The sequence below is a fragment of the Styela clava genome, chromosome 10, assembly GCF_964204865.1.
Source record: "Styela clava chromosome 10, kaStyClav1.hap1.2, whole genome shotgun sequence".
Taxonomy (NCBI): Eukaryota; Metazoa; Chordata; class Ascidiacea; order Stolidobranchia; family Styelidae; genus Styela; species Styela clava.
Window position 1 is genome coordinate 2,922,475 of NC_135259.1, and position 116,772 is coordinate 3,039,246.

The following is a 116,772-nucleotide window of genomic DNA, read 5'->3' on the forward strand; positions in this document are numbered from 1 at the left end:
TTGAGCCGTGATATTGCGATAAGTCAGAAAGAAGGTCGGGAGTTCCGTTGCCACTCGAGCCGCTGAATATTGAAATGACAAGGTGACACTATTGCACTATGAGTAAAAATCTGTTGTTAGTGTGTACTCATTTTCCCAATAAAAAAGGCAGTCAATTCATACCCCCTGCCCTTTGTTAAAAAGTGTTCCCCAATCAGGTTCTGCTAATGGGACAGTTCTGATTAGAAGCAACATGATTGCTGACCAACGTAGTGTTTTCTGGCATCTTGTTTAATAGAACACATATACACATAATATGTATATTCGATTCATTACAGAGAATTATAAAGCAATCAATTTGCATGTAACGATATTGAAGGAAAGTCGAGTTGTGAACATATTAATAGCCTGGATTTTTTTTAGTTTCATTTCTTTTCAGGTTCTCCTTCCGAGAGTAAAAATTTGCTGAAAACTGAAATATTAGGATTAAGATTTTTTTTTTTTTGCTTCGGAAACTTGTAAAGATTGCCCAATTTGATTGGGTTACCGAAAAAACAAACTATTTTAACTCGCCATAGATATTTACCTTCGTAATCCATTTCTCCAGTATTGTCTTCCTGTCCATTCATCATCAAGCTTACCTGAGCCGATGTCAGTTTCTCTCCTAGTAAATTAAAAAAAAATGGAATTTTAAACCATTATCCCGCAAAACCTTGAATAACGACGAATTAAACTGATATTATACAAATATATGTAAATAGAGTGTAAGATATGAGAAGAGACTGTAGTTAGCCAATCATGTCTGTTGTTGATCATACCGTGCTATTAGTATAAAGGCTTTACACATACAAATTGTTTACTCAATTAGCTAGAATTACTTTATGAAGATGCTGATTTCTCAGTTGTGTACGGCCTCAGCCAAAGTTGTCAAAACATGTCGAATTTCAGCGCTCATTACTGTTCCCTTGCCGTCTTTATCAAATACTCTCAATCCCTCCACAAAATCTTCGAATGTTCCTTTTTGTCCCTCTTGGATAATTTTTTGAAAAATTGGAAGAAATTCCTCAACTGTTTTGTTTTCAGGTCTGAAATAAAAAAAATAAAATTATGATAAACAATAAATCATTTGACTGTTATTTCGGACGTGCATGCTTACTTCACTACGCAAATAAAACCTCTATTATTAAAAGCAACAAATATAAACATAATAATAGGAAGTAAATGATGTGCTTTGGTAATTATACCATCGGCAGACGAATTTCTCATAAATTTCGTAACGTCTTCGTTAGTTGGATCTTCCCCCATAGCTCTGGTAACATCACCGACCTGATGATATGCTATTTTTCCATCGCCAGTTGTATCAAAAAGCTCGAAAGCTTCTTTGATGTCTGTAAATAAAAATCATTCTTTGATTTTATGTTTTTGTGTTTTCAATCAAAGCGTATAATTAGTAAGTAGAGTTATTGAAATATCTAGCCAAATACATCATACGCTTCTTTATACTTTAGCTCGTGACTTCATAAAATCTTCATACAAAATGAATATACTTAAATAATCAAAACTTGGTCCAGTATATTAGATGATACCCACTTTCAATCTTTTCTTCGGAGTATTCAACAGCAGCCTAAAATCACAAAATATTGAAGTTAATAGTATTCAATGTTGCAGATACACACATGCGTCTCAGTTCCGAGGTTATGCAATGCTTATTATGAACACTCAAATTCATTTTGCTGCACGAATAATTCTGCTCAATTTTTCTTGTTTCTAAACGCCTGAGCCTATATTTCTAACAGTTTCTCAATCAAAAATTATCATTTAGAATCATGCTTTGTGTATGAACGAACACATGACCAATAGCCCAACTCTGTCAAATTGGGCCAACAAAAATAAGCCTATCAGACCGTCTTAGTCAGCGTCAGATACGGGTAATCTATAAACAAATCGGACTTACCATGGTTTAGTATTAGAAATAGTGTTTATTGTTTCCTCTAGAATGTTTTCCTTGCTAACTGGATGACACTTTTCCCCAACCTGTGAGACAAAAGCGCGAAAGCTCCTAAGGTGAGAAAATTGATGTTTTTCTTGCTAATCGACACTTAAGATCAGCTGTAAAATTAATGTCTGACTTTTGATGCGTTGTCATCACTTTTGTATTGTTGATGTTGTATTCTCTGATGTGGTATTTCTGAATGTTTTGATCTTGGCATATATGTGATTGACGATGATGTGCTGTATTTGATGAGTACAATCATTTTACTGTATGCATCGCCTTGGGTGAAGTCTGTCTTCGTTTTTATATATTCATGCACTACTCTCGTTTTATTACCATGATTTATAAGTGAATATTCTCAAGGTATAAGGTTTTGTCGCATTTAATATTGGTAATTGTGATATATATGATGTTCAGGTTCCCTGGCGTACTGAAATGTGGATCACAAAGGTGACAAAAAATAATTTATGGGCTAGTACAGCATCTGACACACCACCTACAGTATAATAAATAGTATCCGGCTACGGCTTGCTGGTCCGTTGTTCAATTTAGTGAGTACAGACGACGGTATTGAAAACCGGGCAGTGACACCAACAAAATCTTCATTGGATGTCCTGAAGTTCCAGTACTATTTCATTTTGGTTGCCATCATTCTCTATGAATCGAAATATTCGATTATGTATTTTTGCCTTTGGCGTTGTGATTATAGCGTTATATGAATCACAATTTCTTTGACTTCACTTATTCTATCAATAGCCAGTGACCAAGTAACGTTAGAGGGAATCATGCCACAGAGTTCAAATGTACAAACCGTCTATACAAAATACTACTTTAAATCTGTTCGTAAATACCACGGAGCCTTTATAACTGTATTGAGATTTTAAGGTCAAAAGCTAGTGAACAACCTTACCTGCAATGCATAACATAATATTTATTTTTCTATCGGGTTTGAAAAACATAGCAGGGCAATAAATATGAAAAGAAAGGAACGGAGCACACGTGTTTTAGTACCAAATAAGCTGGCACGTGGTAACAAAATATGGCGACTAGTGCAAAAATCTTCTCTCTCTGATTGAAAATACACTACGCATGCTATGCCAATGCCTATTCTGGTACATGCATTGTATTGTACGCGCATTTTAATTAAGGCAGTTCCAAGATAAAATGATTTTTTTTGGGTTTAGAAAAAACTAATAAACTTATTCATGACAAACCCGAACTATATTGTTGTTGTTATTCTTCAGCTATGTGTACTGAGACCTCCCTCCCCGAGGTCGTCTATAGTCACTACCTACGACAATGATTCATCAAAACAATACGTATGCACATTTGATATTCAATTACGTGCAGGTCGCATAATTTACCAATAGACGTCAGTCAATTGACCTTAGTGTCTATATACTTGATCACTGCCTTCTCGTTGTAATGAATTGGTATCTTACGTCTTAAATTCTGAAGAGCATTTTGAAATATTTTATTTTCAATCAAACTGTTGCAGTGAATGTCGATAAATATTCATAATTGTAGTTGAAGAATTGCAATGTTAGAAATTCTTGAGAATTCTAACTCAATGATTGAAGTTTAATAGTCGAAGCATATAAATAGTTTCAAGATTGTCGAGGAGGAAATGTTAAAATGCCGCGAACAAAGCTATGCATATTATTGAACTGACAAAATCATTCAAAACACGAGCTAGTTCACATTTGTATTAAATACCAAAGCAAAGGGTTTTTAGATCCAGCTTCGATAAGCATTTTTTATACATAGAAAACTTTACGTGGCGTTGTAAAAACTGCCCATGCAGTCTCACACCTAGCCAGAGATTAGAATGAATTCAAATGCGGAAGCTATTATTTATTTAACTATTTACACCCATGCACACCAACACTTTTATTGTAGACGTAGAAACGTACATGGCCAGAATCTATTTCCTATATGCGACGTGACTCAGAATTACTCAATCGATTGCAGATCATATTTTTCGAGTAAAGCTTTCATAAAGATATTAGCCAGCAATGCTTCCGTATACAGTGTGCCGCAAATGATGGATTTTCAAAAACAGGAAGGTAATTAACCAACATGATTATATTCGAATAGTATGTTACGTTTACTTTGTGACTTCTTTTGGCCTTTGCTGCTTTTATTTTAGTCTATTTTTCAATTAGGAACAATGGTGGAATTAGCTTGCGATGGTGATAGGATTTCATTCACCTGGAAAATAACATACGGAGTCACCGGATATTCTTTGCTTGTAAGAAACGCAAAAGATCGGAATCCTCTTGTCATCCACGAAAAGTTTTCTGCTGGTGACTGCCGTTATGAAGTAAATAAGAATGAGCGATTACGATATGGTCAGATATGTGAAGTTAAATTACAAACTTATGGACCTGGCGAAGAATTCCAAGAATCGGACTGGAATGCCTTCGTGATAGGTAAGTTCAGGCAGTAATTCATTGCATATCTATCAAAAAAACTCTCCTTTCGCAGACACGAAATAGCATGCCGCATTAAAATGCATATGAATCACTTTGAATACTGGTTCCCAAGTGTTCTTGTATCAAAATTATCGTTGTATTATTCTCAATGAAGGAGTCATAGAAATAGGGTTTTGCTTTTCCAAAAAACAGCCTGCTTTAAAACAAGGGCTTATTTTAAAAATCTTTTTTTTTTTCATTGTTTGTATATATTAATTATTGAAATATCTCTTGCATCGCCGTAAAACTACTCCAAAACGTTGCGTTCTGGTTGCTTCACGCGCTGCCGGAATAATAATTTTGAGAATGTAAGAAAAAATTCTTGCTTTGGCTTTCACTTTTATCGCGTAACTTTATCGCCAAGTTAATACCTACACCAAATATATAAGATTTCAATGGAAATGTTTATCTAAGATATCAAGGAGACGCTTTTAGTGAAAAGGGCAAGAAAAATCATGAAACATATCGCACGGGACTACTCCAATCCAAAAGCACTTGGATCATCGGTCCACTCACCGCCCAAAATCAGCAAACCAAGTGCGATAATACGATATTGTAGATAATAATATACTTACATTGGCGGCAACATACCGTCACGCTAATAACCGAATTGCGTAAGTCATTTTTGGCGATTTTGAGGTTTTTTTTATAAAATAGGTATTTATGTAATGCTGCGCATCTTTCTGTTAACTCAGATTTTATTTTAAGAATTCCGAAACCCAAAAAAATGGTGATTTTGTATGACATGCACATTTGTTTCGTCATATTGAATTATCATTGTTACCGCAGGACTACTGTGACGTCACAAAGGCTCAAAAACCTCGTCGAAGTATTTTCGAGTTTTTGCATCTCGGATTCTAGCTTAGCGCGTATTAATTTGAACTTATACTACAGTATAGGAAAGCGTGCACTTTTGATATTCACTGGCCGAGTCCAATTCACCTTGGTTGGCTTTTATATTGGGTGCATTGCTGTTTTATTCTTTATATTTAATCTTAGTCTTATTTCGGTGGGTGTGCAGAACGTGTTATATTATTGAAATATATATGTTTAAACATAAAAAATAAAGTAATTGGAACTGATTAGCTATTTTGGGGATTAGACATTGTAGATACTGAAAATTACATTCGTTTTTGGAATGTTTAGTTTTCAGGACTGGTGCATATAGTAAAGCTGCAAAATTGCGTATGTCCCCAAGTCATAGACACATTTCTGCCTAAGTCACAGAGCGCCATTATGACGTCACTTAACTGCGTCATACAAATTAACTTAAATCCGGCTACGATCAAAAAATTGAACCATGGCAAATTATTGACTTTCAATGGCATAACAATATCTTCAGGAAATATTTTACGTTTTTTTCAAAACTGCTAAAAATGACTTACGCAATTCGGTTATTAGCGTGACGATACGTAGTTTCTAATCAGGGACGGATTGAGAAAATGAGACATCCTAGGTCAGGGATGGGCAACCCCTGGCACGCGTGCCAAACTTGGCACGCTAGGCCATTTATTCGGCACGCGAGCGAGGCCTCAGAAACGAAATCATTCTTCCTCAGCAAGTCCTCAAAGTTTTAAGACTATGAATTATCTGATGAAACTCGGTATTCGTTTATTCATTATATATCGTTTGTTAACAATCCGTTATTTATTTAAACTCTTATTGTCCTTTCATGACATATGACTACATGAAATATATTACGACGTAACAAATGAGTGAGCTCTCGAGAATATTTGTCGAGAAGAGCGCAGTATTCATTGGGCTACATTCTTACGTAATATAGTTCGTCTGTGCCATGCTTTTTCTTCATTTCTGCTTGATTCATGAAGTTGTACAGCGCATGTTGGTTAGAGTTACTTGCTAACTTACTGTTATAAATTGACTTCGAAAAAAATATAAGCGATTAGGGAAGGGAATACAAGAGAAAAGTGCAGAAAACGAACTATTGTGTGATTGGGATGCCATTCCTGAAAATTTTCTGTGTCTTAAAAACTTTGCAACTGCACTACTCTCCATGTTTTCATTGACATATTATGCCCGTGAATTTCTGTTCTCTGTTATGAACTTTATCAGTTCTCGTAACAGGAATAGCCTGAAAGATGAAACCAGTAGTTCGTGTATTTCTCTGAAAGTTACAAAATATAAACTCAATGTAATATAAACCCTATCAGCGGTATACAGCAGCAGAAGTCTCACTGATATAGAATAAGAAGATTAATCAAATCTATTTGCCGGACTGATGTTTTCCGTATGTACTTGTTTAAAAGGTTTAATATTGTGCATTTTTGTTTGAAATTAGCAAAGCGTTGTTTTCAATTTGGGAATTTTGTTGTTAAATTTAGCCGATTTTGGCAAGCGAGCCAAAAAGGTTGCTCACCCTTGCTCTAGGGCAGGGGTCACCAATCTTTTCGAAGCCGAGGGCTACTTTCTGAGTACCGATTAAGCCGAGGGCTACCAGTTCGATGCACACTTTTAAAAGAGTTAATTTGCTCGATTAACCTTCAATTATTGTTAATTACTGGTATTTAGTCAAGTAAAAACACTGATAAACTTTAGGATTTTTCAGGAAATCAAACAATTATCACAACGTAGCAAATAAATTACTAGCAATGACACTTCCATTTTCAAACTGAGTGTTTTTCAAATTGATTTTAAAGTGATTACTACAATAATATCCTCGGAAACCACAGGTCCTACTTTTTTTACAAACACCCTGCATAACCCTAAGATGAAATGAACTTACCAGTTGGACTGCCGAATGTTACATTTACAAACACATTCACCTAATTATGAATATCTTGTTTTCAACAAGGAGAAAACCCCAATCGAACAAATCTGGTCTAATGCTCTCCACCAGTGTGTTGTACCCCGGCGTGTAACTTGACAATGTAACTCTGAGTGGATCTTCATCAGTATGGCGTATTCCGTGCTTAGTTCCTTGTGAAGTTCATGTCCAAAAATGTGGATTCATAAAGATGACTTGAACCAAACACTGATCTCGTAACATAGAATTGCTGTTTTAGTTAAAAGGCGAGCTTTTTCTGCCCGTACTGCGCTGACCAATGGATAGTGACAAGATGTGAAATGTCTCTTCGCTTAGTCGTCGCTATAAACTCCCCGCAAATGAGACATACACAAGCTGTTTTCACGGTGGTAAAATGAAATCCGCCTCCCATTCATCGTGAAAATGGTAGGTTTTCTTTCATTTTTCTTTGAAATCAATAATTGTATTATTGGCATTGCTGCTCCACAAATCAACGGACACGAAAGAACGCAGGTTCATGGAAGGTGACATCTGTGTGATGTCATAATTGGGAAAGTATTAAATGGTCCGTCACATTACTGAGGTCAAATAAAAGTTAGAATGATCGTTACCATATTAATTAACATAGTGTTATCCCCAGTTCCCAAATAAGACATAAGTGTGATTTATACAAGAACAAGAATAACATGACAAAAATTAATTGATGTAGCTTACTTATCAGCGCCGTTATTAAGCTTATTTTGGAACAGATCTGCGGACGACTCATGTGGTCTTCACGGGCGACTTGGTGCCCGCGGGCAACGGGTTGGTGACCCCTGCTCTAGGGCCTAAGCCAGGGTGGTTCAAACCCAGGCCCGCGGGCCACAAGTGGCCCGCCGCTTCATTCTGTGGCCCGCGTCGCAATCTTCGGGGATCTTTTGCCATATTGTTACATCACTAATGTTATTGAATTGTCTAGTGTTATGGCTAGCTGAGACTACTACTACTACTGAGACTACAGGTTGCTTGGCTAGTCTACATTGTAAACTGGCTTCCTTTTTTGTCGGGAATATATGCTAACAAAATAGGCTTCATAAAACACTAAAAATCGAATGAGGAACCAATTAGCCTGGGTTAGTTATGTCTGATAACTAAATATTAATGTAATGGCCGATCAATATAATTTCGGCCGGGTGTTTTTTTCAACCAGCCTAAACAGTATTCCATAAAAAAACAACCCATGTGTCAAAAAATTTAGTAATTACTCTTCTGTACCTCACATTTGGTAATCGATCAATCTGCAGTTATTTTGTAAACATGAGTTTGAAAAGAAAGCTGACAAATTCAAATAGATTTTTGACTGGATATGGGTGAAGAAATACCACAATGCTTGCTTAATTAATATGTCTGCAAGTTTTGTCAGTGATAATCTAATTCTAAAAGGACATTTTCGCCTTATCACACTTTCTCCATTATGAAGAGTTTGAGATCTTACGCTAGATATAGTAAGATTCTTGCAAGTTTTTAGTGAGTTTTTTGGTGGTGTTTTCGTTTCTTAACTTGATAAATAATGATCAATGTGTTTGAACAATAAAGTGTTTATTTTGTATTGCATTGTTTATCTATTCTGGAACTTTGAAACTTTTTCACCGCAATACCGACCGCTGAAGAAAGTGAAGTTTGGAAAACCCCGTCAAGATAAATGAAGCCTCACGTAGATAGTGTTCTACCATGTGTTAAGCTGAATTCAGCAATATTGTCCCGCAAAGTAATAAATAGTCGTATGTCGAAATATATTGAATTTCCACATGTATGGTGAAGCAAAATTTACGGCTTTGAATTTTTGAGGAGCATAGACTTTGTCGCCAAGGAGGAAATCATGCAGAGCATAAGACAAGCAAAATTTCATACCCTACCCTATTTAGGCAATGATATTTTAACAACAAAAATGTTGAGATTATAGTACATAAGTATTATAGTATTAAGTACAGACGAAGCTATTTGAGTTAAGCGTGTGGTTTGTCCGCGTTCCGATAATATATGATAGGCTACTATTGTAACTTTCATAAAGTTTGCAAATAATTTAGGATTTTGCTCATCCTTAAAATAGTCTTGCTCAGTAAAAACAATATTTGCACAGTGTGAAATTTTCTTAACGGGAACACTGCCTGGATCGAATCCAAGAAAGATGTAACAATTTGCAAGATGATTGCTAGACTCCCCGCCGTCGCAGAGTGGTTTACGTAATGGCTTGTTGGTTGCATCTTTCTCCGTCAACCACGTTTGCAAACGCATTGCGCTAAAACTTGAGGGGCGTGTATGGCAAGCCATCGATATGTGCTGCGTTTCGGGGTTCATTGCGAATAAAAAATGATTGGCAAGTTTTTTCATCCATTTTTCTTGTTTTAGTTTCAATCTATTTAATACAAAAATTAAATCAAATAATACAGCCATTTTAAACAAAACAGGCAGAAAAAAACACGATTCGAAACAAATATTTCAAAACTATTCTTTTTGAACAAATCCCTACATAAAAATGACTTCGCTGGACAAATTTTTCTAGTGCTCCCAATTTTGCTTTTCTCATAAAGACTGTCCATAGTTCATTACTTATCGATTTTTACTTATCAATTTTAATCGGTAAGTATGTTGATAGGTATTTGTCTGTCTGTCTGTCTGTTAGATGCACACGATATCTCACGAAAGCGAGATTGAATCTGCTCCAGATTTTGCATGTCCGTTTATCATATCTCGGACCAGAAGCCTATTGATTTTGTGCGAATTATATCGTATAATTAGCGAGATATTAATTAATTAGTGATGGGACACAAGGTGTCACTATGGAGTAAGAGCGCTGTTTTAGTAAGTCTTCGGTCTCTGACCGATATTCTCTTTTGTAATTCTGGGTATTTTTTTATTTATTAGGTGGAGCGACGGTTGCGGTCAATCCAACGGCAGAGATAAACATTATGAACCCGCGGCGTAGTGCAATTGTGAATTGGGATGAACCACAGGAGAAGCCGGATTACTATGAAGTTGTGGCTATACCAAATATAGGAAAAGCTAGAAAACAAACTTGTCCCTTTTCTCCTGTAATCATGAAGAGATTAAAAAGCGACTTAAAATATCAATTTCTAGTACACGCTATTCATAAGGAAAACAACAACCCGCAGGGTACCATCGGATGCAAAACAAATACCATAACAACCCATTCAAGTAAGTCAAAATCTATCTGAAGCAAATCGGTATTTAAGATTACATCGAGAAAACTAAAAATTCGTTCACACTGAAGAAAAAAAGTTAGTGAATTGAAGGTAATATAGTAAAGGTAGTGAGATTGCAATAGAGGAACGAGAATATCGGTCAGAGACCGAGGACTTATCGATCAAAAGTTAGGGGATCCCCAAAACATCGCTCTTACTCCATAGTGACACCTTGTGTCCCATCACTAATTAATTAATAACTTGCTAATTATACGACAAAATTTGCCAAAACTCAATAGGCTTCTGGTCCGAAATATGATGAATGCACATGAAAAATCTGGAGCAGATTCAATCTCGTTTTCGTGAGATATCGCGTGCATCTAACTCTAACAGACAGACAGACAGACAGACAAATACCTATCAACATACTTACCGATTAAAATCGATAAGTCATGAATCATGAAAGAACGTAATTGTCTTGTGGCTTGCAAATGAAACATTAATTAATGTATATACCACTATTTCTCTGATATATTCGTGTGTGGGTGTTAGGGCGAACCACTAACACCGCTTGCTTTGTGTGCACGATCAGCTTTTTCCACCTCCGACTGTAAGATATATTTGAAGAGTTTGGTAATGGATTTTTTTTTTCAAGTTCTCCCTTACATGCAGGAAAAAATACACCCGGAAAATTTGCAAACTTTGCCGATATAGGACAACAATCCGTATTTAATTTCAAGCATGCACAATTTGCTAGTGAGTATACTTTTTATTATACTTGAGACCTATCATTAATTAAAAATTGTGTTAAACACAATAGCGTAAATTGAAATGTACTTTATAAAATGCTTAAACTGTATAATTTATTGCAAACGTTTGCGACATTTCAAAAATTTTGAATTGCTAAAATTGTTTAAAATTAAATAAATTGTATACGGCTTTTGTGTGTAACAATTTTTTCTAATCATATACAAAATAATAAATATAATATATTTATAATGTAAATTAATATACAAACTTATAATAATTGCTAGTTCCTTATTTCTTCATGATTTGTTGTACGTTCCTATTCGTTTATTTATTCCCTATTTATTCCTAGTGTATTGGATAAATCGGTCAGCGTTTTAGATCCCCCACAAGGTGTGCTGAAGACGTGTATACTAAGTACTTAATATCTGAGAATTAGTACAATTTGAACGAAAATGTTCAAGTATGAATATAAAATCTGATGGATTTTGTGTTGTTTTGCTACGTGTGTTAGACATTTCAATATATTATAGTCTAGTATAGGATGTAATATTATTTTCATTCCTTCAGATCACAGGCAAACCATAAAAATCAAAGGTCAAAATATGAGTAAGTACAATTCTTTAAAACAATTGATATTATTTTTTACGTCACAGATAATAATTTTCAACATCAGGTCGTGAATTATTTTTGTTTAAAAAATATATATATTCATGTACACCTGAGACAATTGTTACAAAATGACATACATGCATATATGAAGTTTTTTGGAGTAGTATGAATAAAAAGTGCCATTTTCACACTTCAGGTACTGATAACGTTCACTGTCATAGTCTCATTATTTATTAATATCAGATATCAATACCGAGTATATATCAATATCTGGTATAGCTAAAAGTATTCATACCGACTGAATGTGGCATTTATCAATTTTTAGCTCAGATATTACTTATACTTTCTAATATGAATAGTATCATTTCAAAGAAAAGTGTTGAATTGTTGCTACGACATTTATATTTTTATTGGCTTCCTCCAGTCAAAGCACATAATACAGAAATGATGATGATAACTGACGAAATAGTTGGTGAGCAAGCAACTATAATATGGGATAACCCAGACAACTGCGATGAGTCAGGAGACTTTGAAATACTTCAATATAATGTTGATGTTCGAGAAGCTGGATATATGATGTTTTCTATGCCATTCTTGGAGAATACACAAACACACACGTTTCCAATCAATTTGGGAAAATGTTACACAGTTAACATTAAAACAACTTACGAAGATATCGATGCAGAAACAACTGAGCACTCTTACGTCAAAGAAAATTTTTATTCGAGTGATTTGATTTTGTTAGATATGCTTTTCTACTTGTTTGAATAGTAACTGAACACTTTTTTCATAAAATCTGTCAGACATTTAAGTTTGAAGGCTTTTATTTTTGACAAAAAATGCTATGAATTAACTTGGTAACGAATTCAAGACTACTTACGAGCAATGAAATACCTGCATTTGTTTACTGTCATTCAGTTACGTGGAATTCATTACATTATAGCTAATTAGAATGATTAGGCCAAAACACAGCGACTATTAGGTCACACCGTCCGAGAGTCCAGTGTTTGAAAAATTAGTATCAATTTTGTTCCGATTGTGCTTTCAAATCAATGAATAAAAATGTGGCGATGACAATCATTGGATTGAAATATTTGTAAATAATTTGATGTGCCTAAATTGCCTGTATATGCACAGACAGTTTTAATATTTACAACGACCTTCAGAACATAAAAAAATTAGGCAACTGCAACTTCTGAATTTTTTTTTTTTTTTTCACGCAGGACCAACAAAGCCGACAATTGAAGTAATAGAAGATAAAAAAAAACGTTCATGTCAAGTGGTCTCAATCCATGGGAGCTGTTGAACATTACCACGTTCGTGTATTTGACGAATTCCACAAACAAAATCTACCAACTGGATGTAAACAAGGAGGGAACAATTTCAACAAAACAAAATTTGAGATTGATTATTTTCTTAGTGGAAGATATTACAATTTTGAGGTGACGGCAACAGGGAAAGGCAACAGAATTACGACAAACAGTGTAAAACAACTGATAGGTATCTGCATTCATATTTAATAAAAAAAAAATCACTGCTATATTTCGGATGTGGGTGAGTGTGATTTTAGTTTTTTGTTGGTAAAATATGCTTTTTCATCATTTTTCTGCAAAGTCATTTGAACACTTACTATTTCTACAGGTGGACGACTGGTGCCAAAGATGGCTACGGCAAAACTAAGTGCCACCAATGCATTTGCAGCAGATATTGAATGGGAACAGCCAGATGAACCTCCAATCGGATATAAAATAGCGGAGGTCAATGATTCGGATATAGTCAAGGAAAATAATCAAAATATTACTCAGTGTACTTTCACTGGACTAAAAAAAGGAAGCCGATACTGTTTCAAAGCCATGTCTATATACGCAGATGGTGTTGGGGGTGAATGCCGCACGAACGAGATATACACAGATACAAGTAGATTTTTTTATTTTGAATGAAAGATCCCTTTAATACAATTTAACGTATTTTGACGAAAACGGACATTTTTACGGAATCTCAAAATGCCAATCACAAAACTTTACCTCAATAACAAAAGCATTTTTTCAAGATATAGAACGTAAAGAAATGTTGCTGAACTTGGAATATATCTCTCACAAGAAAGATAAAATCTTTAGCAACTCGTCGCCATTGTAAGTCCACTGGATTAAAACTCAGGATCAATATTAAGACTAAATGGTTGTCCAATTCAGGCGCGGAACAACTCTATTTGATGGAGCAAGCAATCTCATTCGTAAACTTTTTTCAGGGCCAGCTTTATTGGAAAACGTACGGATAGCATTAGATGAAATGCATCCTGACACCACAATATGTGCATCATGGAAACGAGTATTTGATGCTTTAGAATACAGAATTCGAGTTGCATCTTTTAAATCTGTTCTGGAACAAGTTACAAACGAACCTCAAATTGTCATAACATCTCTACATCCAAACACTTGGTACGAAATCAGCGTCGCTGCTTCAAATAAGTTGGGGTATGGAATTCAAGATAGCCAACGAATTCAAACAGGTTTTCTATTCAATATGTCTAAAATATAGATAGCCACTGTAATAGATTAGTGGTACGAGAAGATTAGGAAAAAATAAACAAAAATATTATGGCCAAGCTATTTTATCATAATCAATGTGCATATTATTAGGAACATAAAGGGCCATTATTAAATAGTGACGATGTAATGAACATATGAAATAATGGTTCCATTACATTTGAACCCACGTACATTTGAACCCATGACAATTGCACCTGTATGCTATTGCACCTATGGAATTTTTTTTGTTTCATGGATAGTTAAACCCATACTAACCCTAACCCATGGGTTTTAGCACCCGCATATAGATTGAACCCGTGGATATACGCAAGGGTTCAAATGTACATGGGTTCAAATGTACGGTCACCGAAATAATAATTAACAGAAATACCGTTGGGTTGATTTACTGAGTTTAAACTGACAAATGACAAAATAAATTCACAAATACTACAAATGAGATAATCAAACGAGCTCATTTTACTTTAGATCTGTCGCCTCCTGAGTGTGTTCGCCTATATGCTGTAACGTGGAAATCAGCTACAGTAACATTCGCACAAGCTCCAAACAACTCGAAACATTCAATCACGCTATATCAAGCAGAAAATGATATAGTTGTAGACAACGTAGTAACAGATGCAGTTTCATACATATTTGAAGAGTTGAATGGTGACACTGAATATTATGCTTCAGTTTCAATAACAGAAAGAGATCGCGAAAGTAGGCGTGTGCAATCAAACTCAATGAAAACTGGTAAGTACAAGGATCTCTGCAAAAGATATAGAAGTATATATTTGATAAATGATTTACATTGATAATACATACTGCAGTACCAAATCCAGTAGTAATAAACGATGTGAACTTGTGTGATAACAATCCATCAACTGATATTAAACTTGAATGGCAAGTCGAGAAGTTATCTTCACGTTACCAAATCGAAGTGAAAGTTGGCGATACAATTGAGAGAATCTTTGAAATTGAGAGCGTTGGAGTTTGCACTTATCGATGTTTAGAAGAAGGACGGCATTACACTTTTCGAGTGAGAGCTGTGAACGAGTCAGGATTTGGAAACTGGTCAAGCAAAAAAGATATTTCATTAGGTTTGAATGAGTTCAATTTAGAGAATAACCATTTTAATGAATATATTTTTGTACTTATATTTTTCACAATATGCTATCTACTTCGATTCATCTGCAATGGTATGAATGGACATGTGTTTTTGCCATATATATTATTCACTATATATACTCACTAAACATAGAGGATAGAAGTTGTAGGGTATTTCTATATCAGCCTGCTTTTATGCATGTAAAAAACATCAGTTGTTCCTTTGAGTTCTCCGAAACTAAGTATTTTTCCGTGTTGGTGATCCCTTCTCCTCTGTGGGATGCTTTTACAAATTTACCGGAGACATGCTTCCAAGCATGCTAAGTAATCACTGCCTACCGTAAGTATATGCACGATATATATGGACTGATGCCATACCACACAAATTTCAAATACATCCTTTAGTCTGTTCCGGACTTGATAAATTTTCAGATTTGGGTAAATTGCTGTTCTCTTTGTAAAAGTGGGGAAGAAAAATCACACATTAACTACCCCTTCATTTTATTCATACTAAAATACTTTTTTCAAGCTCCTCCAATGGTAACAGGATTGCAAGTTAAAAGTTTTGAAAACAAGCTTGAAATGAAATGGATAAGTGCTGGCTCATTTGTTGACCATTACATCATAAAAGCTTTTGTTAATAAAAGCGAAATTATTGTTGAAGAAAAAACACAGGACAATGTGTACACAGTAGACTATTGTGCCCCCTGTACTGACGTCACACTGTCAGTAGTCGCATCTAATGCGGAAGCAGTCAAGGGACTTGAAACAACGGAGACTGTTTCTTTTGGTGAGGACGTTGTAATAGAGGTGTTAATCTGTTTTCTCTGAGTTCTATCAGTTTATATTTCTGTGTTTTGTACATACATCTATGATTTGTTTACCGTTTAACAAATCTTCAAAAAACAGTAATTACATAAAAATCGTTAAACTTTACTTTTTATTATATTTCTTAGGAGAATTGAAACCGCCTGATTATGTGGTATCGCAACTTGATTCCACAAAACCATGGAAGACATTTCATCTGCAATGGAAGAAGCAGTACGGCGCTTTTACGTACCAAGTAGGAATTTTCAAAGATGGAGCAAACGTTTGTTGGAAAGAGGTAGAACAAAATCAGTGGACTTTTTGTGATGCTCTTCCGCTGACAAAATATGCCATTTCCATATATTCCAAAAACAAAGATTGTATGAGTGTGGAGTATGCGACTCATGTTATAACGGGTATGTGATAAATATAAAACGTACATTAAAATAGAATAGGTTTATTTTAGCATTAACCATTATACGACTCTCGCATGATGATGTGGACAAATAACTACAAAAAACTACAGATGCCGTGAATCTCGTAGTTAGTGCAGTTGTGTGACTGTATAGGTCTATAGGCTATACAAGTAACTTTGTTTTTGTAAGCATTGTCCCACATTATACTTCGCAGGTGCGCCAATCATTGTAGATTTGGACAGCATTACAACAGAACCCGACGAAAGACAGCCTTGGAGAAACGTACGAGTAAAATGGAAACGACCGGAAAACGTAGAAAATTTTAAAATAAAATCTAGTATCGGCAATCAAGAATCTATTACTCGGAAAGAATGTTTCGATCTTAAAAATGAAACCAACGAACGCACCGTGACAATCTCAATTAAATCCGGAATTCGCGATGTGTACACCGAGGAGGAAGCAAAAATAACCTTCATCATGGGTAAAATATTTCCTCCTTCACCAATGATATTATAAATTTCTTGTTTATTAGATTCGATCAATAATTTTCCGAGAAAAAACACTCCATTCCACAAGTATATATATAATTTTGAACTATACACTCCGGGGTGGATGGATCATGGCTAGCAGTGAACCAGTAATATATTTTACATACCCAGAATCACAAATTGATAAATGTGACTAAAACAAAGCCCAAAAATATAATATATGATGTAAGAGTCTTGCTACTCATTAACACAAATGTATTTATGTAACACCGTTTATGTAATATGCGGGAAGTATCTGAAGAAGTCTGAGATCGGTCAAACAAAATGTACTGAAATGCATTTGTCATAGTGTACAGTACAGCACTGTCAAATCACTTCGAAGTTCGAATAGTCAAATTCATTCCTACTTCAGCACCCTTGCAATATACGCCTACGGATCCACTATAGGCAAAAGTATAGAAGAGAGATAAGTACCAATGCATCACACGCCACAAAGTCAAAAATAGTATTCCATATTGGCATGTAATGATAGACCACCAATAGTTTTCGGAAAGAGCAACAGTTTCATGTCGTGTCGAGCAGATCTGTAAAGCGGCCATGTCAAAAACAACGAATTGTAATATGACAAATGATTTTGAATTTTTTTATTTACTATTTATCTGTCTGGCATTTTCAGTTGTAACCTAAAAAAGAATTGAGATATGATAAAGAATTCCGGCATTTTTATCTGATTTTGGTCGATTTTTACAAAAAGGATTTATTGAACGTTTATTTTAGATGGGGTGCCAAAAGTACGTCAGGATTCTCTGAAAATTAAGGTGAATGAAAACACTCCATGGGAAACAGCTACAATAACATGGGAAATTCCAAGAGGCGTTGATTGGATGAATATCAAAATAAAACCTCAAGGACAAAACACTTGGAGCGTAGACAAAACATTGCACAATAAAAATTCATTAGAATTTTCGAGGAAGAATGTTGAAAACTTTTATGAATTCCGTATATTCACTGGATTTTCCAAACAATCATTTCACACTGAGTTTACCTCCAAACCCTTTTCATTGGGTATGTATTAATTGATTCCATAACAGTTTTTTTTAATAAAATTAATTTAAAATATATATTTTTTTCACCAGCAAACTTTCCTATCATAAAATCCAAATCAATTGAGATTGAATTAGATGAAGAAAAGCCGTGGGAGATTGCAAATATCAAATGGGAGATGCCTCGTTTTCTGGCTTGCGTTAAAGTCCAAATTAAATGCAAAGCATCAGTGGAAAACACCATTCAAAAAGAAGTGATTCAAGCCGACAACACTTTGAGATTCATTCGCACCGAAAAACATCACACATACGATATTAAAATATATACTGGCTGTAATGGAAAATTATTTCAGTCGGAACCAACAACAAAAACATTTACAATGGGTTAGTAAGACTATTTACTGCATATTTTTGTTTAATTATTTACTTATTATTGAATGGTGTAACTGTATGTGTATATTTTGTTGAGTTTATATTTTGTTTTGATGTCAGACGGATGGCATTATCACAACAATTACTCTTTTTTAAATAAAAAAAAAATATCTATATATATCGTTTTGTGACACATTTTTCAGATTCTCCGCCCGCTGTGTTCAAAGATACCATGAAGTTTGAGCCAGACGAAGAACAGCCATGGAAATTGGGTCGACTTAAATGGGAAAGACCAAATTTGGTTGAAACGTTTAAAATATTCAGCAATGTTACTGAAGAGTATATCACCGAAAATGATTACTTTGACATCCGTAACACAACATCAAAACGTGGAATAAAGGTCAAGGTTTATTCTGGAATTGGAAAAGTTTTTACCGATGTCGCAGCGAGTAAAAAATTTGAAATGGGTAAGTTAGCGTTTTGAGTGATTTCGATAATTAAATTTCTAATCGTTAACTGAAAAAAAGTTGACAACTACCATTGCATTTCTACCAGATATTACCTTGTACTGTTGACAACCCATGTGAATTTCGTAATTTAATCTCAATTTGGATATGAATTTATTTGCAGTTCATATATATTTACAGCGAATATACCGAAGTTTGATGATGTGGATGTTACTGTGGATCTCGACAACGAAAAACCGTGGGAAATTGCTTTTATTAGATGGAAATTTCCTAAAGGCGTTAAATGGGTTAAAATACAAATTAAGGGTAGCGGCGCTCTTTCAAAGACCCCAATAACAGTAATTACCAATAAAGAGTTTTATAAATTTACACGTGAAAATGTTGAGACCAAATACATGATCAAATTTTATCCCGGGTATTCGAGAGACATCTTTTACGATATTGGGACGTCCCATGAATTTATTTTGGGTAAGTAATAAAATTTATTTATTCAATTTTTGAAAATTTAATCGTACTTTTATACCTGAATAAAAATTAATAAAATGTACATGCCTAATTCTAAGTGCCTACTATCTCTAGCTCCATTTAGATAGGACGCCGCGCAAGCCGCTTTGCATGAGGTCACGCACTAGTTAAGTTCGGCCTTGCTGCCCGTCATACGCCATTAATGTTTAAAAATACGTTAAATCTAACTAAGTCAAGATTCCTATTTTCTGTAGACAAATTCCCAATTGTTTCCCCGGAGTTCATCGATATAAAAATTGATCAAGAAGAATCGTTGTCAATTGCTCATATAAAATGGATAATGCCAGAAGGCTTGAAATCAGTCAAAGTTCAACTTGTTTCCAAACAAATGGATGATGAGTCTTCTATTCATTTTGATAAAATAATTTCATCTAATTCTGTGCGGATTTCCTGCGATAAAGAACCGAGAAGATATGAACTCAGAATTACATCGGGATGTACATCTCGGAAAGTATTTTCTGACGAGCATTCTGTAAAAACGTTTCAAATAGGTATATATAATCATATATGTCTCGCTATCAATTTTCAAAGATTTAGATTTATCTAGATACCCTCTTACTACAAATTGTACTTGCAGGAATTATGTGAAGAACAATTCAACAAGGCGTGATATCTTTTCTACACACCTGAATATATCAGATTCTATATCGAATATATAACGTGGATCGCACAGAGATGAACACAACTAAAATTGTATTTCTGCCATTGCTGAAATCTGAAAGAGTTGTCTTTCGAACTTTCTCAAAAATTCTTTTGAAATCACTGGCAGCTTCTCACCCTCCTCCCTTATCAGTGTTTTAGACTTTTTGCGTCAGGTAAAATTTCCCCACGATAGGATTTGATTGCAGAGCGAAACTTTCAGGTGTTCTCATATTTGACAAGTAGATAGTTTTATTATATATTGGTTAATTAACCTTTTACCTTATATATTTCATATTTGTTCAGTTGTAAAAAAAATAATTTCCCGTTAAAATATATTTATTGTGTTTTCATACAACAGGGGTTCACGAGAAGATTTTCAGGGGTACTTGGATGGATAGGAGTCGAGTTTTCGTGTGTTGCTGTTTTTAATATATTTCATTACTACCAGAAGAAAATGCGTGCCGATTAAAACTCAGAGTAGATAGATATTCCCTGATCTTGCATTATTATGATTGTGAAGCAACAATGTGAAATTCACGATTTTGCAGGCAAACTGTGACATCTCATAATACAGTGTGCTGCGAGCATTGCAGAAATTGATATGCTCATTGAAACTTGGGGGAGATTTTAAGAATACATTAGTTAGGCGGAGAACAAGGGCAATAACATCAGAACTTAATTTAGTTACAGCAGTCAGTCAATAAATTGTTGTTGCAGCAAATTGCAAGTAAATATATCACAAATTTGTTTGGTGACCGATTACCGGTCCGATTTCGCGTTGATTGTTTCGTGACTCGGGGAGTACTTAACAGAAAAAAAGGTTGAGAACCCTCGTCTACTTTGTAGAGCGGAACGATTTGGTCAATTCTTCATTATACGTATCCTTACGTTTAAAGTCGTGCAGTCGAAAAATGATTTTTTTCTACGAAAATGCCTGTAGGGCGCATAGCGCTCTAGGCACTATATTTTTTTAGAAGGCAGTCGCTCCAGCTACGTAATATAAAAGGGTGTTGTCAACAACTGAATATAACTGAATACAACTGAATACACGGCGCGAGGCACGTGACATAAGTCTTGAAAATGAATACTACTGAATATAACTGAACACAGCCGAATACAACTGAAAACAACTGAACAAAACTAAATAGGACTGAACAAAACTGAAGCCAACTGAATACACGCAACGAATACAACCAACCCCGTGTAACTCTGGAAATTTGGTCCCGGTGTTAAATTCACCGTCACGCTCGGTTCTGACATATTATTGCTTCGAAAATCATCGTGCGACGTTCTGCGTTTTTCTGTGTTCTGACGGCGCTGTCTCGCGTCAAGACTAACCGAGTGACTTATAAATATTCAAGTTAGTTGTGCACATGGAATATTACACGATATACTTGACTATAGAACTGATAGAATGCAGATTACAAAATAGAAGAACAATCAATTAAGTGGGAAGACCCTAGGACCGATCCAGCACTCGAAAGCACATTGACAGTAAGATTTTAAATTCACTTTAACGCTCCCATGAGTAGATGTAGTAGAGAGCCGCTTTGTGCTACGATTGCGGTCTTACTACTTACTGAATACAGCGCAAAACACCGCTTGATAGGCCGCGGCCCCATCAGGAAAAATTCAATTATCTTAACAAAATTTTCAATTTTTACCAAATTGTCAATATTCGAACCAAAAAAATATACTCCTGTAGTATGTGTACCAGGTTAGGGTTAGGACAAAAAAAATTCAGATTTTTTACATTATAGTTCTATTATGAGTTCGGGGACTGTCTGTGTTAGCCAAGTGAATAGTTTCTTTACACAACTTGATGGGCCGCGGCCCATAGCCTGATGGGCTGAGGCACAATTCGCTGGGCCATGGCCCCGGCCCATGGGCCGCAGAGGAGTCACCACTCCCCTTCCAAAACAGAGGGTTAGATCAAAAGGGACCTCCAGAAGTATGTGCACCAAGATGGCGCACAACCTGAAAATAGTATGTGTGTGTGTGTGTGTAGCGGATTCAGGTTGTGCGACATATTGCTGCACATACTTCTGGAGTACCAAAAAGGTAGATAAAATTTCGCATGATGACCTATAATCCGGTACATAACCTTGTAAATATACCGGAAATAGCGCCATAAAACCATGGCGAGAGGCGCCGTGGTTCTTTCGTGGCAGGAGGTGGTAATGACTGCGTCTCCTGTTTTCCGCTTCTCTCTGTTTTGCGCTGGTTTCCTTCTGTTTCGCGCTGTTTTGCGCTGTTTCGCGCTATTTTGCGCTGTTTCGCGCTCCTTTGCGCTGTTTTGTGCTCTTTGCGGTGTTTCGCGCTGTATTCAGTAAGTAGTAAGACCCCTACGATTGTTCAGCATAAAAAAGAGTAAGTTGTAAATGTTCTTATAGGTACCCAATACAGTAATGATTTGTCAAGGAATGTAAATTTTGATAAGAGAAATGTATATTTTCAGGAAGGAAAGGATCCTAAAAAAGTTGCAGTGTGAAGATTTATGCTGTGTGATCAAAGCAGTGAGCAAGAATATAAATTGACTGATGGGTGATGCTTTATCTCAAAAATCAGAATTAGCTCACACCATATCAATGAAAATGTTCGGTGGAGCAACTAGAACTGTCAGCAAAAAAAGAAATGTGGTGAGCGATACCACCCTGAAATTGTGACTTCTGTATGAAAAACATAAATTAAACACACATATTTTAGCTTAACAATTAATTAGTGTTTTATGATGGAGTTCTACTGATTTTGATAATTTTTTCCCAGACTCATTCTGTCATTGTATACGAAGTCAACAGCTGCATATTACAACATAAGAGGTGTTTTACGTTTGTCATCATAATCCATTTTGCTTGATTTCCCGCTGGTACTAATAACTTTTTTCACATAAATTAGATACCTATTATTGCTATTATCTAAACATGGCTTAAATATATATATACGGTATTTATAACTTCAGATGTGCCAAAATTTTTGTCGAGTGTTTTTAAATTGTTGATTTGTGATCAATAGCAATAACTTTTTGCCACTGCAAAATCCACGACATTTATTGAATGCGTTAATATTTCTCCTGGAACCGTTACATTTTATTAATTCCAATTTGTTTTGTGGGGTATTCAAATTTTTGTTTCAAATAAGACTTTGTCAAAGTGGCTGTTATACTTATATATATAAACACATACATGCTTAGATGGTAGACAAGGTTCAGTTGTGAGGGCAATTTATTTCAAAATACCTTAACTAAAATATAAATTTTTGCAGACGGCTGGAAACTCACTTTTGAAGAATGATTTGCTCACCAAATGGGGTTTTGGCATGAAAACACATCTAGAGGGAATTTATGAAAACATGTCTAAAAAACGGTTCCATTACATTTGAACCCACGTACATTTGAACCCATGACAATTGCACCTGCATACTATTGCACCTATGGAATTTTTTTTGTTTTACGGATATTTGAACCCATACTAACCCTAACCCATGGGTTTTAGCACGCGCATATAGATTGAACCCGCGGATATACACATGGGTTCAAATGTACATGGGTTCAAATGTACGGTCACCCTAAAAAACATTTGAAACAGCCATGTAAACTAACAGACCAACATGTTTAACTCAATAGCTTGATGAAAATGTCTGTTAAATATTAAGCAGAGGTATAGCACAAAGAATTGTTTTGGATATTAATTCATTTGTATTTTCCTATTAGATCTATCTCCTATTGAGCAGTTGGATACTTGGATCATGATTATTATTTCTAAAATTACCAACAGTATTCAGGTCATTATTAACAGATGAACCGGGGAAATTTTTTTTTGTAGGTTCTTCCTTCATCTGTTGCTCGGATTTCGGAAATGTCTGAATTTGAAGCAACTGCCCAGTTTTGCAAACTGCAGAATACCTTTTTTGACATATGCAACAGCAATACTGACGCGGCTTCCCTCAAAAACTAAAATCTACTACTACTCTCTGAAACATCTGGAGACAAAAGACTGCAGTAGATCAGCCAAAATTTCATAAATTATTTTACACACTGGAAGTCTACAACAGGTGATTAGCTCAAGGATTTTTTAACAAAATAAATGCTATACAGCTACATGCAACATATTTTGTAGTCATATTATGTAAAAACAACATTTCATTGCTTCTCCAGCGTATGAAGGGCTTCAAATACTGGTACCTTCAACATGTGATATACCATATTAGACCAAACATCTGTCAGACCCCCCTTTAAGTGTGAGATAAAAGTCTTCTGAATTGTTTTCTATATCATACATATAAATTTTTTGTGGCTTGAAACACTTTTAGAGTTAGACCATCGGGACTATTATTAACTAACATTTGCCGGCTTCCGATCAGACTTGCTAGGTGTTTTGGTCTAACTCGTCAATTAAAAATTCCAGACCCCCCTTAAAAAACACCAATACCACTAATAACATAACTCGATATTCAGTGTTTAATCAATCACATTAGTAATTAAAATAATAATTTGTATTTCTATGGATTATTGACAAAAATACTGGTACTCCAGAAATACGTGTACCAAGATGACGGACAACGGAACATAGTATGTGTACCAGGTTAGGCCATACTTTTAGGTATAAATACTATAAAACTCACTTGGTTAGTGGTACACATACTACGTTCCGGTGTCCTCATTTCTTGGTACGCATACTTCAGGAGTACGGAAACTTGACTGTAATCACATATATCTTGATCTTCGCCGAGCTGCTGTGTTTCTTCAATTGTTTTTGTATTCCATGCGTCCTATTGTCCATCTTGTCGTTATTATTTTGGCTGCAGTACTTTGTGTATACATTTGCTCTAATTTTTGTAAATTTTTTGAATACTTTCCAAGTAGTGTTGTTACATCTTGACATTCAGTTACATTGTTTAATAGGTATTCGCTCATGAATAATTTGAAAATATTTTTCTTTTATATCAAGTGTCGGATGTTCAATGATGTGATGATGAAAATAAATTTCAGCTGCTTGCATGTATTGATATAGCCCTTGTATAATCATTGAATCCTAAAAAAGTTATTTATAGATTGGTTTGATTAATATCTTTATTCCAGATTGTTTTCACATTCACAAAAGCTGCAGTTCGCAAATCACTGGCCCTTCGTTTTGGTTGACGCCGTTGAATTCTTTCTCATAATTATCACGGCAAATGTTTTTACGTTTACTCATCGATCGGTAAGTATGTTGCTAGGTATTTTCTCTCTTTGTGTGTTTGTCTGTTAGACACTTTCGTATGTTACTCGATATCACGAAAGCGAAGTTGAATCTCCTTCAAATTTTGCATGTGCATTCATCATATCTCGGACCAAAAGCCTATGGATTTTGGATGAAATATGTCGTATAATTAGCGAGTTAAAAAATTGATTAGTGACGGGACACACGGTGTCACTATGGAGTAAGAGCGCATTAATCGATCGATAAGTCTTCGGTCTCCGACCGATATTCTCGTTTTATCTCTCATGAAGTTTAGATCTAAACTAAATTCAAAGTTTAATTTACTGGTATATTCATTCATAAGGTTAAAAGTAAGGACACACGTCAAAATAAGGATGTTTCTTAGAAATGAGGACAAAAATATTTCCTAAAAAAAGACCTTCAAAATAAGGACAAATTCTAAAAATAAGGACGTTATGGCAGCCCTGATTATAGGTCAAGTGGAGGAAAAACTTCTGTAAAAGCTACAATACTTGAGAAGGAGTGAAACCAAAACCACCGATGACTTGGAATCGATTCTTATGTGTTAAAACTTGGATTACCAACAAAGTATAACGTTTTATGACACTTATATGTATAAACCGCTACGTGAAGTTGTTACGACGCACCAAACTTCACTATATTTCTACACTCTTCTCCCACTCGCTCGTTTTTGAGGGTCAAGTACATGTGCCACATTTCATTCGTATATTTTTTGTCTTCCCTATTGCGTTCATAACTCCTATTTACTTGAAGCAAGTTGCATTAGGAAAAGTGAAACGCCTGTTGCAATTTTAAGTATAATATAAAATGTTTACACCTCAATCCGGAAGACCGGAATAGCAAAATAGCTCTCCGATAGAACGAATTAAGCATATGTTGAAAATCTCATCAATGATGGTATAGACCGCTTTGAAGCAAGGGGCGGCGACATTGGTGAATTGACCAGGGAGATGAAGGCTTCAGCTGAGATATCAAAATATTTAAATGACTAAAATTTTGGCATATCAGCGATCAGCAACAAAACAAAAATTCCTATCTAAACATCGCAGTTGTCGTCCAAAGGGATCATAGCTCATTCATCATATCTCGGACCAGAAGCCTATTGATTTTGGATGAATTATGTCGTAAAATTAGCGAGTTATTAATTAATTAGTGATGGACACGCGGGGTCACCATAGAGTCATGAATCGAAACCGCAGTTTCGATCGATAAGTCTCCGGTCTCCGACCGATATTCTTGTTATTATGTTGTTGTTGTTGTTGTTGTTGTTAGAATTCATTTTCTTGGTGTTGTTATGAAAAAAAAACCTTTCTCACTTACTTGAACTATTGCTTTGAAATTTTAAGTGGTTATAATTTGTAATATTTTCTCTAGAAGGCTATTACTTTTATTTAATGTATTTCAAAATTTCTGTTGGCTCTAAAAGTTCCTTTTTTGTATGCGATTTAATTTTGGGCTTTATGTCCATATATTTGATCATCGCTCTTTTGTTCGATTTCATATGGTATTGTTTAAGTGGTTATGTTCTCTCGTCAAGCTATGTCCAGGAATCGAGAATCGGAATCGAAAATTTAGGAATCGGATAAGAATCGAATACTTGTAAGTAATCACACTTAGCTACCTTATTCGCGGGACAAAATTTAGGGTTGCTAGTCTTTTGCGGATCGCATACATTTTTTGAAAGGTAAAAACGGAACAGCGCGCGAAAACTGCGACAATTCGTCAACTCAACTCAGTCGTGTTATTAAAAAATTATTATTGTAATGACATTTAATGTGACGCTGTCTTGTTGCTGAATTACGCTTGGTAGCTTTACGAGGACAAGATTGGATCATTCTAAATGGGCATCACTAATTCTAGTTCTTTGTAATGTTCAATTTCGAAAATAATTGTTCGGACAAATATGTACTTCCAAACATCGAAGTGAATATTTTCGCATGGTTTGGGAAATTTTGATAAAGATTTTCTTTAAGAAGATACATTCTTACAAAAATTAAGCAGTGATGAATCTCTCGAATTAAACGATAAGCTGTTCAGTAGAATTCTTAGGATATATATAATAAAATTTAGTCTAAACGTGTCTCACGATAAATTCTGTTACGTAAAAAAATGTAATTTTCTCCTTGAGCGTAGATTATAAATAAAATTAATTCGTCGTCAAAACCGCAGCTTGGATGTCTTCCTGATATAGACTTCCTTGTTTACTTCGTGACATTGGCTAATCAGCAAGATGCAAAATAGACGTAACAATTCCCCCTTTCGCATCCGCTCAGACACATTTCTCACTCAAACAGATTTTCAGGTGTGGTCGTGAACATTACCTCATTTTCGCGTACAGTGATCAAATGCACGATGCGCCAAACAAAAACAGATTTCGCGAAATCGCCCCCTTCGATCCCTCTGTATCGTTTTCGCCCACCGGGGGGCGATATCGCCCATTTTGGGAATCACTGATCTAGTCCAGCCAGGGGTGTGCAAACTGCGGCCCGCGGGCCGAATGCGACTCGCAAAGAAAAATTTTACTTACGAGAATTCTTTTTGTTAAAATATTACCTCGGCTAATGTAAGATTTTCTACATACGAAAGGCCGTTGCGACATTGGTTTATTTTAGGTTAATTTAATGCAGTGCTTGAAGCATGAATGTCCGATTCGAATTTATTATTCGAATATCGCAAACTTCGATTATCGTTTTCGTGTTTGTAAGAATACCGAATATACACACACATTCCAGCGCCGCCGTCAACGCTTGGATTTAAAACATTTTACAATTAGATATTTCATTTTTTATCGCAACCGGAGGCAGTCGTAAGCGCGCGGCAGTAAATTGAGGTCGGCATCGGAGCGCTGACTTGAAGTGCTTATTACATGTCGAGGATGTTTTTGATTGAAAATATTTTACAATTATTATCGTATATTTCAATTTTGTTGAGATATTTTATGCGTCTCGACAATAAATCTAAAAGCAAATTGTGTTGTAATTATTTGTTTTCATCCTTTCATTTTGATAGTGACCGAACATGAGGGCAAATTTTATCATTTCTTGCAATTTAAAGCGTATAAAATAGCTCCTAAATATTATTTAGTATCTATCGCAGCATCGTTGATGACAATATCGTTCAGTTTATGTTGATGTAATTGATTTACGAGAAAACTATGCTCAAATATATGGACACATAGCGCCACATAATTTTGCCGACGTCATAGCAAAAAATAAAAGTAATAGCTCTCTGGAGAAAAATTCCATCCTTGACCCCTGAAAATTTCAAAGCAATTGGTCCAGGGTCCAGTAATCAAAGAGAAAAGCGATTTCTTCAAAACGTGTCAATGAACAAAAACAACATAACAACAAAACGATCGTTATGTCCACTAAACGTGTCCAATAATCAAAAATAAAATCATTACGGCCGACATGAAATATTTAAATCAGCGCCGACTCGCAGAATGAAAGAAGATTTCCGATCTTAATTCTCTTTTATTGGCAGATGGGAATTTGGTTCACTCATTTAATAATGACGATGATCGCATAATTACATTTGCGTTTTTCTGAATCAACGAATGGTGTCGTGAGTAATATAAAAAGTTTGTGGTATCTGCCCTGCCACACGCCAATCAACTATCTGCCATCCCGTTGGCCCGTTTGTTTCCCGCGGGTACGTACAATAAGTTTCACTCAGTTTCAGTTGCAAATACGATGATACACGTAACAGTTAAAACTCAAAAAAAAATAAAACTGCAAAATAAAAAAAAGTAAATTCTAATTTTACTAATTCTGAATTTCATGTACGTATGCCACGGTCTTTGCTTAGCCCAGTCATATATTATGTCCGAGTTTTGTGGGGGCTTGGAACGGATTGATGCATTTTCAGGTAAAGAGCGTCCATACTTACGGAATTTTCTATTTACAGAGGGGCTTGAAACAAATTAATTCCGTTCCAATTATGGAAACTACTTCGGAGGTAGAAAATTCTTTAAGGTACACATGGTGGGAAGAAAGAACATCGAAATACCTAATGAAAACTACAAATTTTTCGTATTCAGAGACTTTCGTAGGTATACCTATATACTCTATAGAGTTTACAGGTGCGGCCCGCAGTTTCACCCAGTTACTTGCATTTGGCCCGCTTGTAAAAAAAAAAGGTGCACATCCCTGCTAGTCCATCAGATTCTTCACATATCACCACCAGCAGTTTCCAACATATTTTAAATTTGCCGGATTCGTCCATGAAAGAAATGAGAACCGAACTCGGTACGATAGCCAAAATCCAGACTAAACTTAAAGACAGTCAGAAGTTTTAATCTGACAAATTTGATTCCATCGACAAAATTCTTTTTTCCACTTAAGATTTGGTTAAAAAATAATAAAAAAATTTAATCCTTAGAAGAAATTGTAGAAGACAAGAGTTGTCCGTGTAGTCGGGTTGTCCGTCAGCCTTGTGAAATCCACGGCTTTGCAGTCAAACCGGTCAAATTATGAAATCTCAAGAGACAATGTGCTGCAAGCATTGATGAAAGTGATATGCTAATTGAGATTTTAAGAATTTATTAGATGTTAGGCCTGTAGGCGGAGGAATTGAGAAACTTATTCACAATAAAAAGCTAAACAGGGACTGCCTTTACGTTGATGTTCTGTATAAAAAAATGCTTTTGTTATTACCCTTTACAATGCAATTTAAAATTGTTAGTCAATATCTTATACAGCAACGTTTGGTGTCTGGGGGTACGTACGGTACCGTACACATATATAAGCTATGGTACCAGGATACAGTCCTCAGTCAATGACATAATGTGTTCGTTCAATAGATGATAACCGTTTTTTGATACTTTTTTTGTTTAACAATTTAATAACAAGTCTGTAAGTTGGTGCAGTGGTGCTGACATTGCTAAACCGTTTAGCAGGGTTGCCAGACCTCAGCGTTCAAAAAAAGCCAAATCAAGACATAAGAAAAGCAAGAAAAAGCCAACAATTTTACTAAGTACAAAAGCCCCATGATTTGTCAAATTCCAAGCCCTTGGCAACGTACTGATGGTGATGTAGAGCCCTCAGTTCATTCAGTGAGGCACACAAATAGAAAGTAAAGTTCCTATAGAACTGTAGGAAAAAAAATAAATATCAAGTGGACAGCATTCTGGCATTATTTTACCATTCAATATATACAATACAAGGTGCTGCTTCAGTCTGTCAGTATGTAATATACCTACATGTTTATACTTAAACTCGTGATATACCTTAAAAAATTGTCCCTATATCGTACTTTACTATTGAAAAATTTTTCACATTTACCAAAATTTATAAACCATAAATTTTATTAAAAAATTTATCTAACCCCCTGCCGCTCACAAGTGGACCACTGATATCTAATTCAGTAATTTTAGCGTAGTTAACACGCAAAACTATAAAAACGAGGCAGTGTTTACAACCCTGCTTGAACATCTGTCTGAGCTTCTGCAGAAACTGCAATTATTTCTGATTGGGTATGGGTAAGAGTTAATGTAACAAACAAGGAAATCGATGCTCCAGGAAATCCTAATGTTAAGTAGCTAAGTACAGGTAACACAGTAATAGGCTATTGTTCAATTGTTACACACTAAATACTGAAATATTGTATTTCATATGATTTTAATAATAGACACTAGAATAGACTTGAAAAACGCCAAAAAGCCAAACGGAAATTCTGACGCCAAACGCGTTTGAAAAAAGCCAAAAATGGCAAATTTGGCGTTAAAAAAGCCAATATGGCAACCCTGCCTTTTAGCACCTCTGATTACCGCCTACCAAAGCGTATATATAATATAAGCTAGGCAACGCTCAGACAATGGACGCCATCTTGTGCCTATTGTTCTCGGCAATTTAACACAGCGCCCTATGAGAAGTTCCAACACAAATATTGAAACATACCTATTATTTTTACTAATATTTTAAGTAGAAAAATTTTGAAGGTCGCGTTTTGAAGTAGAATCTTAGCCGAACATGTTTATATCTTGTCATGTTGGCCAAATTACATTTATAGTACATTAAATTGTCCTTGAAGACAAGTATACCGGTTCCAGTTGCTTCCGAAGTAGGATTGGCCATTCTAATCGTCATAATTACCCATTTGACAATGGCGTTCCTTATGACGTCACAGATGTAAAGTTGTATTTATTCGTGCTCCAATGGCCGTTTCTATTTTCTGGTTAACATTTTTCGTCTGTCAAGCTCAATAATGCCTTACTGCTCGGCTCCAAGCTGCGCTAGAAGAACAAATGATATTGTAGGATTGTTGCAGAGACATTTTACTGCCTCAGATTAGCGTATCACTGTAAAATCTTTATAAAAAAGAACCAAAAATGGTTCTACGCTGTGTTTGGGGTCATATTTAACGCATTAGATTGTTTTTTATTCTTAATTGCGTTATATATTCAGATAGCATATATCTCAAAGTTCAAAATCCACCCTTCAGTTTCTTTCTAGTCCTTATAACAGCGGACTTCGGTACAACAACACGACGAAAATTTCCCATAAGACTGCATTGTTTCGCGTTTGGGAAATATGGCACAAGATGGCGTCCACGAATTTGTTTAACCCATTGAGGTGTATATAACACCTCAATGGTTTAACCAAAGCCCATGTGTTTAACATTAGGCAAGTTTTTTTTTTTTTATTATTATTATTAAAAACATCACTTTTTATCCACACGATATAACACATAAACACAATTGCACTTTAAAACAAGAGAGCTATGCTCAAATATATGGACACGTAGAGTCACATAATTTTGATGACGTCATAGCGAAAAAAGAAGTAATAGCCTTCTGGAGAAAATTTTTATCTTTAACCACTAAAAATTTCAAAGCAATTGGTCCAGTATTCGAAGAGAAAAGCGACTTTTTAAAAACGTGTCAAGCGGTACTGAGTTAGCAGTCAGGCAGCATCTTACCTGTACACTGTAGGCCATATACGGTAATTGATCACAGAACAGTTGTTCCCTTGCAAATTTTATGTTGTTTACACTTTAGGACAGATAATTGATCACAGAACAATTCTTCCCTTTCAAATTTTATGTTGTTTCCAGTAGACTCTCATCAAAATAAACAAATATAGTAGGCTACAAGTGCTACAACGCTTGCATTACTGCACTGGTAGGACCGTGAAAGAATAAGTTACGGTAATTTCATTGTGGTAAGACACCGGTACCGGCACCAGTACCAGTATCGTACTTACGTACTGAGCTACCAGTACCGGTTAGCAGTCAGCCAGCATCTTACCTGTACACTGTAGGCCATATACGGTAATTGATCACAGAACAGTTGTTCCCTTGCAAATTTTATGTTATTTACACTTTAGGACAGATAATTGATCACAGAACAATTCTTCTCTTTCAAATTTTATGTTGTTTCCAGTAGAATCTCATCAAAATAAACAAATATAGTAGGCTACAAGTGCTACAACGCTTGCATTACTGCACTGGTAGGACCGTGAAAGAATAAGTTACGGTAATTTCATTGTGGTAAGACACCGGTACCGGCACCAGTACCAGTACCGAACCTGTAGGTCTGATATTCCGTTCCGCATACGATAGGCTATAAAACTTGCATTGCAGCATTAGTAATACCGCGGAAGGAATAAGTCAATTTCACTGCGTTACGGCACCGGTATGGCAACTTACCAGTACCGACCTACAGTAGCTGTAGTACTGAGCAAGACAATCGATCGCGAAACCGCTTGAAATAAGTGCAAAACAGTGTTCCCATGAGTAAAAATAAATACCGCGAAATTTTGTATGAAATATCATATCTCATAGGATTCATATAAAATTTAAGAATAAACAAAAGTAATAGCCTTCTAGCGAAAAAATTAATCTTCAACCACTGAAAATTTCAAAGCAATTGGTCCAGTATTCGAAGAGAAAAGCGACTTTTTAAAAACGTGTCAAAGAACAAGAACAACAACAAGAACAAGAACAACAACAACATAATATTGAAACGATCGTTATGTCCACTACGTGTCCAAAAATGAGTTCATGATAACTTTCCACTTCTTAATGTGGTTCAACAGTTTACATTTTCTAGTTGCAATAATTTTTTCACAGTTAAATATACTTTTTATCATATATAAAAATTGATCAAATTGAGGCCTTTCATTACGTAGTTTACATTTATAGATATAATATCGTGCACTCAATAAAACACAGTTTATACCTTGGTTTTGCTCTACCCCCATTAAAATTTCTCTATATGTCAGATTAAGATTTAAACCATATTCAACAGTTAGCCGTGCATTAACTATTTTCCAAAATTGTTGCACAAATTCACAGAAATAAAATAAATGAAACATGGTTTCAACATTCCTTTCACAAAATGTACATTTCGGACTTGATGTCTTATTTATCCTAAATAATAGGTCATTTGTAGGTACTGCTCGCAAAGCAAGTTTAACATGGAAGGATCGAAGTCTCGATTCAATAGTGCAATTAAAAACTTTTTCATACTGCGTCAACCAATTATCCAAGTTCTGCACAGTTCATTTGACCATTTTTCTATTTTCTCCTTAGGCATCAAGATTTTTACATTACGAAGCTTATCATATATGTATCTGGAAGTTTTATTGATGCTTCTAATATCTTCCAATAGACTAAGATGTGGATTGGCTTGAGGGGTTTTTACTAAAATGTTTTTCCATGCTTGGGGTATACATGATAAAACTTTTAAATATGATTGCATGTCATTATAAAAATCAGAAAAGCAATAATGATGAAAAATGATTGGAAACATTGCAATTTGGTGTTTAGAATCACAGATATCTTCAATGAAACAAATACCCTTTCTATTCCAATCTTCAATATATGACATTTTCCCTTTACTTGATATCTTTTTATTGAACCACAGTGGTTCATGCAAGTGACTTACATCAGTAACAACTTTAGATTTGAAAATATGCCAATAGCATAGAGTATCTCTTAAACATCTCGACTTAATGTTTTTAATAAATATTCCAAATGGATATACATTTCCATAGAACAAATTCATTCCTCCATATAAATTTAGAAAAAAAAATTCTATAGATTTCCACGAAGCATCAAATTCATCATTTACTAAAAATTTAACCCATCTTAATTTAAGACCAATAAAAAATGATTCAATATCTATCATATTAACCCATCCCAGAGTATCTCTTAAACATCTCGACTTAATGTTTTTAATAAATATTCCAAATGGATATACATTTCCATAGAACAAACTATTGGGAAGTCTCATTGGTAAGGTGGATAATACATATACTAGTGTACTCAACATAAGGGGTTTGATTACCGTAATTTTTTCAAGGAAATCAAGATTTCTTCTTGACCATAATTGTGCAATCATTTTCATTTTCTGGTGTAGCAAGTACATAAGAATAGTTACTGTGTATTGTAATATTTTCACCACTTATTGTTAGCAGTGCATGTTATTTGCCTGAAACAAGGTCGTTGTCCCAATTCATTTCCTTTATGATATATTTTTCTCGCTCAGTGTAGCTTGTCTTTGCCGTTCTTTGTTAGTTAGAAATTTGGTTTCATCACATATACTTGCTTTAAGGTTTCAAGTGTAATTCGTTATTTGGATCAATTCGATTGTGCAACTTTACAATATAACAATTGGCATTCAATACATTGTGTGCTTTTTGACCTCTGAAGGAGTCAAGATCGGAGTTACACTCTGTTAACGTGTGTTCAATAACACGGGAGTGTAGACACGCAGATAGGGTCGAATCTTTGTTGCCCTATACTGGAGTTTTGGCAAAATATTCACAGTATAAAGGTCAGCATCATTTTCAAATATAAAAATACCCAACAATTTAAAATCTTTTGAGTTCCACTCAAGTCCTCGATCTTTCATAGGACAATTTTGGCAATGATTGTTTCCCCCCAGGTACAAAGCTTGGCATTTGCTCATGTTAATTTTGCATCCAGACATGGAATAGAAAATATCGGTTTCATAAAATATTGTTTTGATGCTTTTTTCTGAGCCATCAGAATACACAGAACATTAGGCAAGTTGGTGCCGGCCGTTGCAGCCTACCGGTATGGTATTCGAAGGTTCTAGATTGCTGGACTCCTCGCTGTCGTAGGGCAAAGGGCTGTGAGGTGATTCACGTACGGTAACCGCTGGTCAGTTACGGCTTCCTCCGCCATCAAGTTTGTGCATAAGAACTTGAATAACTGGCTGACTAAACACTAAACCTATTCCAGTACAGCAGTGTTCTTGGCATGGACTGGTAACCGGACGAGAGGCCTTGGTTCAACATATGATTTGAGTCGTATCGCATTTCCTCTCATCGGAAAAATATGTAAATCCTATTTCTGTAAATCCTATACCGGTACCGTATGTCATGAAGTTACCGTACCGGCAATAACCTTACTGCTTCTGTTTTTGCAGACTTTATATGCCATTTCATAAAAAGTAACCTAAGTCTGTAAGTTAACACTTTAACTTCAATACCAGAATTATTATCAAACAGCCTCTAAGGTACCCTACTTGCTATATTACTTCAAGGTACTATCTGACTATTGTAACTTTGAACATCTTGTGTAATGGATGATGAATCGGAAACATACAGGCTATGGAGAATTCGAAAAACAGTGATGCAGGTAGATAAGATATAATATGGTACGGTATACATATATCCAGATATCAGAAATATAGTACTGTAGTACTGTAGTATGAATAAGTAGTAAAACTTGGGTATCGTTTGCATTTTTCAACATCCCTCATTGTCATTCTGTGGGTTGACAGGTTGATGAAGATGCAAACAATATCTAAATTTTACTACTTATCTATACTCTGTTTTCTGAAGAAATGAACGCTCTATGATGAGTACCTGAAAAGCAAATCAAAATTAAAACTGTATACTTACTTTTGACTTGAGACACCCTGCACATAGTATATGTTTGTAACATTCTTAATATAATATTGAATACTGTTGAAAAGATAAATTGTTTGAGTACTTGAGCATGAATAGTCGCTGATATATGGGATTCGTGAATCATAGTCAGGACAGAGTTAGGCAAATACATGCATGCATTATTATTTGTTGATTGAGTATGACAGTATGAGAAAAAAAACTGTGCACATTTTGTCTATTTCATCGAGTCCCAACAAATGTTACGTCTTTTCAAGCTCTGTATCTCTTATATTCATTTTGCTCATTCTTCATTTGCTAGTAATGTTAACAAATAAAGTCTGGGTATAAGTAAAAGTAACCTTTTAATTTGACGCAAACTGCTGTGTTTCTAGCTGTGTCATGATAGGGGATACCTGGTAACTCAACATGAACTGGATCAAACATTGGAAGAATTTAAAGAAGAATTTGGCGACAAACCAAGTGAAAGGCACCCAGCTAGACAAGAGTTGACTGTTCTTGTTGCACATAATGATGATCCTACAGATCAGATGTTTGTATTTTTTCCAGGTATGATTACATATCATTATATCATTCACAGACGTTTTGTACCATATAACCACAGACTTTACTTACTACTAGGGGGCATGAGACAGTTTGAGTTCTGGTTTTCAGATGCCTTGTGAGTTGCTTAAAAATAGTTATATACAAATACGTGTGAATTTATATATATTTATTCTCCACCATAGCGGCATATACCAGCAACGACCCATAAGTATGCCCAAATGTCCCATAAATCTATGTGTATTTGCAAATTATTATTTTTAAACAGCTCCCGAGATGAGTGTGAGACAAAATCATACCCTCAATCAGTCTTGTGACTGAAAAGGTCTGTAGCGTGATAGGTGATTTGTCATTAAGCTTTCTAATATGCTCTCCTGTTCACAGAGGAACCTAAAGTTGGTATAAAAAATATCAAGATGTATTGTCAAAGAATGCAAGAAGAAAATATTCAAAGAGCAGTCATAGTTGTTCAGTCTGGAATGACGCCGTCTGCCAAACAATCTCTGGTTGATATGGCCCCTAAGTATATTCTTGAACAATTCCTTGAGCAAGAGCTGCTGATTAATATAACTGAGCATGAGGTGAGTTATTTTATTGTTACAATGCAACAAATGTATCTGATCAGCATATTTTGTTGATAATATAAGATGCTAGCTACTTGGAATTCTATTAAAATTATTGTTGCACAAAATTTATTTCTGTGTGTTGTCTTCTGCTTTTGAGTGTCTTACGTTTCAGCAAAGAAAGCTCACATGAATATGTTTAATCATATAATGGTTTCAAGTATGTTAGTTTTCTATCGTAGCATTGATAGATTTCATTGCTTTGCCAGCATAATGAAGCCAAATAGAAACAACAACACACAATTCATTAAATTTCAGATGTTGGTGCGACAGTGTCCATTGTAGTTTATAACGTAGCGCCTTCCATTTTGGATTAAGTAGACAATTTAGCAATCATTATTTTTATAACCGCTTCACGATTTTCATTCATCAGGATCATTGAGCTAGAGACACAAGTAAATTTTTACTGACTTGATCCTGTTCTATTCAACACTGGTAATTTAGGATTTGAATATTGTTGTTGTTGGTATACTAAAACCTCGAAACTGAATTATCGAGAACTTGCTACAAAGAAATTGTTTTTTAGAAAGCCACATATCAGCTGAAAGTAATTTGAAAAGAGGAATTAAGATTTTCTTGATTGGAAATTCCCATTTTTTTATATAAGCGGAGAAGTTGAAATATTTTGCGACAGACAGAAAATATGTTTTCAATGTCTGAAAAATTTGTCAATGCTATCTCATGAGAGAAGGAATGCCAGTGCAGCTCCATAGTCGTGTAGTTTTCGTGTTTCGTTACCCTTCCAAGTTGGGCATGGTTATAACCGGCAAGTTAAAGATACCTGGCAGGGACAATAACGTGATCAGAGACTCTAGCTAGAATATGTCTGTAACGAATCGTGTTGTGATATTTCATTCCCTTTAATAATATGGATGCTTCTCTTACAGCTTGTTCCTGAGCATGTCGTTTTGAATCCTGAAGAAAAAGCGGAGCTTCTTGCTAGGTATAAATTGAAAGACCATCAACTACCTAGAATTCAGGGTGGTGATCCTGTGGCTAGGTATTTTGGATTGAAGCGTGGACAAGTAGTTAAAATTGTGCGACCAAGTGAAACTGCCGGAAGATACGTAACATATAGATTGGTGCAATGATGCAGATATCAATTATAGCAGTCACATTGTAGTATTGAGAAGACTAACTCAATGGGGAGTTTGGAAGTAATGTTGATGTTTGGGAAAAAACTCCTTTGGCAATCATATGTTCTCAGAATGAAGTAAACATTTCAACAAAGGGTCATGAAAGGTAGAGCATAAAAGTGAAGGGCGCTTATTCCAGGATAACCAAAATTTGAGTATTCCGCACAATAAAATGAAATACATTATGGCATTATTTTTTGACATTTAGAGGTGAATCCCACCGTAAGTGGGTTATTTGGGAGGTAGATTTGCGTAAGAGGTGGCTATTGTTAAACAGAATTCTGATGCCGCGGGCGAAGTTCATCCAGGGCCACAATTCATTTTTTTTTAGAATTGTAGATGCCTTTTTCCTCATTTCAGGTCTTATTCCATTTTGTAAATAAACCTTCATCTGGATTGATATGCCATCATCATGCCCAAGTTTAACCGGACAAGAGGCAGTATAGCACTATTATATGGTTTTATTTTAATAATCTTATCGCATTTATGAGAAACCTGTGATTAGCGCTTTGTCGGTAAAATTAGAGAACCAACCAAACGTTGACCAAGCGAAAATGCTTCTAGTAATTGTACTTTTGAACTATGTAAATGCCATCTTCTTGTCTTTTTCAATATTGGTATCCATACATGCTTTGGCATTTTAAAATCTTGCATTAGGAATGTTACCGGTATTATGTATATATATATATATATATATTGTAAAAATGACGTGGTGACGGATCGAATTCATGTTTGGTATTCCTCTCTTATGTTGTGTTGCGCGAGTAAGCCTCTGAGTGCTCCAGAATATACATCTTGGATCAGCCAAGAGAAATTTTCGAAATGAAAAGCTTTCAGCGACAATATTCTTTAAGCACTGAAAACGTCAAAGCAATTAATTGGACGTGTAGTTAAAGAGGAAAGTGATCTTTCACAGCAACAAGATGAAGAATACCAACATCAATTTAACAAAACGATCTACAGTTCCACATAGTGTCTAATAGCTAGAGACATATATATATATCGGCGAAACCTATTGTGATGCTATTCAACAACCTCTAACAATCGCGATCTATATTGTTTTCATGTTTAAAGTTGTTCAACGGTCGCTTTGTTCCATGCGTAGAATACTGCAAAGGGCTCTGCTCATTATTGAAACTGTTTATATTACGTTGCTGGATCGACTACCTACTAAATAAATATAGTTCATAGATCGCTATGAGCCCTACAGGCATTTTCGTAGAAATAAATCATTTTTTTGACTGCACGGCTTCAAACGTAAGGATACGTATAAAGCAGTGGCGTAGCAAGACTCTCGTGGGCCCCCCTGCAAAAATATTTCGTGGAAATGACCCTAAATGAGCTAAAACAACTCCTTTTTTCGTCAAAAAGCATAACATGTCGCTATTAAAAGGCAATGGTAACCTAAAATTTGCCGTTTATCTAGGTTACTCTAATTTTTTTCATACGTGCTTCCTCTTCTGCCCTTTTTCTGCGTTTCTGTGCGCCACTGAGAGGTTTTGCTTTCGACATCATTCTGACAGCCTTCGTAATTTTGCCGGTGCGATCAAACCTAGGGATTGTAAGTTTCGAATCACAATGTTCCGATTCGAATATTTCCGAATCTGATTCTATTTAGTATATCATCATATTATCGTTAACTCTCTTCAAATTTGGAAAAAATATAGTATATATTCTGATAAATCAACAAAAATGAGCTTAAAGAATTGAGAAAGTCACTAGAAAAACACACTGCATGAACTACACACTATCAACTACCTAATATATTACGGCTGATATTTATTTTTTGTTACAGAAAGGTTTACTCAGTTAAATATTTACTTACATACAATTAAGTTTGCAAATATTACCGGGTGTACAGCGATTGTTTCTTCTAAAATTGACCTTCAAAATTCATCCAAATGATAAACGCTGATTAATACCGTAGGCGCCATGATTTTAAAAGAAGTAATGATAATGAGGGAAGCATCTCTGACATGTTTTCAAAGCACTGGTGTTTTATTATAATAATATCTTGTAGATAATTTGAAGAAACGTTTGAAATATTTGCGAAACTTTTGTAACATTTTAAGCAGTCGAAAAAAATTGAGCGAAATCATTGGTCCCTCGAAAGCTGCTACCAATATGAAATACAACGACTCTGGGAGTGTCACGGCTTTGGAAAAGTCATCGCCACTGTGTCGTGCAATTGATTTGTGTTATCTATTACATTTTTTTTTAAATAGAATCAAAGCCCTTTTTCTTAAATTGCTTCGAATTGGTGTTTATTCGAATCGCTTCGATTCGAAATTCTGAAACTTACATCCCTAATCAAACCACAAGACGCCGAAAATCGACGACTCCCTGGCATTGTTACGTAACAAAACGATTTGAGCAGAACTAACATCAACGTTATAAGATGTGCAATATTGGTTTTGCAATGCAGCTTTTGGTTTTGCGTAAATTCTAACAGCTTGGGCCCCTTTGCGCTGTGGGCCCTCCCGCGACCGCGGGGGTGGATGCTACGCCACTGGTATAAAGTATAATGAAGAATTGACCATATCGCTCCGCTCTACAAACTAGAACCCCTTGAATGTCTTATGCACAATTAGGCTTGCACGTAATTTACGGAATTATTTCGAGTTACGGAAGCGAAGTTACGAATTACGTAAAGTCGTAATTATTGGTCGAGCGCTTTCGCGATTGAAACGAGCTCTCTTCAGAGCAGTCAATTCCGTCGATTGTAAAAAATTAAAGTTTAAGTAAAAGAAGTTAGAGTTCCGGTATTCGCAGCCGTTTTTTCTCTCTTGTTAGGCAGATGGGGAAGGCATAACGCCTCATTTACTAACCTATTATCAACCTAACTAGGATGACCAATGTACATATTAACCGTAGATAAGGAATAGAATTGTGTTGAGACCGATGGACGTCAACACACCTGGTTTCAACTTCTTCGGGCGAAATGACTAAAGAATGTAAGAGATCAACTTATAAAACATGGTCTATTTGTAAATGCCGTGATAATTAATGTCGCGCTTATCAAACAGCAATATAAAGATGGAAGAGAAATTACGTAATGAACCAACGCAACTTAGTCTTTTCTGCATCGGTAAAGCGATTGAGACGGCAGAGTAACAACTTTACGACGGGATTTCCCGTGTTTATTCTGCGCGAAATCCATTTTCTATTACAAAATCTTGATGTTCTGTTACCGATTTTATCGTTATATATCTGTCCGGGCTTGGCATTGCTCAATATGTTTTTCACAATGCCTCGCAATATGTCGGCCAAATATGATTACCTGTCTTTACCAAATGCGGTAACTTATTTTGATTTATCGTCGACTCGAATACCACCGGCACTCGACCAAACTTGTGTCAATCTTGGCAAATAGGATTGTCGACTTGAGTTAGAAAAATAAATTAATATTTTCAGGAGTGCAAAATAAATGTCACAAAATGCATTGTTTTGCGATATAACTTTGTATTTTCGGAGAAGGCATGTCATATAAGTACGGTATTTTAAATAATGCGCAAATAATTAATATTTGATCTAAATTTATCGCAAATAATGTTATAACTTTTAGGCCGCGAAATGATTTAATGTAAAATGAAGCATGGAATTCGGAATATCGTCAATAAGTCGGCATCAATAATTATTTTAAAATGCTAACTAAGTAGTCGGATAATGTAAAAAACGGTGAAATAACAAGTCTTCGTCGCGAGGCAAGCGAAAGTATAATCAAACGAGAGAATACGCTTGTAGTTGAATAATAAATTAGCAACCCGGAATTTTTATTTAATACGAAAGTCGTATTAATACGTTAATACGATTTAAAAAAAGTGAACTATCGTTTCTCAAATATATTACCAGTGTTGGTAATGATAAAATTGATCGCATAAAATTTGGTGATAAAGTGGTTAAAAAATCAAAGCTAATACAAAGGTAAAAATCCGAATAAAATTATTTTGAATTCACTCCTTGATATTTGTCTTTAACATCTGTCGCCGGCGTGTTGTACTGCCGGGAATATGAAAACCAAACTTCGCTGTCCCATTCGGAATAGAAGTGGATTAAATTGGTTGTTATGATAGGTTTAAATGTGTGAAAAAATATCGCAATTACGGGGTCATTACGGAATTGATTTTTGTCAATTACGTGCAAGCCTATGCACAATATGGTACAGTTATTGACTACAACAAGTTATATGAACTAAACAAATAGGAAATTATATGAACTAAACAAATATGAAATAATGTAAAAGGCAATATATAAAACTATCTACTCATCAAATATGAGAACACATGAAAGTTTCGCTCTGCAATCAAATACTATACTGGGGAAATTTTACCTGACGCAAAAAGTCCAAAACGCTGGCGGATAAAGAAGAATAAGAATTTCATAAGAATTTTTGGGAAAGTTCAGAAGACAACCCTTTTAGATTTTAGCAATGGCAGAAATACAATTTTAGTTGTGTTCATCTCTGTGCGATCCACGTTATATATTCGATATAAAATTTGATATATTCAGGTGTGTAGAAAAGATATCACGCCTTGTTGAATTGTTCCTCACATACTTCCTGCAATTAGAATTTGTAGTAAGAGGGTATCTAGATGAATCTAAATTTTTGAAAATTGATAGCGAGACATATATGATTATATATACCTATTTGAAACGTTTTTACAGAATGCTCGTCAGAAAATACTTTCCGAGACGTACATCCCGGTGTAATTCTGAGTTCATATCTTCTCGGTTCTTTATCGCAGGAAATTCGTACAGAATTAGATGAAATTATTTCATCAAAATGAATAGAAGACTCGTCATCCATTTGTTTAGAAACAAGTTGAACTTTGACTGATTCCAAGCCTTCTGGCATTATCCATTTTATATGAGCAATTGACAACGATTCTTCTTGATCAATTTTTATATCGATGAACTCCGGGGAAACAATTGGGAATTTGTCTACAGAAAATAGAAAACTTGACTTACCGTAGTTAGATTCAACGTATTTTTAAACATTAATGGCGTATGACGGACAGCAAGGCCGAACTTGACTAGTGCGGGACCTCATGCAAAGCGGCTTGCGTGGCGTCCGATCTCAGTGGAGCTAGAGATAGTAGGCACTTAAAATTAGGCATGTACATTTTATTAATTTTTATCCAAGTATGAAGTTACAATTGAAGTTTTAAAAAATTGAATAAATAAATTTTATTACTCACCCAAAATAAATTCATGGGACGTCGCAATATCGTAAAAGATATCTCTCGAATACCCGGGATAAAATTTGATCATGTATTTGGTCTCAATATTTTCACGTGTAAATTTATAAAACTCTTTATTGGTAATTACTGTCATTGGGGTCTTTGAAAGAGCGCCGCTACCCTTAATTTGTATTTTGACCCATTTAACGCCTTCAGGAAATTTCCATCTAATAAAAGCAATTTCCCACGGTTTTTCGTTGTCGAGATCCACAGTAACATCCACATTAAATTACGGAATTCACATGGGGTGTCAACTGTACAAGGTAATACCTCGTGGAAATGCATTGGTAGTTGTCAACTTTGCCTTCTATGCTATGGATGAAAGTTGAATTTTTTCAGTTAACGATTAGAAATTCAATTATCGAAATCACTCAGAACGCTAACTTACCCATTTCAAATTTTTTACTCGCTGCGACATCGGTAAAAACTTTTCCAATTCCAGAATAAACCTTGACCTTTATTCCACGTTTTGATGTTGTGTTCAGGATGTCAAAGTAATCATTTTCGGTGATACACTCTTCAGTAACATTGCTGAATATTTTAAACGTTTCAACAAAATTTGGTCTTTCCCATTGAAGTCGAACCAATTTCCATGGCTGTTCTTCGTCTGGCTCAAACTTCATGGTATCTTTGAACACAGCGGGCGGAGAATCTGAAAAATGTGTCACAAAATGATATATATATCTATATATATATATAGATATATATTTTTTTATTTAAAAACGAGTAATTGTTATGATAATGTCATTCGTCTGACACCAAAACAAAATATAAACAAAACATACAAAATGTACACATACAGTTACACCATTTAATAATCAGTAAATAATTGCACAAAAATAGGCAGTGAATAGTCTTACTAACCCATTGTAAATGTTTTTGTTGTTGGTTCCGACTGGAATAGATTTCCATTACAGCCAGAATATATTTTAATATCGTATGTGTGATGTTTTTCGGTGCGAATGAATCTCAAAGTGTTGTCGGTTTGAATCACTTCTTTCTGAATGGTATTTTCCACTAATGCTTTGCATTTAATTTGGACTTTAACGCAAGTCAGAAAACGAGGCATCTCCCATTTGATATTCGCAATCTCCCACGGCTTTTCTTCATCTAATTCAATCTCAATTGATTTGGATTTTATGATAGGAAAGTTTGCTGGTGAAAAAAAATTATTTTAAATTAATTTTATTAAAAAAAACTGTTATGGAATCGATTAATACATACCCAATGAAAATGGTTTGGAGGTAAACTCAGTGTGAAATGATTGTTTGGAAAATCCGGTGAATATACGGAATTCATAGAAGTTTTCAACATTATTCCTCAAAAATTCCAATGAATTTTTATTGTGCAATGTTTTGTCTACGCTCCAAGTGTTTTGTCTTTTAGGTTTTATTTTGATATTCATCCAATCAACGCCTCTTGGAATTTCCCATGTTATTGTAGCTGTTTCCCATGGAGTGTTTTCATTCACCTTAATTTTCAGAGAATCCTGACGTACTTTTGGCACCCCATCTGGAAAAAACGTTAAATAATTCCTTTTTGTAAAAATCGATCAAAATCAGATAAAAATTCTGGAATTCTTTATCATATCTCAAGCTCTTTTAGGCTACAGATGAAAATGCCAGACAGATAAATAGTAAATCAAAAATTTGAAATCTTCCAGATATTTCAATTTGTTATCTTTGACATGGCCGCATTACAGAACTGCTCGAAACGAAACTGTTGCTCTTTTTGTCAACTATCGGCGGTGGTCTATCATTACATGCAAAGATGGAATACTATTTTTGAATTTGTGGCGTGTGCATTGGTACCGATATTTCTTCTATACTTTTGCCTATATAGTGGATCCGTAGGCGTATATTGCAAGGGTGCTGAAGTAGGAATGAATTTGACTATTCGAAGTGATTCGACAGTGCTGTGCGTACACTATGACAAATGCATTTCAGTACATTTCATTTGACCAGTCTCAGACTTCTTCAGATACTTCCAGTATATTACATAAACGTTGTTACATAAATACATTTGTGTTAATGATTAGCAAGACTGTTACATCATCTATTATATTTTTTGGTTTTGTTTTAGTCACAGATATCAATTTGTGATTCTGGTTAGGTAAAATATATTACTGGTTCACTGCTAGCCAATACATCCATCCACCCTGGAGTGTATAGTTCAAAATGATATACTTGTGGAATGGATTGTATGCTTTCGGAAAATTATTGATCGATTCTAATAAACCTAGTAAACAAGAAATTTGGTGAAGGAGGAAATATATTACCCATGATGAAGGTTATTTTTGCTTCCTCCTCGGTGTACACATCGCGAATTCCGGATTTAATTGAGATTGTCACGGTGCGTTCGTTGGTTTCATTTACAAGATCGAAACATTCTTTGTTAGTAATAAATTCTTGATTACCGATACTAGATTTTATTTTAAAATTCTCTACATTTTCTGGTCGTTCCCATTTTACTCGTACCATTCTCCAAGGCTGTCTTTCGTCGGGTTCTGTTGTAATGCTGTCCGAATCTACAATGATTGGCGCACCTGCGAAGTATAATGTGGGACAATGCGTACAAAATCAAAGTTTCTTGTATAGCCTATATCAGGGATGGCGAACCACTGACCCGAGGGTCACAAAGTGACCCACCGCGTTTTATTCATGACCCGCGAAGGCACGAATAAAATTTTAAAAAAAATACTAAAATATCAGTGATAAAAATTTATAAAGCCGGCCTTAAATTAATCTAACAATAAATAAACTATTAAAATGTACCGTTGGGCAGTCAGGGCTGCGATCGCTCATATTCAAACTGATAATTTTCGGATCGATATGGTAATTTTCAAAACCCCTAATCTTGGACGCATGCCTGCACGGATGTGTACTGTTATTCAGCTATTCATTGGCTCTGACATCGTTTATGACATAATGCAATGGATCTATTCATTTCTCGCAAAGTCTCGTCTCTTTCGGAAATGCATCTGCAGACTGTTTCAGGAATTATACGAGAACTGGGTGCTTTTTTGCATTTATTAGTTTCTCGCCTACAATGCCGTTAAGAAAAAAAAACTTCCAGATTTGAAATAAAAACCCAGAAATCTGAAATAACGATGGGGCAGTATAAAAGTGCCTTAATGTGGTTAAAAGCAGATCGAAAAATATAACACTATCAGAGTGGAATTCCCTCCAAACTGCTTGGAACCGTAAAATAATTTGCCGCATCATCCTAAACTTTTTTGGTAATTTGTACGTGTTTTCGTACTCTAATTCCATAAAATCGAGTGCCATAATAAGTTCCTGATTGAAGTAAAGCACAAAACTACACCATCACCAACAGAAGATAATAAGATTTGTTTCAGAAGTTTTTTTTATAGTTACAAACATTAAATCAAATATCTGCGACCCACTCTCTTCTGTTCCGCGATAAAAATATAATTTTTGACCCACTCACTGAAAGAGGTTCGCCATCCCTGGCCTATATAGACCTATGCAGTCACACAACTGCATCAACTACTCGATTTACGGCATCTGTAGTTTTTTGTAGTTATTTGTCCACATCATCATGCGAGAGTCGTATAATTGTTAAAACTAAAATAAACCTATTCTATTTTGATGTACATTTTATATTTATCACATACCCGTTATAACATGAGTCGCATACTCCACACTCACACAATCTTTGTTTTTGGAATATATGGAAATGGCATATTTTGTCAGCGGAAGAGCATCACAAAAAGTCCACTGATTTTGTTCTACCTCTTTCCAACAAACGTTAGCTCCGTCTTTGAAAATTCCTACTTGGTACGTAAGAGCGCCGTGCTGCTTCATCCATTGCAGATGAAATACCTTCCATGGTTTTGTGGAATCAAGTTGCGATACCACATAATCAGGCGGTTTCAATTCTCCTAAGAAATATAATAAAAAGTAAAGTTCAACGATTTTTCTATAATTACTGTTTTATGAAGATTTGTTGAACGGTCAACAAATCACAGATGTATGCACAAAACATAGAGGTATGAACTGACAGAACTCAGAGAAAACAGATTAACACCTCTATTACAACGTCCTCACCAAAAGAAACAGTCTCCGTTGTTTCAAGTCCCTTGACTGCTTCCGCATTAAATGCGACTACTGACAGTGTGACGTCAGTACATGGGGCACAATAGTCTACTGTGTAAACATTGTCCTGTGTTTTTTTTTCAACAATAATTTCGCTTTTATTAACAAAAGCTTTAATGATGTAATGATCAACAAATGGGCCAGCACTTATCCATTTCATTTCAAGCTTATTTTCAACTCTTTTAACTTGCAATCCTGTTATCCTTGGAGGAGCTTGTGAAAATGAAGTATTTTTGTATGAATAAAATGAAGATGTAGTTAATATGTGACTGTAATCTTCAAATTTTACGAAAAGAAAAGCAGCTTGCAGATTTCTCGGTCATGTTCGCTTCAAACTGAAAGGTCCAATTATTTTAATTTCGTGAAGAGTCAGACAATGGAGTCACTCACATAAGCAATAGTGAAATCTTGTAATATAATTCAATAAATACCGCATGACATCAAGGCGCATTGTTAAATACGAACGAGGTCAGATTTTGCAATCGTCTGCACTACTATAATTTCTGTAGTCGCTAGATTGTGATGTGTTTAAAAAGTGTGAAATATGGCCTCAATCCACATATATTGTGCATATATAGCCTACTTAAGTGAGGCGGTAAGCATTGATTACTTATGTGATATAGTGAGAATAGTAGACTATTAGCCATAAGCTAGATTGAGAGGAATATACTACAAAAATATATTAATCAAAATGGTTATTCGCCAAATTAAACTCATTCAAACCTAATGAAATATCTTTTTTGATTGACCAGTTTCCATTCCCTGACTCGTTCACAACTCTTATTCGGAAAGTGTAATGCCGTCCTTCTTCTAGACATCGATAAGTGCAAACTCCAACGCCCTCAATTTCAAAGATTCTCTCAATTGTATCGCCAACTTTCACTTCGATTTGGTAACGTGAAGAAAACTTCTCGACTTGCCATTCAAGTTTAATATCAGTTGATGGATTGTTATCACACAATTTCACATCGTTTATTACTACTGGATTTGGTACTGCAGTATGTATTATCAATGTAAATTGTTTATTGAATTTATACTTTTATATCTTTTACAGAGTTCCTCGTACTTACCAGTTTTCATTGAGTTTGATTTCACACGGATACTTTCACGATCTCTTTCTGTTATTAGGACTGAAGCATAATATTCAGTGTCACCATTCAACTCTTCAAATATGTATGAAACTGCATCTGTTACTACGTTGTCTACAACTATATCATTTTCTGCTTGATATAGCGTGATTGAATGTTTCGAGTTGTTTGGAGCTTGTGCGAATGTTACTGTAGCTGATTTCCACGTTACAGCATATAGGCGAACACACTCAGGAGGCGATAGATCTAAAGTAAAATGAGATCATTTGGCGCTTCATGTTCATAATAATATGCACATTGATTATGATAAAATTATTTGGCTATAATTGTTTTGTTTATTTTTTCTTAATCTTGTAGTACAGGGGTGGGCAACCCCTGGCACCCGTACTAAACTTGGCACGCGAGCCCAATCATTTGACACGCGAGCGAGGCCTCGGAATCATTCTCCTTCAGACAAAAAGTTTCAAGACTCTGTGAATTATCTGATGAAACTCGGTGGTCGCTTATTCATTATCGCTTTTTCAACAATCCGTTACTTATTTCAACTGTTTTTGTTCTTTCATGACATATGGCTACAAAAAAATATATCATGACGTAACAAATGAGTGGGCTTTTGAGAAGAGCGCCTCATTCATTTTGCTACATTCTTTCATAATATAGTTCGTCTGTGCCACCCTTTTTCTTCATTTAGGCTTGATTCATGAAGTTGTAAAGCTTAGTTGGAGCTGAAGTTACTTGCTAACTTACTGTTATAAATTGATTTCGAATGAAATATAAGCGATTAGGGAAGGGAATACAAGAAAGGAGTGCAAAAAAAGAACTATTGCGTGATTGGGATGCCATTCCCCAAATATTTTTGTGTCCTAAAAACTTTGCAACTGCATTACTCTCCATGTTTTCATCTACATATGCTTGTGAATCTTGGTTCTCAGTTATGAACTTTATTAAGTCTTGTAATAGAAGTAGCCTGAAAGATGAAACCAGTAGTTTTCTCTGGAAGTTATAAAATATAAACCCAATCTAAAATCTCTATCAGTCGCAATGCAGCCGCAGAAGTTTCGTCGATATAGAATAGGAAAAGTAATCAAATTTATTTGTCGGGATGACATTTTTCCGATTAGTGAATCTGCCTGTACATGTTTAAAAAAGGTTTATTGGACACGAAGGGGACATAACGATCGTTTCAATATTATGTTGGTCTTGTTGTTGTTGTTGTTCTTTGACACTTTTTGGACACCTAGTGGAAATATTAAAAAACCGCTTTTCTCTTTGATCACTGGACCAATTGCTTTGAAATTTGTAGTGGTTGAAGATGAAATTTTTCTCCAGAAGGCTATTACTTTTATTTATTTCAAATATTCCTGTTAACTCTGTGAGAATGGTTCTTGTTTTCTATGACGTCACTGAACGTTCTGCGGACGCATATGCAGGCACTCCTCTTTTTGATCACGTGACATCGAACGTTGGCGTGACGGCGGATTCCGAAAGTCGTTACTCAAAAATCGCAAGTCTTTTGAAATTACCGGTGAATAGCGGTGATGCTAAAGGTACGGTAGACCTTACTGTACTGCTTGGCTTGGTGTGAATATATTTGTAGACTGTGGTCTAGAGGTACGGTAAACCGTACTTCACCGCTTCGCTTGGTGTGAATATATTTGTAGACTGTGGTCTAAAGGTACGGTAAACCGTACCGGTACTGTAATGCTTCGCTTGGTGTGAATATATATTTATAAACTGTGGTCGAAATGCTTCGCTTGGTGTGAATATATTTGTAGACTGTGGTATCTGCTGTTATAACACCGTGATAAATCGAATAAGTTGGTTTTGCAAAGAAGAAGCGTCCGGCATTACAGGTCGGAGGGGGAATAATGGGTTGCGCATTTCCAATACGTCGATATTATCTTTGTCAACCAATTTGCGACCATCGTGTTTTTGTCTGTTTGATTGCTGTGGTGTAGTGCTTTGTTTATAATTTGACGAGTTTTGTTCGAAATAATCGTGTTCTTAAAATATATGACGGTCAGAAATCATGAAATGCAATTAGAAGCCTAGATAGAGAAGTTTTGGTACCGTAACACAGCGCGGTGACACTGAACTAACTAGTAGCTGCTTGCTTTATTGGACACGTAGTGGACATAACGATCGTTTCAATATTATGTTGTTGTTGTTCTTGTTGTTCTTGTTGTTGTTCTTGTTCTTTGACACGTTTTTAAAAAGTCGCTTTTCTCTTCGAATACTGGACCAATTGCTTTGAAATTTTCAGTGGTTGAAGATTAATTTTTTCGCTAGAAGGCTATTACTTTTGTTTATTCTTAAATTTTATATGAATCCTATGAGATATGATATTTCATACAAAATTTCGCGGTATTTATTTTTACTCATGGGAACACTGTTTTACACTTATTTCAAGCGGTTTCGCGATCGATTGTCTTGCTCAGTACTACAGCTACTGTAGGTCGGTACTGGTAAGTTGCCATACCGGTGCCGTAACGCAGTGAAATTGACTTATTCCTTCCGCGGTATTACTAATGCTGCAATGCAAGTTTTATAGCCTATCGTATGCGGAACGGAATATCAGACCTACAGGTTCGGTACCGGTACTCGTAGCTCAGTACGTAAGTACGATACTGGTACTGGTGCCGGTACCGGTGTCTTACCACAATGAAATTACCGTAACTTATTCTTTCACGGTCCTACCAGTGCAGTAATGCAAGCGTTGTAGCACTTGTAGCCTACTATATTTGTTTATTTTGATGAGAGTCTACTGGAAACAACATAAAATTTGAAAGGGAAGAATTGTTCTGTGATCAATTATCTGTCCTAAAGTGTAAATAACATAAAATTTGCAAGGGAACAACTGTTCTGTGATCAATTACCGTATATGGCCTACAGTGTACAGGTAAGATGCTGGCTGACTGCTAACCGGTACTGGTAGCTCAGTACGTAAGTACGATACTGGTACTGGTGCCGGTACCGGTGTCTTACCACAATGAAATTACCGTAACTTATTCTTTCACGGTCCTACCAGTGCAGTAATGCAAGCGTTGTAGCACTTGTAGCCTACTATATTTGTTTATTTTGATGAGAGTCTACTGGAAACAACATAAAATTTGAAAGGGAAGAATTGTTCTGTGATCAATTATCTGTCCTAAAGTGTAAACAACATAAAATTTGCAAGGGAACAACTGTTCTGTGATCAATTACCGTATATGGCCTACAGTGTACAGGTAAGATGCTGCCTGACTGCTAACTCAGTACCGCTTGACACGTTTTTAAAAAGTCGCTTTTCTCTTCGAATACTGGACCAATTGCTTTGAAATTTTTAGTGGTTAAAGATAAAAATTTTCTCCAGAAGGCTATTACTTCTTTTTTCGCTATGACGTCATCAAAATTATGTGACTCTACGTGTCCATATATTTGAGCATAGCTCTCTTGTTTATACAGGTACTGGTAAGTCACCGCATATAATTTTCGGGGAATTGTTCTGCGTGTCCATATATTTAAGCATTGCTCTCTTGTTATTGTGTAAATTTGCTTTGCAAGTGACAAATCAATGAATTTTGGTCGGCACGCGGAGGAATTTTGTTCTTAAATTTAGCCAATTTTGGCACGCGAGCCGAAAAAGGTTGCCCACCCCTGTTCTAGTACCACTAACCTATTACAGTGTTTATCTATAGTTTAGACATGTTATGTAGGAAACCTGTTTGAATTCGTTGGCTATCTTGAATTCCATACCCCAACTTATTTGAAGCTGCGACGCTGATTTCGTACCAAGTGTTTGGATGTAGAGATGTTATGACAATTTGAGGTTCGTTTGTAATTTGTTCCAGAACAGATTTAGAAGATGCAACTCGAATTCTGTATTCCAAAGCATCAAATACTCGTTTCCATGATGCACATATTGTGGTGTCAGGATGCTTTTCATCTAATGTTATCCGTACGTTTTCCAATAAAGCTGGCCCTGAAAAAAGTTTACGACTGAGATTTCTTGCTCCATCAAATAGGGTTATTCCGCGGCAGAATTGGACAACCATTTAGTCCTAATAATGTCCCTGAGTTTTGATCCAGTGGACTTACAATGGCGACGAGTTGCTAAAAATTTCATCTTCCTTGTGAAAGATATATATATTCGAAGTTCAGCAACACTCCTTTACGTCCTATATCTTGGAAAAATGCTTTTGGTATTAAGGTAAATAAAGTTTTGTGATTGGCATTTTAAGATTCCGTAAAAATGTCAGTATTCATTGTATTAAAGGGATCTTTCATTCAAAATAAAAATAAATCATACTAGGATCTGTGTATATCTCGTTCGTGCGGCATTCACCCCCAACACCATCTGCGTATATAGACATGACTTTGAAACAGTATCGGCTTCCTCTTTTTAGTCCAGTGAAACTACACTGCGTAATATTTTGATTATTCTCCTTCACTATATCCGGGTCATTGACCTCCGTTATTTTATATCCGATTGGAGGTTCATCTGGCTGTTCCCATTTAATATCTGCTGCAAATGCATTGGTGGCACTTAGTTTTGCCGTAGCCATCTTTGGCACCAGTCGTCCACCTGTAGAAATGGTAAGTGTTAAAATGAATTTGCAGAAAAATAACGAAAAAGCATATTCTGCCCACTCACCCACATCCGAGATATAGCAGTGAAATTTTATATTAAATGTGAATGCAAATACCTATCAGTTGTTTTACACTGTTTGTCGTGCTTCTGTTGCCTTTCCCCGTGGCCGTCACCTCAAAATTGTAATATCTTCCACTAAGAAAATATTCAATCTCAAATTTGGTTTTGTTGAAATTTTTCCCTCCTTGTTTATACCCAATTGATAGATTTTGTTTGTGGAATTCGTCAAATACATGAACGTGGTAATGTTCAACAGCTCCCATGGATTGAGACCACTTGACATGAACGTTTTTTTTATCTTCAATTACCTCAATTGTCGGCTTTGTTGGTCCTGCGTGAAATTAAAAAAAATATTTCAGAAATTGTAGTTGCCTGATTTTTTAATGTTCTGAAGTCGTTGTAAATATCAAAACTAACTGTGCATATACAGGCAACTTCGGCACACCAAATTAGTTACAAATATTTCAATCCAATGATTGTCATCGCCACAATTTTAGTCATTGATTTGAAAGCACAATCGGAACAAAATTGATACTAATTTTTCAAACACTGGACTCTCGGACGGTGTGACCTAATAGTCGCAGTGTTTTGGCCTAATCATTCTAATAAGCTATAATGTAATGAATTCCACGTAACTGAATGACATTAAACAAATGCAGGTATGCTTTCATTGCTCGTAAGTAGTCTTGAAATTGTTACCAAGTTAAATCATATCATTTTTTGTGAAAAATAAAAGCCTACAAACCTAAATGTTTGAGAGATTTTATGAAAAATGTGTTCAGTTACTATTCAAACAAGGAGAAAAGCATATCTAACGAAACCAAATCACTCGAAAAAAAAATTTCTTTGACGTAAGAGTGCTCAGTTGTTTCTGCATCGATGTCTTCGTAAGTTGTTTTAATGTTAACTGTGTAACATTTTCCCAAATTGATTGGAAATGTGTGTGTTTGTGTATTCTCCAAGAATGGCATAGAAAACATCATATAGCCAGCTTCTCGAACATCAACATTATATTGAAGAATCTCAAAGTCTCCTGACTCATCGCAGTTGTCTGGGTTATCCCATATTACAGTGGCCTGCTCGCCAACTATTTCGTCAGTGATCATCAACATTTCTGTATTATGTGCTTTGACTGAAGAAAATGAATCATTGAAAAATATATTTGTCGTAACATTAATTCAACAATTTACTTTACAATGATACAATTCAAGTTAGAAGCATAAGTAATATTTGAACTGAATGTTTATTAAGTGCTATTATCATTCCGTATGAATATATATATTTGAGTATGCCTGCTATTGATATATACTCGGTATCGATATCTGATATTGGTAAATAATGAGTGCGAACGTTATTAGTACATAAAAATGGCTCTTTCTATTCGTACAACGTAAAAACTTTATATTTGCATGTATGTAATTTTGTAACTACTGCAGGTCTACATAAATATATATCTTTTTTTAAACAAAAATATGGCGCGAAATAATGCTGAAAATAATTATCTGTGACGTAGAAAATAATATTAATTGCTTTGAAGAATTGTACTTACTCATATTTTGACTTTTGATTTTTATGGTTTGACTGTTGTCTGAAGAAAGAAAAAAAATATTACATTCTATACTTGAATAGAATATATTAAAATGTCTAACATCACGTAGTGAAACAACACGAGCGTAGGAACCAGACACAATTAACTGCCGTTTCCAATGGAATGCCTTCTCAGAAACTAGAAATTAAAAAACAATTTGGATTTTATACGCTGACCTAATTACCGACTTATTCATACACTGGGAATATATAAACGTAAAAATGATGAAGAATTAAGGAAATAGGAATTAACATACGTTCGTAAATTAACTTAAATTATAAATGTATTATATGATTAAACAAAATTGTTACACTCAAAAACCTTCTACAATTTATTCATTTTTAAATAATTTTAGCAATTCAATATTTTTTGAATGAAGAACTGTTGTAATAATTTATAAAGTTTAAGCATTAAGTACCTTTCAACTCACGCTATTGTGTTGGGTTAACACAATTTTTAATTCATGATAGGTCTCAAGTATAATAAAAGGTATACTCACTAGCAAATTGTGCATGCTCGAAATTGAATACGGATTGTTGTCCTATATCGGCAAAGTTTGCAAATTTTCCGGGTGTATTTTTTCCTGCATGTAGGGAAAAATTTGAAAACAAAATCATTACCAAACTCTTCAGATATATCTTACAATCGGAGGAGAAAACAGCTGATCGCGCCCACAAAGCAAGCGGTGTTAGTGGTTCGCCCTAACATCCAGTCATCCACACACGTATATTTCACAGAAATAGTGGTATATATATTAATGTTTCATTTGCAAGACACAAGACAATTACGTTCTTTCATTTTTCATTTCTCTATTGCAATCTTACTACCTTTGCTATATTACCTTCAATTCACTAACTTTTTTTCTTCAATGTGAACGAATTTTTAGTTTTTTCGATGAATAAATACTGATAATCTTAAATACCGATTTGCATCAGATAGATTTTGACTTACGTGAATGGGTTGTTACGGTATTTGTTTTGCATCCGATGGTACTCTGCGGGTTGTTGTTTTCCTTATGAATGGCATGTACTAGAAATTGATATTTTGAGTCGCTTTTTAATCTCTTCATGATTACAGGAGAAAAGGGACAAGTTTGTTTTCTAGCTTTTCCTATATTTGGTATAGCCACGACTTCATAGTAATCCGGCTTCTCCTGTGGTTCATCCCAATTCACAATTGCACTACGCCGCGGGTTCATAATGTTTATCTCTGCCGTTGGATTGATCGCAACCGTCGGGCCACCTAAAAATAAAAACATACCCCAAATTAGAAATGAGCCCACCCACCCAGGGGGCAGGAGTGAGCAACCTTTTTCGGCTCGCTTGCCAAAATTTAACAACAAAATTCACCCGCGTGCCGACCAAAATTGAAAACAACGCTTTGCTACTTTCAAAGCAAAAATACACAATATTAAACCTTATAAACAAGTACAGACGGAAAACATCAGTCCGGCAAATAGATTTGATCACTTTTCTTATTCCATATGAGTGAGACTTCTGCTGCTGTATTACCGCTGATAGGGTTTATATTACATTGGGTTTATATTTTGTAACTTTCAGAGAAATACACGAACTACTGGTTTCATATTTCAGGCTATTCCTGTTACGAGAACTGATAAAGTTCATAACAGAGAACAGAGATTCACGGGCATAATATGTCAATGAAAACATGGAGAGTAATGCAGTTGCAAAGTTTTTAAGACACAGGAATGGCATCCCAATCACACAATAGTTCGTTTTCTGCACTTTTCTCTTGTATTCCCTTCCCTAATCGCTTATAGTTCTTTCGAAATCAATTTATAACAGTAAGTTAGCAAGTAACTCTAACCAACATGCGCTGTACAACTTCATAAATCAAGCAAGGGTGGCACAGACAAACTATATTACGTAAGAATGTAGAAAAATGAATCAGGTCCTGATTCGAACCTAGGTAGGTTGCCGCCAATGTAAGTATATTATATCCTCCAATATCGTATTAACGCACTAGGTTTGCCGACTTTGGACGGTGAGCGGGACCCTGATCAAAGTGTTTTTGGATTGTAGTAGCCCCGTGAGACATGTTTCATGATTTTTCTTGCCCTTTTCACTAAAAGCGTCTCCCTGATATCTTGGATAAACATTCCCGCTGAAATCCTATATCTTTGGTGTAGGTACCAACTTGGCGATAAAGTTACGCGATAAAAGTGAAAACCAAAGCAAGAATGCGGCATGCTATTTCGTGTCTGCGAAAGGAGAGTTTTTTTAATGGATATGCAATGAATTACTGCCTGAACTTACCTATCACGAAGACATTCCAGTTCGATTCTTGGAATTCTTCGCCAGGTCCATAAGTTTGTAGTTTAACTTCACATACCTGACCATATCGTAATCGCTCATTCATATTTACTTCATAACGGCAGTCACCAGCAGAAAACTTTTCGTGAATGACAAGAGGATTCCGATCTTTTGCGTTTCTTACAAGCAAAGAATATCCGGTGACTCCGTATGTTATTTTCCAGGTGAATGAAATCCTATCACCATCGCAAGCCAATTCCACCATTGTTCCTAATTAAAAAATAGACGAAAATAAAAGCAGCAAAGGCTAAAAGAAGTCACAAAAAAAACGTAACATATACTAGTCGAATTTAATTATGTTGGCTAATTACCTTCCTGATTTTGAAAATCCATCAGCACATTGTATACGAAAGCATTGCTAGCTAATATATTTATGGAAGCTTCACTCAAAAAATATGATCTGCAATCGATTGAGCAATTCTGAGTCACATCGTATATAGAAAATATATTCTGGCCATGTACATTTATACGTCTACAATAAAAGTGTTGGTGTGTACGGGTGTAAACAGACAAATCATTAATAGCTTCCGTATTTTGTTTTATTCTAATCTCTCGCTAGATATGAGATTTGGTCAGTTTTACAACGTCACAAACGGTTTTCAATGTATAAAAAATACTTTTCAAAGCTAGATCTAAAAATCCTTTGCTTTGATATATAACAAATCTGAACTAAAGTTCATGTCAATTAGGCGACTAACTGAACAAAGCTCGCCAATCCACCACAGGAACGCATTTCATAACTGTACAAGAGACTGGAACAAATGTGTCGTTTTGTCGATGTCTTTACGGTTCGTTCCATTCAGTTGGCGGTGTAATGTGTCAGAGCGTTATTTTATCTTTGCCCTATCATGCGTAATATAATCTAGTTTTGGATTATGTGGCCTTTGTTACCCTTGAAACAATGCTGAATAAAAATCATTGACCGGTACTTTCAGGTCTTCGGTTTTAAATGATTTTGCCACTTCAATTATATGCATAGCTTTGCTCACGGCATTTTGAAAATTTCTCCTCGACGATCTTGGAACTATTTATTTGTAAGTATGTTGTTTTTTGTGTAAGTATCGCGATGTATTTTCAATCAGAGAGAGAAGGCTCTGGCACTGGTCGTCATATTTTGTTACCATGTGCCAGCTTAAAGGTCAACTTTATGAGCTCCTGGGGTTTACAAACAGGGATGGTCAACTTTGTGATCCACAAAACCTTATAGCATATTACTCTTAAATCATCGTAATGAACGGAGCGAAGACATATATCACCTTGGACTTCCCCACGGTAAAATGATTGTACTCGACCAAATCAGCACATCATCGCCAATCTCGTATATATGCCAAGATCAAAACATTCAAGAATAACACATCAGAGAATACAACACCAACAATACAAAAGTGATGACAACGCATCAAAAGTCAGACATTAATTTTACAGCTGATCTCAAGTATCGATTAGCGAGAAAAACATCAATTTTCTCACCTTAGGAGCTTTCGCGCTTTTGTCTCACTAGTATAAAACTCACAGGTTGGGGAGAAGTGTCATCCAGTTAGCAAAGAAAACATTCTAGAGGAAAGCAACAAATACTATTCCTAATACTAAACTATGGTAAGTACTATACAAGTCCATGGGTTACTCGTATCTGACGATGGCTAAGGCGGTCTGATGGACTTACTTTCGTTGACGCAATTTGACAGAGTTGGGCTATTGGTCATATGTTCGTTCATACACGAAGCATGATTCTAAATGATAATTTTTGATTGAGAAACTGTCAGAAACATAGGCTCGGGCGTTTAGAAACAAGAAAAATTGTACAGAATTATTCGTGCAGAAAAATGAATTGAGTGTTCATAATAAGCATTGCATAACCTCGGAACTTAGACGCATGTGTGTACCTGCAACATAGAATACTATTAACTTTAACATTTTATGATTTTAGGCTGCTGTTGAATTCTCCGAAAAAAAGATTGAAAGTAGGTATCATCTAATACTGAACCAAGTTTTGATTTTTTAAGTATATTCATTTCTAAGTGTGAGAATTTAATGAAGTCATGAGCTCTTTAATAAAATATGAGGAAGCGTATAATGTATTTGGCTAGATATTTCAATAACTCTATTTACTTATTATACGCATTTGATTGAAAACACAACATAAAATCAGAGAATGATTTTTATTTACAGACATCAAAGAAGCTTTCGAGCTTTTTGATACAACTGGCGATGGAAAAATATCATATCATCAGGTCGGTGATGTTACCAGAGCTATGGGGGAAGATCCAACTAACGAAGACGTTACGAAATTTATGGGAAATCCGTCTGCCGATGGTATATTTACCAAAGAACATTATTTACTTCTTATTATTATGTTTATATTTGTTGCTTTTAATAATACAGGTTTTATTTGCGTGGTGAAGTAAGCATACACGTCCGAAATACCGTCAAATGATTTATTTTTCATTATAATTTTATTTTTTTTATTTCAGACCTGAAAACAAAACGAATAACAGTTGAGGAATTTCTTCCAATTTTTCAAAAAATTATCCAAGAGGGACAAAAAGGAACATTCGAAGATTTTGTGGAGGGATTGAGAGTATTCGATAAAGACGGCAAGGGAACAGTAATGGGCGCTGAAATTCGACATGTTTTGACAACTTTGGGTAAAGCCGTACACAACTGAGAAATCAGCACCTTTATAAAATAATTCTAGCTAATTAAGTAAACAATTTGTATGTGTAAGGCCTTTATACTACTAGCACGGCATGGTCAACAACAGACATGATTGGCTAACTACAGTCTCTTCTCATATCTTACTCTCTATTTACATATATTTGTATAATATCAGTTTATTTCGTCGTTATTTAAGGTTTTGCGAGATAATAGCTTAAATTTACATTTTTTTAAATTTACTAGGAGAGAAACTGACATCGGCTCAGGTCAGTTTGATGATGAAAGGACAGGAAGACAATACTGGAGAAATGAATTACGAAGGTAAATATCTTTGACAACTTTCAAAATATTTTGTTCTTCAGTAATCTAATTAAATTAGGCGATCTTTACAACTTTCCAAAAAAAAATTATTTTAATCTTTATATTTCAGCTTTCAGCAAATTTTTACTTTCGGAAGGAGAACCTGAAAAGAAATGAAGCTAAAAAATCCAGGCTATTGATATGTTCACAACTCGACTTTCCTTCAATATCCTTACATGCAAATTGATTGCTTCATAATTTTCTGTAATAAATAGAATATATATATATTATGTGTATATGTGTTCTAATCTAAACAATATGCCAGAAAATGAGTTCACTACGTTGGTCAGCAACCATGTTGCTTCTTATCAGAACTGTCCCATTAGCAGAACCTGATTGGAGAATACTTTTTAACAAAGGGCAGGGGGTATAAATTGACTGCCGTCATTTCGATTGGGAAAATGAGTACACACTAACAACAGATTTTTACTCATAGTGCAATAGCATCCTCTTGTCATTTCAATCCTCAGCGGCTCGAGTGGCAACGGAACTCCCGACCTACTTTCTGACTTGACGTAATGTCATGTGCTCAATGTATAAACCAATGGTCTGTAACCTTCTTACACCACTGACTGATACCATTAAAGACTCACAGGCCTGATCTAAATATTGCAATGAATGCAGATAAACATGCTGTTTTGGTAAAAAAAAATTTTTTTTTGTAGCGAAACTAGCGATTGCCTAAGTATATACGATTAGCGCAAAAGTGACAGAAGCCTACAGATAAATTGAGAATGTGCCATGGGAAGTCTCGGCTCTGTCGTTGGAAGCACAATATATATTGGACAAACAGCCCGGGCAGATATTATATAATCACTCGAATTGTAGGTCAAGTTTAGCCGGTTTATTACAAATACATGCTTTTCATACAAAGCTCAGCTGGTCTGATTATATTTATTGTAACTTACCTGAACCCCAGCCATTGGCCCATGTGTGAGTTACTGGCATCGCATGGCATCTCTGGTATTATATCATTATTATCATTTTTGTTAACTTTAATGCGAATAAGTTAAATTTAACGTCTAACTTTTGCTCCTGACAGCATGATCGTTGACACTGATGGTGTCGGCGCAAGTGATAGCACTATTAACATAAAAATGTGACTATATTTTTGGCGTAATACTGTGTTTCTTGAATCTAAGGCTTACCCTGAAAATAAGATCTAGCATGAATTTTCATCCTCGGTCTAATATAAGAACGTATAGTGGTTGATACCTGGTAGTGGGTAGTTATGACGTTATATGGTCAGGTTGAAGGGAAATAAGTTGAATGAAAAGTCCGCCGAAACTTTCAAACCCAGTGACTTGCGAGACATTCTAAAGCAGTGTTTCCCAACCCTCATTGAGACCGCGGACTGTTTGAATGAGTCCGCAACGAGCCAGAAATTCACTGCGGGCGCAAAAGTTTTTGCAAAACTTTACCATCAGCCAAGTTACGATTTACGTTAGAATTTACATAAAACATAAAAAGCATGTTTATTCACATAACATTAGTCGATTCAATATTTACTGGATACTGAGCAGGGCTGGGCATATATTCAACTATTAGAATAGCAATTTACTATTCGAAAATTTGGTAAAGGTGACGCGACAGGTCACTTTCGCGTCGCTTAATCAAACGATTGGATTTCATAACTCACATGCGGATTTCCGACGAACACACGCGTGGATAGATTTCTCGCGCGCTTGAGCAACTAGGTATCAATGGTGGTAACCTAAATTTTCTTAATTGAAAAGCGGCAATACTAAAAATAAAATGAATAACACCATAAGTTTTGTTTTAAAATGGTCCACAACAGATTAAAAACGCTTTTTTATACATTGCAAATCGCAAAATTTCGGGGGCTACTGTAGTATACTGTAGTAATGGCTTTTCCCCTTCGGATTATTTTCTTTACTGTCTCCACACTGGTACGTACAGTACTGAAGCGCCCGTAAGTGTTGTACAAACAGCTCAGATTTGTCGAATTCACAAAAATAGGAATCAAAACAAAATATAATCAGGCACTTCACCACGCATTTTTGTGTCCACGGATTGTCATGATATTTCCTGAGTAGTATTGCTTTTATTTAGTCAACACAACCGCGTATTAAAATGATCACAATTAAATTAATATTAAAGCAAGGCGATGAATAATTTTTTTGATTTACCAATATATATACTTTGATTATATTTTTATTAAATACTAAATCAAGTTGTACTTACTGGGAATTTATAGCAGGTAGTAGAAATTTTGTAACGGCGATAACAAATTCACAAGATCGCAAAGAAATATGTATCAAAACTAAATATAATCGGGCAATATATTCCCATATTGGTGCTCCCGAAGTACGCGAACCAAGATGGCGGACATCGGAACGTAACATGGGTAACAGGTTGGGGTCAGGCCATAATTTTTTTCCAATTTTCCTTATTTTAGTCCTATTATCAGTTCGAAGACTAGCCAAGAGCCTCCCGTAGTATTTATACCTAAAATTATGGCCTAACCCTAACCTAGTACACATATTACATTCCGATGTCCGCCATCTTGGTTCGCATACTTCGGGAGCCCCCTCATATTATTATGTTCGCAGAGAGCGGTGGCATTTTAAAGAAGTAATGCTCTCATCTTGTCATAAGTTGACGCGACCGCGAGTGACCATGAACACAATTAAATTAAAATAGAGAGAAATTTTAAATTCTGGTCGTTGTCGTGGATTTGATTATTGTGGGACAGAAAAGGCCATTTATACACTAATTGCGACGAATTTCCGATTTTGGAAATCGTTAAAATTCTGTTGTGTTTGGTCTTATTACTTTTCACACCGAGTACATTTGCAATAAACGCACGTTGAGTCCGCAAAGGTTTTCACCAGTGAGAAAAATAGTCCGCGACCAAAAAAGGTTGGGAAACGCTGTTCTAAAGTAAAGGGCGAGCCAATTTTTAGTGGTTTATAGTAAGTGGTTATTAATTTTAAAACGTATTGTGTAGTAAAGTAAATATATGTATGGATTTCAGTATTACTTGTATATTTCGAAATCTATAAATTCTCCTGTTTATACCTTTGTATTTTAAGATTGAAATAAAAATACATCTTCGAGAACATTATCTAGTGTCATATTTTGGAGTCAAAATCCGAATAAGCCCCCATCCTATTTTGAGGAAACTGACTGACTGGGCTTATACCTAGAAATGGTTCATTTCGATGCTTGTTGTTGTCACTGTTGCTGTTAGAATGATTGTAAACTTGCTCTATTTGCTATAGTGAATTGTAGGCTATCATAAACATGCTATAAAACATATACTATGTACTATTGATGTGACTAATAAGCCCTACACAACCCCCATCAGCGGTTTACGCGTGATCAGCAGATCCCTTTTATTTAGTAGCTAAATCCAAGGCTGTATAAGACTGAGCGGCACACAAAACGGAATGGCAAACGTAAACAGGTAAAACTCAGTGAACTGAAAATGGACCAAACTAATTATAAGTAATTCAGAGTAATAACCATAGCAATCAAATGAAAAGTAACGAAGAACCAATTAAACAAATTCAAACAGGAAGGAACGCACAGCATGCAATGTCGTTGGGAGTAAGACTATAATTTCTTACTAGTTCATATTGAGAATTGACACTTGGGTGATGTGATGAGGTTTTATAGCGACTTGTTGAGATTTTGAAACTTGTCTTTGTCACTATGAATGTAATGCGGAGATAAAAATAGGCGGAGACAGTATGTTCCCCAGCTTTTCATTTTAGGTGGGGGTGTTTTGAAATTTAGGGGATGGTGAATATTTTGTGAATCATAAAAATTGGTTACGTATTTGGCAAACGATCTACACCAGGGGGTTCCAAAAGTTGATTAATCGCGGACCAAAAATTGGCACGGCTGCGGCTGGGGTTCAGGGCGCACTCAAGCGCCCGGAGAAATTTTTCAAAAAATAAAGGCATTAAAATAGGCTGCAAGATTGATTTTAGATCACTTAGATTTTAGAACACCTAGCATCGCAGTTTGTTATGTAATAAAATTAATAATTATAATTGTTAGGCGATAGAATACCCGAGGAATATAAATAACAAGCACGACTTTCAACAATAAATTTGCAACTTATAGTGACTAATGAAGTTACTTGTTGAACTAGCATGCGGCCCCGTATAAATGGCTACTTGTGGCTTGTTTTGTTACATAAAAAACAGGGACGAGTCTCAACATCGACCAAAAGCTTTTGTTCTCCTTGCGTTTAAAGCGTTCCCACGTCGTACTACTCGGGGGTTGTTATATTTCATCTCATCGTTGACCAAAAGCGTTTATTTCGCCTATGTTTACAGCGTTCCCGAGTCGGAACAATATGAGTATTTTGCATGGGTCACAGCTTTAGAGGAATCAATGTTTTTTAGACTATTCAAAATGTTGAGAAGTTTTACAAATCTAACATTATATAAACGTTTCTATTAATTACCTATGTAATGTCATCATAATAACAACATTATTCCTCATTTGAAACTTAGGTCTGCGATTTCTTCACTCGGTATCATTTGCTTTCCTCTATAAATACGGCGCAAACGGTAAGCCTACTACTAACGCATGTTTCACTGGCGTTTATCATTTGGATGAATATTGAAAGTTGAGTTTAGAAGAAACGATCACTATACAAACTACACAAAACTTCTCTAATATATCAGGTAGTCGATGTAACCATTCAATGTGTTTTTCTATTAACAATATTCATTCTTCAAGTTCATTATCGATATCTTATCACACTTTATGCTATAGTTCTTCCAAAATTAAGGAAAGTTAACGATAATATGAAGTTATACTAAATACTAAATAGAATCAGATTCCGAAATATTCGAATCGGAACATTCCGATTCGGAATTCGATTCGAAAATAAAATATTCGAAACTTACACCCCTAGCTTGGGTAGACGGAGGATGGAAAGGTTACTTTTATGTCAGGAGAAATGACTTCAAAAACTTGCAGCATATATTCGCGGAAAAAATTCCTCTCAAACAAACGGGCGATTCTTTTTAGCGATGTTGCGGGCTACAATATGACAGGCCAATAACGTAGGTTCACTTTCATTTAATATTTCTTTGAACATGTTTGTTTGACGTTTGTATGAATTTAGCAATAAATTAAATTTTGAAATACAATGCGTCGACTCAAAGGTTGCTATTATTGAGGAAAATATCTAGGAGAGCTTACACGATGACTCTGTCCTCTACGACCTACGTGATATTATTTTCAAGGCTGTTGTGTTGTAGGATATGAAAATGAGCTATTTAAAAAAGGCGACCGGTAGCCTACATAAAATCAAATGGATATCAATGATCTGTCACCACTTATACAAATGTCCACATACAAAATAGTATACCGCACAACAAGAGTTTAAAATGCCAAAGCAGGTGTAAACTAATGCCAATCATGAACAAGATCGAAAAATATTTAATGAAAAAAGGCGGAGGACGACATACGAGTGAGTCCCAGGCTGACCTACGGTTGTATCGGATTTTACTGACAACCACAGCGTGATAAGATAGAACGCCGTGTAAACGTGCTGGCTTCGTTTTTTAAACTGGAAACGGATGTAATTCACGCGAATATCTGTGTGGTTCATTAAAATAGAAGTGAGTTGATAAGATATATTTCGTTAACCGTCACCTCCTGGGGACATAGCAATAAAAAAAAGTTAAACAATTGCGAAATGAATGATAACATTATACATACTGTTGTCACCTTAATTTGAGAGGATCATTACTCTTGGTATATCGATTAAAAAAACGCAGGTCGTTTCAAAACGGTTTTGTAGCTGTAAGACGATAAAAGGCAAGTAAAGAAAGAAGGATAAAAGTAAAGCTGAACATAGGATTGGATCGGTGCTTCACAAACGGTGAGGTGCGCCCCTCATAGGGGGCGTAGACAATTTTTAAGGTGGCGTGAAGCGAATTAAGAGAAAAAAGATTTGTTAGATTTGATCTTGCCTGCTTTATTCGGAATATTTACATTTCTTATTTTGTCAGCAAAAAACAACTACTTACGTTCCGTCCACGCATTTTCAACGTGTTTTTGAATAAAACATACTTTCGCCTTACTATCTGTTATTGTTAGCTAGTTCTTTTTGAGGTGAACTTTAGAACCACTGGATTAGATTGGTTAGCTTGATAAAATTATTTAGAGGCTTGAATTTGTTTTGTAGTTTTTATGCCGTCCCAATCGCTTTACCGCTGGTTGCGTTGGTTTTTTACGCAATTTCTCTTCTGCCATCATACGACATCATGCGACATCATGGCGACGTCTTTCGCGACAACTTGGCGCCGAGTAATCACACTTTTCGCTTTTTCGGTTCCGAATCATCGCGAATGCGCTCCATCAGACTCCCAAAATTCAGAAAGCTAAAAATTTGCACGCGTGTTTTTTTTTGTTCTGCATGCTTTTCCTGATTAATATGACCTGCACGACGCGACGCTGCAGAGTTACGTGTTGCAGAAACATCTTCGAGGCCTCGTTTGCAATCTTATATTGGAACAAAAAAGCAGCAAAATTTTCACTGGAGTTGATTTTGTTTGTACATGATTTGACATGTACATGTTTTTTATGCGAGATGTTTTATGTGCGCCTGTCTTACGCATAATGGGTGCCCAACAGCACTGCATTTCATTACGCAAATATATGATATATATTTTAAATGTTCCACCCATTTCAACTTTTGGCCGGCACATTATTTGATAGTTTTACTTTGTGTGAAGTGTTTTTAAGTGTGTCTTGTTTTATCTAGAAGCCCCGACATTGCGATATATTACGCAAATATATGTTATTCTTTTCTGTTCCGGTCATTTCATTTCTTGCCAGTCCGCGAGTACACTTAATTTAATTTTACGGGTCCGCCAGGGTAGAAAGGTTGGAAATCACTGGTTTAAAACACATTCCCCAGTTTACAGGCGCCCACTTGCGAAATCACCCATAAAATGAGCACTAAAAATTTTGCGAAAGTAAAGCATAGAAAGAATTTTTGCGGCAGTGTCTTCGATGTAAAAAAAGAATGCACAATGAACCATAGTATGTTTAACCGGAACGTGATAAATCTTAGTTTGCAGGTTATTTTTCTTTAAAAGAGCCGCATGAAATCGTGGCAAGAGGCATTCGCATGCGTGTCGCGGGTTGGCCGCCCCTGGTCTACGACAATGCAATAATCGAGATCAATTATTCCCAATGAATCAGATGTTTCTTCAAAATACCAAATTCATTTTTATTTTTTCTGACCTTTGCCCTCATTACATTTTAGCTCAAAATTAGATTTTTTATTGTATGTGAACAAAAATCATAATGTAACTCTACTGAGTAAAAAAATCGCATATACATTATATCTTCTCTACAAAAAAGGCAAAGTTTTCATAAAATCATTTTAATTTCGATGATTTAGATTAGCTATATTCAACTGCAGGGTTTAATTTATCACTGGAGAGGAGGATTTTGCCTGCATGTATAGTGAATTTTGCAAGTGAGAAAGTACAAGTTTGCCACCTAACAGTTCATAACTTTGTTGGAATTGTAGCGCCCTTTGTTGCGAGAAAAGACGTCATGCTGAAACTGAGCCCAGTGCCAAGCTTAACACGATCACAAATACGATACCTTTTATCGGGAAACATTTCCGTAAGACTGAAAACGTATGCTCCAGAGATTAGCAAAGTACGGAAATAGTTGACATGTGATTAATTAATGTTTTCCAATTTTGAATATTCGTATATTTGTTAAGATATATAATACGACGACAAGAATCAAGTACAGATAGAACTGTTGAGTATATGTTTCGAAGACTGATGAATATATGGAAACATCTATGAAAGAATGATTAGAATTAGCAAAATGAAACCAATCAGAAAGTTCAAATGACATATGTGGCATAAAGGAGATTAGGAGAGTTATTTTAGGGCAATATTCCTGATACGGGGTTTCTATATTAATTCATTCGATTATTTCAGGAAATTTCTGCTTCAATACATCAAAGTTCCAAAGCCGTACGTTATTAATGATTAAAATTTTATAGGTTCGAATATGAATTGTATTTAAATTTGTGGGTAGAACGTTTGATATGAAAATTATCTTTCGGTCATTGACTGTACTAGGGGCTAGGGCTGGTAATTTCAGTGAAAACACTTTAGGGTGGAATTAACCCGTGAACCGCAGCATGGCGTTTGACATAACAAGTTAGAATTTTAGTTGGTAACGCCATGATGGTTCGAAGTAATATCGCGTGATCTTACCCTAGTATTGCTCGAAATTATTCACGGATCGAGATAGTGTCATAGTCGCTCTACTGCAAGGGATATGCAGCGTACTTTTAGTAAAACCCGATTTCATTATTAAATGTCATTTATGTGACAAAACTTCCAGTGTTCGATGTACAACTTCTACTTTGATATATCATAAGGAACAGCATCAACTGCGATCGGAAGATATAAGCTCTATCAGCTTGTCAGATTGTATTCAACACGACCGGAAATTTATTAATTTAAAGCGTTCGTCCCTACTTCCTGAAGAATATCGATATGCTAATATATTTTTGTGGCAGTATGCGCACTTTTTTGAATGACATTGAATAATCGCTCTTGCAATAAAATCGTGAACAATATATTCTGACCGGAAACTGATTCGAAAAATTATCATTTTCAAACTTTCATAATCAGCAATACTAGTACTTTTGTTTTTTACATTATTGGGTGCTACCCAATAAAGTTGTACAAGTAAGTACGAAGTTGTACTGGTAAAAGTTACAAGTATTATAGACTACTTCCAACAGTTTGTTTTGCATTTATATCAGCATATAATTAATTGTGCCTGAAGTGATCTATAACAGGGGTGGCAACACGTCTCGAGCAGTCGATCGCGTCTGATGTTGAGTGAATTTTATTGAAATACCCTCCAAAATTGCCTCGAACCAGTTGTGTGTTTTACAACAGGAAGAATACAGCCCGATAAAGCATATTACGTAACAAATGCAAGTTTTTCCGCTGCCGAGGTTTAAAAATTAAGTGACGAATATCGCGTGTCTAGACTGACAAACGTTCCTACAATAACTTCTGCAGTATACGAAAGTCATTGTCTCACTCCAAGAGTAGTGTGATAAATTTTATTCGCAATGGTAGCAGTGGCATCAAAATGCCCAATATGTTATAATTCTAAGCAAGCGATGAATCGCATTTGGAAAAAATTGTAAATTAGATACTGAAGTTTGAGCAGTCATGAAACATTCATAATTTGAGAATATTTATTTTTCGCTGTTCGGATAATACATGAATACCTGGCAAGGTTTCTTGAAAAATTTTCAACACTTACGACTAAAAATTAAGCACGCTTATATCTGAATTGTATGATTTGAATAAATCTTAATTAAATAAATATTCAAACATTTACTCTGGGTACAATTAAATAATCAAATCAACAACTTAAATGGAACATGAAAAGTGCAAATTTTGTGTCGATTTTAATAATAATGTCCCAACAAAGCCTTCTTATTGACAGCGGTGTGTGCGTGTGTGCAGTTATCTGCATATTATTCAGTACCCATTCGTTTTTGTGTATGATCTTATTACCGATCAGTCGATCGCGATCTATTTTGAAGATTTTAGTCGATCGTGGTCGAAAGCAAGTTGGCCACCCGTGATTTATGGTTCCATTACATTTGAACCCACGTACATTTGAACCCATGACAATTGCACCTGTATGCTATTGCACCTATGATTTTTTTTTCTGTTTCACGGATAGTTAAACCCATACTAACCCTAACCCATGGGTTTTAGCACCCGCATATAGATTGAACCCGTGGATATACGCATGGGTTCAAATGTACATGGGTTCAAATGTACGGTCACCGTGATTTATATCATTGTAATTAGGCTTTTTTTTTACGCGGGAAGCCTGTTAAAGCTGCACGCAGCTCTAGTTGAAATTGAATTTGGTTTAAATCAACGTTTCATTTAGAATTACCGACGGTCTTGTATAGTATTCATAATATATAATATAAATAAACGTCACAACACTTCCCCGAGTATGAATCTGAAAAAGATTTTTATTCCGTATTTTCTGGTGTCTATCCAGCTGGCGTATGTTACATCATCTGAGCAGGAAAAACAGCAACAGAAAAATGATAGATATCAAGTTTTCACAACAGGTGATTCATGTCATTTACCTCAATTTAGAACGGACAATATTATAGATATTTGTTTCATCAGGTTGTGGAAATTGAATGCACACTTCAATATCTCTTACACCATTAAAACAATTTGTATATTGTTGTAAAAATAAACAAAATGACTAAAGTTCTATATTGCATTCGATGAATCATAAATTTAGTTGATCTTTATCTGTATTTTTAGGCATTCAGGGTAATATCGTTGGAGAAGTTACGTCAGAAGCGGGAATTTTTTGGGGAATTCCATTCAGTCAACCACCGGTAGGCAATTACAGATGGAAGAAGCCAAGACCATGGAGAAGGTTCACAGATAACTTCTGGAACGCTACCTATAAAAGACCTGGCTGTCCCCAGGATTGCCCCTATAAAAGAGGACGCAAATACCTGTGTGTTTTTGAGGTAAATCATGTATTCGTACTTTTCCTACTGCATTGGTGGAATTACCTATTGGTGAAAATTTCGCCAGAAGGAATATTTTTTATGGCGTAATCGAGTTTCTTGAGTTTGTGCGGAATCGGGATTCTAATAGGCTATAATGCTATTTATTGAGTAACATAATTTGAAAATGCAGCCTCATGCTAAATGGGGTACTTAGATGAAAATTATAATTATTTGAGATATTCGTCAAATAATGTGATTCTTCAGTACTTTAAATATTGACTACGTGCTTTGCATGACGCCATGCTTTGCGGACTATCAATCTATAGATTTGTATATGGCATTTCATTGAAATCTAAATTGCAAACACTCTGAACACTGCACCAAGAAACAAAATTTAATTTTGCAAAAATATTTTGTCACAAATAAAAAAAAATGCGATTACTATTCTAGACATCAGAAGATTGTCTATACTTGAATATTTGGATACCAAGAAGAATACTTGCCAAGAGGGATAACTCTACCAATATAAAAAGACATCATTACGTTATAAACGACGATATTAAAAACAATAGAAACGAATCATTAGCAGTGATGGTGTATTTTCACGGCGGAAATTTTTTACATGGCTCTAGTTCACAAATTATATACGACGGTCGATTTCTGGCACATAGAGGAGATGTCATTGTTGTAACAGCTAATTACAGGTAATTGTTACGAGTTTTTCTGTCTGACTTTATCTTGCGAAAGCGTGATCGATTTATGGTGTTTTCAACTATCAAATAAAATAGCGTTACAAAAATGTAAGAAATAACTGAATATTCACACGTCACTGGCTTGAAAAATAATGGCATATACCATGTTGTCAAGAAAGATATATACCCACAACCGGCGGATGAGGGATTCACATACTGCAACAATTCTTGGATGAATAATGTGATTAGATAGATCAGGGGTGGGCAAATCACGGCCCGCGGGCCGGATCCGGGTCACCGAAGTGTTTCATCCGGCCCATCTCTGCTGCCTGCTGAAATTACGACTGTAGTTTTTATGGATATAAATTCCCGCTCAAAATATTGATGAATATGACGAATCTTTGTCCAAAATACATACTACAATTTTCCCTGTATTATCCACACCTGAAAATAATGGGCAAAAAGGGCCACATATACCTCGAACTTACTCATTCGGAATATTTCCGTCATTCTAAAACTCTGGCGTCTCTCCCAAGACTAGAGTTTAGACCCGCAAATTAAGTTTTTTTTTGGAAAGCTTCAAGTACTGTTTTTGCAATGCCGCAATACATGTGTTGTTTTCCTTCTGTCCAGTACATCAATTTTAGTAGCTAAATCTGATTCTTCTGTGTACACTCACGTCACCTGCTAACATTCCAGTGTTATTCAATGAATCTCTTGCAGCAAATACCTATTGAAATACACCAGTGAAACGAAAAGGCAGGCGATTGTTATCGACGCCTGTTATTTGTAAATAAACTATTTTTCATTAATAATTTCATCTTGAGTTTTAAACATCCGACCCAGTAATCATGTCTATTATCTGTAAGTGGCCCACTTAGAAAAGTAATTGCCCACCTCTGGGATATATAGATAAAGCCTATCCCGCGCGTAACACAGTGAAAATTTTGTGTTCATTTCTCAAATCTGATAATCTATAACACAAAATTGTTACTACGTGTCAAATGTATGGAACCTGAGTTATAGGGGCCTATGATAACGTACAACAAGAATTCATTTTTATGAAAAAATTTATTCATTCTCCTTAATATTAAATGTAACGATGCATGTCATAAAAAAATAACTATACCCTTTTGTGCTACAGACTGGGGCCCCTTGGATATCTTGTGCAAGGAGAAGGTGATGATGCAGCTGTTGGTAACTACGGGGCTTGGGACATTATTATGGCTCTGAAGTGGGTCCAGCGTAATATTCAGTATTTTGGAGGAAATCCAAATAAGGTATTCAATAGTTTTACATTTTATTGGCAGATTTGTTTATTTGAAAAAAACTTGTCGCTGATTGAACAACTTATTCATTGTATGACTGTATTTAACTAACGAATCCGATAATAAATTACCCTGGTTTATGGTAGTTGCACCCACTGATGTTATCACAAAGCAACTGTCAATGACATTCTGGTTTTCACAGGTAACAGCTTGCGGACAAAGTGCCGGAGCTGAAGTCATTGGTATATTATTGACCACGTCATATGGTGATGGGCTTTTTCACCAAGTCATAATGGAGAGCAATCCTCTATCTGTTCCATATAGGAATATGTCTTCTGCAAAAGAATTTGGATCACAATTCGCTATAAAAGCAGGTTGTAATCCTCATGATATGAAGTGTCTTCGAAATACGTGAGTTTTTTAAGATATTTCAGTAAGATATTTAGTAATTTATATTTTAAAGAAAAATCGTAATAACAATGTATTTATTATTTCAGAAATGTTTCGAAAATAGTAAAGGCTTCTGTTGGAGTGCCGTTCGATTTATTCAGCTCAGAAAGTATACTACTGCAAGCTCAACAATGGAGTCCTGTCATTGACGGCAACTTGTTGTATGAAAATCCAATAAGTATATTTCAGCGGGTAACTATTTTCCTTAAAACTTAATGAATATGAAATAAAGTAAATGCGAATTATTAAAAAAAAAAACATCCAAGAACAAGTCAACATTTTATAAGGTAGAATGAAGGGAAGCTGCCGGTGTATTACTCACGGAGGATAGTTTAAAACAAGTTTAAAAGTACCAACAGTTTTAAAGATAACTTTAAACACAACTATGATTCGTTATTCTTCAGGAGTTGCTTTTCCCATTCAACTTTTTTTTTTTAATTTTTAGGGTGATTTCCGAAAGGTTCCCATGATTATAGGAGGAAATACTCATGATGGATTTCAATATGTCAAACTTATATTCTCAAGCAAGGTTTCGCAGTTTGTTTATCAATTGGCTATTGATGCGATACTTCGCGAAAGAGCAAATGTATTGTTGGATATATACCCACCTAATGTAAGTTAATTATCTGAGCTGTTCCTGCTGTCGTATAGTTGTTAAATACTGAACCTAGCCATATTTTCGTTTTAATAAATTTGCCTGTTATGCTCTCCTGAAACCATAGATCAAAACTCTTCAATGTTATATCAGTCAGTGCAATCCGTCTTGGTTAGTTTGAATAATATAAACTTACTTAATTCAGTTTGATGTTTACGAATTATTAGGTAGATTGAATATAAAGTATTATTACAGGATTTGTTGACTTAGCGCCAAAATCAATGACAATCAATTATCGTAGCTTAAATTGAGATAAAACAGTAAGCAAAAATAAAATAAAAATGATAGTAAACATAGCCAAACATTTGTTTCACTTCAGTGCTGCGACAACACAAATGAAGTAAATGACATTATAGCGGATTATGTGTTTCAATGTCCTGCAAGATTGTTCTCCCATGTTGCGAGTAAAGATTCTTGGTTCTACGTGTATAATGGAACATTACCCTTCAAGGTAACTTGTAGTGAACAAAACGTCAATAAAATTTGCTGATTATGTTTCATGACAAATCAAAGAAGCGGGTAAAATATAGGACAGTATGATTCTTGTTGCATATTATATAAATATAACCTAAAATGAAAATTCTCGTCCATTGTTTACACACCCGATTCAGCTTTACGTACAATACTTTAAATAAATTTAACATGAACGAATTTATACCAATTCACAGTCAGTGTGGGCATTCGAAGAATGTCGTGATAGAGCTTGCCACGGGGCGGAAATCGCCTCAGTATTTGACCCATCGCCGATGATGCCAGATTATAATGAACCAGAATTGCAATATAAACTTGCCCATCGTGTACAATATTATTGGAGTAATATGGCTAAGCATGGGAATCCTAACGGAAAACATGGAGAGGTAATAGATTGTAAAATGTTATCATTCACCAATGATATTTTGAACCCTGAAAACATCCAACATTACATTATCGTTAGTATGGAATGATCCTACAAAATAAGTAAGTATTGGAACACAGCATGCATGTTCATTCAGTCTACCAATAAATTTTTGTTTTGAGATAAATTTTCACGATTATTTTTCTCCGAGTCCAAAATTGATTAGCACTTTTCTATTATTTCTACGGATGCATAATGTATTTTCATTCATTCAATTAACCTCTTTCAAATGCATTCAGAATGAAGCTGTAGTGAAGGAATATGACATAATAAACTGGGACAGATTTCAAGAAGACGATGAACCAGATTACAAATCCATTCTATTTACAGATCGAGGAGAAAGAATTGAAACAAATTCAATGAAAAGTAAATGCAACGTCTGGGATGAATTGAATATATACGCCATGTTATGATATATACAAATATATATATACATATATTATTCGTTGAATTTATACGATAGAATGTTTTATATATATATATATATGTTGTCATATTGATTAAATATATTTTGACTCAACTTTACTCGCATATAAACAAGATATTCTTTGTTATCTTTAAGTATATATATATATATATATATTAAATCAAGTACTCAAATACAGATTTGAATTGAGTCATTTTTTGAACGATCCCTCTTACAGCCAATTAGCTCATATGAGCTTCTTCATTGACCACTTAACTGCTAATTTAACTGCTTATTTGGTCATAATGTAAATACTGGGTTAATACCTTCCATTTGAATGGGTGAGAGAAGTCACAATCGTAGTGGCCTCTTAAAATACAAAGTTTTTTTTTCAATATGACCGATTTGAGAACAGCGTGTCATGACAATTTCGTCGCTCAGACGGAGGTCTCGATTCTGTCAATTTCTTTCAGCAGATGAATAAGATAAATCCGAGTTCACATACCTTTTTCAGCATAGTTTCTTCTTCGTAACGTTAGGACTCTATCATACGTCGTCTTTCTGTCCAGAATAAACACCCCTTACCTCCAAAACACCTTGTGAGCTGCTGAGCGTAGATTATAAAATATGGGTTGTAGCGTTGTTCACAAGATGTCGCTCCATCTCGCGACACCCCGACCTACTATATTGTTAATATGTTGAAATACCATTAGTGTCAATTGTTTGCCATTAAAGCTACACTGACGGGGCGGTCTCCAGACTGTACTGATATACTCAGTCACAGTTTTATTCAAATAAAAAAATACGAACAGAAAAAAAATCTTGCAGCCCGTTTTAAGATATCCCCCACTTCTTATGTCACAACGGTAATAAGGACGGACAATGCCGACACGAAGGTTACGATCCGAAATGCGATGAATTTTGATATTTGGTTTGCAAATTTACCCCTATAATTTTACCAAACGTCCTTTAGCTCAGTGGTTCCCAAACTTTTTTGACCATCGCCCCCCTAAAGTAGTTTATGCAACTTCATCGCCCCCCGGCACTACAAAAAAATATACAGTCAGAAACGAATATATTACAGACCAAATAAGAAGACAAATAATAGTTTATGGTGTTTTTTAATGAAATAGATGAGCTTGGTGTTCTTCAGCGAGTTATTTATTATATCTAAAATTACCCCGTTTACTGATGGAAAGGTGATTTCGTTGTTTTAATAGCAATAGTAGCACGGCTGAAAACCCCTTTTTCACCATATAATAGATCGAAAATGAAAGAATCCAGGGTTCTACCACCTCAAAAACCGCCGTGTACTCTTGCCTTATAGCATTTCACTTTCTAAATTCACCCCATTTCACATTAAAATAATAAAAACAAAGTTAATTTTCCCAAACTTATAATAATGATTTTCGTACATCTCATTCATTCGTACAGCCTGATGACCTGCACCAAAATATTTCGGAAAAATTCATCCCTGATTCCTCATCCTATCACGGCCTCCAGTCCGATCACCATTCCACAATTAACCAGCCATTTGTTTTTGATTCATTGACTCGGATGTGGAAGAAGCCGTGACTGACTATCGGCTACGGCCCAGGGGTCGGCAAGTTTTATGTCGCTCGCAGAACAAAATTCAGGGTTGCTAGTCTTTTGCGGGTCGCATATATTTTTTGGAAGTTAAAAACGGAACAGCACGCAAAAACTGCGACAATTCGTGAACTCAACTCAGTCGTCTTATTAAAAAAATATTACAATGATATTTAATGTGACACTGTCTCGTTGCTGCATCACGCTGGATAGCTTTACGACGCCAAGATTGAAACATTTTCTAAATGGGCACCACCAAACCCACTTCTTTGCTTGTTCTTTGTAATGTTCATTTTCGAAAATAATGATTTGCACAAATATGTACTTCCAAACATCGAAGTGAATATTTTCGCATGATTTGTGAAATTTTGATAAATATTTTCTCTCTAAGAAGATACATTCTTACAAAAATTAAGCAGTGATGAATCTCTCGATTAGAATATGAATTTTATTTTCTTATTGCTTCGCAATATATTCGAATATTTACTGCGCTATTGAACCCCTGCACTCAGCATCAATTTTTCTGCGTGTTTTCATTTGTCTAATTATAATTACATTGTAGGCTCGTTAAACGAGTGGCTGTTCACTAGATTGTTAGGATATAGTATAATTTAGTCTAAACGTGTCTCACGATAAATTCTGTTACGTAAAAAAATGTAATTTACTCCTCGAGCGTAGATTATATATGAAAAATTTTCATCGTCAAAACCGCCGTTTGGATATTTCCCCGGGCATAGACTTCCTTGTTTACTTCGTGACATTGGCCAATCAGCAAGATGCAAAAAAAGGGAACAATGCCCCCTTTCGCATCCGCTCAGGCGCTCAGACACTCTCACTCAGACAGATTTTCAGGCGTGGTCGTGAACACTACCTCATTTTCGCATTTTTGAATTATATTCGTTAGTTTTTAGTTGTTTTTCGGAAATTTAAATATAAATCAAATAAGTCAATGATTACTTTGCCTTTCCATGAGTTTCAGTTTAAATACAGCAATCAAAAATTAGTGTAGAAATAGCTGTGATAGACTAGGCTAAAATTCTTTATCGGTACTTTTAAAAAACAGATTGTTGAATGGTGTGTATTAGAATGATAGTTTGAAACAAATACCCCGTTTTAAAGGCAACAACTCGCGAAACCACTCTTAAAATAAGCCCCGAAACTTTTAAAATGGTAAAGTATGGGAAGAATTTTCCGCAGTCAAAGGTCGGGGAAAGGTCCATTCAGTGAATCGTCCAGGGCCAGATTATTTTACTCCGGCCGTATTTTGCCGACCACTGGGATACGCAAACTACCTTACCTTACTGCGAAGACGAGACCAGAAATCCATTCGCGTGTGAATATCGCCCACATGATTCAAGCCTGCCAATGCACACAGAGTACAGAATTAAGTGCGCCGAACATAAAACAGGTTTCGCGAAATCGCCCCCCTATCGCCCCCTTAGACTTTTTCGCCCCCCTCTGTATCGTTTTCGCCCACTGGGGGGCGATATCGCCCACTTTGGGAATCACTGGTTTAGCTGATGATCACGCGATACTGACCCTGTTTATCTGACTGAGCGTGCAATTCTGCAAGAAAAAATAAAAGAATAAAAATAAACATCGATGTCCACGGTGATGCGACATGCGAGGCACTGGGAACTGGGGAAATATAGCTCACTAAAATTAGGATGATGACCAAATCTTAGTGGCTTGAAAAATAAAACATCAAAACGCGACTCATGATTTCAGTGTTCACAAATTTCAGCAAAAGGAACGTGAAAATTAACAAAACGTAGAATTTTCGAATAATTTTTAACAAAACTATTCTAATGCCAAATGCCATAAAAAAGACTAGTTTATAATAACAGCAACCAAATCGTAATTATAACTCAGACGTTACTATGTTTTAACCCATACCTATAATTATATAAATAGGTATCTGTACAAAATTTTGAAATATACAAAGACAAAAACCATCTGTAGTACCATTCTTCTGGACCACCGCAAGTGAAACGTTCAAAACAGAAAAAACGACTCAAATAGATTTCCAGCTAACATGGGTGGCGCACGATTTTTCACTAAATGTGTCACACAATATATCAAAATATAGTATATTACAATTTTATAGAAGTTCTAGGAAATACCTACAGATGTTCCACGTCAGATTGCGGTTTCACGATTATGTTTAATGATAAGAAATTCAACAAAATATAAATCAGTGAGCACGTATTTGGTTTTATGATGAGTTTTTTGCAACAATACGATCTCTTAAATAACGTAAGATTTGTAAACAGTAGGAAGTCTGCTAATGTTATTCCTAAAGCATGCTTCATTCATCTTGGCGTAATAGATAGGTATTTGAAAAGAAAACTGAAAGCTTAAAATCACAAGAAACTGTGTAAAATATCCTTGTTGTGTCTCTTCACTATTTTCTCACTTTGACAAAACTATACGATTAAGATATTTTACTTCCTCACGCTTTGATTCTCGTAATAACCCAGCTTCACTTTTGAACAATAAGTTTTGTTACTATTATTATCACTTTATTATTCTTTATCTAAAAGTCGATATCGGAATTTCGATCTTCACCCAAACTTGGAATGCTAATTCTGTTTGTTTATAGTTGCTCATTCAATACAACAGCACAGTATAGACTCAAAAATTGATAATATAGGTACTTACCTAATAGCAAGTCACAATATTTCAAATATAAAATCGTCGATCGTATATGGGCCGACGAGCCGCTTATTTTGCTTACAATTTCATACATTACACGAGTAATCAATCGAAGCGCTCAATACCTAAAGTTTATTGGGAAATAAAATTTAAAAAGCAAAAGTATCTCGAACATTCAAAACCACAGACGAGAAAACACTACTTCGTACAAAGACGTACAGTGTAAGAACTTTATGAAAGCCTATAAAATATTGAAGACGTCTCAGATGTGTTTACTGTCATAAAATGTAAAAAGAAACAGTTGGTTAAACTAGTATTTGGTGAATTCAGTTCTAGAAAACTTCTACAACGCTTAACAATCATCAATGGGTTCTATAATGTGTGGTGCATTTGCTACATTGGAGTTGCATTTCTTTTCTTAGAATTTTGTACACAAGCATTCGCCGGGCGAGATATATGTTATAATACAACAAAATAAAATACCTACTGTGTTAAATCGTGAGCTTTTCGATATAAAAAACTGTGAAATACTAGCTGTCTTTGTTTCTTTCTATACGTCCAACTACTCGAAGTACTTGAAATTTAAGGGTGAAAATTGATAGTAGTTTTGTAAAATTAATACTACAGATCAAAAATTTCTTCATCACTAAATTGTTATTCCTCGTTATAGTTGCATTTGCATAAAGGTGGGTTACAGCATGGAGCATCGTTGGTATATGGTTTGTCAATTTCTGATTCTACGGCCAATATACTCGCATTGTGAGCTTGTACCTGTTGAACAACCAATTTTAACACTTTCTGATATCTTCACTTTCTGGATCCAACGGAAATGATTCCTGGGGATCTTTCTCGATGTCATATATGAGTGGTATATCTTGCTTCGAAGCTTTAGTTACTATATCGTAAATTGCATCTTGAACAATTGAACTGGTATAGTCGCAACGAATCATTTCATCAAGTTTCTCCATAATATCCACTGAATTAAATATCCAAATTATTTTCTACTCATACAACATTTCAGATACGATGTTATTAGCATTTGTACGAAAGAGTGTGGACATAAAAAATCGAATCCACAAATCGATTTCAATTGTTCAATACTTCGAGATGATAAAAGCCCATTACCTTTTTTTCTCTGGGCGTATGAGAACCGATATTTCACCTAAAACTTTGCTGTTATATTTGAATTAAACAGGAACATTTCAACGTGCTTGGCCGCGGATTGACTAGGATCGACGACGCGGGCCGCAAACCAACAAATTAGGTACAAAATTGATATTTAAGACAGCATAAAAACTCTCGTCCGTTAGTCGTGCGCAAAAAGCTGATTTGTTAACTTTCATTTTTTTTTAAATTGCTGCTAATTATTTCACAAGCCTTCAACATAAACTATATAATAAAGCTTCCTTCAACGAAATGACGCAAGGATTTCGTAATCATCTCACTTACGGCAAAGCTTGCTTTCACAAGTCTTGTTTGCTCTTCACAAGTTTTGATGATTACATATGAGAAAAAAAATTGTTGTTTCATCAGTGAAAATTTTAATGGCGATACCTTTTCGTGACGAATTGTTTTACTATAGATATGGTATTTTCCCTGTGTAATGAGCCGTAATATCGTCGGATGTTGTATCATGTTCGAACAGCGATAATTGCGCAACATATGAAACACTGAACCTTGTTATTATAATTTCACACAAAACACAGATCCTCCCATTTCTCATATACTCTCAATATTCTGTGCTCTTCCAAACATTCACGCTCCATGGATGCATGCACATATGCAGAATTAATGGATCATAACTGCACACTTCAAGTTCAATGATCTGACCGAAACTTGTTTATTTCGTCACAATAAGAACCAAATGAAAATTATTGAATTTACAGTTTAACTATTAATAAAATATGAACACGATCAAACTCATAGTTGACATCGTACTATTTTAGTTTTTTTGGGGAAAAATCTAAATCACGACGCGGGCCGCAAAAAATTGCTTTGAGGGTCGCATGCGGCCCGCGGGCCGCGTGTTGGAGACCCCTGGACTATGTCATTATTGATATAAATGCTAGATATATATTGATATAAATACTATAATTCAATGACATTAATTTCCGTATCTTACCTGCCAATCGGAATTTATAAAAATGAATTTTGTACTGTTGATGCCTGGCGGCTGTTAGTACGCCGCTATGGTAAAAGAACAAGGTTTCATCATTAGATTCTGATTTAAGTCCTTTGATAACTTCATCATTCACGTGGCCATCTATGGTTAAATTATGACGTTCGATGTAGTTGGAACCTATATTGTTTTTGCATTTTTTAGTAAGATGAATGAAAAATAATTAAGTTAAAAACAATTCAGTTAAAATTAAAAATTAATTGCATGCACTAAATTCTGAATCTATATTATTATTATACTGATTATTTAAAACAATATTTTGTCCGAAGTAAAAATTAGGTTTTCAACTTTTGAATTACCTGCTATTTTTAAAACAGTTGGGAAGATGTCCAATGAACTAAGAACAGCGTCACTAACAATACCAGGCTTTATAGTTCCAGGCCACCAAGCCACGGCTGGTATTCGAATTCCTCCTTCCCACGTGCTTGTTTTCCCGCCTCGAAATACGCCAGGAGATCCACCGTCTCCACATCCGTCCAACTTGGGTCCGTGATCAGATAGAAAAATTACTAGGGTTCGTTGCTCCATTTTCAGATCAATCAGTTGGTCCATAATTTCATTAATTGAAGATCCCATTTCATTGACCATATCACCATATATTCCTTGAAATTAAATGAAATAATATGCATTTGCTCAAGCGGCCTTTCCCGCTCAAAATTATTACAACTTTGATTGTTTTTATACCAATAAAACTGAAGTGTAAATGAGAGTGCTTACAAATTATACATGGTGTCTCAAAAGTAAGTATACACTTCAAATGTTGATTTGTCTTTCAGTTACTCATCCTAGAGCTATCATTTCTTCAGAAAACATAGTATGGATAACTGATCACCTTTCCATCAGTAAATGGGGTAATTTTAGATATATATAATAAAAAACTCGCTGAAGAACACCAAGATCATCTATCTCATTAAAAAACACTATAAACTATGATTTGTCTTCTTATTTGGTCTGTAATATATTCGTTTCTGACTTTATATTTTTTTGTAGTGCAGGGGGGGCGATGAAGTTGTATAAACTACTTTAGGAGGGCGATGGTCAAAAAAGAACCACTGACCTACGTGATATTATTTTCAAGGCTGTTGTGTTGGAGGATGTGCAAATGAGGTATTTAAAAAAGGCGGCCGGTAGCCTACATAAAATCAAATGAATATCAATGATCTGTCACCACTTATACAAATGTCCACATACAAAATACTATACCGCACAACAAGAGTTTAAAATGCCAAAGCAGGTGTAAACTAATGCCAATCATGAACAAGATCGAAAAATATTTAATGAAAAAAGGCGGAGGACGACATACGAGTGAGTCCCAGGCTGACCTACGGTTGTCTCGGATTTTGCTGACAACCACAGCGTGATAAGATAGAACGCCGTGTAAACGTGCTGGCTTCGTTTAAAACTGGAAACGGATGTAATTCACGCGAATGTCTGTGTGGTTCATTAAAATAGAAGTGAGTTGATAAGATATATTTCGTTAACCGTCACCTCCTGGTGACACAACAATAAAAAAAAGTTAAACAATTGCGAAATGAATGATAACATTATACATACTGTTGTCACCTTAATTTGAGAGGATCATTACACTTGGTATATCGATTAAAAAAACGCAGGTAGTTTCAAAACGGTTTTGTAGCTGTAAGACGATAAAAGGCAAGTAAAGAAAGAAGGATAAAAGTAAAGCTGAACATAGGATTGGATCGGTGCTTCACAAACGGTGAGGTGCGCCCCTCATAGGGGGCGTAGACAATTTTTAAGGTGGCGTGAAGCGAATTAAGAGAAAAAAGATTTGTTAGATTTGATCTTGCCTGCTTTATTCGGAATATTTACATTTCTTATTTTGTCAGCAAAAAACAACTACTTACGTTCCGTCCACGCATTTTCAACGTGTTTTTGAATAAAACATACTTTCGCCTTACTATCTGTTATTGTTAGCTAGTTCTTTTTGAGGTGAACTTTAGAACCACTGGATTAGATTGGTTAGCTTGATAAAATTATTTAGAGGCTTGAATTTGTTTTGTAGTTTTTATGCCGTCCCAATCGCTTTACCGCTGGTTGCGTTGGTTTTTTACGCAATTTCTCTTCTGCCATCATACGACATCATGCGACATCATGGCGACGTCTTTCGCGACAACTTGGCGCCGAGTAATCACACTTTTCGCTTTTTCGGTTCCGAATCATCGCGAATGCGCTCCATCAGACTCCCAAAATTCAGAAAGCTAAAAATTTGCACGCGTGTTTTTTTTTGTTCTGCATGCTTTTCCTGATTAATATGACCTGCACGACGCGACGCTGCAGAGTTACGTGTTGCAGAAACATCTTCGAGGCCTCGTTTGCAATCTTATATTGGAACAAAAAAGCAGCAAAATTTTCACTGGAGTTGATTTTGTTTGTACATGATTTGACATGTACATGTTTTTTATGCGAGATGTTTTATGTGCGCCTGTCTTACGCATAATGGGTGCCCAACAGCACTGCATTTCATTACGCAAATATATGATATATATTTTAAATGTTCCACCCATTTCAACTTTTGGCCGGCACATTATTTGATAGTTTTACTTTGTGTGAAGTGTTTTTAAGTGTGTCTTGTTTTATCTAGAAGCACCGACATTGCGATATATTACGCAAATATATGTTATTCTTTTCTGTTCCGGTCATTTCATTTCTTGCCAGTCCGCGAGTACACTTAATTTAATTTTACGGGTCCGCCAGGGTAGAAAGGTTGGAAATCACTGGTTTAAAACACATTCCCCAGTTTACAGGCGCCCACTTGCGAAATCACCCATAAAATGAGCACTAAAAATTTTGCGAAAGTAAAGCATAGAAAGAATTTTTGCGGCAGTGTCTTCGATGTAAAAAAAGAATGCACAATGAACCATAGTATGTTTAACCGGAACGTGATAAATCTTAGTTTGCAGGTTATTTTTCTTTAAAAGAGCCGCATGAAATCGTGGCAAGAGGCATTCGCATGCGTGTCGCGGGTTGGCCGCCCCTGGTCTACGACAATGCAATAATCGAGATCAATTATTCCCAATGAATCAGATGTTTCTTTAAAATACCAAATTCATTTTTATTTTTTCTGACCTTTGCCCTCATTACATTTTAGCTCAAAATTAGATTTTTTATTGTATGTGAACAAAAATCATAATGTAACTCTACTGAGTAAAAAAATCGCATATACATTATATCTTCTCTACAAAAAAGGCAAAGTTTTCATAAAATCATTTTAATTTCGATGATTTAGATTAGCTATATTCAACTGCAGGGTTTAATTTATCACTGGAGAGGAGGATTTTGCCTGCATGTATAGTGAATTTTGCAAGTGAGAAAGTACAAGTTTGCCACCTAACAGTTCATAACTTTGTTGGAATTGTAGCGCCCTTTGTTGCGAGAAAATGCGTCATGCTGAAACTGAGCCCAGTGCCAAGCTTAACACGATCACAAATACGATACCTTTTATCGGGAAACATTTCCGTAAGACTGAAAACGTATGCTCCAGAGATTAGCAAAGTATGGAAATAGTTGACATGTGATTAATTAATGTTTTCCAATTTTGAATATTCGTATATTTGTTAAGATATATAATACGACGACAAGAATCAAGTACAGATAGAACTGTTGAGTATATGTTTCGAAGACTGATGAATATATGGAAACATCTATGAAAGAATGATTAGAATTAGCAAAATGAAACCAATCAGAAAGTTCAAATGACATATGTGGCATAAAGGAGATTAGGAGAGTTATTTTAGGGCAATATTCCTGATACGGGGTTTCTATATTAATTAATTCGATTATTTCAGGAAATTTCTGCTTCAATACATCAAAGTTCCAAAGCCGTACGTTATTAGTGATTAAAATTTTATAGGTTCGAATATGAATTGTATTTAAATTTGTGGGTAGAACGTTTGATATGAAAATTATCTTTCGGTCATTGACTGTACTAGGGGCTAGGGCTGGTAATTTCAGTGAAAACACTTTAGGGTGGAATTAACCCGTGAACCGCAGCATGGCGTTTGACATAATAAGTTAGAATTTTAGTTGGTAACGCCATGATGGTTCGAAGTAATATCGCGTGATCTTACCCTAGTATTGCTCGAAATTATTCACGGATCGAGATAGTTTCATAGTCGCTCTACTGCAAGGGATATGCAGCGTACTTTTAGTAAAACCTGATTTCATTATTAAATGTCATTTATGTGACAAAACTTCCAGTGTTCGATGTACAACTTCTACTTTGATATATCATAAGGAACAGGATCAACTGCGATCGGGAGGTATAAGCTCTATCAGCTTGTCAGATTGTGTTCAACACGACCGGAAATATTATTTCCGGTCGAAAGCGTTCGTCCCTACTTCCTGAAAAATATCGATATGCTAATATATCTTTGTGGCAGTATGCGCACTTTTTTAAATGACATTGAATAAACGCTTTTGCAATAAAATCGTGAACAATATATTTTGACCGGAAACTGATTCGAAAAATTATCATTTTCAAACTTTCATAATCAGCAATACTAGTACTTTTGTTTTTTACATTATTGGGTGCTACCCAATAAAGTTGTACAAGTAAGTACGAAGTTGTACTGGTAAAAGTTACAAGTATTATGAACTACTTCCAATAGTTTGTTTTGCATTTATGTCAGCATATAAATAATTGTGCCTGAAGTGATCTATAACAGGGGTGGCAACACGTCTCGAGCAGTCGATCGCGTCTGATGTTGAGTGAATTTTATTGGAATACCCTCCAAAATTGCCTCGAACCAGTTGTGTGTTTTACAACAGGAAGAATACTTTACAGTACTTTACACGCGCAAAATACAATATACACATACAGTATTTGAGTCTGGGAAAGCCCGATAAAGCATATTACGTAACGAATGCAAGTTTTTCCGCTGCCGAGGTTTAAAAATTAAGTGACGAATATCGCGTGTCTAGACTGACAAACGTTCCTACAATAACTTCTGCAGTATACGAAAGTCATTGTCTCACTCCAAGAGTAGAGTGATAAATTTTATTTGCAATGGTAGCATCGGCATCAATATGCCCAATTTGTTCTAATTTTAAGCAAGCGAAGAATCGTATTTCGAGAAAATTGTAAATCAGATACTGAAGTTTGAGCAGTCATGAAACATTCATGATTTAAGAATATTTATTTTTCGCTGTTCGGATAATACATGAATACTTGGCAAGGTTTCTTGAAAAATTTTTAACACCACTAAAAATTAACGCTTATATCTGAATTGTATGATTTGAATAAATCTTAATTAAATAAATGATGAAACATTTACTCTGGGTACAATTAAATAATCAAATCAACAACTTGAATGGAAAATAAAAAATGCAAATTTTGTGTCCATTTGAATAATAATGTCCCAACAAAGCCTTCTTATTGACAGCGGTATGTGCGTGTGTGCAGTTTGTTTGCTTTTATTCAGTACCCATTCGTTTTTGTTTATGACCTTATTACCGATCAGTCGATCGCGATCTATTTTGAAGATTTTAGTCGATCGCGGTCGAAAGCAGGTTGGCCACCCCTGATCTATATCATTGTGATTGAAATTGAATTTGGTTTATCTTAACGCTTTATTTAGAATTATCGACGGTCTTGAATAGTATTCATAATATAAATAAACGTCACAACATTCCCCGAGTATGAATCTGAAAAATATTTTTATTCGGTATTTTCTGGTGTCTATCCAGCTGGCGTATGTTACATCATCTGAGCAGGAAAAACAGCAACAAAAAAATGATAGATATCAAGTTTTCACAACAGGTGATTCATGTCATTTACCTCATTTTAGAACGGACAATATTATAGATATTTGTTTCATCAGGTTGTAGAAATTGAATGCACACTCCAATATCTCTTACTCACACCATTAGATCAATTTGTATATTGTTGCAAAATAAATTAAAATAAACAAAAAGCCCAAAGTGCTATATTGCATTTGATCAATCATAAATTTAGTTTATCTTTATCTGTATTTTTAGGCATTCAGGGTAATATCGTTGGAGAAGTTACGTCGGAAGCGGGAATTTTTTGGGGAATCCCATTCAGTCAACCACCGGTAGGTAATTACAGATGGAAGAAGCCAAGACCATGGAGAAGGTTCACAGACAACTTCTGGAACGCTACGTATAAAAGACCTGGCTGTCCCCAAGATTGCCCATATAAGAGAGGACGCAAATACCTGTGTGTTTTTGAGGTAAATTATGTATTTGTACTTTTCATACTGCATTCGCAATTGTTGAAAATTTCGCCAGATAGTATATTTTTTATGGCGTAATCGAGTTTCTTGAGTTTGTGCGGGATCGGGATTCTAATAGGCTATAATGCTATTTCTTGAGTATTATTAAAATTATAATTATTTGAGATATTCGTCAAATAATGGGATTCTTCAGTACTTTAAATATTGACTGCGTGATGACGCCATGCTTTGCGGACTATCAATCTATAGATTTGTATATGGCATTTTATTGAAATCTAACTTGCAAACTCTCTGAACACTGCACCAAGAAACAAAATTTAATTTTGCGAAAATATTTCGTCACAAATAAAAAAATGCGATTAATATTCTAGACATCGGAAGATTGTCTATACTTGAATATTTGGATACCAAGAAGAATACTTGTCAAGAGGGATAACTCTACCAATATGAAAGGAGATCATTACATTATAAACAACGATATTAAAAACAACAGAAACAAATCATTAGCAGTGATGGTGTATTTTCACGGCGGAAATTTTTTACATGGCTCTAGTTCACAAATTATATACGACGGTCGATTTCTGGCACATAGAGGAGATGTCATTGTTGTAACAGCTAATTACAGGTAATTGTTACGAGTTTTTCTGTCTGACTTTATCCTGCAAAAGCGTGGTCAAATTATGGTGTTTTAAACTATCAGATAAAATAGCCTTACAAAAAAGTAAGAAATAACTGAATATTCACACGTCACTATGGCTTGAAAAATCATGGCATACCATGTTGTCAACAAAAATATACACCCGAAATCGGCGGATGAGGGATTCACATACTGCAACAATTGAATGTGAATGTGATGAATATTGTGATTAGATAGATCAGGATTGGGCAAATCACGGCCCGCGGGCCGGATCCGGGCCACCGAAGTGTTTCATCCGGCCCATCTCTAATGCCTGCTGAAATTACGACTGTAATTTTTTTGAATATTAATTTCCGTTCAAAATATTGATGAATATGACGAATTTTTGTCCAAAATACATACCACAATTTTCCTTGTTTTATCCATACCTGAAAATAATGGGCAAAAAGGGCCACATATACCTCGAACTTACTCATTCGGAATATTTGCGTCGTTCTAAAACTCTGGCGTCTCTCCCAAGACTAGAGTTTAGGCCCGGAAATTAAGTTTTTTTTAGAAAGCTTCAAGGACTTTTTTGCAATGCCGCAACACATGTGTTTTCATTCTGTTCAGTACATCAATTTTAGGACTTAAATCTGATTCTTCTGTGTACACTCACGTCACCTGCTAACATTCCAGTGTTATTCAATGAATCTCTTGCAGCAAATACCTATTGAAATACATCAGTGAAACGAAAAGGCAGGCGATTGTTATCGACGCCTGTTATTTGTAATTAAACTATTTTTCATTAATACTTTCATCTTGAGTTTTAAACATCCGACCCAGTAATCATGTCTATTATCTGTAAGTGGCCCACTTAGAAAAGTAATTGCCCACCTCTGGGATATATAGATAAAGCCTATCCCGCGCGTAACACAGTTAAAATTTTGTGCTCATTACTCAAATCTAATGATCTATAACACAAAATTGTTACTGCGTGTCAAATGTCTGGAACCTGAGTTATAGGGGCCTATGATAACGTACAACAAGAATACATTTTTATGAAAAAATTTATTCATTCTCCTTAATATTAAATGTAACGATGCATGTCATAAAAAAATAACTATACCCTTTTGTGCTACAGACTGGGGCCCCTTGGATATCTTGTGCAAGGAGAAGGGGATGATGCAGCTGTTGGTAACTACGGGGCTTGGGACATCATTATGGCTCTGAAGTGGGTCCAGCGTAATATTCAGTATTTTGGAGGAAATCCAAATAAGGTATTCAATAGTTTTACATTTTATTGGCAGATTTGTTTATTTGAAAAAAACTTGTCGCTGATTGAACAACTTATTCATTGTATGACTGTATTTAACTAACGAATCCGATAATAAATAACCCTGGTTTATGGTAGTTGCACCCACTGATGTTATCACAAAGCAACTGTCAATGACATTCTGGTTTTCACAGGTAACAGCTTGCGGACAAAGTGCCGGAGCTGAAGTCATTGGCATTTTATTGACCACGTCATATGGTGATGGGCTTTTTCATCAAGTTATAATGGAGAGCAATCCTCTATCTGTTCCATATAGGAATATGTCTTCTGCAAAAGAATTTGGATCACAATTCGCTATAAAAGCAGGTTGTAATCCTCATGATATGAAATGTCTTCGAAATACGTGAGTATTTTAAGATATTTCAGTAAGATATTTAGTAATTTATATTTTGAAGAAAAATTGTAATAACGATGTATTTATTATTTCAGAAATGTTTCGAAAATAGTAAAGGCTTCTGTTGGAGTGCCGTTCGATTTATTCAGCTCAGAAAGTATACTACTGCAAGCTCAACAATGGAGTCCTGTCATTGACGGCATCTTGTTGTATGAAAATCCAATAAGTATATTTCAGCGGGTAACTATTTTCCTTAAAACTTAATGAATATGAAATAAAGTGAATGCGAATTATTAAAAAAAAAACATCCAAGAACAAGTCAACATTTTATAAGGTAGAATGAAAGGAAGCTGTCGGTGTATTACTCACGGAGGAATAGTTTAAAACAAGTTTAAAAGTACCAACAGTTTTAAAGATAACTTTAAACACAACTATGATTCGTTATTCTTCAGGAGTTGCTTTTCCCATTCAACTTTTTTTTTTAATTTTCAGGGCGATTTCCGAAAGGTTCCCATGATTATAGGAGGAAATACTCATGATGGATTTCAATATGTCAAACTTATATTCTCAAGCAAGGTTTCGCAGTTTGTTTATCAATTGGCTATTGATGCGATACTTCGCGAAAGAGCAAATGCATTGTTGGATATATACCCACCTAATGTAAGTTAATTATCTGAGCTGTTCCTGCTGTCGTATAGTTGTTAAATACTGAACCTAGCCATATTTTCGTTTTATTAAATTTGCCTGTTATGCTCTCCTGAAACCATAGATCAAAACTCTTCAATGTTATATCAGTCAGTGCAATCCGTCTTGGTTAGTTTGAATAATATAACCTTACCTAATTCAGTTTGATGTTTACGAATTATTAGGTAGATTGAATATAAAGTAATATTACAGGATTTGTTGACTTAGCGCCAAAATCAATGACAATATTATCGTAGCTTAAATTGAGATAAAACAGTATGCAAAAATAAAATAAAAATGATAGTAAACATAGCCAAACATTTGTTTCACTTCAGTGCTGCGACAACACAAATGAAGTAAATGACATTATAGCGGATTATGTGTTTCAATGTCCTGCAAGATTGTTCTCCCATGTTGCGAGTAAAGATTCTTGGTTCTACGTGTATAATGGAACATTACCCTTCAAGGTAACTTGTAGTAAACAAAACGTCAATAAAATTTGCTGATTATGTGTTCATGACAAATCAAAGAAGCGGGTAAAATATAGGACAGTATGAGTCTTGTTGCATATTATATAAATATAACCTAAAATGAAGGTTCTCGTCCATTGTTTACATACCCGATTCAGCTTTACGTACAGTACTTTAAATAAATTTAACATGAACGAATTTATACCAATTCACAGTCAGTGTGGGCATTCGAAGAATGTCGTGATAGAGCTTGCCACGGGGCGGAAATCGCCTCAGTATTTGACCCATCGCCGATGATGCCAGATTATAATGAACCAGAATTGCAATATAAACTTGCCCATCGTGTACAATACTATTGGAGTAATATGGCTAAGCATGGGAATCCTAACGGAAAACATGAAGAGGTAATAGATTGTAAAATGTTATCATTCACCAATGATATTTTAAATACTGAAAACATCCAACATTACATTATCGTTAGTATAGAATGATCCTACAAAATAAGTAAGTATTGGAACACAGCATGCATGTTCATTCAGTCTACAAATAAATTTTTGTTTTGTGATAAATTTTCACGATTATTTTTCTTCGAGTCCAAAATTGATTAGCACTTTTCTATTATTTCTACGGATGCATAATGTATTTTCATTCATTCAATTAACCTCTTTCTAATGCATTCAGAATGAAGCTGTAGTGAAGGAATATGACATAATAAACTGGGACAGATTTCAAGAAGACGATGAACCAGATTACAAATCCATTCTATTTACAGATCGAGGAGAAAGAATTGAAACAAATTCAATGAAAAGTAAATGCAACGTCTGGGATGAATTGAATATATACGCCATGTTATGATATATACAAATATACATATATTATTCGTTGAATTTATACGATAGAATGTTTTATATATATATATGTTGTCATATTGATTAAATATATTTTGACTCAACTTTACTCGCATATAAACAAGATATTCTTTGTTATCTTTTAGTATATATATATATATTAAATCAAGTACTCAAATACAGATTTGAATTGAGTCATTTTTTGAACGGTCCCTCTTACAGCCAATTAGCTCATATGAGCTTCTTCAATGACCACTTAACTGCTAATTTAACTGCTTATTTGGTCATAATGTAAATACTGGGTTAATATCTTTTATTTGAATGGGTGAGAGAAGTCACAATCGTAGTGGCCTTTTAAAATACAAAGTTTTTTTTCAATATGACCGATTTGAGAACAGCGTGTCATGACAATTTCGTCGCTCGGACGGAGGTCTCGATTCTGTCAATTTCTTTCAGCAGATGAATAAGATAAATCCGAGTTCACATACCTTTTTCAGCAAAGTTTCTTCTTCGTAACGTTAGGACTCTATCATACGTCGTCTTTCTGTCCAGAATAAACACCCCTCACCCCCAAAACACCTTGTGAGCTGCTGAGCGTAGATTATAAAATATGGGCTGTAGCGTTGTTCACAAGATGTCGCTCCATCTCGCGACACCCCGACCTACTATATTGTTAATATGTTGAAATACCATTAGTGTCAATTGTTTGCCATTAAAGCTACACTGACGGGGCGGTCTCCAGACTGTACTGATATACTCAGTCACCACTTTTCGAAAATTTTTATTCAAATAAAAAAAATACGAACAGAAAAAAAATCTTGCAGCCCGTTTTAAGATATCTTCCACTTCTTATGCCACAACGGTAATAAGGACGGGCAATGCCGACACGAAGGTTACGATCCGAAATGCGATGAATTTTGATATTTGGTTTGCAAATTTACCCCTATAATTTTACCAAACGTCCTTTAGCTGATGATCACGCGATAATGACCCTGTTTATCTGACTGAGCGTGCAATTCTGCAAGAAAAAATAAAAGAATAAAAATAAACATCGATGTCCACGGTTATGCGACATGCGAGGCACTGAGAACTGGGGAAATATAGCTCTCTAAAATTAGGATGATGACCAAATCTTAGTGGCTTAAAAAATAAAACATCAAAACGCGACTCGTGATTTCAGTGTTCACAAATTTCAGCAAAAAGAACGTGAAAATTAACAAAACGTAGAATTTTCGAATAATTTTTGACAAAACTAGTCTAATGCCAAATGCCATAAAAAAGACTAGTTTATAATAACAGCAACCAAATCGTAATTATAACTGTGACGTTACTATGTTTTAACCCATACCTATAATTATATAAATAGGTATTTGTACAGTTAACTTTTTTCAAAATTTTGAAATATACAAAGACAAAAACCATCTGTAGTACCATTCTTCTTCGTGGACCACCGTAAGTGAAACGTTCAAAACAGAAAAAACGACTCAAATAGATTTCAAGCTAACATGGGTGGCGCACGATTTTTCACTAAATGTGTCACACAATATATCGAAATATAGTATATTACAATTTTATAGAAGTTCTAGGAAATACCTACAGATGTTCCACGTCAGATTGCGGTTTCACAATTATGTTTAATGATAAGAAATTCAACAAAATATAAATCAGTGAGCACGTATTTGGTTTTATGATGAGTTTTTTGCAATAATACGATCTCTTAAATAACGTAAGATTTGTAAACAGTAGGAAGTCTGCTAATGTTATTCCTAAAGCATGCTTCATTCATCTTGGCGTAATAGATAGGTATTTAAAAAGAAAACTGAAAGCTTAAAATCACAAGAAACTGTGTAAAATATCCTTGTTGTGTCTCTTCACTATTTTCTCACTTTGACAAAACTATACGATTGAAATATTTTACTTCCTCACGCTTTGATTCTCGTAATAACCCAGCTTCACTTTTGAACAATAAGTTTTGTTACTATTATTATCACTTAATTATTCTTTATCTAAAAGTCGATATCGGAATTTCGATCTTCACCCAAACTTGGAATGCTAATTCTGTTTGTTTATAGTTGCTCATTCAATACAACAGCACAGTATAGACTCCAAAATTGATAATATAGGTACTTACCTAATAGCATGTCACAATATTTCAAATATAAAATCGTCGATCGTATATGGGCCGACGAGCCGCTTATTTTGCTTATAATTTCATACATTACACGAGTAATCAATCGAAGCGCTCAATACCTAAAGTTTATTGGGAAATAAAATTTAAAAAGCAAAAGTATCTCGAACATTCAAAACCACAGATGAGAAAACACTACTTCGTACAAAGACGTACATTGTAAGAACTTTATGAAGACCTATAAAATATTGAAGACGTCTCAGATGTGTTTACTGTCATAAAATGTAAAAAGAAACAGTTGGTTAAACTAGTATTTGGTGGATTCAGTTCTAGAAAACTTCTACAACGCTTAACAATCATCAATGGGTTCTATTAATGTGTGGTGCATTTGCTACATTGGAGTTGCATTTCTTTTCTTAGAATTTTGTACACAAGCATTCGCCGGGCGAGATATATGTTATAATACAACAAAATAAAATACCTACTGTGTTAAATCGTGAGCTTTTTGATAAAAAAAATTGTGAAATACTAGCTGTCTTTGTTTCTTTCTATACGTCCAACTACTCGAAGTACTTGAAATTGAAGGGTGAAAATTGATGGTAGTTTTGTAAAATTAAATTAATACTACAGATCAAAAATTTCTTCATCACTAAATTGTTATTCCTCGTTATAGTTGCATTTGCATAAAGGTGGGTTACAGCATGGAGCATCGTTGGTATATGGTTTGTCAATTTCTGATTCTACGGCCAATATACTCGCATTGTGAGCTTGTACCCGTTGAACAACCAATTTTAACACTTTCTGAAATTCTTCACTTTCTGGATCCAACGGAAATGATTCCTGGGGATCTTTCTCGATGTCATATATGAGTGGTATATCTTGCTTCGTAGCTTTAGTTTCCATATCGTAAATTGCATCTTGAACAGTTGAACTGGTATAGTCGCAACGAATCATTTCATCAAGTTTCTTCATAATATCCACTGAATTAAATATCCAAATTATTTTCTACTCATACAACATTTCAGATACGATGATATTAGCATTTGTACCAAAGAGTGTGCACATAAAAAATCGAATCCACAAATCGATTTCAATTGTTCAATACTTCGAGATGATTGAAGCCGCTATAAAAGCCCATTACTTTTTTTCCTCTGGCCATATGAGAACCGATATTTCACCTAAAACTTTGCTGTTATATTTATATTTGAAGGAACATTTCAACGTGCTTGGCCGCGAATTGACTAGGATCGACTATGTCGGGGGTCTCCAACTCGAAATATGTCGCGAGCCACTTTTAAAATTTAGTCGTGCGCGAAAAGCTGATTTGTTAACTCTCATTTTTTTTAAATTGCTGCTAATTACTTCACAAGCCCTCAACAAACACTATTAAATAAAGCTTCCTTCAACGAAATGACGCAACGATTTCGTAATCATCTCACTTATGGCAAAGCTTGCTTTCACCGAATCTTCACAAGTTTTGTTTACATCTGAGAAAAAAAATTTTCTGTCTCATCGGTGAAAATTTTATTGGCAATACCTTTCCGTGACGAATTGTTTTAGTATAGACATGGTATTTTCCCCTGTGCAATGAGCCGTAATATCGTCGGATGTTGTATCATTTTCGAACAGCGATAATTGGGCAACATATGAAACACTGAACCTTGTTATTATAATTTCACACAAAACACAGATCCTCCCATTTCTCATAAAATATTCTGTGCTCTTCCAAACATTCACGCTCATTGGATATAGCGTATTGGGGTACTACTTTATAAAAAGTTTATAATAATCTAGTTTTGCATTTTTCCGATAACTGCACATATGCAGAATTAATGATTCATAGCTGCACACTTCAAGTTCAATGATTTGACCGAAACTTGTTTATTTCGTCACAATAAGAACCAAATGAAAATTATTGAATTTACAGTTTAACTATTATTAAAATATGAACACGATCAAACTCATAGTTGACATCGTACTATTTTCGTTTTTTTGGGGAAAAATTTAAATCACGACGCGGGCCGCAAAAATTGCTTTGAGGGCCGCGTGTTGGAGACCCCTGGACTATGTCATTATTGATATAAATACTAGATATATATTGATATAAATACCATAATTCAATGACATTAATTTCCGCGTCTTACCTGCCAATCGGAATTTATAATAATGAATTTTGTACTGTTGATGCCTGGCGGCTGTTAGTACGCCGCTATGGTAAAAGAACAAGGTTTCATCATTAGATTCTGATTTAAGTCCTTTGATAACTTCATCATTCACGTGGCCATCTATGGTTAAATTATGACGTTCGATGTAGTTGGAACCTATATTGTTTTTGCATTTTTTAGTAAGATGAATGAAAAATAATTAAGTTAAAAACAATTCAGGTAAAATTGAAAATTAATTGCATGCACTAAATTCTGAATCTATATTATTATTATACTGATTATTTAAAACAATATTTTGTCCGAAGTAAAAATTAGGTTTTCAACTTTTGAATTACCTGCTATTTTTAAAACAGTTGGGAAGATGTCCAATGAACTAAGAACAGCGTCACTAACAATACCAGGCTTTATAGTTCCAGGCCACCAAGCCACGGCTGGTATTCGAATTCCTCCTTCCCACGTGCTTGTTTTCCCGCCTCGAAATACGCCAGGAGTTCCACCGTCTCCACATCCGTCCAACTTGGGTCCGTGATCAGATAGAAAAATTACTAGGGTTCGTTGCTCCATTTTCAGATCAATCAGTTGGTCCATAATTTCATTAATTGAAGATCCCATTTCATTGACCATATCACCATATATTCCTTGAAATTAAATGAAATAATATGCATTTGCTCAAGCGGCCTTTCCCGCTCAAAATTAACATTATTACAACTTTGATTGTTTTTATAACAATAAAACTGAAGTGTAAATGAGAGTGCTTACAAATTATACATGGTGTCTCAAAAGTAAGTATACACTTCAAATGTTGATTTGCCTTTCAGTTACTCATCATAGAGCTATCGTTTCTTCAGAAAACATAGTATGGATAAGTAGTAAAATTTAGGTATTGTTTGCATTTTTCATCGACCCACAGAATGACAAGGACATTAACCCAAGAAATGAGGTGCAAAATTGCTGTTTGGCAAGAAGCATAAGGCAGTAAGGCAAACTCAGCTCCTCTTTAACAGTAAATTTGGAATTAACTTGGCTCTTAACGTTTTTCTTAGAGCGTCCGCTCCTTGGTCTTCCTGAACTTTGTGCATCAACTGCAGATCCAGTTTCCATAAATTTACGATGAATTGCATGAATTGTTCGTCGTATAGAAGCCGAATTAATTCTAAATTCTCTGTTAAAGAGGCGCTATGTTTGCCTTACTGATTTATATGCCTATTGCTAAACAGCAATTTTGCACCTCATTCTTGCGTTAAACTCCTTGTCATTCTGTTGATAAAAATGCAAACAATAGATATGAACGCTCTATGATGATTACCTGAAAAGCAAATAAAATATAAAAGTTTATACCTACTTTTGAGACACCCTGTATATATATAATTTAGTGTATACAACCAATATGTCATAAAAAAATAACGTGAGGAAAGACATCTCAATCTTTATCATACTGTTTTGTGAAATTTACATAAGAGTGACACCCTCACCTCTTTTCGACTTTCCGAGGAACTCCGGACTGGCAAACAGCGCCGTATGCGTTTGTGGGAAGGAAAACAAGAAGAAAAAGGGATTGTTTTTATTCGTATCGATGAAGTGTTTTGCATCAACCACAAGCCGTTTCGTTAACGTTGTTAGATTGATTGGTTGTTCAACGATAGTATCGTTTCGATATAAAAAACAGCTTCTCATTTGACGTACGCTGTACTGAAAATTGAATTGAAACAAAAGGCATTTTCATTCGAAAGAGACATGTTTTATGCGCACCTTCTTAACGCCAGTTTGATGCCAGTCAATAAACACTATATCAAAATATGGTCTGTGGTTTCATTAAGATCCCAAATCGAAGTTTTAATGACTTGTCTATTCCAGATAATTAAATAGTGTTTCATATTCATGGAATCATCTGAAACAATTAATTACGTATTTTTTAATAATTCATATTATAGTCGTTCTGGTACCCCACGACTTTCCGACGTTTCATTAAAAGGACACAAAATACATATGCATAGCAAATGATATCATACCTTTTCCGGATTGCATGTGTCCGACACTGTATGAGGAAGAATCGTACCAACATAATCGAATCCATGATTGTGCGGTAAATAATATCCATCTGTCGAACTATTCTTGTTTATTCCTGAAAGGCAAGTAACAAATTTGTAATATCAAATACAATATTTTTTTCATTTCTATAAAATTTGCTATCCAGCCTCATGCTACACACGGTACTGGAATATATTTGTTGGTCTTTAAAAACAAGCAACAAAGAAAAATCTGGCTATGTAGTATTCACTGTGTAGAAAACGCTTTGAAATAAGCGTTTGGAGAACGTTCTTAAAATGTACTTAATGATTCTTATATCATAAAAACATTTTGAATAAATAAATAATATGAAAACTTGGGAATCTTGATTTGAGTATACTGTAACTTCTATTAAAACCTTTATTTAAAGTTTCCTAAAAAAAAAATTCAATAATAAATATCTAACAGTATATAAATAAAAAAAATATGCACTAATGGCTTGAATTGAATGTTTTTCAATATGAAACGAGTGTTTAGTTCATATTATCTGGCTTAAAAATAAACGATAATAATTTAAGTAATGCGTATTTTACCGCATTTGTGTAATCTATACTTGAAAGTTTCCTACTGACATAATAAAAACTTGTGGATATATATATTTCTTCCAATCGTAATGGCTGAATATGATCAAAGCTAAGATCTTTGACATACATTGTAAGAGCACGTTTATTGATCATCGCAGATAAATTTCCGTTTACCTAGATGCCATTTTCCAACCATTCCAGTAACATATCCAACATCTCTCAAGGCTTTTGCTATAGTAATCTCTCTGTGTGGCAATCCTCCTGATGAAGATGGTAGAAAAACGCCGTTTTTGCCAAAAACTCCGGTGCGTATGGGGTATCGTCCTGGAATATGAAAAAAAGTATAACATATTTTTGAAGTACAATTATATTTTCAGGGACCTTTATAGACATAAATGTACGTTTAGGAAACCAGATAAAACCTAGTTAAATAATGGCATATATATATGCGTGTGTGTTTTCGGATAGTATAGTCGCAGATAAACAATCGAATAAAACAATCTGAGAATAGCAGAATCAGATATCGTTTAACCAAATTTTATACCAGTAAAAAATGTAGGGCGCCTTGTTGCGATATGCCAGTTTTTTGAATATTAAAATGGCAATGGTCGTTTATCTTAAAAGAAAAAAAAAAATTATAGGCACTGATAAAGCGAAGAACCTTCTGGCCAATTGTTTTTTCGCACTTGAATGCCGTTTATTACAATGATAATTGTTATTGTCGCAGGCCTGTCCTCGAGGATATTTCAACATTTGTTTGTAAGTGTACCCGCCTTTCTCAATTCGGATATGTCAGACTTATCCCGAAGCTTTCAACATATAGATGACAATATCTAACGATAACATAACTTCATCAATTTAGGTTCATTACATATTAGAATTGACTTTCTTACATCAGCAAATTATCTTTGCGCATATGCAAAACGAAAAATAGCAAACCAACAGTTGAAAAAATTGGTATTTACACGTGCTTATAAAAGTAAAATATTTAACATATAATTCTGATGATCATATAATTATAGCCATAGTATATCATTGGAGTTCTAACGACGGCGTCCGGAATTTTTGTGTCTGTTTCTCATTTTGTCTGGGCTTGAACTTCTACGCTATCAGAAATAATAGCATCAATTGATCATTACTTGAATCTTCAACTAACAGTTAGGGTTACGTGAAACTAACTACCTTTCCTTGCTCTATGCCTTTGCGCAGATGGATCCGTATGCGTATAACGCAAGGATGCTATAGCAGGAGTAAAAATACCTATTCAATTCAAGAGTCTTGCTGCACACGAACACAAATATATTTCTGTAACGTTTCGTCTGACCGAGGTCAGACTTCTTCAGACAAGCATTTTACAACTATGATCTTTTACAACTTAAATCTTTGCTGCAAATTAATTTATCAAAACAACATATTTATGTTACAATCATTTCCGAAGTTCGTTTACGGTCCATAAACAATTTTACTGGTCTTCTGAATAAAAATCGAACCACTTTGGGAGAGCATGAGACAGACTTCAATACTGGTTAAATTGCTAGAAACGCCGCTGGAGTAAGTCTTCATAGTGAGGAAAAAGAAATTTTTCAGAAAAAAATATTGGAGTATGAATAAATAGCCACATGACTTATTTTAAACCCTCAATGATCGCTGACCGTTATTAACGTTAGCGTTAGGTATTTTTTATTTGCAGAAATTAGAGGGGACGTGAAGGTTTATTTAAGGAGGCGTGTCAAAGAAAATTTGAAAACCGAGGTTTCATCATCTAACCTGTTAGAAGGGCTGCTCTGGAAGGGGTGCAAATTGGAGAGGGTGTCGACAGTTGAGTAAATTTAATACCCTCTTGGGCCATCCTGTCAACGCCATTCCATTCCTGTGTTGGGTGTCCGTATGTCTGGAAGTCAGCGTATCCAGTGTCATCTGCATACATTATTATTATGTTCGGTTGTTCTTGGCTTTCGTTGTAGTTATTCGTCAGGATGAAATAAAGACTTACAGCAACACTCATGCAAATGCATATAGCAAAAGTCACTACAATTACAATACTCCCAGTAGACGGTTTAGACAACATTATGATTGTTGGAAGTTTTGTTACTTTTAACTTTGCTATTTATCCTGTAAGAAATTGAACTGATTTTTTTAAATTTATTTTCTTAACAAGGGGCAATTTTTCGAAATGCTTGATAATCTTCGGAGACTCTAGCTTTAAATGGAAACACCCTATCGAAACAAACCCTAGGAAGCTAGGCTACCCAGTATATTTATACACAGGAAAAAATACATGGTTCACAATATAATATGACTTAAAGTGGCAATAAATCTGTTGTCTATTTTTATGACATCGAAATAATAGGTATTTGAGAAAGTCAATATTAATCTGGATGAAAAAATCCAGGTCATATGGGCATCCACTATTTGCGCACTGTGTTCAATTTGAAACATATCTTTACAACCGGAATTTTTGACGTCCGTTTTTTATATACGTATTATGGAAGGTTATAGGACTTTTTACGACGAAAATTTCGGTAGCATAAACTTTTGAACTTTAACTGAAAAATATTTGACGACTACCTTTGATAAATAATAAGCGTAACATTATCGAGAGCTTAACTCTATGAGAGACACAAGTGGCAACAGATGTAAAATAGTGATTTTTCATAATGTGCTACAATGCAAGTAATGAACAATTGTGTCAAAAGGTGGAAGTGGTAAATGCAATGGAAAGCGTGAATGTACATTTGTTTACTAACGAACTTATAATAAGTAACATTTAATGGAAAAGTCACATTGGTTTCTAACTTGAATCAAAAATGATATTCCGATTTTGGACGGAGATCAAAAATGTGTTTTAACCGCAAATCGTAGTCATCACTGTTGAGGTCCCCATAAAAAATGTGGTTTTGCTTCCCGTGGCGTTTAATTCGAACTAAAATCTGTTTTTAATAAACGTGTGTCAGGGGTTGTTGATATTCGTTTAAAGGTGGTTTTGTTTTTGATATTTGGTCAAAACAAGGTAACACGCACTAAGTCAGAAACTAATGAGACTGATTATTGAGCAAAAAAGTGTCAAAAGCTATACTGAGATTATAATGAATCATGGTATAGCATTGCGCGTTAATAAATACCGATTGGCTCGAGACTTGAAGAAGTTCATTTCAATACAATCAGGAAAACGGTTGTGAGGTAGTAGTGAATTCCACATAACTGGGGGTTCTCGGTAAAACCTTTATGCATAAATTCATTTCTGTCTGGTATGTACGGTGACAAAAAAACGGAGTTCGGAGTTCTGACGCTAATTGGAAGCCAGTCAAAGTTTTGTATTCATTTTCGAATATGAATCTAGGAAGTTTTGTCACAAACTGGGTTTCCTATCGCAGTACTCGTTATGTTGGCCAATATCATTTGGCAGTATACAATGCTGATGTATTGTATACACGTCCATATATACGTCCAGTATTAATCGGATTTGATACACGTATAGGGGCTACGCGAGATATTCGTTTACTTTCTAAAATACTAACTTGGCTAATTCTGTAAGTGTTCAAAGAAGCAATCTAACATCTAAATATGGCAACAAGAAGGTAGTTCAAATATGGCATGATCTATAAGTTCTAATAGATCATTTTCATTTAATTTTATAATTTTTTGTGGGCCTTTTATTGATCACTTCTGTTCCATGTTTGCGTCAAACTTACAATGAGAATGATATGATATCTAAAATTGTGTGATTCCTTATTTTAATATTTGGGAATACCCTTTTACACCTCGATTAAGTTCGTAATGCTGAACATAACAGTGAATAAGTTATGCAGATTAGTGGTACAATGTCTAAAGTACCGAAGAGAATTCCGATATATCTCACTATTAATTATATATGAGAAGAGAACTTAATGTAGTCATCAAAGCGCTCGCCCGCTTTCTTGTACTTTGTGGTTGACTCTTTTCTTCGCAAAGAGTAATGCCCGTAGTAAACTGTAGTCCCCGAGCAGAATGGAAGCAGCGTTTCAATTCTTTGTCATGCATTTCATTGTCAATTGAAATTACTCAATAGCTCGAACCTCTGGTGCGATCCAGATATAAATATGAATTTGTAAATTAACTCTTTCCACATGGGCATGACTGGAAAAATTATTCGAAACATTTTTAGACGAAATTTATTTCCCACTACCAGCGATTTTGGTCTATTGCAGACCTATGAGAGGTCTTATCATAAATCTAAAGGCATGGCCATGACTAGAAGAATCATGTAGATCCTTCTTAGGTCAAACTTTTTTTCTTCCGCCCCCAGTCACGCTTCAGTGGTTTCTGTTCACATCTCGAGAATGGTAATAGATAGGGGTGCTATATTTGTGTCAACAAGGTAATTGAAGTGAAGTTTACGACAAAAAATTATTGTCACGGTTGAGTGATCACGCACCTTAAAATTGATTACTCACTCCTATTAGGAGTGATCAGTTTATCAAAACAACCCGATGGACTAAAGGCGTCGAGGGCAACGCCCATTCGTCGGCGCAACGATTTTCGTTTTCGTACATCTATCAAACACCCAACTGAGCCTCTTCTTTTCACTTCATCTACTTTTCCTTATTATTCCCCGCGCGGAATGGAAATGAAAAATGCATACAATACCTAAATTTTACTACTTATCCATACTATGTTTTCTGACGAAATGAACGCTCTATGATGAGTACATGAAAAGCAAATCAAAATTAAAAGTGTATACTTAATTTTGAGACACCCTGTATATGTAGTGAGGCAGGACCAGGCTGAATAAGTCAGTCAAAAAGATATTTGCCCAACATCGATCTTCTGTCATGACTTAAAAGCTCTCGTGCGGAGTGAAATTCCTCAAATACAAAGCAAAGAACGCACAGCATGCGAATCCCACTGGTTCACAGTGTGGATTGTTAGTTGGGTTGGTAGTTGGCAGTACCCCTTGAAATTAATATTTTGAGGTCTCTAAACATGTGGATCGCGTAGAAATCTAAATAGGCAGATGCGCTTACTCAAGCAGTTTTCTGCAGTTGAGGTTTGCATGCTGTTGCATGGAAAAATAGAGAGAAATCTGCTGTACCAGGGCAATGAAACTATATGGGTTTTGTCCTGTTACTGATCTTCTACAGTCAATGCTAACTTGCTTCGAGGGTGAGTTGCCTATATCAAGCATTGATCAGGTATCTGGAATAATCGAGGTTTGCTTCAGAAATCGAGGCAAGTTCCCGAACGGATTAACCGGAATTGCAAAATTGTTGTACATCATAAACAGAACAAAGCAAATTCTTTCTCTATTATATGATATTTGGCTTCGGTGGGAGATGTGGTTTTGAAAACAAGGGCGACTAGTTTCGCTAAGTGTTGCAGCGCTTGCGTACTCGATGGCTCTCGAAAAAAACGTTTTATCATCTTTCACATTACTCAGCCATTTTAAAACAAGATGTTGTGTAAGTGATTCGAAGGCGTTCACAACAGAATCAGAAATTACAAATCGGCCACACTTGATCAAGAGGCGAATTTTCGAGGAAAAATTAGGTTTCCACTTGACATAATAATGCAAACACCTCTGTTGAGTATCATTCATTAAGTTCTATCCAGTGAATACATCAGTGAGCAAATTCTCAACCAAACCAAACATTGGATCGTAGCTTTAGCTAAGAATTTTAATGCAGTGCAAGAAGTCTCACGCATTTTTCAGACAAGCGTGTGGTGGGGTTTAAATATTCTGGAATTAGTACTCGTACTTGTACAATTCAGTTTTATTTTTTGCGTTCAACAAGCATGTAGATAGAAGTATTGGAGAGAAATTTAATTACAAAAGCATAGTCATTAAAATGGGTAATCGATTAATGGCTGACACATCGCACAAAACCTGACGATATATATTTTCGATAGACCTGACTCCTTCATAGCTCTCGTCCGAAAAGTGTAAAGTAGCCCTTCTAGACATCGATAAGTGCCAAATCCAAAGCTCTCAATTTTGAAGATTCTCTCGATTGTATCACCAAATTTACTTCAATTTGTAACGTAAAGACAACTTTCCGGTTTCCCACTCAAGCTTATTATTAATTGATAGATTGCATCACACAATTTCACATCGTTTATCACTGTTGGATTTGATACTGCAACATATATTTGTCAATTAAATAGCAAATACTTCCATTTCCTCTACGATCATGAAGATATTTACGATTATGAGTCTCCTTTGCATAATTCCACTTGCGTATTCTTGCGATTTCTTTCTGTTACTAGGACAAAATCATATTATAGAGTGTCATCATTAAGTAATTCAAATACGTATGATAAAACTTTATCTGGTATTGCGTTGTCCACTATATCATTTTCCGCTTGATATAACGTGATTGAATAATGCTTCAAATTGTTTCGAGCTCGTTGCTGGTTGACTTCACGTATACCTGACCATATCGCAATCGTTCAGTCATATTTACTTCATGACAGTCACCAGCAGAAAACATCTCGGGGATGACAAGAGGATTCTGATCATTTGCGTCACAAGCAAGGATTATGCGGTGACACCTAGTGTTAATTTCCCGGTTCTAATATTATATTATGCAACTTGGAATAATTATTTCATTGTATTTCATTGTATTGTTTTCATTGTACACGATTTTCATTGTACACGAAATGCACCTATAGATCGTTTTGTTAAGTTGTTGTTGTTGTTGATAGTATTCCTCTTAGTATTTTTTTCTTTGCTACTTGTTGTTGTTGTAAGGAAATCGCTTTTCTCTTTAATTACTGGACTCTTATTTTTTTAAATTTTAAGTGGTTAAAGATTGTTGTTGCTGCTACAAGGCTATTATTCTTTATTTCAAAAATTTCTGCGAGCTCTAGTCTATGAGACTCATTTTGAACTTTGAACTTTTGTGTGATGATGCCATCGAAATTAAAAATAGCTGCAAAAGAATTTTTCAATATTGGTGTGGCGGTTCCTCGATTGCGTTTCAGTAATCTGGTGGTAAGCGAAGTCTGGAGTTTTTGATAATGAAGACTACCTGTACTGTAAAAGACTTTATACCACTTCGTTTTAGTCTTCGTGTTCATATATTTGAGCATCTCTCTTGCATTATTGTCTATTGCTGGTATTTTATAAGTCACTATCACACGATTTTTCCTATACCGATTGCGTTAATTATTATTAGGGATTTATTCGAAAAGAATTGCTTTAAACAATTGTTTTAAATCAAGTTATATGGCTGTAATGTTCGATTTATTTGTATTAAATAGGTCGAAACTAGAACGAGAAAAATAAATGTAAAAACGTTCCTTATTCGCAGTAAACTCTTTGAAACGCCACAAATGTCGACGACTTAACCATACTCGCCTTCTCAAGCTGTATCGCAATTCGTCCACAAACTTGATTGGTGGAGGAAGGCGCAACCAATAAGCCATTACGTGAACTTTCCTGCGATGGCGAAGAGTCCAGCAATCTTCTTGCACATTGTCACATATCTCATGGGATTCGAACACGGACCGGATATACCATTAGGTAAGGTGGGCTAAAATCAATAAATCTCGAGGGGAATTGCTTGTTCCGGAATAATGCCAGTTTAGAACTTTATAGATCTCATATTTTTCATTCAGGTTAATATTTCTTGTTTCAACTATTTGCAGTTTAAAAGATTAAAAAAAAGAAATACATTGACCGAATAAATGAATTTGTTGTATAGCTTTGAAAAACTTGACTGAACATTTTTTACCGTAATAATGCTTTTGTGTTATGAAACAAAATATCGATATAAAAGTATATATAAATGTTTCCCCGAACATCAATTTCCTTGTTTATTTCCGTAGCAATTACAAATCAGAAATAAGTTATCAAAGACGTAACAATTGGAACTTATGCCGCCACTCAGACACTTCTTCCGCTCAGACAGGTATTCAAGCGTGGTTGTTAACATTGCCTCTTTTTGGTAGTTTTTCGTGTTGTTTTCCAGTTTTTAGTTGTGTTTTTAAAAAATAACTATCAAATAACTTAATTATCGTTGTGTCCTCTGAGGACCTTTAGTTTAGTTACAATAATCAAAAATTGATACCGCAAACGTTGCGATAGACTAGCCTAAAATTAGCTATCAGTACCTATTAGTATCATTATTAGTATCAGTACCTAGCGGCACGTGGTTTCTTGTTTTAAATAAAAATGAACATGTGAGCCATAGTTTGTAAACACCGACTCTCTAAGACAGCGTTAAAAATTTGCAATGATAAAGTATAAGGAGAATCTTTTTCAGGGGCCATCTTTTCGGGGAAACGTCCATATTACTTCATCTAAGCAGCAATCAATGTAGCCATCATTATATCTGATTTTTACTATGCCAGTTCTCACTAAAAACAAGTATTATAATGTAGGGTTTTGTGGTGACATGACGTTTTGTATGTATGTATTACTTGTAGCTAAAATTTTGTAATTCAAGCAATTTTAAAACGTGCGTGCGATGTCATAATACCTAAATTTGAAAGTTTATTATTACGTCATAACAGATTAGTTTTAACGTCAATTAGAATATCGCAGGGTGTCTCGTCGTCTAAATCCAGCCCTGAATCGACCCTACGTAGATTGTTGCTGATCCAAGAATTTTTTCCATTATTCTATTAACGCCATTGTTTTGCCAAATTTAGACGATGGGCAGGTCTCTGATACAATTGTTTTTGGATTGTAGTAGGCCCGTAAGCCATGATTTTTCTTGCCTTTATTACTCGAAGCGTAGCTAACGATAAAGTTACGCGGTGAAAGTCAAAGTAAAAAAGTTTTCTGACATTTTTGAAACTAATATTCTGGCAGCATTTGCAGCTGCCAAAACACAACATTTTGGAGTTGTTTCACGGCGATGCAGGGGGTATTTCCATAAAACATATAAAAGATATAGAAAAATTTTGATTTAAAACAATCCATTGTTTTGTTGTGACATAAATGAAAAAAATAATGTTAATGCATATTGCGCCACCCACCGTATATTTTACATTAATTTTGTGTTATTGATTCGTTTATCAAATGCATTGTCCACTTTAAGGTACATCAGGTATGAAGCTCCCTCCATTCAACAAGACCGTTAAAATATTAACAAATATTGGCATATAAATTACAAATTTCTTCATCAATTAACATTATTGCTGACCACTGACTGAGAAAATGAAATAAACATCAATGCGAATGTCAATAGAACTGACGACAGCGTTCCATCAACGGGAATTACATCATAATTTGTTTGTCACTAGACAACCAAAAAGCTGTCAAGTAGCCAAGATTGATGCGCAATAGGAATTTCGCCCACACGACAGGCATCACTTCATGCTTCCAAGGATTTATGAAAATATAACTAAGGTGTAACCCAATAGCCAAGATCAAAAAGTATAACTCTGTGATTCCGTTTTATTTCGTTTCCAATAACAACAACAATTCACCAAGACACAGCCTAATCGAATTTGTAGCACAAAGCGCAATTACATAACATTCATAGCTGATATTTTATAATCGAGAAATTGAGGGCGAAGAAATATTAAGACCAATGGACGCATATATCAGTTGTAAATATAGCACACAATCATATAAATGAAGGCGTGGATAACTATAGTGACATTGCTAACGCTTCCTCGACGTTCCATTCAAATAAGAATTCCATTACCAGATAATACAGGCTGTCTAACTTATTTATTTACGTAAGAGACATGACTTAAAAGAAGCTGTCATTGTGTGATACATCAAAGCCTAAACAAGACGAAGGTAATGTATTCATGGCCCATGGTCGCCCGATCTGATTAAAATCCTGTGGAGCAAAACATTTATCAAGGGCGATACGTGTTATCTTCAGCACTCGATGCCAACGCGCAGCTGTCACTGCACAGTGTCATACGCAATTTGCATGCATGCTATGTACGGCATTCGTAAGCCCAGGGGAGTAGTCTCATCTAGAAGCATTGTCGTTTTCTCTGTTCTGCAATGAATGAAGTTTTTGAGATCATAAACAAAAGAATTAGAAATTCTTTGTTATAAAAGAAAGAGTCTTCATTATGAAAAGTATGTTTGACTTTGATATGGTATTATGTTAAGTCTCCACAATGGGTCTATCGGTATAATGTTGTTAATCATTCGGTGTTATTATATGGTTGTCGAGTTCTCTCCTTGTCAGTATATTATTGCTTGTATCCCGTTGGAGATATCATTTAGTCATATACTTCATTAGAAGTGATTAGGTTTGGGTGTTTCGATAAATAGTGAAATTTGTTTAGTAGTTTTTCAGTTATTTTGATTCTAAAAAGTCGAAAATCTATTGTAATGAGTAATGACAAACAATTGATACGATTTTGATATACGGAATTTCACAACATTTGTTGACAGAAAAAATCTCAACACTAAAGTTCAGAATTGACTAAGTACGAGAATAGAGAAATTCTTTTAGGTTTAAAAATTAAAGAAATGGCAAAATATACCAATTGAATAGCAACGGAAATTAGACGTATTGGCAACAATATATATTTAGTCTATAAGTAATCAAGTAAAATTATTTTTTTTTCGTACATGAAATACGAGTAATTTAATTTTACTATTAACTATGGCCTGTCATCTACCATGTTTGAGGTGAATATATTTAGATACAGGGATAAGCAGTAGTTTATCATAATAAAGAAATTGTTTGATAGAGCATTACGTTTTAAGGTTAAGATGTGCCATCAATCATGAATATTAAGAAAACGATAAACCACAAAGCAAGTTTTTTTCAAACGAGAAAGTACACTTCATATTATAGGTAATCTTGTTGAGACGAGAGGTATACAGTATATACAGTTTGCTGGTGCGTTAGTGATCTACTGAAAAACAAGTTTACCATTTTTTCAACATGAAATACAGATCCCGATTATTTGTCTACTAAGATCATACTTAACAAATAGGTATTTTGAGACTTCTATAATTTTGGTTGAAAGTACATTATCTGAGAGAAGCAGTATGTCGTCACCGACAGCGAATTTGGAACCTACTGACTATCAAACTCATGAACCCGAACGCACAGAACTAAGATCGGATACTTTGCGACGAAACTATGGAGATGTAACACCGTATGGAACGCTTCCCAAACAAGGTTCTTGTGAAGATCATGACGATGCTGATCAGATTGAGCGAGATGAGATAGGTCGACTATCGCCTACGAAAGATACTGCTACTCGTCGTCACGTTTCTCCAACTATGGCATCATCAACTGGAACCATGAGATCATCAGGATCCCAAGGAACAACTTTAAGAAGATCGAAGGGTGGGTTTTATACTCGCTCGGAAGAAGAAGCCGCGCCCATGCAAAATCTGGGATATATCGATTTTATGCCTAAAAAGAAGCACCAATCCATTCAAGCATCTAAAAACTACCATGGCTTTTCGTAAGTAATTTTCCGTTTGATTTCATACGAATATTTGATTTGAGTATTTTACTAAATAGCTAATTGTTGTTTGTGCTATTACAAAAATAAAAATTGATAATTTTATGAAAACTATATATCGTTGCGGTAACACAAACACACATGTAATTGAAGAAGGATTAGGTGAAAACCTCAAACATATAAATTGTTGGTAACGATAATACCCAAATTGTAGAATCATGATTGTCTTAAATCTGAGTATGCATTCCACGTTCAAGGTGCTTTTCATACCTCTTCAAATATGCCTCCAACGTTTATAGTTCTAAACAAAAATTAGCAAAAATTTATAGACAATTTTATCACGTTGAACTTTTGTATTTGAAGTATTTATTGACAATATCTGTCTAGTATTAGCTAACATAAACCAGTCGGTATTGTTAAGATATTTCGAATTTCTGTACGTGTTTTCACCAAGTTTTGCCATGAGGTACACCTTTTCGTTCATCTTGTTTTTATATTTTTATAGTTCGTGCGTAACAGAAGCTAATAAATTCTTGGAACAGAATCCACATATTCAAATAAAAAATTGTGAGAGTTTGTATCAAAGATTAGATCACAATCACAGAGTCAATCCCGAATCAACAACATCACATGATCGATCCTACGTTATAGGATTGAGGTGAGGGTTATAAGTTTAGTATTTTGTTTGTCAATTGTAAAGCTAGAAAGCGCTCAAGTGATGAAAACTAGGGTCAGATTGTGACAGAAAACGATATCGAAGATAATATTCCCACGTATTTATTATTTCGGTACATGTAGCGCCATGAACCAATCGAGCGAAACAGTACTGAATTTCTTTTAACTTACTACTATATACCGACTATCATTGAATATATCAGAGTAGGTCATTTTGCACATTTCAAAATTAATAATTTTAACTTTCAATTTACAACTATTTCCATTTTTGTTGTTTTATATGCTGCACAACCGAATATTATGCTATTTATTATTTCAAATCTTGTAAAAAATAGAGGGTCTTTCAATACAGAATGACAGACGTTATCTGCCAGAACAACCAAGCAAATCTGCCATTTGTCAGTGTCTTTTTTAATACCTAAGTCCTAAAGGATTATCATAAATTACATTTGCATTGCTAGGCTCTGGTATAGTTTGCCTGAAGTAACAGAAAACGAAGTTTTTGTTGCACCCGAATCAATTGCACCATCAGATGAAACTCAAACAACGTCAGTACCTACGACGTCATCTTCCCAAAGCTCGGATACTCACTCGAACAAAGAGAGAAATGCTAGAAAACTCTGCTACATGAACATTTTACCTGAGAGCACAAACAAGGATAAAAATACAACTACCATGCCGAAACATCGAGATCGACCGCCTTTCACTGGCATAAAAAGTACGCTGCGAAAATTGAACGAGGCAATATCTAAAAATCAGATAACGGGTAAGCTGTCTATATGTCATTCCTAATAATTTCGTTTATTTTATATTGTGTAAAATGTACGATATGAAGCAGGCGCAGGGATTGCATGTTGTTAGACATCAAAATTATACCCAGTCCATGCCTCCGAAAACAAATAACTGGCTAACTAATCCTATACCCGACCTGGACTGGTAACCGGACGAGCGGCCGTGGTTCGCCATAGGATTAAGCCGTCCCATCGGCTTTCCTCTCCCCCGGGATAAATATGTAATTCCTATCCTAACCGTGACTGTGAGCAAACTGTGTGGCTGTCTTCAATAATAGTTTAAGGCAGGGGTGTGCAACCTGCTTGCAATGCCCTAACAGCTATAGTTTGTGCGAAAGAACAACGAATGTCATAAGATCAATAATCAAAGTTTTGTGCCTGCCACTACTAGAAAGCCTATGTTAAATAAAAGTGCGGCCCGCGGTTTCACACAGTTATGTGTATCTGGACTACTTGTATTAACCGCACCGCCGCGACAGCACGGTATATGTGTTATTTTTTTTTTTACATAGGTTAACAAAAAACGCTTGCTGTGCTCGTTCAGTCCCTCGTGGACTCCGGTCCAATCCAAAAAGGCATCGCAATTTGGCTTGTGGCTAACACATCTTGCGTTCAATAACAAGCCATGCGAGTTTGTTTGTTTTCATATTATTTGGATGTAGAGAGTACAGTTTCAAAGTATAAATAGTTCCAAACAAGACTCATTTTATGAGTTAGGATTTTAAGTTTGATTTTTCCCAAAGAAACATAATTTGACAGATTGACAAAAATTTGTAAACCACACGCTCATTCTTGTCTTTAGTCAAAAACAAAATTGACATAATCGATGTTTTTCTCGAGTCTTACATTTGTCAATTAGTAAGTTGTTTCCCAGAGAGACAGCCACTTCAAAACTTTGGTTAACATGTCACGTCTGTAAAACAGATAACACAAATATTAAAAATAAACGTGATCTTTTTTGATTGGCCAGCTTTTAACCTAGAATGAATGCCAAGACCTAAACTGAATACGCTGAATTTAAGCTTGATAGATTTGGGGATAGATTATACACTCAGTCTTTAAGCAAAAATGAACTCGCCGATGACAACAGCTGTAACTATCGTAATTCCGTTTTCATAGAGCATTTTGTTTCAACATGTCTTTCAATACCCACACACCTATACGTGATATACCAAACCCACAAAGACCCCCAGACAAATATACAAAGTTGTCTAGCAACACTTCTCTCTGGTTAGATGATGATAAAGGACCTTCATCTCGAGTGCAAATATCTGTTTGCAATTTGCAGCACGTTGCAACTTGAGTTATAGTTCATTAGCTGTATTCTAAATTAAACAGGCAACATGGGACAAATAACAGTAATTAGGCATTACTCTTTCGCGAATATCTAATGTGATCTGATCACCCTACCACGATCCCTGAAACCTTTATATATAAAAGTAACGTACAGGTTATTTGACCATACCAATCAAAAATATATTATCACATTATGCTAGGTCATATAATCAACATCGAGTCAATACCAATCAACTACTCGCATGCTTTTCGTGATGCTGGAGATTTGGATCCTGACCACGGATATTGGTGTCTGGATTATCACGGAAGATGGAATTTTTTCATCATCCGAGTTTTCTACATCGAAGATAAACAGGTCACGGGCGAATATGACATTGGTAAGCTATGCCATATTTCGATTGTCCTGAAGTCCGGTTGACTTGTTTCTTTCCGAATTGATATATTTCTTCGTCTTCCAAATCAATGCGGTTATACCATATCATCCAGAATGAGTAGATATGCATTTTAATTTACATATCTAAATCTCCAGAACAAAATTCCGATTTTTTAAATTCAATGAATCTATGACAGACTTTCTGGTTTCCGAAATTTATACCTCATTTTCAAAGTTGCCCAATTAAAATAATTTCAAACAGATCCGATTCATAAATGCATTAACTTTACCAGGATTTGAAGACTTTTCACCGTCTAAAACAAAGCAGGGTGACAATGTTTCGTTTTCCGGATTTTCGTCTTTGAGTAAAAAAGCAAGCCGTTGGCTGTCAAGTGAACCCGGAATCTCTATCGTGGGTTCTCAAGCCATTGAAATCCCTTTCAATCAGAAGCAAGAAGGTAAGAGTAAGAATGCTGGTGTAAGAGCAATTGCTGTTTTAACATTTAGCAAATATAGACATAGAGAGAATACTCTCAAACTGTCAGTTCTTTACTTGCAATCGAACTTCATGTTGGAAGAGCCTGAATTTCCATTAGCGATGTTTGAGCTTCCTAATTACTCCATCTATAAACATTTAAAACCTATTCTATTTATCACTAATAATAATTGAGCTGTGCTATAGCGTATGTCACTATACGTCCATTCAGTTTAATACATTGTGATTCCTGGTGCAATTTTATGAGAATAGATTCAAATAAAATTGCCACTTGACATAGAGATAACCACCAACCAAGATACAAAAAATATTTCCATACCTAGAGCAAAAAGCGTTCAACACAAGCTGCTCGTTCTATGAAACATCAAAAATAAGTGCTCAGTTACATACACTGAAATTCCTGCGAATATGGTTCGCTCGTGGTGAAAGACAGACTGTCCAGTCGTCATCTTCGGAAACACAGGTATATTTTAAAATTTTTACTGAATTTCAATCACTTGATAAAAATATTATTAGGGTTTAATTAAGAATCTTGCCAGGAATATAAACTTATTTAAATTCATACAGATTGCTCAAGAATCTCCCCATCCACCTCTGTCTAGAACATTTAGACCGGGAATAGCGATTCGCACTGTTCTACCCTGCCAAATCACTACAGCAGGTTGTTGTGGAATACGAAGGCCAATTTTTGCAACTACTGAGGATACAATACAAAGAATAAATGAGTGGATTGCTATTACAGGTACATTTTTTCACTGGCTGTGTATCGAGTTTTGTTAATATTTATATATATATTGTGAAATCATCATTACTATCCCACTCATCTTTAACATTTTAGGCGAAATCGCGTTTTTTGTAGTTTACATCTACAAAAACTAATGTATTTCTAACTTGCACCTATACAATGACAAATATTTTTGGGTGTCTTCTAAAACATATTCTCGCCTCACTTAAGGTTGTTTCATTTTTATTGGCATTTTAGTATATATGTATATATCGCTGGGAATTTACTTTCGCGTGAATAACCGAACTACAATCCAACACTTCTTCAATTTACACCGCAAACATCTAAATCTTTATTCAAACGTGTTTAAGGTGCTGATGTCATTTGCGTCCAGACTGACAATATCGAAAAATGGAGAGGACAACAATGCCAACTAGGGAAAGATTTTTCTGAAAAAACATACAACAAAGCTGACTATTCAAGCGCAGTTGCCGCGAATTCAGTAGAATATAGATTGGCTGCTCTTAGAATCTTCATTCGCGCTGATTCACAAGGCAAATTTCCAGAGCCGGAAACAAAAGAATTACTGGGCGCTCCAAAGCCAGTAGAACCTTGTTGCTGTTTTGTAGGCTGTGCTGTCATGTGAGCACAATTGATATAATGGTGCCCATGTTCGTGACATTTAGTATGCATTCACCGACGTCAATGATATTTTGCATATCAGTTCATATTTACTGGCCGCACAATTCGATACCACATGAGCAATAATAGATTCTTTTCAATGCTTTGTGTTTTGCACGATCCCTAATGTCACGTAACATGAAAACTACAGAAAGCCCAGTTTATGGGGAATTTTGAATATTGCCGAAAGTATGTTTTGTACCATTGTGCCCGATATTGTTTGGTCTGTTTTCATCCCAGCCCATAACAATGCTTTCCAAGCTAAGTGTTGTCAACTTCAGTCGCCTTGCTCAGTACGTAAAAAGTACGATTAATGGTGTTAGGAAACAAAATATTAATGTAAAAAGCCATTCGGAATCTTAAACAAATTTTGATAGACTAACCGTTGATATAATTTAGAATAGGTTCATGTTTTTAATGTTTTGATAAATCTCAGGTGCTCTATTTTTGTGTTATGTGATTAGTCTTTTTATGTAAATATTTGCTTGACAATTATACCAGAATATAATTCTTGAAGTTTGAATAAAAGAAAACCAATTTAAGACTTTGTAACTAGTTTATTTTTCAATAATCTACGAAACTGGATTGACGATACAAAATTTGAGGTAAAAAATATGTGAACAATACTGTGCGAACTGAACTTATGAAATGAAAAATAATACCGTATGCAGAATTAGAGAGTTTCTTCAAAACAATGGACGGTTTCTCAAACGACACGATTCTATAGTGACAAATCCCATCGGTTTTTCACAACATTCGTAACCAATGTGGCATGGCTTTGTACACACATATATACAGTACATAAATATGTATGCACTACTGATAGACTTAAAATTACACTACCAAAGTAACATGCTATGCATAAAAGACGTTGCATCCTCTAGCTAGGCCTAGAATATTTAAATTAGGTGCAGGTTTTGATAACATTTGATGTCGTTCGTAACACATACTCAACTTTAAATTTATGTGTATTAATAGATTATGTGTCTACTTTAATTTTTGAACTATTCGAATCAACACTGATGAGTAAGCATGACGACGAACAGTATAAAAAACTAAATGTAGACGAATAAAT

General features: G+C 35.2%; 11 protein-coding genes across 16 annotated transcripts; 7 read left to right on the forward strand and 4 right to left on the reverse strand.

Annotated features, from left to right (window-relative positions):
• Positions 1–275: 275 nt before the first annotated feature.
• LOC120337251 (myosin light chain 3, skeletal muscle isoform-like) lies at positions 276–2,234 on the reverse strand. Its single transcript, XM_078117141.1, has 5 exons — positions 2,109–2,234; positions 1,570–1,603; positions 1,136–1,367; positions 566–1,064; positions 276–451 (listed from the first exon to the last, which is right to left on the reverse strand). The coding sequence occupies exons 1-4, from the start codon at positions 2,232–2,234 to the stop codon at positions 878–880; spliced, it is 579 nt and encodes a 192-aa protein (XP_077973267.1). The 3' UTR covers positions 276–451; positions 566–877.
• Positions 2,235–3,947: 1,713 nt separating this feature from the next.
• Positions 3,948–12,961, forward strand: LOC120337983 (uncharacterized). The gene is made up of 6 exons (XM_078117425.1): positions 3,948–4,038; positions 4,138–4,404; positions 10,115–10,405; positions 11,065–11,148; positions 11,710–11,748; positions 12,176–12,961. Exons 1-6 carry the CDS (start codon positions 4,014–4,016, stop codon positions 12,520–12,522), a joined length of 1,053 nt encoding a protein of 350 aa, XP_077973551.1. The 5' UTR covers positions 3,948–4,013; the 3' UTR covers positions 12,523–12,961.
• LOC120337978 (uncharacterized) lies at positions 12,341–20,461 on the forward strand. 2 transcript variants are annotated; one of them, XM_078117423.1, is made up of 15 exons: positions 12,341–12,478; positions 12,975–13,251; positions 13,393–13,668; positions 14,000–14,260; positions 14,766–15,029; positions 15,107–15,376; positions 15,913–16,173; positions 16,340–16,606; positions 16,821–17,087; positions 17,872–18,159; positions 18,231–18,521; positions 18,713–18,976; positions 19,157–19,444; positions 19,696–19,992; positions 20,079–20,461. In XM_078117423.1, exons 2-15 carry the CDS (start codon positions 13,044–13,046, stop codon positions 20,087–20,089), a joined length of 3,513 nt encoding a protein of 1,170 aa, XP_077973549.1. In that variant the 5' UTR covers positions 12,341–12,478; positions 12,975–13,043; the 3' UTR covers positions 20,090–20,461. The 2 variants fall into 2 exon arrangements, with proteins under 2 accessions (XP_077973549.1, XP_077973550.1); XM_078117424.1 differs by having other exon boundaries at positions 15,185–15,376.
• A 15,281-nt stretch (positions 20,462–35,742) lies between these two features.
• Positions 35,743–38,729, forward strand: LOC120338261 (DNA-directed RNA polymerases I, II, and III subunit RPABC1). Its single transcript, XM_039406226.2, has 4 exons — positions 35,743–35,970; positions 36,617–36,791; positions 37,170–37,366; positions 38,296–38,729. The coding sequence occupies exons 1-4, from the start codon at positions 35,914–35,916 to the stop codon at positions 38,497–38,499; spliced, it is 633 nt and encodes a 210-aa protein (XP_039262160.1). The 5' UTR covers positions 35,743–35,913; the 3' UTR covers positions 38,500–38,729.
• A 3,257-nt stretch (positions 38,730–41,986) lies between these two features.
• LOC120337727 (uncharacterized) lies at positions 41,987–58,104 on the reverse strand. Of its 3 annotated transcripts, none has more exons than XM_078116893.1 (19): positions 57,853–58,103; positions 57,485–57,751; positions 56,160–56,450; positions 55,708–55,791; positions 55,170–55,208; positions 54,450–54,752; positions 53,676–53,951; positions 53,279–53,554; positions 52,691–52,951; positions 48,973–49,236; positions 48,626–48,895; positions 47,855–48,115; positions 47,422–47,688; positions 46,063–46,329; positions 45,009–45,296; positions 44,649–44,939; positions 44,173–44,436; positions 43,189–43,485; positions 41,987–43,102 (listed from the first exon to the last, which is right to left on the reverse strand). In XM_078116893.1, exons 1-19 carry the CDS (start codon positions 57,872–57,874, stop codon positions 43,092–43,094), a joined length of 4,299 nt encoding a protein of 1,432 aa, XP_077973019.1. In that variant the 5' UTR covers positions 57,875–58,103; the 3' UTR covers positions 41,987–43,091. The 3 variants fall into 3 exon arrangements, 2 of the variants coding, with proteins under 2 accessions (XP_077973019.1, XP_077973020.1); XR_013478136.1 differs by lacking the exon at positions 41,987–43,102 and adding an exon at positions 43,743–44,096 and having other exon boundaries at positions 43,349–43,485; positions 57,853–58,104; XM_078116894.1 differs by lacking the exon at positions 47,855–48,115 and having other exon boundaries at positions 57,853–58,104.
• A 922-nt stretch (positions 58,105–59,026) lies between these two features.
• LOC120337660 (myosin light chain 3, skeletal muscle isoform-like) lies at positions 59,027–60,783 on the forward strand. Its single transcript, XM_039405521.2, has 6 exons — positions 59,027–59,137; positions 59,469–59,502; positions 59,711–59,854; positions 60,013–60,186; positions 60,440–60,517; positions 60,627–60,783. The coding sequence occupies exons 1-6, from the start codon at positions 59,135–59,137 to the stop codon at positions 60,671–60,673; spliced, it is 480 nt and encodes a 159-aa protein (XP_039261455.2). The 5' UTR covers positions 59,027–59,134; the 3' UTR covers positions 60,674–60,783.
• Positions 60,784–70,472: 9,689 nt separating this feature from the next.
• On the forward strand, positions 70,473–75,668 carry LOC120338407 (crystal protein-like). Of its 2 annotated transcripts, none has more exons than XM_078117193.1 (10): positions 70,473–70,706; positions 70,912–71,126; positions 71,559–71,812; positions 72,945–73,080; positions 73,271–73,479; positions 73,566–73,710; positions 73,964–74,131; positions 74,493–74,624; positions 74,842–75,030; positions 75,399–75,668. In XM_078117193.1, exons 1-10 carry the CDS (start codon positions 70,586–70,588, stop codon positions 75,429–75,431), a joined length of 1,602 nt encoding a protein of 533 aa, XP_077973319.1. In that variant the 5' UTR covers positions 70,473–70,585; the 3' UTR covers positions 75,432–75,668. The 2 variants fall into 2 exon arrangements, with proteins under 2 accessions (XP_077973319.1, XP_077973318.1); XM_078117192.1 differs by having other exon boundaries at positions 70,475–70,706; positions 75,308–75,665.
• A 5,928-nt stretch (positions 75,669–81,596) lies between these two features.
• LOC144428221 (arylsulfatase-like) lies at positions 81,597–82,483 on the reverse strand. Its single transcript, XM_078117142.1, has 3 exons — positions 82,195–82,483; positions 81,839–82,015; positions 81,597–81,607 (listed from the first exon to the last, which is right to left on the reverse strand). Exons 1-3 carry the CDS (start codon positions 82,481–82,483, stop codon positions 81,597–81,599), a joined length of 477 nt encoding a protein of 158 aa, XP_077973268.1.
• Positions 82,484–87,474: 4,991 nt separating this feature from the next.
• On the forward strand, positions 87,475–92,582 carry LOC144411682 (crystal protein-like). Of its 2 annotated transcripts, none has more exons than XM_078117181.1 (10): positions 87,475–87,674; positions 87,893–88,107; positions 88,482–88,735; positions 89,871–90,006; positions 90,197–90,405; positions 90,492–90,636; positions 90,889–91,056; positions 91,416–91,547; positions 91,766–91,954; positions 92,232–92,582. In XM_078117181.1, exons 1-10 carry the CDS (start codon positions 87,554–87,556, stop codon positions 92,403–92,405), a joined length of 1,743 nt encoding a protein of 580 aa, XP_077973307.1. In that variant the 5' UTR covers positions 87,475–87,553; the 3' UTR covers positions 92,406–92,582. The 2 variants fall into 2 exon arrangements, with proteins under 2 accessions (XP_077973307.1, XP_077973308.1); XM_078117182.1 differs by having other exon boundaries at positions 92,323–92,582.
• Positions 92,583–95,183: 2,601 nt separating this feature from the next.
• On the reverse strand, positions 95,184–101,350 carry LOC120338272 (arylsulfatase-like). The gene is made up of 7 exons (XM_039406245.2): positions 101,050–101,350; positions 99,457–99,606; positions 98,701–98,813; positions 98,164–98,380; positions 97,027–97,329; positions 96,671–96,847; positions 95,184–95,506 (listed from the first exon to the last, which is right to left on the reverse strand). Exons 1-7 carry the CDS (start codon positions 101,348–101,350, stop codon positions 95,184–95,186), a joined length of 1,584 nt encoding a protein of 527 aa, XP_039262179.2.
• An 8,733-nt stretch (positions 101,351–110,083) lies between these two features.
• Positions 110,084–116,237, forward strand: LOC120337503 (uncharacterized). The gene is made up of 8 exons (XM_039405297.2): positions 110,084–110,661; positions 111,167–111,319; positions 111,798–112,102; positions 113,624–113,800; positions 114,090–114,254; positions 114,616–114,755; positions 114,860–115,034; positions 115,388–116,237. The coding sequence occupies exons 1-8, from the start codon at positions 110,237–110,239 to the stop codon at positions 115,660–115,662; spliced, it is 1,815 nt and encodes a 604-aa protein (XP_039261231.2). The 5' UTR covers positions 110,084–110,236; the 3' UTR covers positions 115,663–116,237.
• Positions 116,238–116,772: the final 535 nt, after the last annotated feature.

Coding starts and splice junctions, on each gene's coding strand:
- LOC120337251 (XM_078117141.1), bottom strand. CDS start 2,234: ATGATTGTACTCATCAAATACAGCACATCATCGTCAATCACATATATG. Junction 1,604..2,108: donor GTGATGACAACGCATCAAAA/GTCAGACATTAA, acceptor TTGTGATTTTAG/GCTGCTGTTGAATACTCCGA. Junction 1,065..1,135: donor GGTTTTATTTGCGTAGTGAA/GTAAGCATGCAC, acceptor TTTTTATTTCAG/ACCTGAAAACAAAACAGTTG.
- LOC120337983 (XM_078117425.1), top strand. CDS start 4,014: ATGATGGATTTTCAAAAACAGGAAG. Junction 10,406..11,064: donor TACCATAACAACCCATTCAA/GTAAGTCAAAAT, acceptor CCTTACATGCAG/GAAAAAATACACCCGGAAAA. Junction 11,149..11,709: donor CAAGCATGCACAATTTGCTA/GTGAGTATACTT, acceptor TCATTCCTTCAG/ATCACAGGCAAACCATAAAA.
- LOC120337978 (XM_078117423.1), top strand. CDS start 13,044: ATGGGAGCTGTTGAACATTACCACGTTCGTGTATTTGACGAATTCCAC. Junction 15,030..15,106: donor ATCAAACTCAATGAAAACTG/GTAAGTACAAGG, acceptor TACATACTGCAG/TACCAAATCCAGTAGTAATA. Junction 19,445..19,695: donor GTCCCATGAATTTATTTTGG/GTAAGTAATAAA, acceptor TATTTTCTGTAG/ACAAATTCCCAATTGTTTCC.
- LOC120338261 (XM_039406226.2), top strand. CDS start 35,914: ATGGATGATGAATCGGAAACATACAGGCTATGGAGAATTCGAAAAACA. Junction 35,971..36,616: donor TTCGAAAAACAGTGATGCAG/GTAGATAAGATA, acceptor CTGTGTTTCTAG/CTGTGTCATGATAGGGGATA. Junction 36,792..37,169: donor GATGTTTGTATTTTTTCCAG/GTATGATTACAT, acceptor TCCTGTTCACAG/AGGAACCTAAAGTTGGTATA.
- LOC120337727 (XM_078116893.1), bottom strand. CDS start 57,874: ATGGATTTTCAAAATCAGGAAG. Junction 56,451..57,484: donor CTGGAATGTCTTCGTGATAG/GTAAGTTCAGGC, acceptor TTTTATTTTTAG/GTGGCCCGACGGTTGCGATC. Junction 47,689..47,854: donor AACGGAGACTGTTTCTTTTG/GTGAGGACGTTG, acceptor TATATTTCTTAG/GAGAATTGAAACCGCCTGAT.
- LOC120337660 (XM_039405521.2), top strand. Junction 59,503..59,710: donor CTCCGAAAAAAAGATTGAAA/GTAGGTATCATC, acceptor TTTTATTTACAG/ACATCAAAGAAGCTTTCGAG. Junction 60,518..60,626: donor TGGAGAAATGAATTACGAAG/GTAAATATCTTT, acceptor TTTATATTTCAG/CTTTCAGCAAATTTTTACTT.
- LOC120338407 (XM_078117192.1), top strand. CDS start 70,586: ATGAATCTGAAAAAGATTTTTATTCCGTATTTTCTGGTGTCTATCCAG. Junction 73,480..73,565: donor ATGAAGTGTCTTCGAAATAC/GTGAGTTTTTTA, acceptor TTATTATTTCAG/AAATGTTTCGAAAATAGTAA. Junction 74,625..74,841: donor ATGGAACATTACCCTTCAAG/GTAACTTGTAGT, acceptor ACCAATTCACAG/TCAGTGTGGGCATTCGAAGA.
- LOC144428221 (XM_078117142.1), bottom strand. CDS start 82,483: ATGGTCAATGAAATGGGATCTTCAATTAATGAAATTATGGACCAACTG. Junction 82,016..82,194: donor AACTGTTTTAAAAATAGCAG/GTAATTCAAAAG, acceptor AAAACAATATAG/GTTCCAACTACATCGAACGT.
- LOC144411682 (XM_078117181.1), top strand. CDS start 87,554: ATGAATCTGAAAAATATTTTTATTCGGTATTTTCTGGTGTCTATCCAG. Junction 88,108..88,481: donor AATACCTGTGTGTTTTTGAG/GTAAATTATGTA, acceptor TTAATATTCTAG/ACATCGGAAGATTGTCTATA. Junction 90,406..90,491: donor ATGAAATGTCTTCGAAATAC/GTGAGTATTTTA, acceptor TTATTATTTCAG/AAATGTTTCGAAAATAGTAA.
- LOC120338272 (XM_039406245.2), bottom strand. CDS start 101,350: ATGTTGTCTAAACCGTCTACTGGGAGTATTGTAATTGTAGTGACTTTT. Junction 98,381..98,700: donor ACACATGCAATCCGGAAAAG/GTATGATATCAT, acceptor TTCAATTTTCAG/TACAGCGTACGTCAAATGAG. Junction 96,848..97,026: donor AACTGTTTTAAAAATAGCAG/GTAATTCAAAAG, acceptor AAAACAATATAG/GTTCCAACTACATCGAACGT.
- LOC120337503 (XM_039405297.2), top strand. CDS start 110,237: ATGTCGTCACCGACAGCGAATTTGGAACCTACTGACTATCAAACTCAT. Junction 114,255..114,615: donor TTTCAATCAGAAGCAAGAAG/GTAAGAGTAAGA, acceptor TTCCATACCTAG/AGCAAAAAGCGTTCAACACA. Junction 115,035..115,387: donor TGAGTGGATTGCTATTACAG/GTACATTTTTTC, acceptor AACGTGTTTAAG/GTGCTGATGTCATTTGCGTC.